Raw genomic sequence first — 107,744 nt, forward strand, 5'->3', positions numbered from 1 at the left:
TCTCTTGGGTTGAAGAGTTAATTCAAATCATAGAATCTTTTAGGTGGAAAAGACCTTTGAAATCATCAAGTCCAACCATTAACCCTGACTCCCAAGACCATCGCTAAACCATGTTGCCAAATGCATTATACATTTTTTAAACCCTCCAGGGATGGTGATTCCACCACTTCCCTGGGCAGCCTGTTCCAATCTTCAGCACCCTTTCAGTGAAGAATTTTTTCCTATTACACAAACTAAACCTCCCCCAGCCAAGCTTGAGGCCATTTCCTCTTGCCCTGTCCCTTGTTACCTGGGAGAAGAGACCTGCCCACACCTGCCTACAGCCTCCTGTCAGGGAGCTGCAGACAGTGATAATGTCTCCCCCGAGTCTCCTCTTCTCCAGGCTAAACAACCCCAGTTCCCTCAGCCACTCTTCACAAGACTTGTGCTCCAGACCCTTCACCAGCTCTGTTGCCCTTCTCTGGACACGCTCCAGCACCTCAATGTCCCTCTTGCAGTGAGAGGGGCCCAAAACTCAACACAGCGTTCAAGGTGCAGCCCCACCAGTGCCCAGTACAGGGGGACAATCACTCCCCTTGCCCTGCTGGCCACGCTGTTTCTGATACAGGCCAGGATGCTGTTGGGTTCTTGGCCACCTGGGCACACTGCTGGCCCACGTTCAGCCGGCCGTCAGCCAGCACCCCCAGGCCCTTTTCCCCCAGGCACTTTCCAGCCGCTCTGCCCCCAGCCCGTAGCGCTGTGTGGGGCTGCTGTGACCCACGTGCAGGACCCGGCACTGAGCCTTGTTGAACCTGGTACAACCGGCCTCGGCCCACGGGTCCAGCCTGCCTGGAAGCCCCTGCAGAGCCTGCCTGCCCTCCAGCAGCTCAACACTCCCTCCCAACTCGCTGTCATCTGCAAATTTACCGAGGGTGCACACAACTCCCTCGTCCCCATTGCTGATAAAAGATATTATACAGGACTGGCCCCAGCAGGGAGCCCTGGGGAACACCACTGGGGAATTCACTTCAGGGAAGTTCATAAAAGTGCCAGGGATGATGCAAGGGGAAGTGGTGGGAATGCATGGCCCCTAGCAGAAAACAAGGTCAACTGGTGCTTACCCAGTCTCAATTCACCCCTGGGACTAGAGCCTCAATACTCAATCAGGAAGTTGGTCAATCAAGGCTTAGACTGATGCCGCTGTGGGGCCATTCCAGGAGATTCCAAAAGAGGACACTAAGATACATAAATATGCAATATTATATTTTAATGAGCAGTTTGATTAAATCTATCATAGGCTGGCTAATCACAGGTCATAAGCTGTTGTAAAGTTGTAACAAAATCTTATTGAAAGTGAATGAATTTAAAGAGATAAAAAACAGACAAGACACAGAGCAGTCTCTCAGTAACAACTTCCAAAGGCATGCTATAAAATTATGTTTCCTACTCATTATAATAACAATTAAGAGAATTTAAAAACACATATGCTACAGGCTTAACTGAAAAAACCCAACATCTATTAACATGGCGTGAATGAATTAACAGTTCAAGCAATGCTTTAAACTTTCTACCTAACTTCTAATTAAGGGGTCGTCCTCACATTTTTTCCCCAAGAATAAAGGCTACTATACCTTTCAGAAATGGAGACCTAGAACAAAGTAAATGATGTAGCAATAGAGTAGGATCAAAATAATGCAGGTTGTTGAAATCTGCATTTTTAAAGCACGCAAACAAAATGTCACATTAGTTCTCCACAGCTTTTTTCACAGATCTTTTTTTGCATCTGAATTTTCATTTCTCCTACTGCAGCATTTGACAGGATTCATAAATAGAAATGATTACTCAGCTTTTTTGTTTAACTGTCCTCTTCTTCTTGGATTTTCTTTTTAACAGTCAAACCTGATTGCTAACATCTGTCCATCAGCTGAGTATAACAGCACCCCCTTCTGGTTTTAACAGCATGAGGTGGAATTGGAACTCCCATCATCATGTAAGAAATCTGTAGAGAAACAAGATAGAAGTGAAAATTTTATAAAACTAGGTATTTAGTCATAAGAAATAGGCAAAGGAATATTAATGCCACTACATTAGCCCAACCTATTCAGTTTCAGGGGCTGAGGAGCAATTTTAGAATGGTTCTCATAGGCCATGAGGTAGCTCTGTGTAGGCGAGGTAGCCAGCGTGTCTTCATCACTGTATGTAGTGGCAGCACTCCAAATACCCGTTCATGCAGAGACTCCCTTGACAGCAAGCCTCCTGTCCCACTGCTTCCTCCTCTAGTGTGGCCATAAAGGCTAAAGATCCAAGTACTTGTCTGTTCTGGGCTCATGCTGCCTGAGCAGCCTTTTCTCATCTCTTCTGATGCAAATGTGGTGGGTGGAGAGGATTATTTCATGGGCTAACTGTGCCCTAATTTAGCCTACCCTGTTTAATTAGACCACCACTTTGGCCTAGCAACTCCTATGTAATCTGACTACTACTGGTATCTTGCTTAGATTTTCAGGAAGAAGTGTCCCAGACTCTGAAACGTTAACTCTACCCCTGTGTTTTGCCATACTGAGCTGTGTATTGCTTACATGACAATTGTTTCAGGGATCCTTCATGTAAAGTACTGCATGATCATATTATCTATGTGCTTTTACTTTAAAATACTTGTTATGAAAACCTTCAAAACGTTGATCATTTCTACATTAGAAAACAAAACATTTTAATAAATTGCTGTATGAGGTAAACAGGTGACACTGATCAATGAATCAAATTGCAATCAGCCATTTCTGCAGAAGGAAAAACCCCAGCCAACCCACCATGTAAGTAATACTACTAAGACAGATTGAATTCAAACCTGATCTTGCAAGAACAAACTGGGTGTTCAGGCACCTCTGTACAGATTAGCTTACTAGGCTGGGGTCTTTTTTTTCCATTGGCTTTTTCTGGTAATACTTGATACAATTTTGTTTTAAAAAGCAACTGCACCCCATGCTGTACATAGTGCTAAAATATGCACAGGACATACTTCACTATGAACACATATCTTTTTGTTCCATTGTGTGGTAAAGCAGCATTATTTCAGGCGTAGATGCAACTGCAGTGGTAATGGAGCAGACTGGGGGAGATGTGCAATACTGAAGTTTCCCCAGGTGGGAAAGCGGACTGAAGTGATGGTGTCATCTGTAGCCTCTCCCTCCAAACAGATCATCTTTACAGATAAACTCACACCTGAATATATATGTTCTCATTTACAAGATCCCGTTTTCTCCTGCTGGATGTTTTGAAGGATCCAGCCCATGCAGCTTCATCTGCACTGCGATGTCAAACAAGTAATCATAACATTCACACCTAAAATCAAAAGGAAAAAACAGTGAAATGTAAAGTAAGGCTCAAGTCTTGCCATGTTTTATGAGAATAGTTTTCTTCCTTGAGCTCTACATCACCAATGCGACAATCTGACTGGACAGCTCTATTGTAATTTATTTCTGTTCTTGCAGCATGGAAAATGCCGAGCATTTTTGTTGTATGATCCTGATTTCCTGCATTCCCATCAGCACATGAAGATGTAAATTCCAAAAATGGGTCTAGGGAAGACTATACAAACGGTATTGGCAGGTGTCATATAAAAGCAGAGATTGCCTGCAGGTTTCATGAGGAGGGACTTGTCCCTATGAAAGGAAAATATTGGCAACTGTATCAGCCAGCATTGATACAAAAGCAAAACCAAGCAGTGGAATCTTGGATGAATGCATTCCCAAAAGCTCTCTATACATTCAGTGAGGCCAGAACTTAATGTTCTGAATTATTGTCCATGGGTTGGAAATACACAAGACATTAAGGTCATTAAGATTTTGAGGTATAATGGCAAAAGATATCATATTCCTACGTTGTACTCACATTGTTTTGGCTTTTTCCCATGTTTCTCCCCATACGTAAACTCCATGACGTCTAACCAATACAGCACAAGAGTCTGGATATTTTTCCAGAGCACGTGCCATTCTTTCCTTGAGATCCTTCTCTTCTGGTGTATTCTCAATAATGGGAACCACTAGCGTATCATCATATCTAAAACAAAAATGAATGTTCATGTATTTAAAAAAATGCTGTGTTTGGATGTATGAAGCTTTTCCCTAAGAAAGAGATTCTGCTTTGACCATGTGAAGGTGTTAACAAATTCTCAACACTAGTGATTTTATGCTCTTCTCTTGTGAGTCATGCTGTAACATAAGAACTCTCAGGAACATCTCTCACTCCCAAACGTACACTATGCTGGCAATACCTGAGCTACACTTGAGGCACAAAAAGAAAGTAATACTTTAATGTATTAGGTGTAGCTGTTTGTTCACATATCACTTTGTAGTTGGGTCTCTTTACAACTTTCTCAGACTCTTTATCCTGTATTGGCATCACTTACAAGCTTTATCTCAGACTAAATTATTTAAAAGAATCACATCATGAAGAAGGAAATGAAGCTGTTTGCTGCAGAGCAGAAAAAAATAATTTAGGTAGTCCAAAAAGCCCCTGGAAATAAGATTGTCCTGCTAAGGCATATAAATAGAAAGTAGAGTCAACACATGAAAAATAAATACTCTGATGGAGTCATTGGTGGGCTATATGTGATCTTAAGAGAGCCTGAGAACCCCAGTTCCAAAGACAAGATGATGCATGTTACTCAGTGGAACTTGCCTAAGAGTTTCTTCTGAAGGAGGACTGGGATATTTGGCATTGTTTGAAAGTTAATTAACACTGGCAGAAACTTGTTTAATTTTAATAAGTCCCCAGTTCAGGTTCAGATTTATCATTGAGATCACAGATATTTCATGAGTGGATCCTAGTTGTACTTTTATAAAACACAGAGAGAAAGCAATAGTAAAAATAATACATCTTGTATTTCAAATCAGAAAATTAAAGTCTCATCCCTTACAGTTTTCAATGCTGATGCTTTCCCAAGGAAGTAGTATGAAAATAGTGATGAAGAAACTTAAGTGTTTTTTGTAGGTTTACTTTGAATCTTACACATTCTGATCATTAAAATTAGATTTAGAGTGGGCTATTAGTGAGGCCAAATGAGCTAAGGCATTGGTTTCCTAGGTTCTGCTTTCTACTTGGATGAGAGTTTGGAAGCAGGTATAAATATCATAACTGATTTCTAATCATAACCATAAGCTTTTTATCAAGAACTAATACCTATAATACTCAAAGAAGATTATGAATGAGTTATTACTTGATATTTCTTTAGTTTTATTGAAATATAAGCTGCCTACATTTAGCCAAACCGTCATATAAAATCTCAGGACAATCTGAGACTTTCAAAGCTATTTACTACAGATCTAGTTCTCTCTACTGAAGTCAAATGTAAAAGTATTCTGGCATCACTGGTATGACATTTAGGTCAACAAATACTTCTGATTATTCTGTCTGTAGCACTTTCCTGGATAGCTTCCAGAAAAGGTTTCTGAAATTAGAAACAATATATCGTTGATCCCTTTTTTGAAAGTTCCCATTCCGTACTATCAAATTCCTTCTTATCAATGGGGAGCCTTGTGTGAGGCAAGACAGTGGAATCAGTCTAGTATGGATGAGTATGTACTTAGGAGCCATGTAATCTGGAGCTTTGACTTCTTTAGTTTTTCTGGTAAATTAACAGGATGAAATGGGACAATTCAGAGATATGGAACCCAATAAATATAATGTCTCCTGACTAACATTTGGGAATGTTTGAGAATTCAAAACGTATATCCAACAAGAAAATAGTTTTGGACTTTTTTAAAGTCAGCGTTGTTACACATTTCAATATAAGGGGCATCTTGCCACATTAAAAATACAAATGCTCATGCTGGCCAGAGAGTAAAGCTGGCAAGTCAGCCAAAACTGCATAAAATATGGCCAGGTGTAAAATCACGTGCCAGACACATGGCTTGCTCCCTTGCAAAGGGCAATAATTAGTTACAGAAGTTAACATCAAAAAAGTGGAAAGAATTTAGCATTTCAATTTTTCATCTAATTGTCACATATTATATAAATGCTTTTTGCGGATCCCAATTCAACACACTGTGGGTGGAGTCCTCAAAACAAGCCATCACACATAATTTGGAATAACTCAGCACTTACCTCAGAGCTCATCCTTGAAAAGTAATAACATTATCTTTAATGAGCTGTTTATTCTGAGTTTTCTTTCAAAGTCTGTCAAGTAAAATCTGAAATCCTGTACTCTTTTAACATGCCCTAAACTAGCACATGTAGTGGTATGTGAAGTCCACCCAAATGTAGTTTGCACATTTTCAATCCAACCTAATGTTGGCTGGTTTCAGTTTCAGTTTAACATTCTATAGATGTGTTAACATTATCTGTTCTTGAGATATTTGTCAGGATATAACTCTCTATTTGGCTTGATTCTGTAGCTCAACAGACCACAGTAGCCCTGACACTGCAAGACTTTATCTCAGACCTCTTCCATAGGCTTGCAGGCTTTTAATGGAAAGCCAATGACTGATTTAATGTAGAAGTCTTTTTACTTCTTTTTCCTAATACTTTATATTACACACTTTGATGTACATAACTCAAATGACTTGCCATCTATTTATATTGCCAAAAACAAATGATCAGATAGCGTGCCTCTTTTCTTAAACATAGAGAAGTACCGGTAATAGCCTCCTGAAGTACACTTCTGGATTCCTTTTATCATCTCCTGATGGGTAATACTGAACTCACTCCCTGGGTAAAGAAGGGTAGCCATAACAGCAGCCTTGGAATGAGTATGGATCACTGCACCTGCCCCTAAGAACAGAAAAAGGAGAATTATTTTTTTTTTCAGAATTTTAAAATGTGTTTATTAAGAGAATCTTATTCACCTACTTGATTAATTTCCTTTGGCTAGACATCTTAGCAAGTGGTCATCTACTTTATTACAGGAAAAAAACCAGCAACCTAAATAAAGGTATGACATAATTCCTCATCCTTAAAGGATAATTATAGATTGTCTTAGGACACCAGCGTTAACCCACAGTTAGTGACAAATTCCAGGAGATAAACTACTTGCAAAAATTGAAGGAGAAACACTACTGGTACATTTCTTTACATACTGCAATGACTGAAACACTCTCATTAATTCAAAAATTTATTTGTGAGATGAAAGTTTAAAGACTTTTACTTTCTTTTTAAGCTAATACTCTTCTTCGATTATCCACTGATTCTCTGAAAAAAATATTTGTTATCTTTTTGTGTTATCATGGAAAGATAGGTAGATAATAATTATAATTTACTTTTAAAGTTGCAGAGTTGCCAAAGATATGAAATGAGTTTTCCTCGGGTACACATGTATGCTTCTTGTGCAGGAAGATCAGAATAAACTCCCTAAATCATTTCTAAAGTAACAGATGTAAATCTTACACAACAGCAAGAGCTCTCTTTACTGTCCACCTGCAAAAGAAAAAATTCATACTTTTTTCACCTACCTGTAATTTAGAACCTTTAATCACAGCCAATGGTTGCAAAGGGATCTAAACCAGTTGCTGAATAGGCAAAATTACTGGGACCAACCTGCTGTAAACCCCCCACCTCCTCCCACAACCTACTAATACACAGCACTAAAAATTACTGCCAAAAGGATGGCCACAGGTATAACTACCTGAGAAGATTAAAATGTAAATGACACACACACAGGATGTTACCATGAATTACCTTCAACTGTTCATACTCTTTTACAAATAATTTATTTTATATAGTTTCATGTTTATTTCACTGTAACTTCCATGTCTAACGAATATGGTATTGATTATTAATTCTGTGGATGTGTGTATTCAGTGTTCTAGTCATCACAGAACTAAACCCATTTGCTACACACCTCTCATAGTGTAGGCATTCATAAAAAGAGGCGTGCACTGGCTTTTCTTCAGTTTCTTGTGTGGTGGAGGACCACTGATGTCCCGTTCGTTCATGTCACAAACAAACATATCTTCTGGCTGTAACAAAGAAGGAATTATTTTGACCTGTGATGACCTGAACAGTTTTGTTTTCCTTCTAGGGGGGCAAATACATACACCATAATTTTAACTTCGTGGAAGTGCTGTAACGCACCACATTTATTCTAGCTTCTAATACTATTTACTGACATTGTGTAATGTGAATTAATATCAGGTACTTTTTTCATTCAGACTGCTGCCAAGCAGATATTTGTAAAACTAAGTTTTTCTTGGAGAGGAGGCAGCCTGTATCTAAACAACAGACAACAGATCAAAAGGAAAAATAGTAACTGATTCAAAAGAAATGTAGATGTACTTTTCCTTCCCCCCCTTTAAAGAATCAATAATGGACATAAATTAAACCTACACATAATATATTCAACTTGTAGAACTATTTTTTTAAACCTTGCTTTTAGTAGCTTTACATGATTGGTACCTTTGCATCAATCAGCTACTCATAACAGTACAAAGAATTGTTCAGAGCAGCAATAAAACCTTCTTCTTCAAATGTTATTTTAAAAATCAGCAGGAAATACAGTTGCAAGAGATTTCCTTACTCACTGTGCTCAATCCACTACTACTGCTAGTAAAGAACAGACCATCACAGTCTTGCCATGTTATGCCTTTGCCTGCTTTACTTGCTAACATCCTCAGCAAGCACTGCTGTGAAACCCCAAGTTTCTATCAGTGAAGAGATTCTGTTCACTTCTCATTGTATTTACCCCCATATATATAAAACAACAAAGCCTTTCCACATATTACTCTACTCTGGGGAAGTTCCTGGTGTCATAAAATAGTTACCATTTACCATTCTCCCCTCCACTTATATTTTGGTTTTTTTTTGGAAAGGAGACAGACAGGCACAGTCACCTTTTCATGGGGAAAGCCCATCTATTTACTGAGAATATCAAGAGAAAGATTTGTAATCACTAAAATGAAAATAGAGACGAGGTGTTAATGTTAATTACCTATGTGCCACAGTAACTTGAAACTGTAGCCAGACAGTTATAAAGCCATTCAAGCTTGACAAAGCTGGACTTTAGTAACATTTGAATCTCACAGCTGTCTGTGTTAATTTAAAGCAAAGAGATCATCACGAGTAATCTACACTGGTCACTGAAACACGTTGGCTTGCTATGCTAGTGGAGTACTGGGCAGAATCTTCAGTTGTTTCGATAAGGAAGTCAACAGTATAATAAGTTTCTAACTTTACATACGGAAAAATGAAACTCTAAACAAAGGTACTTTCATCCTTCTAAAGATGAGCTTTGACATAAAATACAGTTCAGCATACCTGTATTCTTTCCTTTTGCACTCCTGAAGGAGCGATGTAGATTTCATTCCTAAGAAAAGTTACAGACAGGGAAAATGGATAAACAGGTTTAGAGCTCTTGATCCACTGAAAAGGAAATGGCAAATCTAGCCCTTCATAATTTAGTGACTTTCTTGCTCCTTCCATAGATTTACATGTAGGTGGTTTTCAAAATAGAACTGAATCATAGAAGGGCATACGAAATCTGTAACTTGCAGTGGTACAAAACCGCGCTTTCAACTTGACAAAGAGATATGAAACATGTGTACGAAGTGCAGCCTTATTTTCCTACAAACACACAGCCTCCCCCTGCAATAATTCCAACTCAAATCCCCAGAATTCAGAATAAAAGTGGAACAAGAGAAATTGCAAGTGGACATCGATCTATGACAAAGCAGGTGACAAAACTATTACTTAAAAATTCCCAGACTACTGATAAACAGTATTAATTATCCATAGTATTCTACAATGTAAATACTTCTGGGGGTTTGTTATAACTGTGTAGTTTAAGTTTTTAATGCATTTATGTATTTCTTTGTGTTGATGAAAAGATAACAGTAATGCAATGCAATTAAATGCCTGCAATTCAAGTAGAAGTGCATTGCTTCTTGCAAGGTTTACATGAACTAACACTATAAAAAACTGATTTAAATTACAATGATTTTAAGATGACATCGAAAATATTTTCAATAATAGCAAAAAAATTTATCAGATTATCTTTCTCAATTGTAACCACTATTCAGTTGCAACAGTAACATACTAAATTCAGGAGCACAGAGACATCTAGTGAATAATTAGTCAAGTTACAGATATATTTCTGGACAAGAGCACTTAGAAGAGCAACGAAACTGGTGAAGAGTCTAGAGAATAAGTTTTATGAAAAACAGCTGAGGGAACTGGGGTTATTTGGTTTGGAGAAAAGGAGGCTGAAGGAAAACCTTACTGCTCTCTACAACTACCTGAATGGAGTTTGTAGTGAGGTGCGTGTTGGCCTCCTCTTCGAAGTGGCAAGTGATAGGATGGAACAGCCTCAGTTTGCACTGGGGAGGTTTAGATTCGGTATTAGGAAAAATTTCTTCACTGAAAGGTTTATCAAGCATTGAAGCAGGCTTCCTAGGGAGTGGCTGGGTCACCAGCCCTGGCGGTATTTACAAGACGTTTAGGCATGGCTCTCAGGGACATGGTTTAGTGGTGAACTTGGCAGTGTTAGGTTCATGGTTGGACTTGATGACCTTAAGAGCTTTTCCAACCTATATGATTCTAAGATTCTAACTCTTCCAAAACCACAACTTTTAAGGTGATGTATTCTTCATAGTAGTAAAATGGCTGTGAAGCACATCAAAACCTGGCTTTATCATATTTGTAGGTTTTAACATTCATGAATTAACACTGCCAATACTGCATTAATTTAGTCTTACTTCCTTCACGTAAGCAAGTTGATTGAGAGTGCAACATATTGAAAAACCAAGTGATAATTCGGTTACTAATGAAAGACATGCATTTTTTCTTAAAACATTTTTTTTTTATTTTTTAGAAATTAATCACAAAAGGAAAATCTGATTATGAAATACAGTCTTTGAAATACAGCACATCTGACAAAGAATTCTAGATACATTTTTAATATACTATCCCATGTCCAAATTGGCATTTTTGTTGAGTAGCAGATAGGAACTGCACAGTGAGTACTGCTGAGTAGGATTACCTGGTAAGACCAGCTGTTAGAATTTCAGTCAAATTTTAATTTTCTTTTACTATTTCCTATATAACAATTCTAAGCTAGTCTGATGTCTGCCTGATAGCTATTGATTTTGAAACAGATACTGTTACTGTACATATAAAACAGTACAGCCACATAGATTACTATTCCTAGACCACGTACAATATTGGTATCAACTCAAATACGTATTTCAGTGTAGTCTGACCAACCAAGTTATAGAACTGCTGAGGAAAATTGTACTACTGTGTCAGTGTATTCTCTGTTGATGCCATTGTCTTGCACAACCAAAATGAAATGCACTGAAATGATGGAGAAAATAGGTTACATTTAGCTACTGATGAGAAGTTAGCGCAAGAAAGATCTTTCCATAGACAAAGAACTTTAGAAACAAGAATCAACCCTCTTATCATTCCTCTCATTATTATTGCGACTGCTTTGCTTGCAAAATCAAGAAAGGAAGTGAAATGACCTGCACAAAGCCCCATTAGAATAGCACAAGTACTAGCATTTAGAGGCTTCATATATATATGGCATGTATTTGAATAGCAATGGCTGTTTGCGTCTGCATACAAGTGTATGTCAGAAAAATGAGAACAGACACTTTCAAGGGTCACAGCACCTGTGACTGGGGACAGAATTGCAGGCGCTGTGCAAGGTCTTTTGCAGAATGAGGACTCCTCTTTTTTCAGTGGCCACTGAGAGGAGCTCTGTCTCCGTTAAAATAATGGAAAGTATGAACAGGGGGAGCCGAGCAAAGCAAAAAGGTGCTCCTTAGTAGTGGATATGCACAAAAAGTTGTTTTGCTGTTCCCTGTCCTGCTTTAATTGTATCTGTTAAGAATATCTCCTTAGAAGTTACCCCAGTAGAACAGTAATTTTCTTCTTAAAGGAAATGTCTTGCCTGCAAAATGACTAGAGGGGGATTCACATCGTTCAACCACAGGCAGCTGAAAGCCATGTGCCTGATGTAATCCACTCTGAATTCCATAGCCAATGAAATGAAAAAGGGAGAATGCATTGTTCCTTAAAGACAATTAATCTACCTTAAACAAAGATAGGAAAAAGACAGAAAAAAGTCGTCACACTCTGAAGTTGGCTCTTTCCATTGAAGAGACTAAAATGACTACTTCAGACTAGCCACCTCCCTTCTATATGGTTAAATTTGGCATATTGTTCATTTCACCCTCTATCTTCTTGCTTGCTCTTGACTTTCAAACATTTTTCATGTAACTGAAACACTCCCACCGACTACTAAACACAGCCACCGTCTCTCTCTTCTTCCATCTTTACTTACCCATGTTTCAAGCTGATTCCTCCACCAGTTCCTGTTACCCAGCCTAAACCATAAAACAGTCTACAAAGCTCAGGGATAAGATTTCTTGGATGTAACTTGTCCTAAAAATAAAGTGATAAATTAAAAAACATCAGAAGCATCACAAAACTAAGAATTTAAATTCTGAAACTGAGTTTAAAGGGGTAGTATAATCATACTGCAGTATGACAGTCTAATTTATACTTATGAACTTGTTACAAAATGACTGCGTGTTTGCACAATGCCCCTTACAGTTTGCAGGGGCCATTCAGACCTTGAAATGAACAAATAGAGCTCCCAAATAAAATGCGTCTGATTAATCTTCACAGGAAAGGTCTCATCTCAAATTTATTCGAGTGCAGTGGACCATAGGTATTACACCAGCAAGATTAAGTCATAGACTAATGACACAAAAAAATAAAAATAAATGTATCTAACATTATCCATTTTTAAAAGCTCAACTAGTATTTTTCCCATTGAATCAGTTTTCTGAAGGTTTATTTTGCTTGATTTAAAAAATTTCAGTAGAATAGATTTTATTAGTTCTGTTGTATCGTATTTTAAATAGCAGTGAAAAATGCCATAGAAAACAGGCAAATTGTTTGATGAACTTCAAGTTCCTACATTTTTGCAACATGAGGTTACCTCACATGCAGTTTAGCCAGAAGGCAAACTGCATTGTTTTAATCTTTCAGAAGTAAAAGAAGTTCTTACATTTTTCCATATTCCATTGTTTACTAGATCAATAAATATATCTATATCTATCTAGTAACCAAAGCTTACCTGTAGTGTCAGAGATTCATTCATAGTTAATCTAAAACCGAATGGCTTTAGAGTACAAGCCAAAACTATTTATTGGAAATCCTAAACATTACTCTGCACTGAACATATAAAACTAAGAAAGCTACATCTAACAGGTCTTTGATAAGTGAGTACTGCATTGGAAAATTAAAAATTCGGGATGCTGGAATCATTTACATGAGAAATATAACCAGTATACACAGAGAAAGCCGTGAGATGCTACTTTTCATACTGTGTGCTTGAATTCATGCATCTGTATGTTATCTTGAGTATTTCTTTTAGCTTATCTGAGAGCATAAAAAGCCAGTCTTCCCACATTTACCCCTAAAAATAAAAATTATTTGTGCTTTCACAAAGATCCTGACACAACTGAACCCATCAAGTAAGGAATTAAACAGTACAGAAGCAGTGCAGTGATTGTATTTATCTCTCCGGGATAGAGTAAGATTTCCACCTACATTACCACAGTAATACAGCTGGTTTTGTTTCTTACATGGGTGTGTGACAGAAATCAGCAATTAATCACCACATGTGTGCTCCTTGCATTGTTTTCAACAGAAAACTGGATTAGTTTTAGGAAGGCTAAACCTTTAGCTCACCAAATACAGTAGCCCTCTACTGCAGCCAACTCTCACATAATTCTTTTCATATACATGTTAAGTCTGATCAGGTACTTGGAACTTGAATTCAATAGTGCAGCACCATATTCTTCAACGGCACTTGTTTCTGAAGCAATTAGCTTTAAAGAACTGGGATTCAGTTCAGAAGCTATTGTTGCCTGCTATGATCTTGTTTCTATTATTTACAGTGTCTTAATATATTAAAAATGTTTATTCAAGTGATAGAAACAAGACTGTAACCAGTACTCCCAGAAACTTACGTAAGAAGTTAAGATTTTTAAAGCACCATGAACCTTTACCAGTTCACTTTACCTGCCTGAAACAAACAGACCACCACATACAAGAGCATACGAAGGCAAAAGACCCCAGGCCAAATACGCAAACCTCTATATTTACAGTGAAAAAGCTCTGAAATCTTCCCCATTCACAAGCTGAAAATGAAACCACTGCTTTCCAGCTTTTTGCCACTGAAATTAGTAATATATATCAAGTATGCTTGGAGTAATTAAGCATTCCTCAAATACTAATGACCCTGAAATGTACTATGAATCTGAAAATATTCACCCATGTGTCATACGTTTACAAATACAAACCAAGCACATACTATGTGCAACTCACAGGTCCCTGTTTTGTTGTTCTGATTTATTTATACAGAATTAATGGTTTTACATAACTTTTATCTATTCACTTGTCATGAAACGAAGTCCCACAGTATCCTCTTTTGACTCTTACTCAAAATTACATCACTGTCTATTTGTAACCTATATATTACACCAACATTTTTCATTTCAAATAAAAATTATGTCTTTTCTACCTTTGATGGAATAACCTTATATTTACCAGGTTTATAATGCTATTATTTATTGAATGTACACAGCCCTAAAAACCCTCAATTATAACACTACCACAGTTTCATATTTTCCTGTTCGATGAATCTAGACATTTACTGCAAAATTCATACTCATGGGAGAACATGAGTGCTTTTCAACACTCTAAACCATTAAAAAGAATTTTTAAAAGTTCAAATTCAGAAGCTACTTTCACCAAAAATGTATGAAAATAAATATAATCAAGGAATTTTTACTATTTCTCTGAAGAATTCCAGGATTATAAATCAATCCTCAGAGTTTAACAGTATTTTTCTAAGATCAGTGGATACTGGTTATAACCATAAATTACCTAAACAAAAATACTACTATATTTCACGTTTAAAAATCACTGATAATAAAAATGATGATTCTTTCCATTAACTAAAAAAGAGTACTTGCTGTAATAAGCCTGGGAGTGAATGTGTGAAAGCAGTAGGCAAGTCAACAGGATTACTCTTTGTCAAATCTCAGTAAGCAGTACTTTTAAATCTGATTTTGAAGTTGGACTACAGGTGCTGTTGGTTATCTTTCTTTACCTCTCTAATTCAGGATCTGGCCCACTAGTTTTCTGATACAGCTAACATGAACAATTCAGTTTCTTTGCTGCTATGCTGTTACCGTCTTAGCCTAAGTTTCTACATGTCGTTAGGTATGAAGGAAAACTTGACAAATTTCCATGAACTTTTTTCAATCCATTAAATTATTCTTTTGAAAACATTTTTGCTGGTAACTTTCTAAACAGAAAGTATTCATTGAAAATGTAGAATATTTCCTACAGTAAAATATTTTCAAAAAATTATTACTGAATTCTGCAAGACTGTCGTTGCTCAAGGAAAATTAGCTTTCTCCTATTTTATTCAAATTACTGTCTCTAATGTGATTTAAAAAACAAAATCAAATGAACCCACCCTCCCAATGCAAAACTCCACAGAACAATGGGGATCTAATATCATGGACACCAAAGTGGACCCAGACTACTTGTGGAACGAACACATGTGTAAAAGTTTTGGGGATAATTTTCAGAAAGTGTAAAAGTGAACTACAATGTGGACGTTTCCAGATATTACAGTAAATAAGCAGTGCCTGAAATAGGTATCTCCCTTTCATAAATTGCTTAGAAATCATGTATTTTCCTCACCAATAAGCACAGACTGCATGAAATCATACTGTTGATATGTCATACTGCCAAGTATTAAATAATGATGAGGTTTCTCTGAGCAGCTGTGTAGTGATAAGTTTTATGTGGAAAAACAGATATACGCTACCCTGTATACATACAGTACTGTTAATAAGCTGATAGATTTCTGTTTAAAATCTCTTTAGCATAGAAATGGATCAAATCAACTTTTTTAAAGGATCGTGACATTATTTTTGCTGTTTTGGTTTATTTTCTACAACACCTTTAGTACCACACAAGGATTCTATAATGCAAAAAAGAGGGGGTTTTAGGTGAAAAAAAGCAATAATGGTAAGGAAGAGAGAGGAAAGCAATGTGGTGACGGTTCCTACTCTACTTAATAGCCTCAGACTGTCAGTTTTTATAGCAAGTACAGACCTCCAACTGAAACTGATAATTTATGGTGTGCCTTTTTTATGTTTTGATTTTTTTATTACAACAATTAGAAGCTTTAATAGTTTTTTTAAAATGACAAGCTATCAGCTGCTCTACTGCTCAGCTTAGTCATTTAGGCCCGTGAAAGAAACTTCCCAAGAGAAATGTTTGTTTAGTAGCAGGAACCTACATTGGTGGAGGGTATTCTGCTAACACCCATGGAATAAAGAGAACAAAAGCAAAAAAATAAGTAGCACGTACCAAAACTGGTAGGCAGGTAGTTACTTAGTACCGATACTTTTGCTGAAACGTTAAGAAACAACGCGGTGTTGTCACTGTTCTCTCCCCCCACCCCGAAACCACAGTGACTCTGAAGTTGAAGACCGAGTGATCCTTGATGGTCTAAAGTTAAGACCGTAAGACTCAAGCAAAGGGGAAGCAGGATTTTGTGAGCCCCTCAAGATTGTCTCCTGGTCCTTAGAATCACAGCAAGCAGAAGCTTTGCCTAATGCAGCCTCTCTGAACAGACAGACCACTTGCACCTTGTTGCAGTTGCTATAGGGGGTTGTTATGCCACAGGAAAATGCTTCCAGTTGGCATCGGACTTGCAGAACCGTGTGTGTGGAGGCAGTGGCAGCAGCATGGGAGAAACAGGCACGGGTGCAAGCCAGCGGCAGTGGTTCTGAGGCAGGAGACAGGGAAGGTGAAGTGATGGAGATGGTAGCCTGGGGTAAGTTTGACAAGGTTTGGAAGCTTCTACTTTAACATCATCTTTAAACCCTTCAATGACAGTGAGTCACAACCTCCTCAGGCAACCTGTTTAACTGTCCCTGGTTAGAAATATTTGCCTAACACCTAACCTAAACCTTGCTTCCTGAAACTGAAGCTTGTTATCTCATACCAAACATTACGGACCTAAAGACAACATTCCTCCCTTTCATCTCTGTGACAACATTTTACATACTAAGCCAATTCCATCTGCTCCTCTTCCCACCCACCTCCCCCTTTTCTTTGACTAAGCGCATTCCTTCCCGACAGACCACGTTATCTAACCTGCCGCTGATTCTCATCTCCCTGTTGTGGGTCCACATTGTTCTCGAGGCTTGGGCTGGTCTCTTGACCAGTTCCACATACAAACTGGGCAGGTATTGCAAACCTTGCCCAGGAGATGCTCCCATATGCTGTAGGCCAGGGGTCCTCAAACCTTTTAAGCAGGGGGCCGGCGCGCGGACGAAGTGGCAGGCAGCCATCTGCGGCTGCTTGGTTCCCCCCCCAACCCCCGGCGGGCAGGGGGGTTCTGTAAATACCGGGGGCCGGGCTGAGGACCCTGGGGGGCCGTAGTTTGAGGACCCCTGCTGTAGGGCAACGTTTGCTTCACGTGATGGAGCGCAGCACTGCTGGCTGACCCTCGGGCTTATGGTGGTGAACGGCCACCAAACTACAGAAAGCCGCCAACCATCAAACACAGAAAAAAAAAAAACCAACCCCAAACCTAAACCAAACCTGAACGCCTCCCCGGTTACCATATATTAAAAAAAAAGGCCACAAGTCCTGTAATTGCGGCCAGACTGTCAGCTGGCACGTTCTGGGACGCGTAGTAAGTTTGGGAACACCTCTATGCCCTCTGCTAATTAGTAACTACGAAGGTTACTAGCTAATTGCTACGGTCGCAAGAACAGCCTCAGTAACCGCAACCCGCAGTGCCACCGTGCCTCCAGCCCGCGCCCGGGGCGACGCCGGCAGGGCCGCTGCCGATCGCCGTGCCGTGGCGTGCCGCGCCGCTGGGGCAGCCCCTCCGGCCGGCGGGGAGCGGCGGGGCCGGGCCCGCATGGCGCAGATGGCGGCCCCGCGCCGCCGGAACGGGACGCTGCCCCAGGACCGGGCGCGCGCCCCGCCCGCCCCTGCGACGCCCGCGCGCGGCCCCCGTTACCTGCGCGGCATCGCTGGCCCGGGCCGCCATGTCGCCGGGCGGCGCGGGGGTCCTTCGGCGGGGCCGCGCGGGTGCCTGCCCCCAGCGGTGGGGCATCGGCCCGAGCGGGACCTGCCGCGGGCAGCCGGGCTGGGTGGCGAGACCAGGCGCCGCGCCAGGTCGGGAGGGCAGGGCAGGGCCGGTAGCGGGCGCACGCCGCGGTCAGGCAGGGCCGGGAGGGGCGCCACGGTGGCGGGCATTGGCTCGTACCTGGGGCGATAGGGGCGCTCGGCCCGAGCAGGCGAGCGGCTGGTGCTGCGGGAGGGCTCCCCGCCGCGCTAGGCGCGGGCAGGCGGCCAGCGGCAGGGCAGGGGGCGCCGGTGAAGCCGGTGTTCCGCGCTGAGGTGGCCCGGCAGTGGGAGGTGTGCCGCTTTTTTTCTGCTCAGGCACCGAGAGAGACAGCTCCGGCGCTGGGGGGGGGCGGCGAAGGGAGGAGAAGCAAGATGGCAGCTTCCTTGTGGCTGAGCTGCGGCGGCAAGGGCGCGGTGGCGAGGCTGCTGCTGCGGGGGCGGCCAGCTCTGCGCGCTGGCGGACTTTCCCCCCATCGAGGCGGCTGGAGGTGCCTGCATGAGACCCGCGAGCTGCTGGGTGAGTGCTGGGCTGGGTCCTGCACCCCTCGTTGTTAGTCGGAGGCCTGCGCCGTCGGCCTGCTGCAGGTGTGTGGGGAGGGCTTGGGGCGTTCGATGCGGGATGGGGATGGGTGGCGCTGGGCGAGAAGTAAAAGCCGTGCAAGGTGGTGGTAGGGTACGAGGGCCCGGTGTTACCGGGTGGGTGTGTGGGGTGGCAGGGCCGGGCAGGGCTTTTGGTGCCCTGAGCAGAAGCTGAACAGCAGCGGCCGATGTGGAGGGGGGCGGCCGGGCGCGGCGGGGTCGGTGTCCGGGGGTAGCGGAGGTACCGCGGGGATTCGGAGGGAGGCGAGAGCCTCGAAAGGCCCAGAAAACGTGACCGCTGGGAGAAAGCTGGAGGAATTAGTCTAGAGAGGAAGACGTCGTTGGGAGATGAGGCCTTCTTCAGGTCTTGTGGATAAGGGGAATAAAAGTGCTTACAATTGAAAATAGTCGAGTGTTTTCTAGGTGTAACAAAAGAGAAGGTATTTGGGTTTGGTTTTTTTTAAATGTTTGACAATTCCACCATTTTTCTGTCAACTTATTATTCTACAAGTAATGTTTCAAGTAGCTAGAGAAGGGCAGGGAAGCTATATTTTATGTAATTTTTTTTTAAAGGAGAAATGGAGTTTGACTTTCATAATTGCTTGTCTAGCGTACATTGCTACATAGAAGTCAGCCTATAAGTTGTGGCAACAGCCTTTCAAGATACTTTTTCTGGTCTCAGGAGTTTGTTGTTACAGAATTACTAGGTGGATCTTCTACTTACTACTTCCTTTGTCTCTGAAATGTGGGAAGAGTTTTAATGCCCAAATTAAACGTGATTTGTTTTCTTTCCCTACTTGATCTGTTAGTTATAGCTTGTAAGACATTTAAACAATAATCAGGTACATCGTTAATAGGTACTGGTGTGATACAGAGCTTAAAATACCTGAACTCCTTGGGTTTTAAGTGCACTTATAATGAAGTGAGCTCTTGCTAACCTTGTGTCATAAAAATATGTGCATTTTACCAGAAAACTCGGTAGTAGTTTAGAGACTTGTTAATGAGTGTGCTTTAGATCTCAGTACACCCTTCTTTCCAGCACTGGTTGTCTTTTGCTTTGCAGCATGAACATATTTTTCTTTGCAAAACTGTGTATAATATAACAAAGCTGTGTATAATACAAGGAAGGCTATCCCTGTTCTTGAAACAAATGTTATTTAATTTCAAATTTTATTAGAAAGCAATTGCTTCATTCTTCATAAAGTATATGTTTGTCCTTTTGTCCGATGCAGGGTTAGCTAGCTCTGCGTTAGTCGTATTATCTAACTCCTTAAAGACTTCTTGTCTATGGTCCTCCTAGGCAATCTGTTATAGTCTGTATATCTTCATGGTGAGAAAGGCTTATTTAATACATAGCTGGACTAAAGTTATTAATTTTAGGTGTGGAATCTTTTTCTTCCTTACAGTAAGCTTTTGGTATTAAGGTGGATATATCACACATTTAACTTGTTCACGCTTTCCTCATTGACTTACTACTTTGAACCCTCTTGGTATTCCTGACTGCTTTTAAGGTGGTGCATATCTCGGTGACACCATTCTTCTTAAATGTTTACTGTAGCCTCTAAAAAGAAAACAAAGAGAAAACTCATAACTTCTCTTGTAAAATACAGCTCTTTTGGACATGAAACTCGCTCTTGGTTCCTAGTTTGAGAGTTTAAAGTTAAGTCAGTATTATTTTAGCATTAGTCTTATTTCTCCACATGTATGTTTCTGAAAATACCACTGTTTGAAAAAGTATTGGCTTATGTGGGTCTAGTTTTTGTTGTGTCGCTTCAGTTTTTTGCTTTTTTATGTTTCTGTCCCTCTCTGTGGTGGTGATATAATAGGGAGAAAGATGTTTTGCATAGTCAGAACTATTAATTCAGAATTGAATTCCTAGTTTGTTGGCTGCAAGGAAGTGATACGGAGAAATAGTGTGAAATGGGGACAGTGGACATCGTTTGTGATTGTATATGTCTGCTCAAGGAATGTGGGTATGGTGACTGGTCATGGGTGCGGTGTCTGGTCACATAGGCACACAGCCTTGAGGAGACGCCTACAGTTTTGAGGAGACGCCTGCCCTTCTTCCTCTAACAAAGGGGAGACGCCTGCCCTTCTTCCTCTAACAAAAGGGGCTATTTTAAAAAAGAATGAGAAAAGGATGAGAGATATTCCAATGCTATCTAGAGGGAGGGAGTGCTAAGTCTCCTTGCTGGAGAAGATCGGATGGTCACAAGAACATGAATCACCTACAAACCTGCAAGACCACCACATTCCAGGCAAAGGACTGATAAGCTAATTAACATACGAAGTGGGTTTAGGTAACGAATATGTATAGGCATTAATTGAATATTCATTTGTTTCATTGTATAAATGTGAGATGGTTCCTCGCTTCGGGCATGCACGCTAGTGGAGGAGCGATCCCCCGTGCATCTGCACGCAATAAACATACCTACTTTATAACTTTCGAGTTATAGAGTCTAATTCTGCACGTCAGAAGAAAGAAAAATAGAATGAACCTTTATGTGGGAGGTCTGTCAATTTTTCTGTGTTTTTAATATTTCTTAATCTTATCATTGATACCAGGTTGGAGTAAATCTTGCAGTTCTCTACTGGTTACAGAATATGTTTAGGCAGTCACGAAATCTCTCTCCAGTGGGGCGCTTAAAGCATTGTCTTCAGTTCATTGCAGTTCTGTTGGTTTGACAATGCTGTAGCTATTTTCCATATCAAAGTATGTTAAAAAGAGGCATTGAACCTGTGTTAGGCTGGATAAGTTTAAGTACAAAATTCACTGTCAATGGGATTCTTCGATTGTAGTTAACAGGATATTACAGAGGTCTGCTGGTCTGCTCTCCTCTTAAAGTGCTGTTCGTCAGTCTGATAGCCTAAGCATGCATTGAATCTCTTCGTGGAGAAGGAAGGAGGCAGAAACATCGTGCCAAGACTCAACTGGATTCATAAAATATGTCACCAAGAACAAATTCTCTTGGATACACAGATTTTCTTCAAACTAGCAGCTACAGCTTATGTGAAGTTTTTTTAAGCCTTACAATAAAATAGATTAAAAATGTATGTAACTCCTGTGTGGGACAATACAGCAGAATTTCAAATGCTAACACTTAGCAGCTATAAGTAAGCTGGTGTTGTCTTTTTAAATTAAGACCTGTGATGTGGTGGGGTTTTTTTGTTTGAATCCATTTGGGAAACAAAATGTTTCCACATGTGCATTGTTTTGTAACTTAAGCAGTATGTTGAACTTGCAGTGAACAGTTTAATGGAAAACATCTACGACGTTAGCAGTCATATTGCAATATGTTTTAAGTCTGCAGGGACAATTCAGACTTCTACAGCCAGATATTTCATCTTCTGAATGAAATCACTACATAGGATAGTACAATATTTATATGTAATTATGTTTTGAAGTAAAAGGTTAGCAGTCTTCTAGGTAGTAGTAAACGTCATTACCCGCAGCTTGCAAGGTCTTGTATGCAGCCTCTTCAGCGAAAAGTGGAACATAGGGATAGTTTATTTTTATTACAATTTCTAAATATACTTGTAGATTTGTGAGGATAGAATTACACTGAAGTGTGTCCATAGGTTGAGAAGGGAAAGAAGGCTATTTGAGTTACAACATAAAGCATGAGAGTAGCAGTGGAAAGACAGATGTTCTTTCGTTTTGATTTGATGCAGAGTGAACTATTCCACTAGCACATCAGTGATACGGAGTAACATTATCTATCTCATTAAGAGGGTTTATATTGTCTTGCCTGCTGAAGCAGCTGAGTAGCCATCAGCTCCCCATATCTTTCGAAACAGTAGCAGCAGAACATTGTAGGGTTTTGTTTTTGTTATTTTGTTGTGTTTTTTTTAAAAAGAATTTTCCTTTAAGCTATATGATATATTGGGCTTGCTCCAGTCGCAGGAAAACTTACCTATGTAATAATAACAACAAGCTTTTATTACAAGTCAAATATTCTGCATAAGTGGTGAAAAGCTGGGGAAGTATGAAGGAAATTTTTATTTAGCTACCATTGTGGATACTTCTCTGATCTACTCAGCAGAGGTTTTGCCATTTCTATCTAGTGATAAGTGGGTTTATTCTGTGTGGTGTGGTTTTGTTGTAGTGTGATTGTTAGTAAGAAGTTGTTAAGTACCTGAGAACACTGTTAGCCTACTCTATTGGCTATTAAAGTCTTGTATCTTCTCGGGTCACTTTGAGATACAATTCTTGCAGTGAGGCACAATAGTATGGAAAATTGCAGTTTCACTTTTTCAGTTTTGGCACATGCTTAGATTTTTTGGATACTTCTTTCTCCTCTGTTTCCTGTTTATTTTATTTATTTTTTTATACAGTTGATGATACAAAGCAGGGAGGGATGATCCACCAGAAGGCTGCACTGCCATTCAGCGAAACCTGGACAGGCTGGAGACTTGGGCGGAGAGGAACCTGATGAAGTTCAATAAAGGCAAGTGTAGGGTCCTGCACCTGGGGAGGAACAACCTCACACACCAGTATGGGCTAGAGCTTGACCAGCTGGAAGGCAGCTCTTCAGAGAAGGACTGGGAGTGCTGGTGGGCAGCAAGTTGCCCATGAGCCAGCAGTGAGCCCTTGTGGCCAAGGAGGCCCATGGGACCCTGGGGTGCATTAGGAGCAGTGTGGCCAGCAGGTCAAGGGAAGTGATTCTCCCCCTCTGCTCTGCCCTGGTGGGGCTGCATCTGGAGTGCTGTGTCCAGTTGTGGGCTCCCCACTTCAAGAGACACATGGAACCACTGGAGAAGGTCCAGAGGGCTACAAAGATGATTATGGGGACTGGAGCATCTCCCTTGTGAGGAAAGGCTGAGAGATGTTTCTTCATAGGAGAGGTACATGTTCCATCCCTCTGACTGTCTTTATGGGCCTCCTCTAGACCTGCTCCAACAGGTCCCTGTCTTTCATGTACCAAGGACTGCAGAGCTATATACAGTACTCCTAGTGGGGTCTCACCAGAGCAGATTAGAGGGGCAGAATTACTTCCCTCAAGAGACTGACCATGCTTCTTTTAATGTTTCCCAGGATACGGTTGGCTTTCTAGGCTGTGAGTGCACATTGTTGGTTCATGGCCAATTTTTCATGTGTCAGTACCCCAAGTCCTTCTTGGCAGTGCTGCTCACAATCCCTTCATCCCCCAGCCTGTAGTGATACTGGGGGTTTCTCTGACCCAGGTCCAGGACCTTGCACCTGGCCTTGTTGAATCTCATGAAGTTCACATGGGCCTGCTTCTTGAGCTTGTGCAGGTCCCTCTGGATGGCATCCCATCCCTCGGGTGTGCCAACTGCACCACTCATCTTGGTGTCATCTGCAAACTTGCTGAGAGTGCATCCCACTGTCTATATCATTGATGGAGATATTGAACAGTACTGGTCCCAATGTGGACCCCTGAGGGGCACCACTCATCACCCGTCTTTATCTGGACGTGGAGCCATTGACCACTACCCTCTGGATGTGGCCATCCAGCCAATTCCTCAGTCACCAAACAGTCCACCCATCGAATCCATAGCTCCCCAGTTTAGAGAGAAGGGTGTTGTGGGGGATTGTGCCTTACAGAAGTCCAGATAGGCAGCATCTGTAGCTCTTCCCTTGTGCACTGAGGTAGTCACTCCAACATAGAAGGCTGCTAGGTTGGTGAGGCAGGCCTTGCCCTTGGTGAAGCCATGCTGGCTGTCTCGAATCACCTCCCTGTTCTCCATGTGCTGTAGCACAGCTCCTAGGAGGGTCTGTTTCATGATCTTCCCAGGCACAGAGGTGCGGCCGATAGGTCGGTAGTTCCCAGGGTCCTCCTTTCTACCCTTTTTAAAAATGGGTGCAATGTTTCCCTTTTTCCAGTGACCAGGGACTTCACCTGGCTGCCATGACTTTTTAAATACCATGGAGGGTGGCTTGGCAGATACATCAGCCAATTCTCTCAGGACTCTATGGGACCCAGCAAGATGCATGCTAGAGTTACCTGTGTTGAGGTTCCTCGGGTGGTCACAAACCTGATCTCTTACAGTAGGAGGGACTTTGCTCCCCGAGTCACTGCCATGAGGTCCTTCTGCTAGTTGGGTGTGGGAAGAGAGTTTAAATAATAATGGAAATAATGAAAATAGTTTTTCCATTATTTCTATGTAATGTCTTTCACTCTACCTAATCTCTGAAATATTTATGGTTGAATACCTACATTCTTTTACAAGAGTAGCGATTTATTCTTTCATAATTCTATTGCAATGAGAAAGACAAGGTCAGATGTATTGGATGTATTAACATTAATGAATTACAGAACGTAGGTGGACACTTTTAATTCCTTTAAATCATTGTGTATTAGTTGAAGTTTCACTTCTATCTTTGTGTTCTCTGAAATCTTAACCATGGTAACTCTTAGGACTTGGAAATAAAGATAAGAGGCATTCTTACTCTAGGTGACACATGCTTTTCAGCTCAAAATTCTAGGGTTTTTTTTTCCTTCACCTTCCAAATAATGGGGGGGAAGGATTAATTTCTAAGGTTTTAAAGCTGTTCATGATTACTCTAAGCGATACAGCAACTGGGAGAAATGTGGTATTGTTGCCTATTGAATGATAATAAGCCTTAATGGTGAGCATTAGAGACAAGGGAATATGAAGTAGAATTGATTCTTGCTGTTGTATACAATGTACTTTCTATGTTTCTGTTTCTGTTCTTTAACTGAATACAGATTCAGATTGAAAAGTTAAAGAAAGAACCTCAAAAATCTTTCAAGTGCTGGAAAACGACTCTTAAAAATAGTATCTGAATAAAGATATGTTTAATTCAGCCTTTTAACTATCCTTAAAAGGCCAAAAAGATCTTTTGTGTTACAAGCTGTATGTCAGATAACTACTTTGATGTACTGGATCAAATAGCAAGAGATGTAGTGTGCTATGAAGCCAGGGAATGTGCTGCATCACAAACCCTGTCCTCAGAAGAATCCCGCTTAACATGGCATGCAGCTTGCTGCTGGGCAGTGCCAGTTCCTTCTATGTATGGGTTTACTAAACAAATTTAGTCAACTGGGAGACTGAAGTGATGGGCTAGCTAGCTGTGTTTAGTACATGGTGTTGTAGGGCCAGAGTGTTGTGATGTTGTGTTGCTTAAATACGTTGGACTTCTCAGATATTTTTATTTTGCTTGTCAAAGGAAAGAAAAGGGTAAGAATTTACCTGGTCTATATATATAGACACTCACTGATGAGAAGAATCTCTGTAATGAGAAATCTTTCAAGCTTTTTAACAGGCATAAGATACAATCACTGAAACTTGAAATTAGGCAATTTTATTCTGCAAAGTAGATAGTTTCCTAGCAGAAAGGATAAATAAGCATTGGAAAAGTTTATCAGTGAAAAAGGTAGATCATCAGTGTCTGGAGTACTAGGATCAGGGGAGCTTTATTAATTTAAAATATATTATTTAATCTGTCATCTAGAAAAAATTCCACAGCCTGCAGCAAAGAGGAGGAGGACAGGAGAAAGGGGGATGTAGTGTTCGTGGTGGATTCTGACAAGACCAACTGTCATGGTTTAATCCTGGCCTGTGACTAAGCACCACACGGAGCCACTCACTCACTCACTCCCCCCACAGTGGGATGGGGGAGAGGATCAGAAGAGTAAAAGCGAGAAAGCTTGTGGGTTGAGATAAAGACAGTTTAATAGGTAAAGCAAAAGCTGTGCACGCAAGCAAAACCAAGGAATTCATTCACCACTTCCCATCAGTAGGCAGGTGTTCACCCTTCTCCAGGAAAGCTGAACTCCGTCACATGTAACAGTTACTTGGGAAAACAAACACCATAATGGTAAATGTCCCTCCCACCTCCTTCTTTTTCCATTAGCTTATATCTACTCAGCATGACACCATATGGTATGGAATATCCCTTTGGCTAGTTTGGGTCATCTGTCCTGGCTGTGTCCCCTCCCAATTTCTTGTGCCCCTCCAGCCCTCTCACTGGCAGGGCCTGAGAAACTGAAAAGTCCTTGACTTAGTATGACCATTACCCAGCAACAAGAAAAAGCATTGGTGTGCTATCAACATTGTTCTCACACTAAATCCAAAACACAGCACTGCACCAGCTACTAGGAAGAAAATTAACTCTGTCCCAGTCAAAACTGGACACCAACCAAACTTCTGGTCTAGGAATTCAGGACTCTGAATTCCCATTTCTTTTTTTTTAATGCTTGAGCTTTGGGGAATGGAATTACACAGTTTGCCTTGCATGCTCTTAATTCTGCAGTTCAGCATTAAGACAGAGGTTATAATCAAGATATAAGTATCTAGCCTTTGGCTAAAAGCTGGAAAGCATTCTAGCAATTGTCTAGATATGTTCCGCACATTTACACCCCACTCTGTCCTCACACATGCATACCCATGACTAGAAGCCTGAGGATGGATAAAGTACACTGAGACAGAAGAGAAGATGCCAGCCTGGTTGGTACTCTGGTCATACATTCATAGTCATACTGCTGATACACTGCATAACTAGGAAGAAAAACTATGGTAAACACTACTGAGGAATTTGTGCGTGGAGTTACACTATGCTCTGTAGCACATCATGGTTCATCAACAAGGAACGTATCAATAACTGTCACCCAGTTTCTTGTGATTGCAGCAATTTCAGCCTATCTTGAGGATTGAGATAGCTGTGCGTGCATGTGTCTGTGTGTTCTCTCCTCTGGGCTTATACCTGACAAGTCTTATGCTCAGACTTCCTTCCTGCCCGGCAAGCAGGAAATGAGAGGACAAGTCTTTAAGACTCATCTCATTCACTTCTGTGACAGACTGCGGCACAGTGTTTTATTCAAGGTTTTGCTCAGAGACCCTGACAGGGCAGAAGGAAGCATATGCAGGATCATGTGTGGAAATCCCCCCAAAATGGAAATGTGGTTTGGTTTAGTACATATGTCCCTGATACGCAAGAGTCAGGGTGTGATAGCTGGCAGCTTTAAAAGTTATGGCATGTCAGGGGCAAGGGGGGGAATAAAAAATTAAAATCACAGCTCCACGCTAGCTACTCTTCCCGCCCCCCCCCCCAATGTATATTTGTATTTTATAGCTGCTTTTTCATCCTACACATGATGGCTTGTGTGTAGTTAGTGCTCTAACCAAGTTGTAGATTTTTTTCTGTTTACATTTCTGTTGGACAGAAGGTATGTAACTCTATTTCGCTTGCATCCGTTGTAGGATTGTTCAGTAGGTCAGGCTGAACTGAGAGGGTACTTGAAATACTACTTTATGTATTTTTAATAATGGAATAAGACTTGGTTGTGGAGAAAGTTTCCATTAAAAATTAATTGAATCAAAGCTGAAGCAGTGTGAGTATATAAAGTCATCTTCATCAAAGCAAAAGTTTCTATATATATTTTTACTTAAGGTAGAGTTTAGTTTGCTTAATGCTTTGTATTATTTATGACTTAATACAATAGCTCCTGTTCCCTCTGTAACATAGAGGTTCTATATTTAGTGCCTTGTTTTCCTTGGTGCTCTTGGGAGTGCATACTTGTCATAAGAAAAGAGCATCATAGTGAATCTTTTGTTCAAAAGTGCATAAATCTGAAAGACAGTTACTTCCATTTGTGTTAAGCAGTTGACTGAGAAAGTAAGTGTACTGAAAAAATATTTAGTCTAGATAATTATGTGTTTGTTTTACAGGTACACCTGGTATTAAAGTTCTCATGCCTGCACTTTCTCCTACAATGGAAGAAGGAAACATTGTGAAATGGTTAAAAAAGGAAGGTAAGATAGCATTTTCTATGGCCATGTTTGTAATTCTTCAGCTATACAAATCTATTCTTACAGAGTAAGATCATTCTTTCTGTTTTAGTATTTTGAAGCAAAATGTTTGGTATATGGATGCTGTCTTCCTGAACAATACTCACTTTGAAATTGTTTGTTCTTGAAATGTTTTTCCTTTAGTTCCCTTTCAAAAGGTTGCATCAGTCATATTTTTGAAAAGCTTCCGTTAGGCTGTTCGAGGGTGTGAGTGTGTGTGTGTTGTTTTTAATTCCCAGTGTTGTCATACAGACCAGTAACTTTGGAAAGCTGAGAGCCTTTGACTTCAGGGAGGGTCTCTGTTTCATTATTCCACTACATTACAGAATTATATGAAAGACTGGTGTTTTTATAGTTTTATTCAGCACTTAAATATCTAAGCAATAGTCTACAATTAAAGCTGATAGAAAAATGTAAATTACTTTCATAACCCAAATTGCAAATGGGGAAGTCTCTTTCCAAGAAAAAAAACACCCCAAAATAAAACCCAAACTACTCCTCCAAAAAAAGCCTAACAACCTTGGTTATCTTAGGTTGTCTGTGCTCTGACAACTGAAAAGCAATGTACTTCTGTTAAAATACATTGGAGCAGCTAGAGAAATAGTCTGGGTGTATGTTCTCACTTCACATAGTTTATATGTAAATGAAAAATGATCTGCAGAAGAATCAGCAGTCCCTGTTCTGCCAGGAAATCCTTCTCCCCTCTCCTCCTATCTTTTCCCCTCTCCAATTTAATACTAAACCTGTGTTTTTACTGTAGTTTTGGATTCCAGGTAGCATTTGTCCATTGGTATAGGATGCGTTGTGGAGTTTTAAATGACTGTAGGAATATATCTTGTTCTCAAACATTTTTACCTTTGTTAAAGCGATGAATGTGTTTGGAGAAAAGAAAATCTCTTAAAGCATATTATCTTTGAGAGACACAATTTGGTGAGCTAAATGTGTGTTTTGACTATTCTGCCTAAATAAGCCATTTCCTTTGGCTAGTCTTCTAAGTGTTTATACAGCCTCCATCATTGTGCTGCTGGAGTACTTTGCTTTTATATATTTTGAATACATTTTGAGAGGTGGCCAGAAAGCAGCTTGTTGCTCCAGTACTGGACATGACCTTTTGCTTGTAAAGCTTCTAGTAAGAATTTCTGCAGAATTTGCTAGGAAATATGGCAGCTATGTCTGTGGAAAGCAGTTCTTGAAACTTGAAGCTTCAGTGAGTCAAGTATCAAGTCAAAGATTATACAGAAAGGAAGGAACAATCCAAAGTCCTTTTTCTATTCATTAGTTGTCAATAACTGTAAATAACAATAACATAAAAAATGAACGGTAGTCTGCTTTGCAGTAAATATAACATTCAAAATTGCAAGAGAAAGCGCAGAAGAGAGCACAATAGGAATTGAAGTAGATTCCAGTTGACTCCACAACACAAATGAATCAATTTCATTATGAAAAGGTCTTAAGACGTAACATCTATACAATGGTTTTTCTCAGTCTTTCCACTACGCTTCCACCCTATTACAAAAGGAGAAAAAGAAGCTCCTATGTTAGTTAAGTTAAAATAAAAAATATTTTAGGATTTCTATTGCTCTACTTTCTATTTAGAAACAAGACCAAAACTGAATCACAGGATCACAGAATGTTCAGGCTTGGAAGGGACCTCTGCAGATCATCTAGTCCAACCCCCTGCTAAAGCAGGTTCACCTAGAGACAGTTGCAGAGAGTCATGTCCAGGCAAGTTTTGAATGTCTCCAGAGAAGGGAGACTCCACAGCCTCTCTGGGCAGCCTGTTCCAGTGCTCTGTCACCCTCAAAGTAAAGAAGGTCTTCCTCGTATTCAGAAGGAACTTCTTGTGTTGCAGCCCATTGCCCCTTGTCCTGTCACCTGGTACTACTGAAAAGAGCCTGGCCCCATCCTCTTGACACTCACCCTTAAGATATTTGTAGACATCAATAAGATCCCCTCTCAGTCTTCTCTTCTCCAGGCTACACAGGCCCAGCTCTCTCAGCCTTTCCTCACAAGGGAGATGCTCCAGTCCCCTCAGCATCTTTGCAGCCCTCTGCTGGACCCCCTCCCTTGGTTTCCTGTATCTCTTGAACTGGGGAGCCCACAACTGGAGACAGCACTCCAGATGTGGCTCCACCACGGCAGAGCAGAGGGGGAGGATCACCTCCCTTGACCTGCTGGCCACACTGCTCCTAATGCACCCCAGGGTCCCATGGGCCTCCTTGGCCCCAAGGGCACACTGCTGGCTCATGAGCAGCTTGCTGCCCACCAGAACTCTCATGTCCTTCTTGGCAGAGCTGCCTTCCAGGAGGTCAGGCCCCAGCCTGTGCTGGTGTGTGGGGTCGTTCCTCCCCAGGTGCAGGACCTTACACTTGCCTTCATTGAACTTTGTGGGGTTCCTCTCTGCCCAGCTCTCCAGCCTGCCCAGGTCTCACTGGATGGCAGCGCAGCCTTCTGGTGGATCAGCTGCTCCTCCCAGTTCTGTATCAGCAAACTTGCTGAGGGCACACTCTGTCCCCTCATCCAGGTCACTGATGACTAAGTTGAACCGGATTGGACCCAGCACTGTCCCCTGGTGAACACCACTAGCTAAAGGCCTCCAGCTGGATTCTGCCGTTGATCACAACCCTCTGAGCTCTGCCATTCAGCCAGTTCTCAGTCCCGCTCACTGTCCACTCATGTAGTCCACACTTCCTGAGTTTTTGTATGAGTATGTTATGTGAGACAGCGTCAAAAGCCTTGCTGAGGTCAAGGTAGGCAACGTCCACTGCTCTCCCCTTGTCTGCCCAGCCAGTCATTCCATCACAGAAGGCTATCAGGCTGGTCAGGCATGATTTCCCCTTGGTGAATCCACACTGACTGTTCCTGATGACCTTCTTTTCCTCTGCACGCTTAGAGATGACCTCCAGGATGAGCTGTTCCATCACCTTTCCAGGGATGGAGGTGAGGTTCATGGCCTGTAGTTTCCTGGGTCGTCCTTCTTGCCCTTTTTGACTACTGAACTCCTCAGGCACCTCTCCTGTTCTCCATGACCTTTCCCAGATGATGGAGGGTGATTTGGCGATAACATCTGCCAGCTCCCTCAGCACTTGGGGGTGCATCCCATCGGGGCTCATGGATTTGTGGGTGTCAGGTTTGCTTAAGTGATCTCTAACATGATCCTCCTTGACCAAGGGAAAGTTCTCCTTTTTCCGGATTTCCTCTTTTGCCTCCACGGTCTGGGGAACCGGAGGGCCGGCCTTGGCAATGAAGACTGAAGCAAAGGTGGCATTCAGAAACTCCTCCTCTGTGTCCTTTGTCACCAGGGCACCCACCACATTCAGCAGTGGGCCCACATTTTCCCTAGTCATACTCTTCCTGCTGATGTAATTAAATAAGCTTTTTTGTTGTTGTCCTTGACCTCCCTTTCCAGATTTAATTCTAAATGGAGCTTAGCTTTCCTCATCACCTCCCTGCATGTTCTGATAACATCCTTGTATTCCTCCCCCAAGTGGCCTGTCCCTTTTTCCACATCCCATAAACTTCCTTCTTCTGTTTGATTTCTGCCAGAATCTCCTTACTCATCCATGCAGGGCTCCTGCTTGGTTTCTTACTCATGAGGATGCACCTATCTTGAGCTTGAGTGATATTTGGCACGTCTGTGACTGTAATTAGTTCCTATGTATGTGTTTTTCCTCTGACAGTCTGGAAAATAATCATAAGGACAACATTAAAAATGTGAAGATAAATTTTGAAGAAAAAAACCAATGTGATTTAATGCTTATACCCCTTCTGTCTGCAAGGGATGCTCATAACTGCATAATCCTCCAGTGACTTGGCCATCTAAATGTAGTGGCATTACTGAATATAAATGTTTGATAATCTCGTATCTAAGAAAATAAATATTTTAAAACAATTGGAAGAAGCAAGCTGATGATGGCATATCAAATGTTTTTCCCACTGTATAACCAGCAGAGGTCAGTAGAATACTATTATGATTTTTCTGCTCTTTGTGTAAATGTCAAATGTTTTCATTTTGTGGTCTGGTTTCAGTACTGCAGAAGGAAAAATGCTGAACTTAATTGACAGCTTTACTATTTCCTTCTCATTGTTAATGCAGTTTTGTATTGATTCCTGTGGGTAATAAAGTAATTCTCATAAAAATAAACTGTGTTTCTAAAAACTTTTATTTATTATGTATGAATTTAATGTTGATGAAAGATGATAGACTGATGGCCCAGGAGACTGAAATCCTGTTGTTATTGTGGGCAGGAAGCGGAATAAGCAACAGTGCTAGCAGTTTCCTCATGCAGTACATCTTTGCCACCTTCTGAAACATCACCTCCAGGGACTTCTCAGTCTGATTCCAGAGGGTCTTTATGCTCAGACAGCTTTGATTTGATTTGCAAAGAGTACATCAAGGAGTGCACTTTGTGTCTTGTGATTTGGATACTTGTCTGTCAGTAATCGAACAGAGCATGTAGGCTTTTGAATGCCAGTTGGATGTTATCTAGAGGGATACTTGGCTTCAGTAGAGATCCTAATCATTCAGCCTATCTGTAAGAACTCAACCACTTTAAAAAAATGAACCAAACAAGCAAACCCCACTCACGATTTTTCAAGGGCGTTATATATAATCTCTGAGAGCTGGCATTCATGCAACTTATGTTGCAAATACTGTTCTCTCATTAGAAAGTGTAAGAGCAAAGTTGTGCTCTGCAAAAGTGTTCTTTCCAGTGTTATCTATTGGGAAAGCTGATTTATAATTGACATCAAAATGGACATCATTTAGGAGCTGTCACAAATTTTGCAATGTCTAATGAAAATAATGATGATCCTTTCCATTGCATTTCGGTACTGAAACACATGAAATTTTTGAATGCTGCTATGAAGTATTCTTAAAATTGCATTTAATTAATTGCATTCCAAACATGGGCCCATTTATTCGCTGCAGCAGTGAAAGGAAAACAAAAATAGTAGTGGAAAAGTGGTTTACCCAGTTCTCTGAAGACTTTTCCTCTTGCCTTCCTGTCCTGGATTTGACTGGGACAGAGTTAATTTTCTTCCTAGTAGCTGGTGCAGTGCTGTGTTTTGGATTTAGTGTGAGAATAATGTTGATAACACACTGATGTTCTTAGTTGTTGCTGGGTAATGTTTCTACTGAGTCAAGGACTTTTCAGTTTTATGGGCCCTTCCAGTGAGAGGGCTGGAGGGACACAAGAAGTTGGGAGGGGACACAGTCAGGACAGCTGACCCAGACTAGTCAAAGGGATATTCCATACCATATGATGTCATGGTCAGTACGTAAACTAGGGCAATGCAGTTGGAGGGGCGCAGGCTGCTGCTTGGGGACTGGGTGGGCATCGGTCAGTGGATGGTGAGCAATTGTATTGTGCATCGCTTGGTTGTTTTTTTTTTTCCCTTGAGTTTTGTTTCTCTACCTCTTTCTGTTATCATTTTCTTTACAGTTATTAGTATCAGTAGTATACTTTATTTCAATTATTAAACTGTCTTTATCTCAGCCGGTGGGTTTTACCTTTTCCAATTCTGCTCCCCATCCACCAGGGGCCGGGGGGAGTGAGCAAGAGGCTGCTGGTACTTAGTTGCCAGCTGGGGCTAAACCACGACACTTCCCCAGTGTAAGGGAATCCTATAGCTTTCTGTGAACAGCCTCACGTATCCAAGTTAAGAGATGTGTCATATGTGACAAAGACATGGATAAAGGTACTTGGTTTGACTGGCTTGCACTGTTGGAGTTACAGCTGCAGGTTGCTTAGCACTGAGATTTCTATTTAATGGTGCAGAACACACACAATCTGATTACAGGTTGGGAGAAGAGACTAATTAAGACAGAGTTAAGCTCCTTTCTGCTTGCCTGTCTTAGCTCTGTAGGTTAAAGAATTTGCCCAACAGTTTGATTTCTTAACATCTGTAAAGTGCTTACCTAATGGTCTGATACATGGGCTACTTGAATTAATGATCTAATGGAATTAAAACAATGGTATAGAGCCTGGAATTTTTACTTCCTGTTATATAAAATGTTTATACTCTAGTTATTGCAAAGTACAGTGTGGCAATTAGATTATTAAATTAAATAGATCAGGTCCTAGTTTGTGTAATCCCCTGCCAAGTTCCATCATAGGAACATTTTTTACTATGGCCAACATTAAAATAGAAATTACATTGAAAAATGTTGAGGTAGTCGAATGTTTTGGCCTCCAACAAAATAGGATAACCTTTTCCTTACAGAGCACTGAAAAATAGGGACAATACATATAAGCCTAATGCATGATTACAACTTTTACGTGAAATAAAATTTTAGTATTTCCCCAGTACCAGAAATGCTGCAATGTTATTACCTGTCTAAGCATTTAATTTAATTCCTGATATCACTCTGTTGTGCTTAAGCATGAGAATAAACCTAGTGCAGTTAAATTCCTGTATTTAGGTAAGAGATAAACACTTCTTATTAAATAAGTATTTCCTGTTTCAGGACTCCCAGAATTAGAAGGGGAAAATGAAGTGTTGTGTGATGCTTGTGATCTCTGCAGTAGCGAACAATGGAAACATTCAAAACTTAGTCACTTACATAACTTTAAGCCATAGATGTTCCCATTATGGAACTTGGCAGGGGAGTACAAAAAGTAGTACCTGATTTTTTTAAGTTAATAAATAATTTATGTTAGTAAAGATATTATAAATTGATCTGTTGAAAGAATCCAGATCCATAATGTCTTTATCATGAGCCAGCAGCTACAGATACACTTGAAAAGCAAAGGAAGAGTATACTTCAAATTTAATCATAGATTTGTGTGATGTAGTAAAAGCAATTTCTAACAGTTGTGCATATTTTTGTTTCACGAAGGTAAGTATGTTTCTAATACACCTTTTTAACTATATAGGAGATCGGGGAAACAAACTTGCAGACATGCTTTCCAAAGAGATTAAAGTTCCTTAGGTTTTTACTTGAGTAACTTTAATAGTGTGGATACAAACTAGAGAACTCTGGTACTTAGTTGAAGATGTTGCCTGTGCCATTGTCTTTAATAGCTTGCTTTGACTCATGGCTAGTAATGAATATGGAAGGCTCAGGGTTTTATTCATTGTAGTGTTACTGAGTGGTGGTGTTCTGGAAATAAAAAAAAAAAAGTGTGTGTGCTTCCTTTTGGAAAACCTACTGTAAACATAAGTATTTGGAATATCTTAAATGTTCTGGTGCAGCAGTTTGTGTCTCTGAATCTTAGTGCTTTTATTTGGAAATGAAAGATACAATATAATAAATAATGATGGGGGATCAAGTAGCTATAGAATATATTAAAGAATGTAAAGTGGCTGTATTATAGGGATAAGTATCTATTTGCCATGGTTAAATAGATCTGAAAGGAAGTTTAGGCTAAGTATTTTTAAGTTTTGTTATATTTTGCAGGTGAAACAGTGAATGCTGGAGATGCCTTGTGTGAAATTGAGACAGACAAAGCGGTGATTACCATGGAATCAAGTGATGATGGCATATTGGCTAAAATACTGGTAGGGATTCTGCCTTTCTGAGTAGGATGATATAACTTCTCTTCAGACTGTCATTTAGCATATTGCCTCAAAAACTAGTTTAGATAGCTAGATTTCCTTCTGCTCAGTTTTCAGAATAATGTACTTGCATTCCTAGTGAGAAATAATTGCTCTATTTATAATTTTGTACATGTACCAGGCTACTGGTACATGATTCTATATTTATTTAATGGATTTTCAGTTAAGCTGATTGATTGGGGGGTTTTGTATGTTTTGCACCTTATGAATTATGGCCATGCAATATTGCTGTTTGTGATGTCTTACTCTGAGTTACAAAAAAACAAGTTACAATCAGTTTACTGGAATGTGGAATTTTGAATGATACTTTACCCAGGATATGTGATATCCATGCTAGATTATCTTGTGCTGGCCATTGAAGATGGAACATTATACAAGATGGGCTGACACAGAGTATGATTCTTAGAATTTTTAACTTCCTGTATTCTTAAAGTTAGATTGACTAGGCTTAATATAAAGAATAAGAACTGGCATGAGTGAAGTTATCTGAACATCATTTTGGATTATTGATGTGTATGTGCATATATAACTGTGATAATGCTAGGGTTTTTTTGGCTTCCTTGTTGATGTTTGGATTTAAATCCTGTTCTGCAGGAAGATGAAAGTAGTAACAACTGGACTACAGAGATCAGGATGAAGGACCTGTGGACTGGCTCAGTATTAGATCAAACTTGAAATTAGACAAAGTATGAAAATATCTATAATAAAAAACAAGAAAGAATTTGAAAAACAGGATGTTACAAACAGTTAAGAAAACATGGCCTTGGAAGAAGGACTAGACACCATAAATATATCAAACTGGGACACGAGAACCAACCAAACAGAAAATTAGTTGACCTGTGTGTGAACTATCTTAATTAGCATACTAAAATATCCACCCTTGAACAAAGAAAGCTCCTTAATAACAAAGCCCCCTCCCCACAGAACGTGTGGTGAAAAAAAGAGCACTGTACCTTTAAATGGCGGTGAGGCTCTGAAGAGCCAATGAGACTTAAGTGTGACTAAACATAATTGTAAACGATTGTTCAAAGTCTATAAAATGTTCTACTATGTGTTAAGAGAGATGCTAGCTTTGTGGATTTACCACCTAGCATCCATCTCTGTGCAGACATGCAATACGTGATATCTCGGCCCTTGTGTGAGACTGGCTCTTGCACACTGGGTAACGAACTCTGCTTGTGAGTCAACAAACTTACTTCTAACCCTGCATTGCTTGAGGTCTGCTTGTAAATCTTGTGCTATTCTGTACATAGTATATTCTAAAAAGACAAGTCAAATTTTGTATCTTTTTGTCACGTAATGGGTGTGAGTCTGATGCGTGGCCAGAGTGGGAAAGCCTTCCTGTTGAATCATGAGGTTCGGAAAGGATCCCCTTGCTTTCTAAACTCATTCACAGAGAGGAGTCTAGATTTGGCTAGATCCAATCCTAGTCTCAGACTTGGTCAGCAGTTTAGATCTAGAGGATACAGCCACTCTTCAGAGTCAATGTTTGCCTGTCAGATCCCTCTCAAGGACTTTCACTGAAAGAGTTTTACTAAGTTGAAAAAAACCCAGATGATTTATTAAGGCAACAGATAACAACAAATTTGGAATTGCTGTTGATAAATGCACTTACTGCAACAATCGGGCTCAAGTTAAAAGTTCAGCACTTTAGTTAACAGTACTGTCCCGGGTAACATCAGAGGTGCAAGTCTTACCAAAGAGGTGTCCCTGCTTGGCAGGGGTGGGCAGGCCAAAGATTTCAAATAATCCGTACCTCTTCTGGAAAAACATTTGTTCTCTATGCATTTTAGATCCATGTGATCGTAGCTTTTGGTCAATAAATAACTATAAGGTGTCTGAAACTTTTCTAACTCTACTAAGTACTTTAAATCCCTTTGTGGAGATGATAAGCCATTATTTCAGTCATGCTTCTTAACAACTCCATGAAGGTGTTGGACTAAAAAGATGTGACTATTTTAACACTAAACAAAGTCTTAAACGATGCTGCCCTGCAAATGTTACTTCATGTACTTGCACTTGTTAATAATGACACTATTTAAAGCTTGATGATATTCAGTCAAAATTGAGAAGTATTTATGAAGAGAGATACCATCATCTGAAAAATGATATAAGCATGAAATTTAATGTCTGTTTCCTTGATAATTGCTTTGTACCTTGATGTTTAGTATGCTCCACTGTTTCACTGTGTTGAATACAATCATTTCACAATCAAGTTAAGTTTATGTAGAAAGTGGGAAGAATTAAAAATTGGAGGGGCTAGCTTTCCACAGAAATCTTATGCTGTTTCTGATGGTTGTAGTTACTAAATTTTGTTGTGACCACAAGTGTCACTAGTAAAATTTCCTCAGAAGACATTGCCAGTTTTGGTCTTAGCACTTAGCTATATTTGTAGTTCTAAGAAGGGTAGATATTGACTTGGTTAGTTAACTGCAAAAACCTGGAAGATAATCCAGAATATCAGTGTGATCAGAGTGGATAAAAAGGTGTGAAATATAGCAGTGCAAGGTGCTGAGTCAAGGAGCTATAGATAAAAGTAGGTTAGAAAAGCATAAGTTATTGATTACTGCAGCTTCCTGCATTGACAGCAGCTCAAAGTTACCTAGACAATTTGCTGACAGAGACTCTTTACATGCTGTTGACACCATCCTATATTTGCATTTAGAAAAAAATATTTCCTCAGTCATCAAAAGTAAATAATTGTACAAAAGTAAACTGTTTTTTATTCTCTTGATGCGGTAGCCACAAATGGCAGCTGATAACTATTCCATTTATCACAATTATTTATGTACTGGAAGACTCTTACATATCTCTCAAGTATTCTCTTTTGCAAGCTTGAAAAAGCTTGAATTCTTCAACCTCCAAAGGATTGTTTTCAAAATTATTTTGTTCTGTTATAATCCTTCAAGTTCTTTTTAACAATTTCTCTTGGAAGTATGGTGCTCTAAACTGGATTAAATATTCTATCTGAAGCTGTATCAGGACTTTATAGTGAAATACTTCTCAAGTATTTAATGGAACATTTCCCAAATGAAATATGCTATGCTTCTATGACCCACCCTTTTTTGCAGCAGTGTCTATATTGACTCATGTTTAGCTAGTAATCCTGTGTAATCTTGGAGCCTTTTCTGCTCAACTAAAACAGTGTTATTCTACTAACAGTCCTGTAATCATTAAGAACTAAGATTGCACTCTAAAAGAAAATGCTGTTGAAGACAAACTTTTATAGTAAGTATGTAATTTGGTCAGGGAGGTCTCATCTAGGGAATATCTACACAAGAGGAATGAATTGCATAATTATATATAGGCATACTGGTATTAGTTGCAATCTAGCTATTAGGAAACAACAGAATGGGCATAGGTGGAAACTAGTTCCTGGAGCCATTAATGTGCAAGAGAAAATTCTGCACAAAACTCTTGCACAGTGAGACATGATTCTGCTGCTATTGGAAAAGCTATTTTGGTTGGTATAGGTGCATTTTCTTACAACAGCATGTATTCCCATAGTTACCCTTCACCAAAAAAAGGGAGACTAGTTTCCTGTGTGGCGATGTTTAAGAAGTGATGATCTGTTTAGTATCTTCCTTTTTTTGTATAAGCAAAGGGAACATCCTTTGCAAAAATGAAAGCATCAAAATAGATGAGGGGCTGGGTTGGGAGGAGAGGTGATGTAATATGGAACTCGTCTGCAAGTGAAGTCTGTCAGGGCTTAAAAGAAATTGTCATTAGTGTTTAATTTCTACAGGATAACTTGCATTTTAAACACTAGTTTATATAAACAAGTAAGAGTTTTGTAAATCTTTTTTTTAATTTACATTGCTAAATACTAGTTTTTCCCAGATGTTCAAGTTTTTTGTAGCACCTTGAAACTTCTGAGATTTTCTGTCCAACTGTGGAGCAACACATCTTATAAGTTTCAGATAATCTATTCTGCTATCCCTGGACAAAACATCACATCAGACATATTCTTAAATGTGATTTTAGTCTCCATAGAGTTATTTTAATATTTGCTGGATGAGCAATGCTTTCACTATTTTTAATTCTCTCTTCTTCAGTTAGGAATGTTTCTGAAAATTATTTTGCATCCAATTTTCTTGACAAAAATTTATGTAACCCTTATTTTTTTTTTTAATATGAAGTACCTATTCTGCATTTACAGACGCTGCTCTGTTAGGTCGTGAAGAGGAGATATGAGGATTGTCTTTGTCAATAGTATTGAAAAGTGATTCCTAGAGATACATTAAAAAATGAATAGCAGACTCCAATATTGATTTTTAAATTTAAATTTTCTCTAATAGTAATCATGATTATTTCAAATAGCATTAGTATTTCAGAAACTGTGTTTTTGCTGTTTCCTGTCTTGTATTCCAAATTCCCAGATTTCTTTCTGTGTATTGCTGTTGTGGCACACTTTTTGATAGATGAAAACCAGAATCCTCAGCAACTGTGTGATATCAGTATCACAGAGCAGTGATACTCAGCCTTAGCCAACATATCTACATCATCCAGTAACAATCATATGCCCAGAACTGAGCTTGAGAAGGAGATGTCAGGAGGTGGAAAGTAATTATAATGTCTTTCAGATTAAGGGGAGAGAGGCAGCTTTATTGGAGTACATTGAATAGGTCATTATACATGCCCAGTCTTTAATGGATTCTTTTAATCCTCTTTTTTGGAATCTAGAAATGGTAGACATAAGTATTAGAGTACAGAATAGGTACACAAATAAGCTTTTATTCCAGTCTCCTAAAAAGTACAGAAGAAACCTGATGTTTTGGAAACTGAAATAGTAGGGGAGCAATAAGATCAGAATTTTCTGGGTTTTTTCCCCCCCTAGCTCAAGTATGATACTTAATAGTCTTTCTGCAGTATAGTGTGGGTGTTTCTGCACTATATTGGGTTTTCAGTAGATGTTTGTGTGGGGTTTATAACATTAAGCTGTCTCCCTGTTTGTGGACAGGGAGATGATTTCTTATTGACTGTCCTTTCAAAGGCCACTCAAAAGTTTCAGATGTGATGTAGTTGGTGAGAAATTAAGAATGTTTAATGCATCTGAGTTATCAGCACCTGGCTGAAGTTTACTCACTTTCTAAATGAAGTGGGGCAATAATTTTATGGTCTTTGATGCCAACTGCAATTCTGCACTATCTTGACTGAGTTCAGTATGGAAAACTGAATCAAATAAACACACTATTTGCCTAACATTTTGGTTTTTACCTTTAAAGATGGAATGTTCATTACGTTAAATGAATTAAACTTCTGTAACCCTTCTTGGTTTTCCTTGACTGTATGGTTTAAGAAAGAGCAGGCTTAACAGTAAAATATATATCATGCATATATTCCTTTTCTGTCTGAACAGGTCTTTTAATGACCACATCTGATTAAGTGTAATGCAATAAAAATGCAAAAAAAAAAAGTTAAATGACTGAATGAAAGTATTAGAAGGGTAATTTCAGAATGGTGATTATTCTTTCAGTAGTGCTGCTTCTTAAATTAACACTGACTTTTTTTGCCTAAAATACTTACTAGTTCAATTTGGACCAAAACCCGATGATGAATGATTGTTTAAGAACTGGATTTAGTATCCATCACCATTTTCTCATTCATTACCTAAACAAGAATTTGTATGAACTGTAATGACATTGTGTAAAGCTTCCACTGCAGAGTGAGCCAGTGTAAGTTCCATCCACCTTTCTTCCAAGGTGTGGCATCACCAGCGCCAAGTACAAGGGGACAACCACTCCCCTTGCCCTGCTGGCCACACTGCTTTGGACACAAGCCAGGATGCTGTTGGGTTCTTGGCCACCTGGGCACACTGCTGGCCCACGTTCAGCCGGCCGTCAGCCAGCACCCCCAGGCCCTTTTCCCCCAGGCACTTTCCAGCCGCTCTGCCCCCAGCCCGTAGCGCTGTGTGGGGCTGCTGTGACCCACGTGCAGGACCCGGCACTGAGCCTTGTTGAACCTGGTACAACCGGCCTCGGCCCACGGGTCCAGCCTGCCCGGATGCCCCTGCAGAGCCTGCCTGCCCTCCAGCAGCTCAACACTCCCCCCAGCTCGGTGTCGCCTGCAAATTTACCGAGGGCGCACACAACTCCCTCGTCCCCATTGTTGATAAAAGATATTAAACAGAGCTGGCCCCAGCAGGGAGCCCTGGGGAACACCATTTGTGACCGGGCACCAGCTGGGTGTAACTCCATCCACCACCACTCCCTGGGCCCGGCCGTTCAGCAGCTTTTTACCCAGCGCAGAGTGCACCCGTCCAAGCTGTGAGCAGCCAGTGTCTCCAGAGATAGCTGTGGGCGATGGTGACATAAGGTCCAGCAGGCAACACCCACAGCCTTTGATGTCCATAGATGCAGTGCTTGGCGACATGGTTTAGGGATGGACTTGACAGTCCTGGATTAATGGTTACTGGTTAACAATTGGACTTGATGATCTCAAAGGCCTTTTCCAACCTAAATGATTCTGATTCTGTCAGTGGAGTTAACAGTGTGCAGAGAGCAGCCTTATAATGTTGTAGTATTTGCATCTGCCTAGTACAGTCTTTACAGCATTCTGTTTTATTTATTTAGTATTTAAGTGCCTAGAAAACCCAGTTAAGGTAGTAAGAACAGTGTGATACTTGGTACTGTGTATGTTTTTATTTTTTGTGCCTGTCTTTGGCTTTTCAAATGACAGTGATTTTCATTTTCTTGAGTAAAATACCAGCGTCGCAGATATGTCCCAGTTCCATTGAGGCAAATGTACGTGCAATGTGGCTTTATATAAGGAAATATTTCCTTTGTTATGAAATCAACCCTATCTGGGCCGGTGCAGTCTTAGTTGTATTTGACTAAATGTGATCCTAAAGGTGTCTCTTTATATTTGGCCTGATGCCCTGGAAATGTTACTGCTTTTGAGTACATGAAGAGTTGTACTTCTGCAACCAATTCAGTGACTGTAGGAGTAGCCCTTCATTAAATTGTTAACATAACTGCCTTTATCTGAAGCATCACAGAGATGTTTTTGACTGTGATACATTTTCGTTTTACAAGAAACATGTAGACTAGATTGGCTTTGTCTAGTCTAATTAGATTATATTAGATTTATCTTTCTGTAGACTTCTGTTCAGATGATCTTTGAAACAGAGATTTACATACCATATAAGCGCTATTGCTTTCTTGATGGACAGACTTGTTATTTGGCACCAGTTATGTTAAAATACACAGAGGTGAAAGTTAGTGGGAAGTGAATGTTATATTTTTCAAAAAGAAGTAATGAGGCACTGATGTTGTGCAGTTTTGGTCTCTTTTTGTTCCCTTAGACTCTGAATTTACAAGTTTGTGTTTTAAAAAGTCAGACTGTTAGATACAGGGTAGATAGCTCAAAGTGCATCTGCTGAATGTGTCCAGCAAACTTTTCAGGCTCTGTTCGCAAAGATTAGGGATCCACTTTTGGTTTCAGTAGGTTATGTGTCTTTGGAGGTACTCAGTAGTCTGTAACTTGCTTGCTTTGATTTCTGAATGTTAACTTCAGACGTATGGGATTTTGGGGCATAAGTTAATATTCCTCTCCTTATAATAGCCATTGTAATTAACTTCAGCCATGAGTCATCTTATTAATAGTGGGAATAAAATGGGATATATTTTCTTGATGAAGTGTCATTAATATGCCTGAAATTGTCACATCTACCATCTGCAGTCATATTAATCTAGACAGCACAATATGTAACCTAATGTTCCCATTTTCACCTAAATGAAATGTTCACCTAAATTTAGGTGGCAGAAGGAAGCAAAAATGTACGCTTGGGCTCACTAATTGGTCTACTGGTAGAGGAAGGACAGGACTGGAAGCAAGTTGAAATACCATCTGATGGTAGTGATCCATCTTCTCTAGCTCCACCAGCACCTGCGCTTACCTCAACTCCTGCAGGTCCTTCAGTTTCAGCTCCTCCTAAACTGGAACATCAGCCTGGAAAATTGCAGTAAGTTTCTGTGTGTGTTATGAAATGGAACTCTTACTTAGGTCAGTAGAGCTGAACTAAGAAGAATCTTTTGTCCCTTTTTACCTAGGATTAAGCTGTTTAAGAGAGTGTTTCAGTATGTGTAAAGTAATAAAGCTTGCCTGCCCGGAATATTTCTTTGCTTGTAAGCCAGTTAGTCAATTTGAACAACATAGTTTTAGTAGAGCACTTCCTATGGATGTGCTTTTATTCTGACATACAATTGCTTTATGAAGGATTTTAAGCTTAGATTAGGAAGAAGTTGTGTTTATATAAGATGGACACTAATGCTTATGCAGCAGATGCTTAGTTTAACTATAACTTGTTTTCTCTTTCTTTTTAAGGAGAAAAAATAAACAAATGGCATAGTCCAAAACTTTTCCAAGCTCTTGCACTTTTGATATTAAAAACATTTTCTTCTTTCGTGATTTTCATAACATTGGAATGCAAAAAACTCACTCAAAACTGTAGGTTTATGTGTCTTTGTTAGTTTTGTTTTGGTTTGATCTGTTAGAGTACTTGAAGCATTGCAGACATCTGAAATCTCTTCTGTGCGTGTTTACCCTTCATTTCAGAAAGCGAATAATGCTAAGGTGGTACACTGGGTGCTCTGTAGCTATGTACTGCACTTTGTGGTTGATCACTGTTTCTGTTTCCAGGCAGAAATGTTACTATTTGAGCATACCCCATCTAGGTCAAGATGGCAGGTACAGGTTGACTAGTATTACAGTACATCTTAGGTATACGCTGCTTAAAAGGTTTGAGTGTGGGAAGGCTTAGTATTTAGTCTTCTAAAGCATATACTGAAGTATGCAGCTACATCTATATGGCTTTTGCTTTCCAAAAAAATAGCCATTTTACTGAATCAATCCTATAAAATAAAATTGAAGCTAGTGCAAATGTAATATTATAATTAAAATTAAGCTGCATAATGATGCAATTATAGCTAGCCAAATAAATAAATGAGCTGAGCAACCCACTTGTCTGAGCTCCTAAAACTCATTTTTTAATGTTACTATAACAAGGTGGTCTTAAAAAAAATGTATTTTGTTCTTCACTGATGACCCTTTTCCAGAAGAATCCACAAGTACATTGCATCACTGCTGTAAGAGGAAAGTTTGGAGATGAATTTTCCACCTTTAATTTGATCTGTTTAAGGGTTGCTACTGTGTTTTTAAATTGAACTTTGCATTAAAGCTTGATGAAGGGGCACAGTGTGACTGCAGTGTCAAGATCACTGTGCAGGATCTGCCTTATTGCAGAAGTCTCTTCTTTCCCAGCTGTTGCTTCTGCATTAGAGCATATATTGTGTAGTTTCTCTTGATACACATTAAATGGAATAAGTTAATCTAATTGTTTAAATAGTTTATTTTTCTCACCATTTTTTTAGGGTTCGCTTAAGTCCTGCAGCTCGCAACATTCTGGCAACGCATGGTCTAGATCCAAGCAATGTTACACCTTCTGGGCCTCGAGGAATCTTCACTAAAGAGTATGTAGATATTTCAGTAAAGCTACAACCTCATATTCCCTTATTTCTTCCTTTGAACCTAGAGCAATCTTCATGAACTTGGAACATCCATTTATTTAAAAAAACAACTTTTTGTTCTAGTTTTTTCTTTGGGGTAATGGTTTAGTTATATTTGAAAAACCTGTTGAGAAGATATGGAGAATACGCTAGGAAATACTGTAAGAAGTCTTAATTAAAAAATATATATATTTTTTTGTTTTTATATCCCAACTGAGCTGCATGGTACTGCTGTCACATTTCCTGCAGCTCAGCCTGATGGTCACTCTCAACTCGTAGGTACCACAGTTAGCTACCTTTGTGCATCTCAAGAATTTTTCTACTTGGAGATACATTCAGAGCCAAAATAAAATACCAGTGGCCTGTTTTCTTCAACTACTTTTCTTTGGCAAGTTCGAGTCATTTGGTTCTTTCACTTAAGTTCAATTATGAAGTCTGTTGGGATTTAATTTGTTCCTTTTTTTGTTAGACTGGGGAGAGCAATAAAGTGTAATGGTAAGAACCCCAGAGTTCTGCTTTTCTCCCATGGTTTTTTTTTTCCCCATCTTTGATTTGAAGATTGTTTGTTTACGAACCTGTGGTTTGTTTTGGTCAGGCTTCTAGTAGTTTACTATACTTTGAGTATTCTGATGTAATGATTGGCACTCTAGCCTTGGAGTGAGGAACTTGCATATAAAATTGTGTTGTAGATCCAGAGCCCTTAGGTTTGAAATGATGCATTATCTTCACATTAGTATGTTATTGGAGGGGGAGATTTTGGCAGGAATACTTATTTTTGTTCTCGGTGAACTTACTGTTTTTGAGAAATGCCACCATTCACCTACATAGACCTTGTTAGCCACTGTAATTCTAGTTCCACTCAAAGACAACCAGGTAAGTGTAACTTGGAATTGAACCAAGAGAAGCAGACAGCGTCTGCTGGTTTTTTTCAAAACTCTTTTTCCTGTGGTCTTCAGCTGAGTTGAGGTAAGGTAAGGAGTTGAACGGAGATAATATCCTATGTAACAGCAAATTATCAGAGATAGTTTTTTCTTAATTATATGTGTAATGGTAATTTATGGCGTGTTACTAAGCTATGGCATGTGGAAACCCTCTAGGACTTTAGGACTCCAGCTGCCAAATTAACATTCCCTAGTTGTCATGGAGATGTAGCGAAGATTTTTCTGCAGCTATGAGAATTACCTAACAAAATCTTTTTTCAAAACTGCTTTCTTCTGTACAAAAGATTCGACTTTGAAATGTCAGTTTAAGATACAGACTGTGGTTTTTTTAACCATTCTTTTGAAATGATGTTAATCTTTCAGATGCCTGCAGGCTCTGCTGTTATGTTCAATTCAAAATGAAATGTTTGCAGATTTTTGCAAAGCTGCTACAGTTATTCAGGGAAATACTTCTTTTGCTAACTTGAGATTACTGTTAGAATACATGCCATGCTTCACAGCTTAGTGACTCATGGTCTCTTTTCCAAGTAGATGAGTGATTGATTCTTTCAAGGGAGTCTTGCAAGTTCACTTTTCACTTTCAGACTCTGAGTTTCCTTATTGAACAGGGTTCATGCTCACCAGATAACAAGAAACAAACACAGAAAGTGAGTTATGTAAGTAAGCAACATTCTTTTCCCCCAACTTTCTATCTTTAAATTCAATTTACTGTAAAACTTTTAACAGCAATAGGAGCTTTTACTTAATAATTTTCTCTCTTAAAATCTACTGCCTTAGTAGGGCAATACTTCATTTCTCTTATGTGTCTGTGCAAGGCTGAATTACTGTTGTCTTCTTCCTGCTTGCTTTTTTTTTTTATGGAGTGGCAGCTCTTTTTTTTTTTTTAAAGCAATATCCTCTGCTTTCTTTAGATATATACTAGGAAATTGATGTGTCAGTACAAAGTAACTCACAACTTCTGTCAGAGATTGCACCATGCTAGTCAAACAGCTCAGACACTGTGTTTGGGAGAGCTATGTTAAAATTGTTGATTGTTTCAGACTACTTCTGCCCTTTCTTGTCCTATTTACTAGTGATCTAGGGATTTATAAATGTAATCATAAAAAGCGGGGGGGATAGTTACCAATAATAACTGTGTTTTTCTGAGGCCACGTTCCTCCTATCTGTACCTTCCTACCAGCTGTCACTAGGTTGGTGTGATTTGGGATCTCAGAGCTGCTCAGTCATTTGCATTTTCAGCTTATAAATAAGGCACAGCGCACACATGTAGTGCTGGTTTTCCAGAGAGTCGTTTCATGTGTATCTATTGAATGCAGACTTACAGTGGGATCTATGCTGTGTGCAAACATACAACAAATTGCTTCCAAAGCTGCCATTATGAAGGAATGAGTTCCTTCTGTAACGTAGATAGTGCAGTAAGTCTGATACCTAGAAGTTTCTGGTGTGTAACATTCTCTGCTCACCTTTTTCCTTCTTCTAGGAAATCTTCTATGAATTGAGTAATGAGATGTTCAGGTGAAGGGGGATTGAGACAATCTAGTAACAATAACTGCCACCAGAGGAAGATAGTGTCCATCTGTGCACCTCCTTTTGCACCGTTGAATCTTTAGTGATTTTTAGGTGTGTGTATAACCTCTAACTTGCCCATTTCAAGCAAAGCTTATTTTGAGCACAGAATAGTTTACTTTCCCTATTCCTGGATTTTGGCTGACATGAAGTGGAAAGACTATATACACTTCTGTAGCAGTGGTAAAGTGAAGTGTAACAGAGTTGCCAGAATCTTCAGACTTCTAATAGTAACAGTTTGGTAAGGCATATTTTTGTGTGATAAATGTTTACGAAACTCAGGTATCTTTTCTGGGGAGAGGACTGCTCTCTTTCATGTTTGTTATCTCTCATCTTTTTCCTTTACTATCCTGTGTTGACAGAGGTTTGTAGAGTAGTTGCAAAGATGTTTCCAACCCTTTGTTTTCCAGTTCAAGTAAAATACCTATTTGCCTGACTTGCACTGAAATCTGTTTAATTGGGTTTGCTGTGGTGCCTCCTCCAACTCTACCTGTATTCGGGCTTGTAATCTTGCACCCATGACAGTCGTGTCATTGCTGTACCAGTTTTTCTTACTCAGTTAAATCATGTGCAGTTTGGGGGGGGGGGGGGGGGGGGGGGAGGATTATATGTATGTGTAACAAATATATATATATACTATATGAATATATATGAAATACAATTTATATATATATTATATTTATATCTCATACTCACACATTAGTATCAGTTTTAAAAGCTCCTAAGTGAATCTTCTACACTAAAAATAAGCCTTTTTTTGGCAATACATTTTATAGTTAACACACTAAAAGTCAGCAAAATTATTAAAGCATTTTGGCTTGGCTATGATAGGTAAGACCATCTGATTTTTGGCATTTGGATAATACATAGAAGAAATTTTACAGCATTTCCTTAGCTTTAAAACATATAAACATAAATATATAAAACAAATAAAAGCTTTATTTTATGTATTACAGAATATATTGAGCAGATGGTCTGTCTTACAGCTGCCAAATTAAAATCCTTAAGTAATTTTTGGTAGCTTCTAATATGTTAACTAGGAAAGTTGCATTAGGTCATGCAATTACTTTTTTTTTTTTTTCCTCAAATTGTAATGTTAGGACATAATTTTCATTCAATGAAATCTAGTTTTTCCCCTGATAATAGAAGTTACGTTAAACACTAATCACTTTTTTTTTTTTTAAACAGATTTTGGCTAACATGTTAATTTGGAAAAACAAGTAACAATTTTAATAACAGATTTACATCCTGAACTCATTCATTTTTCTAAACTTTAATGTAGTTTGGTAAAGTATGTATTGAAGCTAAAAAAACATTGAAGCAAGTCAGCAGTCAGTAGAAGGCATTATATAGACCATACAGAGCTTTTCAGTTTTCAGTTCTTGGTTCTGGAGTACTACTTTGTTAGGAAGAACTAAGAACACATAATGTTCTGAGATTTTGTCCTTTCTACAAAAATACAATAACACAAACTATTGACTCACTCAAGCAGTAATATAAAGAAATTAGATAGCTTTGTTCTTTAGTTTTTATGGCTTATGTTTTGAAACCATAGGATGCTTCTTAGTAGTGTGATTTTTGCATTTATTTTTAATTTCCTCTGTCAGTTTATGTAATAAAACTGTGTACGTAAGCTTTTATGTACATGCTGTGGTGATGTCTTCGCGAAGTAATAAGAGATTTATCTAGGGTGTATAATACAGACTTTTGTTGTCGCATCTGGAACATAAAGAGAGGAGATCTATGACCGATACAGGTCTTTTAACAAGTTGTTAGTATAGGTGCAGTTACAACTGCAAAAGAGAGATTTTACTATAGCTTATTTCCCTTGCATTTGGCAGTGGTAGTGTAAATGCAGTCTCTTTCTGTTTAGCCTCATAGGTGCTAATGTTTAGCATGTTGCTTTGTAAATACAATGCATCTAGAGTGGATGTAGTATTACAGCTTCAAGATGAGAGTTTACTTAGCCTGTTGTGCTATGCCCACAAAAGGGAAGTTTTGTGGTGGGAGCTGTATCAGTATAAAGACCCTGGGAGAATGCTTACAGAGTAAATGAAGTTCAGCCATACCTCAGACTGTTTGATGTTACTCAGTTTTTGGCTTTGGTACTTTAGTGTGGTGCTATCTTTCAAGTGGCATATGAAGAAGTATGGACTTGTATACTATCTACAGATGTTTGTGCATATTTATGTCAAAAGGGTACAGAGAAATCAATGATAAATGTACTAAGTTTTCTGGGAGCACTAATTAATTACATTGAATTCAAATGATTACACATGTAACAGATGAAACAGCTTTTATTTGAGACTTTATAGCTGAAGTAAGTGTACTGTATCTTATTTAGAAGAATTGTTAGTGCAATTCACATATTACCTTGTACACTCACAATTAGTGATGATGGATGTTATGCTTCTCTAACGCAAATATTTTCTGTTACTCCACATTCAAGCCCTTTCATTCACAGAAGTTAATGAGAATTTACCAAAAAAGGTATCATAAGAGACACAAAATTTCTATCAGTTAATAATAATCATCTTCTTAATGTTTAGTTTGACGACAGAAATTTAAATGCACAAAAGTGGCTAATTGATTAAACTTAGTGATGGAATAGTAATACTTCGGAAATTTTTGAAATAGTTTCTTTGTCGTCAGTATTTCACTGTGTTTAATCACCAGGGATGCTCTCAAACTTCTGCAAGAGAAGCAGAAGGGCAAACCCAGTGAATTGAAACCTGTGGTTTCTCCAGCTCCTCCACAGCCTACCACAGTGCCTTCTGCTTCGCAAACAGCAGCTGTGACTTCTGCTTATCCAAGGCCAGCATTTCCTCCAATTTCCACACCAGGACAACCTGCTGCACTGGTAAGGCTTCTATTACATCCCCAATGTTGCTACAGCTAAATATTGCCATGGCTACTAAAGCAGCTATGTGAGATTTCCAGAACTGGAGAGATGAAGGGAACTAAGGCCAGCCAGATGCCAAGCCCAGTCATGTGCAGTTTTTACTAAGTTTGAGTGATTTTAAAGCAGTGTAATTCAAAATGCAGAGCTCTTGAAATTATAGTGCGTGCACTACTTTGTGTAACTTGCATATTGAAGCCATGAAAGAATTTACATTGCAGGCCTTGGAAAGGGGAAAGTCAGAGAGGCAGCAGTTTTGTTTCAGTCCCCAAACAAGAAGACGCCAATATTTTGGATGGCAACAATACATCCTTTCCCTTAAACCCTGCAGGATCAATATATGTTTCCAAAGTTGGAGAAACTTGAATCCTGATGTATTTTTACTGTACTTCATTTGTTTGCTTTCCTGCAATATAAGTATATGTGAATGTCCATTGATGAGTTGTCCAGAAGCGAGGAAGGAAAGTGGTTGCTTTGAAGAGTAATTTTGCAAACTCTAGCACCCAAATACAATTTCAATGTTAATTTGAAATGACAGAAATACCAGAAATTGTTTTGTAAAGAATAAAAGTTCATGCTGAAACGCATATTAGTAGAAATGGAAATGCTTTTGTGAAAAATATGAGGAAAAAACTTCTGGGTCTAGAACTAAATTTGAAGTGTCTGTACAGGCTAAAGTTTACAATGTAGCTACAATTCATAATATTCAGAAAATGCTGCTTTTTTTGCACTGTCCAAAGATCCAAAGAAACCACACAAAGGTCAAACTTAGATTTTTTTTCATTACAGAAAAAAAATGTTTCTTCACTTGTACCAGAACATACTGCAATTTGTTGTGTCTTGAGTACTACTCAGTATGTAGCATACGTGCTATAGACTAGGTACAAAATAATATTTTACAGAATCACTTATTTTCTTGCTTTCTGTAGTCACTGATATTTCAAGAGATTCCTTGAAAGTTGACTTGCTTCTATGAAGAAGCTGGGAAAACTTCTGCATTGAAACATTAGTGAATATATCTGGAAGGAGAGAGAAGAAAAAAAAAGATATTCGGTAAAGCTGGTCTTAAGGAACCATTCAGGGAGCTGAAGAAGTGTGGGGGTTTTTTTCCCTTCAGCTTACTGAGGAAATATCTATTGTAATTTAAATGGAACAAAGTATATTCTGAGCAATGTGCCAGGTCTGGCAGGTGGAACAGTGTTTATATACCGTGGCTGAGAATTAATGCTTGAATATTTGGAAATACGTATATATCTTTAAGCAATCTGCTAGAATAGTAGGATTAATTCTATACTGTAAAGTGAAACTATCTTTATTCTATAGAACCTGTTGTGTTGATCCAAGTGAAGTGGAATAGACTAGAACACTCATTGCTCTTAATCATATCAATTTTGGTAGTTGGAATATTGCTTTTTGAGATCTAGGAGATGTTTGAAGTGAGCATAATGCATCAGTGCTGGAGTTCTGTTTTAGCAAAGGGGAAGTTTTTTTATATGTTAATATCTCTTGATATTAAATATGCAGCATATGATTTCTTTCAGGGCACGTTTACAGAAATCCCAGCTAGCAACATCCGAAGAGTTATCGCTAAGAGATTAACAGAGTCTAAAGCTACTATACCTCATGCATATGCTGCTGCAGACTGTGACATTGATGCTATTTTGAAGTTAAGAAAAGAACTGGCCAAAGGTTAGTGATTAAACTGATTTATTATACTACGTGGTTTTAATGCATAGTTTGTCCTGTTTCAATAATCTTGGCCAGGAGGTGTAGAATTTTGTTTAGGCAGAACACTATACACTCAAATAATCTTTTTCAGTATTCTGTATGTTGTATTCAAGCTGTCATTCCCTGCGATTATTAAATTGGACAGCTTACTAAGGTATAGGAAGATAGAGGTCTTATTTTGCCAATGCACACAACACTGTAGACAGCGACAGTTTAACACAGGACTATGAATTGTCTGGTAGGTTTTTGTTTCCATCTATCCAGATGCAGCAATATTTAGCTTCTTGATGGTTAAAATCTCACATTATTCACGTGAAAGATAATAGGTGAAGCTTCAAAATAAAAATCACGCTCTGTCCTAGGTACAATGTTAAAATTTAGTTTTGCTGGTCTCTTTGTTGAATTTACTGGAAAAGGAAAGCTAATGCAGCCTCTGAAATTCTGGTTGAGAATGGCTTTATCCATGGTGAGGAAAGCAAGCGAGTTTTTAGCATGTGCTAGCCAATGCAGGATAAATTCCTCTTAAAGGCAAAGTAGTGGTATTAATGTGAAGGAGACAGGGTTATCTCTTTCAGTGAAATTTAGATGTACATGCTTAAAATTATGTTAAGCCGTTGGAATAGAAATCTGGCTCACAGAAAACTGGATAATTGGATTAAAAGCTATAAATCTCAATATTTATATATCTATATCTGTGTAAATCCCAATTTTCATAATGTCTCACTGTGTCTTATTTATACAGAGACATTTATGTATAAGATTAAGAAATTAATTTTTCTCTTTTTGTCTCAACTTGTATTCACTGAAGTGGCTTGTTTAGAAAAAGTTGTTGAAATTTAAGGTCATTTTCAAAGATTGCTTTGTTTTGGTGAAAATGTTACTGTTTTTACTAAAATCAGCAAAGTATATTGTATGATAAGATCTTTAAATAGTTTAAAAATCAATTATGCAGAGTAGAATCTTCTTTCCCAAATTTCTGTTCAACAAAGTACATACGACATGCATTTAAAAAAGTTCAGAGGATTTTTCAATAGAACACACTTAAGACAGGTAATTAGTTTTCATACAAAATATCACAAAAGTGTTGTTTGCTTAGTGTCTTTTTTTAAGGACTTCTACTTAGTTGCCCTAAAAAACCTGAATGAAAATTTGTCTTAGTTTAACATCATAACCTTCTTAATTCAAATAAATTTTACTATTTTTAGAAATACTTGATCAATATACTGTTTTTAATGTTGTCTACAGAAAGTGGCTCCAATTTCAGTTTGCTATGTTATTAAACCAAAACCTGCGGAAACTCTTTAGGAAAGCATTGTTTTATGGTAGGTCAGTTCTTGCAATTGCCTGCTGTTACTAAAATTTTTCCTCCCTTTTTTTTTTTTTTTTTTTTTTTTTTTTTTGTAGCTGGTTTAATATTCTGTATTCTGAGGAATATTCTGAGGCCATCAACACAGTGCAATCTATTTATAAATACCAGTATCAGAAATACGGAAACAAATGTTTTCATAAAACTGTGACATCTGTAAGTTAGTTTGATCAAGCCAGATTTACAGCTTGTAACAGTAGGTTAGACTTGCATTAATCTAGGGTATCTTGCTCTTCAGTAACTCACCTTAAGTTAGAGGATTTTCTAAAAATTGTATCTTTTGACTCAGAGATATTCAAGCCTGAGGAAAAACTTACTTTGTAATGTAATGTTTCTTTTTTCCATCACACTTAATAGGCTATTCTCCATTAAATACAGATCTTGAACAAGAATTTAAAGGACTGTAATGAAATAAGATCAGAGAGAATTTTTGAGCAGTTGCCCTGTAAAATTTTTTTTTTTCTCAGTAAGGTCATATCTCTGTCACCAATTGGTAAGCTGTGGAAAAAAATAATGAATTCACTGTCCTTTTTCACTTGCATCTTTCGTTTTCACTTAACTCCTAAGCTACTTGCAGAGGTTATAGATTGGAATTAAGATACTTTTCTTCACAGAAAAAGCTGGATTTAACAGTTGAAAACCTGTGCTGCGTGTTTCTTCCTCTAGTATCTTCATGCTCTCTGATGCCAAAACTTTAGTCATTTTAAGCTGTCCCAATCCCTGTTACATTTTGACATCAGACCTGTAAAAAAGTTACACAAGCACAACTGAGGTTATGTTACAAAGTTGGCAGTAGCTGAGAGGAAGGGAGACAGGCCTGCATGGGGGCAATGCCTGCCTTTAATTTCCTGGTTGCCCATGGAGCTCTAACTGATTCTAATACATTGAGAAATATGGTTTGGCTTACAGCTGTCCAGGAAGAGTAGCCTTCTCAGGAAATCTGTCTGGTTTTAAGGCAGAACTTGATAAATTAGTCAAGATCATGTAGTATGATTGACCACAATATCTGCAAGTGATTCTTTAGTTTTTCTATAAGCTTTTATGAAATGTGGAATATTCTTCACAAAGAATAATATTAATTTCTAGTGCCTGAAGTTAGCAGTATTGTTTATTAAATTGACTATCTTATCTCTGCCTAAAATGACGTGTCTGTTGTGTTTTATCTGCTGGAAATCAGTTGAGATCAGTTGATGTCTGCTTCTTCAGTTGCAGCCAAAGCAGGCATAGCATTTTAAATTAATTCTCATTCTTTTAGAGGAGAGAACCCTCGTCAGATCAAATTGGGAAACTACTGATTACTTTTGATAGGTTTAGCTAATTATGCTAGTGGAAGAATAATTTGGTTGCTTAAAAAACTTGACTTTTCAATACCTACAAAGTTTGAATACTATTCCAGGCACACAGATTAATCTCTTCCACTTCATAAATTTACTTTTCATTCATCATTCTTTCCATTTTATGAAATCACATTTTCCACACTGATCAGGCTACATAAGCAAGTAGTGAATTTCTGTTTGCTGAAGGAGGCATGCATACATGCACCTCATAGCCTGGTACTAAGTCTGTAACTTGGGTAAAAACATCTTAAGGCCCATTATTTTATAGTGAGGAGAAACAGTATTTTTTTTTTTTTGTCCTACTGTACTTTTTTTTTTTCCCCAAAGACCAAACTTTTTTTATTAAAGACTAGGATGAGAATAATGTTGAAACACACAGATGTTTTGGTGGTGTTTACACTAAGTCAAAGACTTTTCATCTTCTCACACCACCCCACCAGTGAGTAGACTGGGGGGATACAAGGAGTTGGGAGGGGACACAGCCAGGACAGCAGACCCAAACTGGCCAAAGGGATGTTCTGTACCATGTGACATCATGCTCAGTATATAAACTAGAAGGAAAACTGCTGGGGGCCACTGGTTGGGAAATGGCTGGGCATTGGTTGATGGATGGTGAGCACTTGCATTGTACATCAATTGTTTTGTATATTCTAATTCTTTTATCATTACTACTACCATTATTATTATTATTATTTTCTCTTTTGTTTCTGTCCTGTTAAGCTGTCTTTGTCTCAACCCACAAACTTTCTTTCCCCCATCCCACTGGGGCGGGGGGGGTGAGCGAGTGGCTGTATGGTGTTCAGCTGTCTGCCAGGTTAAACCATGACAGTCGGTTGTTGTGTGGATGTGTACAAAAGGGTTTTCAAGGTTAACCTAATGAAGTTAGCCTTGAAAGCTTCTGTATACAGAGGCACCAGCTACGTTTTAGACACAGTGTTCATGTGGTGATATGCCTGTCTGACAAAGAGGTTGATAGTCTTTTTCCTTGAACCATGTTTCTGTTGATGTAACAAAAGATTTGCTTGCAACCTGGTATTTCTAGCAATTTAGACTGCCATGTTTTTCTTGGGTGTATCCCAGTATAGAGGTCTTTTGATGTGGCATTATGGCACAAGACATAAGTCCTCCAGGGGTGTTGGGTTACTTCATAGTCATTTCTGTGGGAGTGTTAGGTTACTTCATAGTCATTTCAACAGGGTAAAGTTGTTCCCGAGGCTTTACCCTGTGAGTGAATTTTCTCTCTGCTTAGTGTCACAGAGCTGTACATGTAAGAACTAGAATGCTGACATTGGAGGGCTACTGTTATGTGCTGGTGACTAACTCATGCTTGTTTATCCATTTGTGAGGTCTTAAATTAAATTAGACTGGTCTATTCAGATTTCCTAGATGATGAGACAGGAGCTGCTTCTCCTTTCTTTAGAGTTTTCAATGACTATTTGTAATGCAAGAGTACCCAGGTCATTGTTCTACCTGATGTTTATTTTTATTTTAATGTCTTATTCACAAATTAATGTCAAAGACAATTAATTATATTAACTTTTTTTCTTTAAACAGCAGCAAGTCATAAGAAATTAAATAAAAAATTGTCTGAGGAATGTTCACTTAAAATTTTTCACATCTATTCTGCTGTTATGGATTCTTAATGAATATTTTTTTTAAATATGTAGGGGTGGGAAACACCCATATGTCTTTGCATAAAATGGAATTGCAGAGATGGTCCTGGTAGACTTTTTTTTTTTCTGATGGAAATGATCGTATTTTCTACTACATGATGAGATGTAATGTGGAAGTTTCATGGAGCATTCCCTAATGTAAGCTTCCTTGTTATGGGTGTAGAATATAGCAGTTTTCCCTACTGTAAATGATTGGAGGTAAAGTATTCAGGCATAATTCATCTAACTGTACTATCTTTTCAATATATTACTGCCCCTCTAGTGGACAGTGACATTTTTGCCAAGGGTTAGGAATGTAATATATAAATCAAAATACAGAACACTGAAATACATCTGATGACCAAGATACAGGTTTGTCTGATGTGAAATTCTGTCAATGCAACATAGTACTTGCAAATTCTGCTCTGTTACAATAGAAGTCTGACTCTCTTACGCATAGATTGCTAATCATGACAAATGTTGCAGGTGAGTTATGCGGCAAGTATATACTTGGTTCATTCCTCCAAATTTATGATCACTTAAGAAGATTTCACTTAATATAATTATCTATAAATAATTTTCCCTTTACAAAAGCATTTCCAAAGCTATGTGTTACATGCTGTAAACCATACTCAAAAATGAAATAACTTTGCTTCTTGATCTGTTCAGCTGACAGCAGTGGTGATGGTAGCAGTATAATGTAGCTTTTTTATTGTGAGAATTATGTGTTTAGCATTTTGTAAATAGTTTGCATCTTCAGGATAATCTTGTAGCAACTGTGACATATTTTGCATTGTATCTATACTCTTCGCTTCTGCTGCCAGTCCTGATTTTAGTTAGTACTTTCAGTCTCCTAAAACTTGGAAAAAAATAACGCAGGGCAAATATAGCCATTGTTACCACCCCTCCTTTCTCCTGAGCTTTTGGGAAGGGACACAACTGTATTAAGTGTTTTGCAGTATTTCTTGGGCTCACATTTAAAAAATCCAGTCCTCTGGATTTATCTGGATACCTCCAGATAAAAGGTTATTTTATCTGCTTTTGGCTAACACTGCCTTTTTTTGTCTGCAGCTTTGTTTTTAATTTAACAATGTTGCCACACATATTATTTTGCAGCCGGCTTTTGAATATATTGTTAGCCCATTTTAAGGATTGACAGATGCCTTTTAACTTGCTAATTCTTAAATTATAAGGCCCCAAAGGTCACTGGAGAATAACATACTTCTGATTTATAGATGAATAAAAGCTGATCTCTGCAATTATTCCAGTTAATGCATTACACTACATAAAGAATAGTAGTCTCCGGTATTGTCTCTAAATTTAAATCTTGCAATAGATTTCTACATAGACAGTAAATACGTAAAGTGTGAAGTACATATAGGCTGTTACTTACAGGGATGAATAGTTATACTCAAATTTGCAGTTTTTTTGGCCTTCTAGTAACAGCTAGCAAGAATGTCTCTGCTCAGCAGACTTTTCCTTGATGATACTTATTCTGTCCCAAGGGGGAGAAAAGTTTTCTTTCTTTTATGATTATAGTTTGAAGATGAGTTACTTTCTGACAAAAGACAAAACTTGACAATTTTCAAAGAAGCAAATCTGCTGAATCACTGTGATCTTACCACACAAATACTGATGAACAAATCATACAAGCAATGATAGTTATCCTTTTTTTTTCTCCTGTCTGCAGATGACATTAAAGTATCTGTAAATGATTTTATTATCAAGGCAACTGCAGTTACTCTGAAGGTAAGTGAATAACTGACTTTAAAAAACCAAGTTTTTTTAAAAACAAGTCCAGTTATGGATTCTGCTTTTCAGCTTGGTCTCGCTGTTTGATAGCCAGAGGTTTGTGAACGTGCTAGTGGGTTCACCAGATGTTAGCCTCTTGGAACAATTTTGGCTTTCTGGAACAAGGACAGGGGAGGAAGGAATGAGAGCTTCCAGGCTGATATCCCCAAGTAGTTGGGTTTAGTAACAACAGCTGCTATAGCAACCGTTCTTTAAAAATAAATCGTCTTTCATTGCTGAAGTGATGGGAGAAACAATACTGTTTGGTCTACATCAAAATTAAGACTATTCTAATCATATTGAATTTGATAGGAGAAACTCCTTGGCCCTACCTTCTTGTTTGGATACTTTATATAGTCATACTTGCACAATACCCACTTGAAAGCTTCTTACAACTGTGTATGCAGTGGGACTTTCCTGATGTTTATTTAATTGGCAAAGAGGATTACTGCCATCCATTTTTTTTCCTTTTTTTTTTTTTAATATGAGTGAATACTGTTACACTGCTTTTTGTAGGAGTGGAGTTAGTTTAGATAGAGATAATGTGTCCCTCCCATACTTTTTTCTGGAATATCTTCTCCACTATGAAGTCAAGTTTCTAATTTCATTAAGGTTGCTAAAAACTAGTCTTGGATTTATTGCAAGTAGTAGTTCATAGTGTCTATGTTACCTAGACTTCACCTGTATGTTGGGGTATTCTTTTCTTCTAAGCTTTTTCAGCTTTATAGGGTAAACTCAAAAACCTTATGGAAATTATCAGTAAACATTATCTCAATTTTAATTGAGTCCACACACACAAAAAATTTTATCAGATGTGGTTTAGGAGAACCTAATCTGAATAACAGTGAGTGTAGCTGCAGCATATTCTATTTGTAGCTTCCTTTGTTGCAAGTCATGCTTGAGACACAAGTGGGGTATAGTAGGATGTCCATTTCCATGCTTTTTAAGTCAATATCCTGAGATTCAGTTTGAGGGGGGAAATGACACTGCTTTGTAGTTTTGCATGCTGGTTATCTGTGAGGTGGCATCAGTGACTCCTGAAGGATTTTGTAGGCTTTTGTTAATTTTTTTTTCAGCAGCACCAAAAAAGCTTCTGGCTGCCCTGCCATTTTCAGTTCCTGGTTCATGCTTTTTGACAAAGTAGAGTTTAAATAAAATAAATGCAAGCTAATTGTGTACGTCTATTCTCAGACCCTCACAGTGACTTTTGGGTTTTTTGGTTTGCTTCTGGCTGTCCTGAAGATATATGTAACCTCTTCTTTTGCCTTCATTTAGAGACAGCAGTTTGCGATGCACTAATTAATTTGGTGAATGCCTGTATGTAGCTGTGTCTTAAAGGTTTTTCCTTTTTTGGGGGGGGTAATTGATTGCACCATTGTTCTTTTAACAGCGCGCTCTCTCTGTTGCCTCTCTGTCCTCCGTCCCCTCTCTCGCCCCCCCCCCCCCCCCCCCCCTCTTTCTTCTTCTCCGCTGCGCCCTGTGCGCCCCCCCCCCCCCCCCCCCGCCTTCTCTCCCTCTGTCTGTCTTCTAGCAAATGCCAGATGTGAACGTAACCTGGGATGGAGAATCCTGCAGGCAGCTGCAGTCCATTGACATTTCTATTGCTGTGGCAACAGACCGAGGTCTCATTACACCAATCATAAAAGATGTTGCCGCCAAGGGAATAAAGGAAATTGCTGCCTCTGCAAAGGTAGGTTTTAAATGTATGGTGGGCTGAAGAATATCATATAGTAGCTATATAGTTTTTTGTAGCAGAAAATGTGGCATGACCCGGATGGACATCAGTAATAACAAAGGCAGTTTCAAAATGGATCTAAAGCAGTTTCAGCATTCTTTAGACTTAAAAATTATTATAATTTTTGCAACTCTGTCAATTTTTAATTAACAGTACTTAAACCATCATGTTATTTAGTTTAATGCTGGTTAGACTGTTTGAAAAGTAAACCTTTACACAAATCTGAAATTTAATACAATTGTGTTTCTTTAATCCTCATAAGAAAGCTAAATAATGTTAATGTCTTTAGTATTTCCAGTCTTTGGGTTTGAGATTTTGTTTGGGAGGTTTTTCGCCCCCTTTCCCAGAGATTCACTTATAGCTGCTTGTGTTACTCTGTGTGCAGTTATGTTATTTCTGCCTGCATATTTTAGTATGCAGTTCAGTTGAGAATGTCACTGAAAGGTAATATTAAACTTCTCTGACTGATGAGCAGTGTTTTGCAAAGACTAGGTGCCAGTTGGAGTGACTTGAATCTGTGGCAGTTGTTGCCAGCCACAGAAGAAGTATTTTGTGGCAGGTGAAAATACAATGAATAATGAAATGCCCCAATACAAGGCTTTTTTTTTTTTTTTTTTTCATTTGAGTGCTAATCAAAGGCCTGTAGTATCTGAGGAATGGAACTGGCTGCTAGGGCATAAGACATCCCAAAACTAGACACAAGCTGCACTTTGTAAATTTTTGTATAAGTAGTCTGCATTGGTAGAGGGGAACCAACAAAGTTGTAGCAGAAGATGTTAAGTGTCATGCCACAAAACATTTGTAATTGGATATTTTAAAGATATTTCCAGTTCATATAGCTTACTTCATGTTGAATGTGTTGTGAAAACAAATCCTTTTGCTAATGTAATAGCCAGTCGAGGAGGAAGGTCAGCTGAGATTTTTACATTATTCTGTGATTAATGGTAGATTGACAAGAACAACAGCGTTATGAGAAGGGAAGTGTAAGCTGTGTTTTCATTATTATCCCCAATACCTGTGATACTGTGATGCAGTATTACCATAAATTACCGTGTCCTGCAGTTCCCATGATGGGAATGTATACTTGCATTATGTTTAATAGGGCCATGATAAAGTAAACATCCCACGTTTGTTTCAAATGGAATGTTTGTAACATAGGTCACACAGTATAAAAGTCATTGGGTCACATAGATTGCAGGTGTCCACACCAATATAGTTTTGCTTTTCAACTTCACTGAATTATTGAAATAAATATGTACCTGACATGCATATGTAGGAAGCACAAATTGAAACTGCAGCTGCTTCTCTACCGATCTCCCTGTAGTTTGGCAAGCACTTTTTTGTGTAGATTGCTTATATGTCTCCTTCTGCTGTATGTTAGTTTTACTTCTTTCCAGGTTACGTGCATCCTAGCACCATATTTTCATCCTTCAAGTAACGCAATTGGACATATGCATAATGCTTATATTGACCCTAGTGTGTGAACGCTGTTTCCTTGGCTATTGTCTTCTGGTTCACTAATTATTCAGAGATGAATAAAAGCTTAAAATAAAATTCATTGTATCCTTTTAACTTTTAAATTCATAATGAGGGTGTCAAAGTTTTACAAAACTTGATGTCAGCTTGAATTATTTAGTGGGTGATTCATTACTATGAGATTCTCTTAAACATCTTAGTGTTTATTTTTAAGCTGAAGTTACTGCCATTGTTAAACTACTGTGGCCTTTCAGAACCCTTGCCTGAAAGATGTTTAGAAATGTATACAGGGAAGACAGTTGTTTACCATGACCAACAGAGTTATATTACAACATGAAAGGGGATTAGTCCATGTCATGACTGTAACTACTAACCAACTCATTATCTGTGCGGAAGTTGATGACTTTACCCCACCCTCATGCAAACAAAAAGAAGTCAATTCTATCATAGTTTCCGTTTTTTGACTCAGGCCCTTAAAGGCAGGGGTGAGGTTTCATAGGAGTTACCTCTTGGTAGATTGAATTGAGTGCTTGATGGGATATCTATAGAATGCATGTGAAAAAAAATCCCTGGAAAGCAGAACAGGCAATTGCTGGAAAACAGTCTAGAAATTAAAACAAGAGGAGGAAATAAAAAAGATTAAAAAGGTCAATTCCTAGCAAGAACATGGAAAATATCCTAGGAAAGTGGTAGAATTCCTAAAAAGAGAATGGAAAATTCCTAGAAAACATGGGATTCATGGAATAATCTTCTCCAAGAAAGTTTCACGAATGTGATACAACACCTTTTTGACATTGTGATAAAGTAGACTTTTTTTGTTTTTATTCGCTTCCACTGGAATTTCCCTAACATAACTAAATATTGGAAACTATCATTAGTTTTATTAATTTTACCAGAAGGAAAATATAAACAAACTGTCTTCCCAGAGGCAGATCTGAGTCAGTTTCCCTGACTGTGCTTTTAGAAACAGTTCTTTCTGTCTGAAAATGTCCACAAATGCTGCAATTGTTACAACATGACAACTTCCATGTGTTTTTCCACCTGTGAGATAAATATGATACAAGCCAAAACCGCTATTCTGTGTGAATAGGATAGTTCATCTGTCCTACGTATATTCCCACTTCAGTCTTGGCTGTCAGTTGAAGAGCTCTTGATTTTGAAAAGGTTGCTATTAATGGAGAAGTCATGTGGCACATTTCCAGTCACCACCTTTTCTGCTGGGTACTCACAGGGTGTTAGGAACCGGTTGGTAGCTGAATAACTGGCTCTTGACCCACCAATGAGTGCCATTCCTCTTGAGGGCCACACAGTCCTTTCTTCCTTATGTGAGAACTGCACTAAGGATTATCCATCGTGATTCCCACTGCTTCTTTCTAAGGAGACCTCTGTGCTAGAAACATCCTAGGTTGGGATAAGGTTCTTTTTCTCTGTGATCTTATCTCAGAACATAGTATGAACTTCTTGGGCTCTGTTTTGAACAAAACATTCCTGGACAGTTTCTTCTATTATGTTTAGAAGTAGAAAACTCTCACAAATGAGATGGAGGTCACAGGAAAGGTAGTCTTTAAGGTAATTGAATGCTTAGCTGGAAGAAATAAAGTTCTCTCAATCTGCTAGAAAGTTCTGAAGTGATACATGGCAGTTTCTTTAAACAAATACGTTAAGAAGAATACTATGAATTTGTCTCATCGGTATTTTGCTAGATATTTTTATCATCTGTTCTCCCTAGTGGTTTTAGTGGTTCCATTGTGAAAACCGGAGCAAGGTTTGTAAGGTGAGAACAGCTTTTACTGAACAGCCAGTATCGTTGGGAAAATGAAGTTTTGTGTTCTAGTCTCTTTGGCAAATCATTGCAGCTACAACAAAAATGTTGTTGAGGTGCTTCCCTAAATCCAAAAGCAGATGCTTCTTTAATGGCTGTATGGTACTTATAATGCCTTACTGAAGTAAAAAGGGTTAATCCATTACAACACATTAATTGCTTTCCCCTCTCTTTTTTTTATCTTTCATTTTCCTTAGGCTCTAGCAAAGAAAGCAAGAGATGGAAAACTATTACCAGAAGAGTACCAGGGAGGATCTTTTAGGTAAAACTCTCTAGCAGCACTTAATACATGCATTGTGGGTTCAGAACTGTTTTATCCTCAGCTATTCCACTGTGTGTTAATGCATTGCCTTTTAAAATCTTGCTCCATTTAGGATGAAACACTGTGTGATAATTCTGAGGGCCAAACCTAGGCTGTGTGTTCTGTATCAGGGGAAAACAATTATCTTGGTGCAGGTTTATTTCATCTCAGCCTGGTGTGAAATTGATATTTTTCATACTGAGACTGACCTGACTTTCATTTTTTGCACCTAATTTTTCGCAGTTACAGAAGAATGTTCATTTGTTGGTTTTTTGTTGGGTTTGCTTTGTTTTGTTTTTTGAATTGAGTTCTGTAGTTAGGAAAATCTGTTGTTAATATTTTAAAAAAGAAATACTTTAAAATAAGTTGTCTGGCAGAGGTATCTGAAATGTCTCTATAGGGACAAAAAAAGGTACAGCAAAGTTGTGTTGACTCATACTTTTTAACTGAAACATTAAAAACTGAGTAGATAATTTTTAAATAGTAGGATATATTTAGTAAATATTTTTTTCTATGAAATGTGCTCTGAAAAAAGAGCTAGTGAGCTCAGTGATGGGAAATAAATGGCACGTGTAGAACACTAGCATAAATGTAGTGACGCAGTTGCACAACTAATTTCTCAACTGAGTTTTTACACTCCCCAGCTTTCTAAACCTTTGAATGTACTGTATTGTATGACACAGTATCATCAAGAGTCCAAGCCTTTCCTAATATACCACTTCCTGGCTGGTGACAGACAAAAACATTCAAGGGAGAAAGGCACGATGAGGCTGTCCTGTGGCTGAGTGATATGTAGATGCCCAAATTGTATGACATGGTTATCAGCAGCCTTTTTAACTTAAATGTTGTGAAATTCAGTCTAAAAGACATTTGGCTTGGTGCAGGGACAGCCAAAGTTTGTTTGAAGGTATTGCTTTCCTTTTCTACTTTCTGCCTTTAGTGCATGCAATGCAAGGATATACTGCTGTACAGAAATGGGGCTTTTAAAAACATGCATTAGTTATAATTGCAAAAATCCCAAACCTTGAGTCTTTAAGTGTGTCTAACTGCAATCCAGTTCACATATATTATAAAGTTAATGGGTTTGGCCTTGGGAGAGAATGACATCATGTTAGTCATCAAGTATAGATTATTTCTTCTAGGGGATATATAATTTCTGACATTACTAGTAAATTTTCTCTTTCATTTAGTATCTCCAATCTGGGCATGTTTGGCATCAATGATTTTACTGCAGTCATAAACCCTCCACAGGCCTGCATCCTAGCTGTGGGCCGAGCAAGACCAGAGCTCAAGATTGTGGAAGATGAAGAAGGGAATGAGAAACTTAAGCAGCATCAACTCATGACAGTGACTCTTTCAAGTGATGGTCGGGTGGTAGATGATGAACTGGCTTCGAAGTTTCTGGAGACCTTGAAAGCCAACATAGAAAATCCAATCCGTCTTGCCTTGTGTTAAACTCAGTGGATTGCTTCTTCTTATGACAACATAGATAACTGTTACATACTTGAGGTTGTTCTTCTGTATAGAGGAGTAAATAGTTACTGTAGGATGGATAGTTAATTTATTGAATTAATGTGAAAACCTCTTAATTTTCATGCTCATAGTCTTTTGCAATGACCAGGTTTTAATACTGTAAAGCTAAAAGACTTCAGAGTTAACATACTACATTTCTTTAAACACTGAGTACTAATGGCAAATAACATTTGTGTAGAAAAGTCAGTCTGCTCTGTAAAGGAAAACTCAAGAAAACTTGATGAAGTTTAAAAAGGAATCATATAATAGTTTGGATTGAAAGGGACCTTTAAGGGTCATCTAGTCCAACTGCCTCTGCAGTGAGCAGGGCCATCTTCAATGAGATCAGGTTGCTCAGAGCCCTGTCCAGCCTGACCTTGAATGTTTCCAGGGATGGGGCATCTACCACCTCTCTGGACAACCTGTTCCAGTGTTTCACCAACCTCATCATAAAAAAAAAAAAAAATTCTTCCTTGTATCTAGTTTAAATCTACCCTCTTTTAGTTTACAACCCTTCCCCTTGTCCTGTCACTACAGGCCTTGCTAAAACGTCTGTCTCCATCCTTCTCATAATCCCCCTTTAAGTCCTGAAAGGCTTCCCTGAGGTCTCCCTCCTTTTCTCCAGGCTGAACAACTCCAACCCCCCCTGGCCTGTCCCTCATAGCAGAGGTGCTCCAGTCCCTGGATCATTTTTGTGGCCCTCTTCCAGACCCGCTCCAACTAGTTCATCTTTTTCCTGTCCTGAGGACTCCAGAGCTGGACACAGTACTCCAGGGGTGGTCTTTCCAGTGCTGAAATGGAATGCTTTATTTAAGGGCTTTGTTTTATGTATATAACTATATATCTAGCGTTTATAGTGAGGAAAGCGAGACTCATAATTGAGTAAAGTGCTGCTATGGCTCCTGGTCAGTACTGAGGTAACCAAGTAGCTCAATTATATTTCTGCAGTAGAAAGTTTGTCAATTTTCAGGAGGCTTTTTCTGGCATGTTGTTCCATCCAAGTTAGATTGAAGTAGTGTTTATAAGATTTTGACAGATATTTCAATGGCTTCCTACATAAAAGCAAAGACATTACAAACCAAAACCATTTTGGTTCAGTTTTTTTATGTCACAGATTTAACTGCTCTTTATGTTCTCCTTTACTATAAGCTGCATCAAAGAAAATAAGATGAATGTGGAGATGAATGCAAAAAAAGAAATAACAAGAAATTCTGAGGAAGACTGAAGTAGATGATAGATAAAAAATAATTTCTCAAAATACTAAGTAATTGGTGAAATCCACAGCTTCATTCATATAATTAGAACTCATTCAAACACATTTAAACTGTAGATGCATCTGCTTTTTTCAGTATTTAAAGTTAACCGCATAATTAATGCCTTGCAGAGGGATAGAGAGGAGAATAAATTTGTCTGAATAAATGCATTCTCCATAAAGAATGGAATCTAAGTGTCATTGATTTTTGGGTTTTGATGGAACCAACATCTAGTGAAAACATTTTGCGTAAAAAAAAAATTAATAATAGGTTTTCTTTGACTTAATTTGTAGACAATTACATTTTTCTAAATTCAGAAGTTGCCCCAACTCAGATATCTTCTTCAGTATCACAAAATGTAAAAAAATATTTTTTTCAGGTGCTCTGTGATACACTGTGGTTAACTTAAAACATAAGTTAATTTTGTCAGCAGTGTTGTGATGAAAAACTAGCTGTGATCTCTAAATCTCATAGAGGTTCCAGTATGAAAGGTCGTATTTTGCACACTGGATATTGCTGTTTAATGCTGTTCTTTGCATGGATAGGAGAAGGATGTAAGCAGAAAGTGTTTAATCATCAGTGTGTATTGAATTGTAACTCAGAGGCTTAAGTGCAATGGCCTGAAGTTTAAATTAACAGATTGGGCTTTTTTCTTGTATATAATTACGGAACCATGTATTGTATGTGTTTGTAATGAAATAACTGCATTTACAGGACCTGGTGAGAATATAAATTATCAGTAGAATTTTAGGAATTTGGCTTAATCTGTTTTGTGAAAGTACTTTTTTTAAAGATTTGGAGGACATGTTTGTTGAGCTGCTGCCATAATTATAAAGCTAATTACCAGACAAAATCTTTTGTTAATACTGAGTTGAGAGGTTTTTCTAAATGAGTTTGCTTCTTCAGCTTGTTCTTATATCATAAATTTCATAAACTGTTAATCTAACAGTAGGGAGAGATTCTGATTGCTAAATATCGTTTACTGTGCAATAACGGACATATCCATTCTGTATTTCCAGGAGTTTCTCACTGATAAATTATATTCAAGATTGGTGCTGAAGATTAGTTTGCAATCTTAAATGGTTAACCATGTATTTTTCTGAAGTTTTGTCAATCCCGTATTACTTAAAAGGGAAAAACCCCACCGATGTACATTATTAAGGACAATATATAAAAGAAATTGTCATTGTTTGCATAGCTAAACCTGGTCTACCCAAGAGAATTTGCAGACTAATTTAAAATCAGATATACTGTTCTTCATTTTTGTACTTGGTGCTCTAGTGTTGTTGTGTGCTCCCCAGCATTTATATATTCTACTCTTCAGCTGGCCACAGTTAAAGGTAGTGTGACTGATGTGTACAACTATAGTTTTGCATGCGTGTGTGTTCATGTAGTGCAAGTCAGTATGTTTTTTTGGTTTTGGGAGCCACTGGAAGGCACTGTTGTATGTAAGTATACAATGTTTAGCCTGGCTCATTTGTGTGGGTACTAATCCATTATACTTTCCCTGTTTGACATGGACAGGTGAAGACAATGCAACTTTTTCTCCAGGTTAAATACACCTTTTGAACTAGGCAAAACTCAGTAAGGTCAATACAAGCTTTAATTCCAATTTCTTTATACCTGCCTGCTTGTCATCACTGTCATTTCACATAAAGATGGATGTATGTGATTTGTTAGTCCTCAGCCTGTGAAAGAAACCTCTGGAGTTCAGACATGTGATAGCAGTCAGATCTCCTTAATTCAGAGTAATTGTACCATTTAGCAACACCTACCACTTCAGCAGAACTGAGACAACAAATAGTTGCCCATGTGGATTAAAATAAAACATTTAATATCTCCTTGAAGAATTCGGGGATTTGGGGATAGGGGCAATAGATAAAATGGCCCAGAAAATGAACCATTGAAATGGTTATGCTTACATTTGAAGCAAATTTTCCTTGAAGCAAAAATTTCGCGTATGAAAAATACAAATTTTCATTTTTTTATTCTTTAAAATGTTTTCTGACAACATCTTTTTTTACGTACCTAAGCAAGAAATACCATGAAGACATCTACCTTCTTAAAGAATTAAAAAACAAAACCAAAAAAACGTAAGGAGTGTGCTAACATCTGATGGAAATGTCTGCCTCTTTAGGGTATGCTTGGGGAAAATTACTTTCTTTGTATCATTTTCCTTTGCAAGAGGCATAGATAGAAAAAAAAAAAAAGGTAGCTATTTTGGACTTTGTGATTGCTGGCAAGTATTGATCTGTGTCACAGTTTAATCCCTAATTATTCTGTCAGAATATTTGACTTCTTTGGATCTTTTTTTCTGCAGTGTATTTCTTACGAAATAAAGTTTCTGTAATTAATCTTCCTACACATAATCTCTGAAAGAACTTCACTCCTGCAAAGTGTATGCGTAGTGTTATTTTCATCTATTTCTTTTGTCCACGTGTTCATCTCCATCAAACAAAATAACAGTAGGCACTCTTATTTCAACTAATTAGTTGAACTAATTAATTCAACTAAGTCCCATTGGATAAAAAATTATTTTAAAGTTGAGTAGGAAGCCATAGATATGACAAATAATCCAAGAAACAAAGTCTGAATACATGCTTTTATGTGCTCTTGTACAGAAAGTTGATATTGATCGCATTAAAGTATATGCAATTGCAGAGTGAATTAAAGGGGAACTAATTCAGAATTGTGTCATACTTGATGTGTTTTTCATATGCAATAATTTGTGCCATAAGGTGAAGGAAAATAAAGAAAAAGGTGCCATTAGGATTGATTGTGTATTAGTCTTATGGTGGTAACCTGTAGGTTTGAAACTGATCATTTTTTTATTTTTTACTTTCTTGCCTTTTCTTGTATGACTTCTCATTTTTCCAATGAGTTTTAGTCCTGGATTACGTTAGACTATAACAAATACTCTTTCCTCCCTGAAATCCACTGAAAATGTTGTGCATTGTTATAATTTGTTTGAAAGCAATGCAAATAAAGCACATAGTAAGTAATGGTTGTGCAATGGCCAGTGCCAACTGGTCAAATGGGTTGGTATCTTTCTGTCAGAGGTACTCATTGCAAGCCTCTTGGAGTTTATCCTGGCAGCTTCAGATATGGGTTAATTGGAGTATGGTTAATCTACTTGTATGTTAACCAAAACCAGGCAAGACCAGGAGCAGCCACTGGGAAATGTAAATCTATGATTTGTGCAGTAGACTTTTTTATGGAGAAGGATTTTGCTGTCCTGGGTGGACATCCAGTATCTTTCACAACCACTGCTTCTAGGGTATGAAAAGCTGTAGCACAGAATTAAAAATTTTGCATAGGAAAAGGCACAGCTGAGATGTTGCAAACACAACAGCATACTCATTTAAAAGCTTTGGTGACTGATGAGCTGAAAAGTATTCCAATGTCTTTTGACAGAAGGAAATAATGTTACAAGGAGTCCTCTTGCCAAGCAGACAGTTTTCCATAGTTACATGACAATAAAATATGTATAGGTTACTGAACTGGTAGCTCATACTATTATTTCTTTTTTTAATTCAACTGATTTTGTCTTTGGTGTTTGACTAGGTCTCTTAGGTCTCCTTTTTTGGAGATGCCCCCCTCCTTCCTAAAGTGATGAAAGTATTGTCCTAAGAATTCACGAGAATTTGCATCGTTTACTTTCTTATCAAGGAGTGTAAGTAATGTCTGTGTGTTCGAAATCCTCTTTGATCTGTTTCCAGGCCCCGTGCAGTCCGTACAGCTGTGTAAGCTCGAAAAGAATGCAGGAGATGGGTTCTCATGAGAAACAGGCTGTCTTCTGGTGTTCAATCGAATCACCCCTTTCTGTACCCACAAACTGTTCGTTGTGGTAGTTTGTTGTGTTTGGTTGGCTGGTGTCACTGCCACAATTACGGGTTTTTCAATGATGAGGTGGCCTACGTGGCACCAGGCTTGCGGACATCAGATGGGATTCACCTTTCTCGAAGAGGGAAGAGGGTCTTTGCTCACAAGCTAGTGGGGCTCTGACAGCTTTAAACGAGGCTTGAAGGAGGAGGGGAGTAATACGGGGCTTGCCCGTGAGGAGCTGTGGGATGCCATGCCAAGGTTAGAGGGTCAGGTGCTAGCCAGGGCCCTCGACCTGTTCCTCTGAGAAGCTGGACCTTCTGGGGAGCTGTCTGCACTGAACGCCCTGCTGGCATGTCCAGCGCTGGATCCAGGACTGGTGACCTCCCTGTCTCTCCCCCTGCTTCTAGCTTGCTCTCCCCCTCCTCTTTTTCTCTTAAAGCTCTTAAATAATGCAAGGTCTACCTCGGCTCCTCACACAGCTGCACAGCTTGGTTGGATACAACTGTGAGAGGGCCAATGTTCACAGAATGTTTTTTCCGTTAAAGCTGATGGTTTTGTGTGGACCTGGGGTGGTATCTCACCTTGGTGCACACTGAGGGGATTTGTGACTCAGTCACACCTCTGGTCTCATAGGTGGGACATGGCAGGGGGCCGGGGGCCTCTGCTATGAGGGACAGGCCGGGGGGGTTGGCGTTGTTCAGCCTGGAGAAAAGGAGGCTCTGGGGAGACCTCAGGGAGGCCTTTCAGGACTTAAAGGGGGATTATGAGAAGGATGGAGACAAATGTTTTAGCAAGGCCTGTAGTGACAGGACAAGGGGAAGGGTTGTAAACTAAAAGAGGGTAGATTTAAACTAGATACAAGGAAGAAATTTTTTTTTATGATGAGGGTGGTGAAACACTGGAACAGGTTGTTTCCAGGGATGGGGCATCTACCACCTCTCTGGACATTCAAGGTCAGGCTGGACAGGGCTCTGAGCAACCTGATCTCATTGAAGATGGCCCTGCTCACTGCAGAGGCAGTTGGACTAGATGACCCTTAAAGGTCCCTTTCAACCCAAACTGTTCTATGATTCTATGAAAACTACTACTCTTGAGCTATGTGTTCAGTTTGAGCTTATGCTGTTTATTGTTTGTACTGCTTCAAGTACCAGTAAATAATTTATTATTTCAACCGATGTTATGTCCCACTTTCATGTTATGGAAGGGCTGTTTTTCAGCCTCTTTTTCATGGCTGATTTGCCTTTACTGCTCTCATTCATGCTATTTTGTTCTTGAAATTAGAGAAAAATTATTTTTTCCAAGGCTTTGAAATAATATATCCTTTCACTTCTTATGAAGTACTGCAGCACAACTAATAAAATTTAACTAGCTGTCCACCCACTCTTAATACTTTTCTGACTCTTCTAGATCAGGAGAGATTCTCTTCTAGTACTATAGTGCATCACAGATCAGAAATCAATAGCTATTATTTCCTTTACTGTGAAGGCTACTAATAAGCAATGAAGCATTAGCATTTAAGAAGTGTCCTAGTACCTTTGATTTCCCGTTCCCCAATACCTGTTTGTAGACTGCTGTTTGTATTTCCTGTTTTGTTTTTTGGTGGTTTTTTAAAAAGTTACTAAATTACGTGTGGATAGTCACATAGTGCTTTGTAAGTAAGGAAGATGAACAAAATGATGGTTCGCATATATTCCTGTTTGTATGCTGCTGCTGATGGTGGTGTTTTTTCATTTTCCTTAAAGTTCCCAAGTATTAACTAAATGGTGGTCCAATAAAATTAGGTTAATGTTTTGGTAACTCTTCCTAAGTAATTTAAACATTCTGATCCTTCCCTTTTAGTCTCTGTATACTAGGTTAAGTTTTATAAGCTTCTAATTTATGAATATTTCCTTTTTTTAATTCAGCCACATGAGAGAGTTGAGTAGCAATTTCTCTGTTGTTTTAAGAGGTATGGCCAAACCCTTTGTGAATGTGTCATTTAAATTAGTGTCTTAGCAATCATTTAAAAAATATGCCAGCTAGATACTGTTCTTGCAGAAGAGGAAGTGTATCTAAGATGAGCATGATACTGATCTCGAAAACGAGGGAGATGAACATTGCTGCAGTAGCTTTAAAGGATATTAGCACTAGAGAAGTGTGTCTCCTATCAGTTTCCTTTCTGACCATAGCAATGTAGCACAAAGAATGAAACATTGTTCTACAGGAAAGTGCATGAAGTGTGGGGGTTTTTTTCGTTTTCTGTATTTTGTCAATTACCAGAAATATATGCATTATGCATATTTATCCAAAATTTGTTTCCAAGAAAGTGGATTGATCAGCCTATTGATCTCTGTATAGAGCGGTTCAGGTGTAAGCCTTAATGGTACCACCATCCCCGATCATCTCAGTCAAGGAAAGGCTTGTTTTGAAGGGAAAGCTGAAATACAGAAAGGCCGGCAGAGGGCAGACAGAGCAGTCCGGCTTTCTGACTTTTTCAGTCTCTTGATTTTAAGTGTACATACAGTCACGGAACTATTTCATTATGTAGAATTGTAAAATTAGTATGTCGAATTTAAACTATAGCTTGATGGTTTGGCTTTGAAGTGTTTCAAAAAGCACCTGACATGAATAAAGAAGGAATAGTAAACACTAATTGCCTTACTCTGTTGGAATTAGGATCAGACAGAAACTTTGGTCGTTCTGTGGCACTTCCTGCAGAACTGGATCATAGAACCACAGAACATCTCAAGTTGGAAAGGATCCATAAGGATCATCAAGTCCAGCTCCCTGCTTGTCACAATACTACCTAAAACTAAACTATTTGACTAAGAGCTTTGTCCACATGCTCCTTGAACTCTGACAAGCTTGGTGTTTTCCTGAGGAGACCGTTCCAGCGTCTGATCACACTCTCAGTGAAGAACCTTTTCCTAACATCTAATCTGAACTTCCCCTGATGCAGCTTCATTCCATTTCTTCCTGCCCTGTCGCTGGTTACCAGAAGGAGGGGATCAACGCCTCCCCCTCTGCTGCCCTCCTTGAGGAGGTTGTAAGCTGCGATGAGGTCACCCCTCAGCTTTCTTTTCTCTGAGCTGAACATACCAAGTGACCTCAGTGGCTCCTTATAAGTCTTACCCTTGAGGCCTTTCATCATCTTTGTCACTTTCTGGACACACTCTAATGGTTTGATGTCCTTCTGCTATTGAGACGCCCAAAACTGCACACAGTAGTCAACATGGGGCTGCACCAGTGTAGTGTAGAGTGGGACAGTCAGCTCCCTCAGTGGGTTAGCTGTGCTGTGCTGAATGCACCCCAGGGCATGGTTGGCCCTTTGGGCTGCCAGGGCACTGTTGACTCATATTCAGTGATGCTTTGTTCCATTTGTCCCTAAAGTGTCGAAGGCATAGAAAGTAGATTCTTCTAAGTCAGTAAGGCAATTACATCTTTAACAGAGTAAACAGAGAAAAAAGCTGATCAGTTGAAAATACCTTTCAGTATGTTCCTAGTTAAGTGTAAGTTTTAAACTTATAACCTCTTGTGATTTCTTTCTTTGTAATTATGCTTGAGTAAAGCAGGAGGATGTTTACAGTAGCTTGCTGGGGATTTGTTGAAACATGCTAACCAGTAAATGTTTCAAGAAACACAGAAACTTGGGATTTGGGTGAAGACCCATGTGTTGATGAAACTGCGGTGGGTGCAAACCATTTACCAGAAGCTTGACTGGCTACTTTGCATGGTTACTTTACAAAATCTGCCTAACCTGTATCAGTGAAAAGCCATCACTATTTGCTTGAATTCAGTTTGCACTCCTTCCTTTTGACGTCCGTTTTGCTTTGACTTGTAGGTATCACAGTGGATAATTATTCAGATACAATAACCATATTGTTCTTCTCTCTCTCCACAATAATTGTGCTACCTGGCAAGTTAAACATTCGTGTCATTATGAGAAATAACTAGTTGGAAAATGACGGACTTTTCTGTTTGTTCATTACCTGTACTAAGGAAAATGATTCATGCTATGTTAATGAATACCACTATTTATCTCCTTAAAGATTAGAGATTGAGAAGACACACTTTTATACGTTAAAAATTCCTCTCACGAGGCCTAGACCTAGATAGGCAGAAAGGGCAGCTGCCTTTTTTATTTCTGCTCACTGTTGTATAAGAGTATACTGAACTGTTAGTGCAGCAGATCTTTCTCCTACAGTTTCACGATTTTTGCATTGTCTTGGTAACATTCATTACAGCATGCTGTTTGCTTCACTTTGCAGCAACCCGAGCAATCGAACCTTGTAAGATACTCTCTGTTGACCTAGTCGTCAGCCAATTCCTGTTTCAGCTGTCTGTCTTAAGAAAACGCGTGTAATTATGTTCCATTTTGCAACTTCGGTGCACTTTTAGTTTCTTCCCTGCCAGATAAATTATAAGCTTAAATATTCATGGAGACTGTTTGCTTGTGCAGATGCTTATACTTGCTGTGTCATGTCCCGGTCTCCATTAGCAGCACGCAGTAAGTTTCTCTGGTTTCAGCAGACGGCATCACACTGTTTTCCTTGCATGGAAAATAGGATCTATAATGGAACTCTTGGCTGATCAAACAACTCATCTTCCACTCTTCTGAAGTGTGAGATTTCTGGTTTATAGTATAAATTTCAACTAAATATTCTGAGTGCAATACAGTGCTTTCTCGCTCATTTTGGCAAGGATTCTAGAGGACCTTTACTATTCACTTTATAGTACAAACAATACACAGATTAGTATGAAAATAATATTCACACTTTTTTCCCCCCAAGAGTATTTAGAGAGACAAGTTATATACAGAATTATTTTGGAGTCAATTCACAAGTGAATTGGTTGTGCCTATAGAAATTTATCAGATGTAACATCTTGCATTTCCCTGTTGACAGGTACAGAAGAGCTACAGCTTTTTCAGAAAGATTGGAGTCTTTCCTCTGTCCCTTCCTATTTCAAACCTAATCTAGCTGTCATAGTCTTCAAATCAGGTGATATCTTACTCAAGCTTATAACAAGTGCTAATGATTCTAAGTGGCTCCCAGCCTAGAGAAGAGATGTTTTGGGATGTGTTAAATTATCCGAAGCAATTCTCTAAGGCACCTCCTTGGATGCTTTTCCTACATGTTTGTATGCTATCGACAGGCTTCAACCACTCTGACAGCTGTAGAGGAAGGCCACAAACAGAGGGTCTAGGCCCCTTATTGAAACAGATAATACTAATGAAGAAGAAGAGATGTGATTAATGGCTCCTTTTGACAAGATTTTTGCTAATAGTTCCGTTCCAATGCCTTTGGCCACAATGCAGCTAGCTTCATTGTAAGTTGAAGGAAAGTCTTGCAGTTTTACCACAACAGAACTACTTCTGTGTTAATGCTTTTGTTTTCAAAGACAGCTTTTCCCTACTCTGTGTTGACGTAATGACTGTTAATCATTAGTCTGTGACATCCATAACTGTATTAGAAGTTGCTTATGAAGGTCAATACTCATTGTTTACCTGGAGATTAGCAATTGCATTTTTACCAACAGACTGATGCAGCTACAAACTTATGAAACTAAATTGACCTATCAGGAGTGTCTTAAATATTATTCACATGGCTTAAATATTATGTGAGATCTGAGCCAAGAGAGGGAGGTGTTTTGGCCAAAGACTACATTTCAGCAACTGCAGGAAGATATCTTTATTTTGGAAGACAATACCTACTGTACAGGGGAAAAAAAATGAAAGAAAGTCTAAAGAAAGTAGTCTTTTTCATCTGTACTTGAATATCTTTGTTTGTATAGTATTATATCTATTTTATCGATTAGCAAGGAATACCTGGATTTTTTTAAGCCATGATCTCTGTTCATGTAATTGTCTTAAGCAAACTGTGAAGGAAATAATACTTCAAAACGTTAATATTCCATAACACATTTTAAAAAGGGCATTTTACTTCTTGGACTTCTTTTTAAAGCATGCCTGAAAACTTTGCGTGTGTGCCTGTGCACATGTATATCTCTATATGTGCTGCAATGGACTGGCAGAGGGCCAGCTGCTATTTCAGCGACATTCGTTAAAGCCTTTTAGATTGAGGCTACAGGAGGAACAGAAGGACAGGCCTCTAAATTCCCCTCCTGAGACTTCAACATTTCTTCTTTAATGTATTTGTGTCAATGTATGTGCGTATAGGTACAATACTGGGAGAGGCCTAAGAGAAACCTGCATTGTATTTGATTACATTTTGAAGAGAGTAATTGCAACACTGCATCTGTTGCTCAAACACAAGTGATGAGACAGTTGAAATGATAGCTAGGAGCAAGTACTCTTGGCTAAGAGAGATACCCTAAAGAATCTATGAAGCAACCTTTGTGTGAGAAGGCATCTTTATACACACCTCATCAGAGTATTTTTGGGGAATATGGTGGTGAAAAGTTGTCTTGCGTGAGAATAATGTGTCTGCTGCTCTTGGAGAGGTTTTAAATATTTATTTTTGTTAAGAAATAAAATCAATCAACTACCAAGCAACACCTGCAACTGTTGCAGAGTACTTTATTAAGTTTGTTTGGATATTATAGAAATCACATGGTATTAGTACTGATTTAGGCATAGGCTAAGCCATTATTTTCTCTGCATTTTTCTAAGCCTGAGTCCAATTTAATTTTTAAGCTGTTTAATGGGGTGATGGATGTGCACCATACACAACTCAGAAGTGTGTGTGTGTACCATTTATATCAAAGTAACTACTCATAAATTATAATTACCAATTTACTTTTAATTTCAGAATTGACTAGACAGGCATCAACAGCATAGGTAGTGCCATCTCTTTTTTAGAAAAAAACAACCAAACAAAACCAAACCCATTACTGAATAACCACGTTAGTGGCTAGTGCTTACTCCACTGAGACAACAATTTGCCTAATGTGACAGAAAGCAAGAGAGATTAGGACAGGAAAACAATAACTGTATAGAGAACTCAATGGCAAAAGACCCCTGGATTCTTGCATACCTAAAGACTTGTGTATGTGTTTAGTTTAGATTTTTTCAGTTTTCAGATTAGTTAAACACAAAAAAGTTTAGCTTTGTCTCGTTAAGTGGCAGTTCTTTGTCACATCAACCACAAGTTCTAATTCCACTCTAGAATATGTTTTTCTGACTCCAGAAGTTTTAGGAGTTTCTTCTGAAGTTTTTGTGATATTAGAAATAAATGTTTTCATCTAGCTTGCTGTTGTTTTTGTGGTTATTTAAAATGCTTGACTGGAATTTCATATGTGAACAGCAGATTAAATAATCACAGATTGCAGGTTTTTTTGCTTAAGGTATGCAACTGCTAAGTAAGTTTTCTGGAGTAGATCCCCATGTCACCAATGGTGGGAAATTTAAAGATGATGGCTTTTTTCTAGGCTCTCAGCCAGATGAGAACAACATCTAATTTTCTTTTACTTGATTTTTTTTTTTTTTAAATTTAAAATTCGTTTCAATGTACTGAAAGAATTACTGGCCTAGTTTGCAAAAAACATTTATAAATACACTGATGTTTTCACAAAACTGTGGATGTATATCTATAGTTAAAACTGTTTCATTAGAATCGCTATGAACATTTTAAAGATGTTCATTTGCAGAAGTTTTGATTTAGATGTAGATTTATATAAATAATAAAAGGTATGGATAAAGATTATCTTAGCACTGACCACCACTTTTTAAAATAAAAGGACAACTGTGTCAGTTAAGAATTTCTTATCTGGCAATGCTTAATCAGTTTTTTCCAGCAATCCCAGAAAGCCTTGGCTCACCTCACCATGAATTTCTAAGAGCTTATGTTATCTCTGAAATCCTTACACAAAAATAACTTTTTAAGGATCCTGTAAATTTGAACAGAATAATTTTTAAAATGTATTTTATTACAATGAAAACATATATAGACTTCAAAGGAAACTTCAACTTTTGAAGTCTGTGAGGACTAAACTTTATCAGAAAGAATTTAAACTTTTAAGAGTTTCTGACTACCCTTCCTTTAGTAAGCGTTTTCTTGCTTATATGTAAACAGAATCCAGAGTTGTGAAATGAAAGTACTGTCAGGACTGTCCACATTGATGCTGAGAGACTGAAAAGATTAAAATAGTGGCTCCAACTAAATCTTAAAAAGCTGCCTTTGGCTTCCAGTGATACTGTGAAATATCAGTGAGGAAGCATATGCCCTCTGTGTTCTTGTGTCTCGGGTCTCCTGGCACTCAGCCTCATCTCCTTCAAGCAATCAAACTGTGAGAAGACAAAGAAAACAGCTGACCGTACAGCAGAAAGCTGAAGCATCTTTCAGTCATTTGTCAGCAGTCCTGGCTAGCCAGGGAGGTCCCAGTTGATGGGAGGTTAGTAAATGTAATGCCCACCTACAAGAAGGGCTGGAAGGAGGATCCAGGGAACTGCATCCTTTCTCGGTCATTAGTTTATCTTCCCACTTGCTTTGAATAATCCCTGGTAGTGCTGCTTCTCCTTGAAGGTGTCTTCTGTGCTTACTAGCCCAGTGTCAGGAGCTGGTTAGTATTTATCTTCACAGATTCTGCAAAAGGAGAAAATTGGAGGCTTTAAGTAAAATATATATATGTGACTGTTGTTTTCGTTTGCCTATCCAGAAAATGTCTTTGAATGGTTTCTTTTGAGCTAACTATTGAAAGCCTGTGAAGCAAGAGGAAGTCTTTAATTAAGATTACTTTATTTCCTCCTTTATAAACTGTTCACTACCCACTGTAATCCAGCCACCCTTCAAAATAATTCCTTTGTCCATCTGTAAAATGTTTTAATTCTTCAATATTCACTAAAGCAGGACTTATCAATTAAAGCTCATACTGTGTTTTACAGGTTAGAGCAGGGTACTTGTAGCTATTGCCAAATCACTTTGTTAGAAGCTGTTTACTGAGAGATATATAAAATACACCACTGTTGGTTGAAGCTGGCATGGTTTATAATTTGCTTTCCCTGTTTGAATTTTTTTTACCCTCAAGTTGCACATTGGGATTGTGGTGACCCTTTACACCTGCTTAAAAAAAAAAAAAAAAAAAAAAAGAAAGAAAGAAAAGGTTAAAACAATAGGGGACAATACCTGCTCTTCAGGAGTGGCAGCTAGAGACCAGGTGGGATATCCAAAGGCATCTAAAATAACACTGAGGCTTGCGTGTAAACAACGAACTCTCATCACTGAGTAAGCATGGAGAGAAACCACTGTTAAGTTTTGACTTGCTGTTTCTTGTTGCTCTGGATAATGAACTTGAATGATTTTATTTTTAATTGAATGGGGTTTTTTTGACAGGACCTTTTCACTGCAATGTATGATATAAAAAGAATCAATTTTTCCCTAAACTTGGAGGCATGTTTCTAACTAAACATCAGTAGCCATGCATGAAAAAGATATACATGGTACATAAAACTTCTGCAGTCCTCAACAGAGAGCTGCCTCATACACGGCTAAGAAATCAGCTTGCAAGCTACTCTCAAAATGAGAAACAGAGGACTTGCTGGAGAATTGCTTGATTTGATTATCTTTCTGATAGATTTCAGATCATTTATAGCAGTGAACTAAAGTTCAATGAAATAGAAACAGCAGGGAAGAGACACTTTAATCTTCACTTTTGATTAAATCTGATCCGATCTTCAGTATCACCTACTGTTATCTATAATTCGACGATTTGGATCATGAATCAAAGAGGAGGAAAGTTCTGTCTAGTAACTCCTGGCACAAAGCTAGATGTGTACAGTTGACTCTTGAGTTGTAAGTGTAGGTGCCCAGGAATCTCCAAATGCAAACAGTGTCACTCCAGATTTCCAAGGGCTGCCTGCTTACCAAGTGATTTATTGAGGCATATGAAAGAAAATACAAAACCTTTTTTAAATCAGCAACTGGAAAACATGTAACTGCTACTAAAACTGGGTAAGATGTGTGCAAACAAAAAATTAGAATTGTGCTCTGATTTCATCGAACGCATCCAGCCAAGAAGACAACTGGACTCCTTTGTTGAGTAATTAGAGTAGAAATAAAAATTAAATAGTGCTTCTCATGATAACTGCATTGCATAGTAAATTAATGAGATGTAGTTGCTTCATCTGTATGCATTCTTTGATTTTTTTCAAATGGAAAAGCCCTCCACCTAGACACAAACAATTAAGAAAATCCTACTATAAGAATATGGACCTTTCTAGCATACATGACTTTCCAAAACCTAAGAATAATTAGGTAGGCATCTTGTAAATACTTTGCACATATGCAAAACGTTTCTTTAGTGAATAGTAGGCTGACACTACAGCAGGAAACAGTAGGGAAAAAGCAAGAGGTGCTGGTGCATGTTGATGCTGATTACAACACGCTAGGTTTGTTGTCTTAAACCAAGAGTATGACATCATCAAACCAATGTCTTTGATCTCAAATACCAAGGTAACTGAATTGCTATAAAAGGCCATACACTGGATTTTTCCCAGCACTGTTCCAACTGATTATTTGGAGTAAGAATTAACAATCAATTAACATGATCATAATTCATACAAACAGTCATGTAATTAAGTCCATACTTCGGGCCTTATTTTTAGAACAGATGAGCATGCAGTTCATATTGTATTCCAAGGAAGATACATTGTCTGGAGGGGGAATACATGCCAGCAGGTGAGAAGGAAGGTTACAGAAAGAGGCCATCTGAAGAGGGTTACGGATTTTCCAAGAGGAGGAACATATGCCAGAGACGTGGGTTTTGATGGGTACGGAAAATGAAGACGCATGTCGGCTGGGGGGCACTGTAGGGAGCAGAGCAGGTCTGGTGAATGGAGGAAGTGAGTCGTGCAGTGACTCGCAGCCCACTCTGTCTGTTACAGCAACTGTCCAGTGGGATCCAGATCAGAACAGTTACCTTCTGTGTCTCTTCTGCATGATGGGTTTTTATCCACAGTAAAAGCTAACATTTGTTCAGCTGCCTTCACGCCGGACATTGTGAGTATATAACGCAACAAGACTTTGAGATTTCTTATGTGGACACTTGAGCGCGTATCTGATCAGCAGGATAAAGATGGAGTTATTGAGTGTCTTATCTGGCCTAGTTCCAGTACCCAGCAAGGACAATTTGTGCCTGGGATGCCAGCCAGGCACTTTTTCAGTTCATGTTCATGGAAAATAATGCCTCCTTGACTACAATGTACTTAGTAAAAACAAAATCATTTCAGTTCTGAAGAAAATAGCTCTGGTTCTGTACTTTTCTGCCTCATAAAGTGGTGTCACTATGTGAGTGTTTTAGCCCTCTGTTGTCATATTTTAGAGCATTATGAGAGATTTCTTTGATGTGGCCTAGAGCAAAATGGCAAGTTATTAAGTGAAGCCACCCAATCCATACTGAACAGTTTGTTATTTTGCATTTTTTCTTTGTTGGCTGCTGCTATACTTCAGCTTTTCTGGTGCCTTGTGTGTAATGCATTAGGTGTAAGGATTGTGAATTGGGTGTTCACTTGTATTGGTATTCACAAAACTTACAGGTCACCCATTAGGAAGATGAGGGTCTTCCATGTGGTGTTTACTTTGTCTTACTCACTCCCAATGCTTTATCTTGTGCTTTCCTTTCCCTATAGCCTTGTTCTCATCTCTTGATCTCTTTTCTTCTTCTTCTTCTTCCTCTTACACTTCCCATTAGTGTCTCATTTATCCTTTTTTCATTCTCTGTTCTCAAATTTTGTCTCCCAGCACACTGGTTTTCCCATCATTGTTTTGTGTGCCTCTCAGTTTTCCATTCTTATTTTCTTTTCCCCACTCTTATTTTAGGCCTCAGCTTTACCATTAGTCAAGTGCTGCCTATTCAAATTTATACTTTGCATGAAATATGAGAGGATTTGAATGGAAGCAAGTGATCTTTCACTCCTGTCAACAATATATTTAGCTATCCTTGGCTCTTCTGCCATTTTAATAATGGTAATTTTTTCTCTAGTTGTTTCCATGGGTTATTAGGTCTTTCATACTTGAATGGTAATTTTAAATCTCTTCCAAGTTGAATATCTGACCAAGATTTTAACTACATTGTCCCATCTGAAAGGAGAGGCAAAGTTCCCTCGCTCTGCACTGTGCATATAGTAGCATTTAGCTGTTTCCAAGCTTGTGTAATAGACTACAGCAACTGACTTTTAAGACTGTGCTAGCAAAGACAGTCACAGCAGAATACTGGAATAAGCAGATGGACTGGGAAAGGGCTGTATAGTGGAAAGTGTCCCGGGCTGGCTAATTGCCTCCAGCCTCCCTAGAAAGCTCCTTGTACAGCTTCAGTTTGGATCTTTTCAAACTTATTGTGCCATGTTACTGCACGCTGTTGAGCAGTTGTTGAGATCCATCTTGGAGGCTGCTGCACTTAAAAAACCAAACCAAATCAACTTCTTCTGCCCCCTCCACCAAACAGATATTTACTTGCATGCTATTTATTAGCATTAAAATACAATTCTGGAGATTTCTTGGTAAAGCGGTGGGTGTAGACTGCAATCTAGAAGATATGCATTTTGAAAACACCCATTATTGTAATAACCAGATAGTAGTATCCAGCCAGTGCTGTGGTCTCATTATATAGAAAGCATATTGTGATCTTTTTTTAATGCTCAGTATTTTTACATTTCTTTTTTAGACTTGTTCAAGTAAATAATACTGTTAGTCTACACTAAGTTAAGAGGTACTCCTTGAGCTGTTTTGTATAACTCCCTTTTTACAGTCTGACAGATGGCTGTTTTTTCACCAGTCTTAGCCTGCGTAACTCCCTTGACTTCATCTGGAAGCTTTCAGTCTACATTTTTGTTCTAATTATATATTCAGCAATATGTAGTAAAAAGACTGTTGAACAATCAATGCAAACACTATTCTTAGCAGCTAGCAGATTCATGGAGGTTTTGCCCGAGCCATGTTTTCCAGAATGCTCTAAGTAAAAAAGGACTTTTAGCTCATTATGACATACAAAATTATGGAAAAGGAGAAATTTTTAAAGCTATTTAACGTTGTTTTTATGCATCAGCTGGTCCATCACAAGTCTGTCTGGTTTGTTACCCTTAGATATGATTTCTAGCTACATTATTTCTTTTCATAATATTCTTTGGGATTTCAAAGGAAGCAATACGTTAGGTACTTGGTGTCTTTGAATCACTGAAGTTCAAAGCATTGAGAAAGAGGTTCTCCCTAACCGTCTTTGCTTGATGACTCAATGGCAGCTGCTATTAGAAAAAGTACTGTGTTTCCACAGGCAGGACATTCCTTTATTGGACTCCTCTGTACTGTTTGAAAGTCTGAACTGTTTTATGAAGTACCATTAGCATTTAACTGACTTTCCTACAACTCACAAAGTCTGTTAATCCTGGGGACGTGCTGTAGATGCTGATATAGAGAAGCATAAAGAACACACATATTGCAATATAAATCAATATACCTGTATGGTTTACCAGCAACTTAGTGAAATATTGATTTAAATAATAGAAACTAGGCCATTGTGTCAAGGATGTTTACTTTTGCCGTGTTTTTTTCTTAGAAAGTAAATTAAATTGGTAATCAAATCAGATAAAAATAGAAGGAGCATAACTTTGGCTCTGAGTTTCTTAGCTACCAAGCTGCACAATTTCTATCCTGTTTTTCTTTTTTTTTCCTTCTCTGTTTCAACCAAAATAATTTTGCAAAATTATTATTATTAATATTGTTGTTATTATTATTAATAATGCTGAGAGAAGACTTTCAGTTAAAGAACAGGCAAGAATTGCTCATATTGTAAGAACTGATGCCATGGTTGGTATTTTTTTCAGAAATCTGCTGGTAGTGATCTAATATCACAAGTGTACTTCAGAAAAAAATCTTTCTAGTAGTGCATCTACCTTACAGTCCTTATTGATTTTTTTGCTGTATTTATTTGTCAGGGTGGATTTAGACTAGAGTAAGGCATCCTTTTTTGTAATGCATTATTATCCAACGCTACAAGTCAGAGCAAGGTTTTTCTTTCATTGATTTTCTGTGGTGAAGCCATACTTTTATAAAGCCAAGTGTTTCCAAGTTTCTTTTTAATTATGGATTTTCGAATATAAATGTGAGAATGGCAAAGTCTCAAAGTTCAGGCCTATGGTCTCTTTCACTTAGGCCCATTAGCAGGTGCAACATGAAAAATTTTTTTCATCTTGCTGTGGATGCAGCTGCTTTGCAGTTAGCCCAAATAACCCTACAGCATCTTCATGTATTTCCTTATCTAGTTAATCATGGAAGTCTGAGGTTATTGTTTTATGCTCTTTCCACTACCTTCTTTCCTGGCACCTGTCTTTGGTTCCTGACAACTGTGTCTGTTTCCAGAATTGCAAAGCTGTTCTCATTCAAAACACTTTTCTTAATTCTGATCCACAGGAAATGGTTAGCAGCCTTCCACTGTGTTACAGCTCACCCGTGGTCTCAGTTAAAAGCCTGATGCAATGATGCGCCCACTTGTCTGCTGGCAGGTCTGCAGACTGATCAAAAAACATGGGTGGCCTTTGCCTACATCACACTAGACTAGTATTCTGTCTAGTTTCTTCTGTGGCTCCCAGCCTCTGAGTATAAATTTAAATTGTCTTTGCAGAATCCTTTGAGGGTACAAAAATGTTCAGGCACAGAGAGCTTCAGTTCACTGGGACAGGAGCTCCAGTCTCTTCTTTAGAAGAGTCTAACCGTTTAACCTGGGACATAACAATTCACCACTGCATCCTGTTTTTACGAAGTGTTGTATGATAGATGTACTAAAGTAAAACAGGAATAAGGCACATGAGGAATCTATTCAAAGTTATACACAGAGGTGGGGAGAGGGTGGGAATTTTCCAGTGATTACACCCTGGCCCATGAGACTTAATTATCCAAAACAGTCTGATAACCAATGAAATTTGTTTGCATTGCTAACTCCCCTGATTAGTTCTGGGGAGGTGTATGGGTCTCTTTCCACTTCAGGGAGTTTCTTGTATAATTTTCTTTCAAAGGTGAATAACGTCATATTTCCCTAAATGCAGCTGGCTCTGAGAATCAAACTCTGTGTTCATCAACTGAATTTTCAATCTCAAATAGTTTGATGGTTGCGTCTGCTACAGGGGTTTCATTCTCCTTTTCAATACATAAAGTGTACAAGTTGCTAGCTCACACTTCAGCCTATGCCATAGTATCTTTAAAGTACACCTTTTTCAGAGTAAACCCATTTAGATGTGTACCTCATTCCATTATTCATCTATGTCAGTCTCTGGCAGTGTATAAGAAAAGACAAAATTATCAGAACCACTAATTTAAATGGCAAAACCTCTTTTGAACAGCAGTGTGTCCTTTTTGTCCAGAAATTATTTGCATTGACTTAAATTTGGTTTCGGTTTTTAACAGTTCAGCAAATTGTATTGTTCGTGCATAGTGATCTAGGCTATAAGTTGTTTTGTACACAGAATAGGTCATCAGTTGACAATACCAAACTCTACAGATCAGTTAGTGTGAGATCTCTTTGGTAATTTTCAGGACCTTCTTTTTTGCTATGTGTTTTGATCATCTGGACACATTTCTAAAGACTTAATGGAAGATTTTTTTTTTATTTTTTGAAAGCAAAGTCTTCACCCTGGAATAGCATGAAGGTAGGAAGGGAAGCTGAGTGAAACCAAAAAGTTTTGCTATAAGCAAAGAAAGTAGAACATTAATATTTCCTCTTTATGCATGTCACATCTCCTTTGAAAGTAACTATTTGAAATGCTGGCTGCAGCTCAGTATTAATATGGGCACACAAATACAGATGAGTTAATGCTTCCGCTGGCTTAATATCATGCTGGACTACCTGCATTTAAGCAAACAGAACTCTTATATTTCCAGGATGAGATATACTGCCTCAGTTCACCTACTATTTAGCCATGGACAGTAATGCAACATTGCTGATGTCTGTCTGCATGTATATTGTGCTTTCTGCCGTCATGACAGATCTATTGGGTCATAATCAGGAGATCATGGTCCAGTGATGTTATCTGATTCCTCACTGAAGCTGCTAAATGCGGATATGAACCCAAGAGGGAAAACAGAGTATTGCATAGGAGCTGACAAAGCTCGGAAACCCTTGGGTTTTTTCCTTCTCAAAGACATTAAGAGGAAGAGCCCAGTCCTCATGAGGAAAATGGGATGTGAGGCTTCCCAGACTCTGTGATCAGAGGGGCATGCAAAGTTTCTCACTCTAATGAAATCTTGTAGAGTAGATGTTAGCTACATGTGGAAGAATACAGGTTTTCATCAGGTTCTTATTATGAATGTAACGGTCGTGCCCAGTGAACTTTGAATTCAGAAGTAATTTTTTCTTGGCAGCCAGCATCTGAACATTATGAAGAGGCAAATGAGATGTCTCTTGACTTGCAACACTCTGCCTTATAGATTTTGAGAGAATTTGTGATTCTGAGCAGCACAATCCAATTCACTGCTTCTTTCAGAGGGAAGAAAGAGACTGAGGAACTTTGGTGCCTGTTTTTATGATAAATTTTCCCACATATCTTTTGCACACAGATGTCCCCATATAAATGTACCAGCATTTATATTCCTAATCCATCCCCTGGGATTTGTGAGTCTTTTTAGGCTGTCAAAATTACTGAAAAGCTTGGAAGCTAATGACAGAATTCTCAGATGAAAAAAGGAGCCTATGGATGCTAAGCATCTTGCAACATGGAGAATTGGACTAGAAACTAACCTTGTTCAAGGCAGACTCATCAAGACCAGTAGAGAATTAATTATTAAATCTGGCCTTTTTCCTGGACTTGGAATTCTACTTTGGTCATGGCTTGAGGTATATGAAAACCTGAAATACCCAGTAAGAAACTCCCTTCTAGATTTCAGAGGCCAATTTCTCTTTTCTGTCAGGATGCTGACTCAGTGGTGAAGGGGTTTTTAGCATGCATTCCTCTGAAAGGAGGTTTGACACTTAGACTTTTTCATAAAGTAGAAGACCCTAGTTCAGTGATTTCCTCTGACAAGGGTTCAGCCTTCCAGGAAAAAAAGCCATAGATAGACCAGGGGGTAAACTGACACCTGGTTATCTTTACTTGTATCATCAGAGTGGGTCACTATGTAGCCAAGAACACAACATTCAAAAGCAAAGACAGTCAGCCAGAGAGGCTAATATGGTAGGGTGTCCCGGAGTCATGGTTCTCAGGAGTAACTGTATGGCTTATTTTATGCCTTATTGATTATTACTTCCCATAAATAAAGATTATCTTACTGGTCAGTGTTAGTGAACAGTAATCAATGTTTCCCATCAACGATAAGAAATCTGATCACACTTTCTAGCTCTTGTGATCTCGGTGAATTTTGGATTTGGGCTTTCTAAGCATATTCAGAAATCATTTTACTGGCACAAACCATAGGTCTACATGGGATCAAAACACTGAGGTGAGATTGTTGATGCTCACAGACTTGAGCTGAGACCCCCTGAATCCTTCCTGGTTTGTTCTTGAAGTATGTATGAGTCTATGTTTTGGTCTGCTTCTTTGTAGGCATCTGTTTCTTCGTTTTGCTGTCTCACAATGGATCAGTGCTCTGCCTTTTCAGGTCTCACAGGAAAGAAGGCCCAAACATTTATCAGTGCGAGCAGACATAATTCTCCTGCCTGCAGCATGTTTTGCAGAGGTAAGTGATGTCTCCTACAAATGAAAGGTGTAAATATCTAATTTTCTTCCTTTCAGGCATAACACTTGGTATGAGAATGTGGAAGTGCTGTTTTCTAAACGATTGATGCCACTTTCTGCAGGTGTTCTTTTTTTAAGTGTACCATTAGAGAAATTAACATTTGAAAGGGCCAAGTGAATTGCAGTACGCTGGGGCTTCACTATCTGTCTTTCTGGGTGGAATAATCATGGCCAGAAATGCCATATGTGCCAGTGAAGGAATCTGTCATACTGTATGTGATAGTTCAGAGCAAGTGAAACCAAGGGAAGTCTTGAATTGTGTAGAGCTAGACTGAGATAATAGCAAAGCCTGTATGCATGAATTACATGAGCATGATTATCCCCTCATCACAAAGTTTTCAATCGTTATTACACTGCATAGCTACAATGCACGCAAACATTGTCCTGCTATAGCAACATGACTCATTTGTTCTTTTAAAGACATTTATATTACATCAGGGGTATAATTTTTGGAAATCTGATCATTTTCATTGAGTCAGTTGACTGTCTTGTCTTTCCAAATGTGCCTGGTTATCTTCTGAGTAAGCTTGGAGAATGTGAGGCTGAATGACTGTTGGTGGGGTCTCTGTCTACAGGCAGAAAATATCCTGAATAAATACATGGCTTGTATGCAGTGCCAGTATTATTCATACACATACAAAGAGAGCAATTTAGAAAACCAGTAAATATTTTTTCTGATAGTAAACTGAAGAATGTGCACTAAGGAAGAAATAACTCCTCTTTCCTGGTTGTTCGGGCTTACTTCTTGAATTGGTACAGAATAACTCCATAAACAAAGGCCAAATACTTTTTTGTGTTAAACAAACTACAACTTATGACAAAGTAACTTTGTATCATAATATATAAATCATAAGTAGTGAGATTTTAGAGGACTTTAAATGTTGATATAATAAAAATATGAGGTTGTCTGTTCTCATGCTGTCTATTTCAAAAGTATTTTTGTTTAGACTATGTGGTCCAAGGTATTTTCACTAAATTTCTGGAAACTTCTTTACTAGAGATTTTTACCTACAGTGATCAGAAGAAATCAGAATTACAACTCCTTCTATTTGTGTATAATTTTATTGGAAAAGTTTATAATATAAACTTGTGTCTATGTGAGAGAGCATACTGATGTGTGTACTACTTAACAGTAGAGACAGAATTTTGTGTTCATGAAACATTGTATGCAGTAGTCATTTGATATAAACTAAGAAAAAACTTCCCCATGCTGAGCAAGTTGGAAAATATCCTGCCTGCATACTGTCTGTATGATTTGTGTGTAAATGGACAATGATATACCCTTGTCACTTGAAAATATGAAAATTAGAGCGAGGCAGAGCTAGGTTCATAAAAAAATGAAAGCTTTTCTTAAAATAGCTGTAAGGAGAGCATAAGCATTATTTTTAAAATACTGTCATGGCTTTGTTGTTTCACTGACATAGCCGGTTACCTCAGCTTCCTGACACAGCTGGTTGGTGAGCCAGCCAGGGATGATGCCCCACTGGACCTGCTGTTTACAAACAGGGAAGGACTGGTGGGTGATGTGGTGGTCAGAAGACACCTCTGTCTTGAATTCATGAAATTTCATGAATTCATGAAAATAGTTTTCAGTTCTGGGAGAAATAAGGAGAGGGGTCCACAGAACCACTGCCTTGGACTTGCAGAGGGCCGAGTGTGGCCTGTTGAGGACCCTGGCTGACAGAGTCCCCTGGGAGGCAGTCCTGAAGGGCCACGGGTCCAGGAAGGCTGGGCATTCCTCATGAAGGGAGTCTTAAAGGGGCAGGGGCAGGCTGGCCTCATCTGTCGGAAGCAGGGGAGAAGACCAACCTGGCTGCTCACAGCTTGGACGGATGTACCCTACACCAGGTTAACTTAGCTGGCTGGCTGAGCCTGAAGAGTGGTGGTGGATGGAGTTACACCCAGCTGGTGCCCGGTCACAAGTGGTGTTCCCCAGGGCTCAGTGCTGGGGCCAGCTCTGTTTAGTATCTTTATCGACGATCTGGACGAGGGGATCGAGTGCACCCTCAGCCAGTTTGCAGGCGACACCGAGCTGGGGGGAGTGTTGAGCTGCTGGAGGGCAGGCAGGCTCTGCAGGGGCATCCGGGCAGGCTGGACCCGTGGGCCGAGGCCGGTTGTACCAGGTTCAACAAGGCTCAGTGCCGGGTCCTGCACGTGGGTCACAGCAGCCCCACACAGCGCTACGGGCTGGGGGCAGAGCGGCTGGAAAGTGCCTGGGGGAAAAGGGCCTGGGGGTGCTGGCTGACGGCCGGCTGAACGTGGGCCAGCAGTGTGCCCAGGTGGCCGAGAACCCAACAGCATCCTGGCTTGTGTCCAAAGCAGCGTGGCCAGCAGGGCAAGGGGAGTGATTGTCCCCCTGTACTGGGCACTGATGGGGCTGCACCTCGAACACTGTGTTGAGTTTTGGGCCCCTCACGGCAAGAGGGACATTGAGGTGCTGGAGTGTATCCAGAGAAGGGCAACAGAGCTGGTGAAGGGTCTGGAGCACAAGTCTTGTGAGGAGCAGCTGAGGGAACTGGGGTTGTTTAGCCTGGAGGAAAGGAGCCTCAGGAGAGACCTTATAGCTCTCTGCAACTACCTGAAAGGAGGCTGTAGTGAGGTGGGGGTCAGGCTCTTCTCCCAGATAACAAGTGACAGGACAAGAGGAAATGACCTCAAGTTGAGACAGGGGAGGTTTACATTGGGTATTAGGAAGCATTTCTTCACTGAAAGAATGGTCAAGCATTGGAACAGGCTGCCCAGAGAGGTGGTGGAATCACCATTCCTGGAGGTGTTTAAAGATGCAGTGCTTGGAGACATGGTTTAGTGATGGACTTGACAGTCTTGGGTTAATGGTTGGACTTGATCTCCAAGGTCTTCTATAGACTAAATGATTGTATGATTGTATGATTATATTGGGGGGGGGGGGGGATATAAAATAATCTGTTTACTATAGCTATGTTGTGCTCAAGAGGGATATAGGCAGTGCTTGTTCTAGCTCTTAATTTCAGGTAAATCTGAGCCTAAGTAGTTGTGAAATGGCTCTTGACTGTCTTGAAGCTAGTGAGAGTTATTAGATGGAAACTGAACAGCAGGGATTTCCCTGGCTTGATGCTTGTTAACTTAGAAACACTGAATTCCTTCATTTAAATTGCTTAAAAATGTCTCCCCCATCTCTGGAAAACCAAGTTATGAAAGCTTGAGGGTTAGCAGACCACTGCTGTCTTTACATTTACTGTGCTCTGCTGCCAGTCCTGTAAACACTCCTGTGACATGAGTGGCAAGTTACAAAGCAGGAGGTATGCTCAGCATCACAGCAGGCAAAGGCAGCAAAATTAATAACTTCTTGGTTATTAATTTTACTCTTACAGGATCACCATAACCAACTTGTAAGAAATAACATGCCTCAGCTTGCTGGGTTGCCTTTAGTTTTACTTTCCTGCTTGCAAAGGCAGGTCTTGCTGCAGCCAATGGGAGCTTTCTGCACTTTGGATTAATCATAAAGCACTCATGAATTTTGTAATGAAGTGATTCAGGAGACATTGACATAAAGACTTTCAGTCTTTAAAGCTTCTACTCTGTTCTAGGACATTTTCATATTCTTATTAACATGGTTCTCTGTTTGCTTTTAGGCAAAATTTGATGAACCAAACACCTGCGCAAACTAGAACAGAAATTGCAACAGCACACAGTTACATGATATATACCTGGTATTACACTGCAGGTATGTCAAGATTAAAAACAACAAAATAGAGCTTCTAATTAACACATACACACTGTTTTGGCAACCGGCAGCTTTTCAGATATGAATGAACCAGATCAAACTCTCAAATCTTGTCTCCTCTGTGCTCCAACTGTATATGAAAGACACATCTGCAACTTGTTTTCTGCAGTTATTCACTTAGTGTTAACATGTAGCATGCATATTCTCTCTGGGGAAGTTTGCATGCAAATCATCATCTAAGATTCTATTTTTCTAGGCACTGATTGATTACTTTTGGCTGGTGTTTGGACATAGAGCAACTGCAAAAGCAAAGCAACATTTACATCATCCTGGCTTTTGTTCTGAGGAGGGTACCCCACATGCTTTAACCCTGCTGATGCAAGCCAAAAAACACTGTGCAAGCCTACAAGAAGACACAGAAACAGCCTGGAAAAAATAGCATAGAGACTGCAGGTATCAAAATGTCTATGCACGTACCTGGGGGCTGGTTTTGTATTTCTGTAAAGCAAACTTTATTTTACAGTATTCTGCAGCAGAAAAAGACCAGTTAGGAACTTTAGCACTTGAGGAAATGATCACTTGTTTCCTATGTATTTTCTCTTTTTTTCCCTTCAATGCATCATAAACTTGTTTTGGAAAAGTTTTTTATCTGGAAAATTATTACGGAAACAGCACGAAACGAGGAATAATTATAGTAATGCATTACAAAATAAGGTACTGTTGGAACCAGAAAAGCAGCAAAGCAACCTACTTGTGGCTTATTTCCTGTGTGAGAGAGAGCTCAAGGTATGACTGGGAAGAGGAGGTTTATGCCATGGAAATGTAGTAATCACCACCCATGAATAAGGAGCTGTTGACTAATGGACAGTAAATTTTTGGAGTGCAGATGACTAACTAGGACCTAGTTTCATTCTCTGTGTCCTGCCCATGACTCTGAGAAGGGGTCTCCATCTTTTTTGCCCATCTGGCTATGCATTTGGCTTTTGTCAGAACTAAATCAACTGCATACAGTGGGCTGATGACTACCCTGCTGTAACTATGCCTATAAACATTCCTTTGCATTAAGAACAGGACTCAGATTTCTGGTCAGATTCCAAGACACTGTGTTCTTCCTCCGTAAGCTCTCACGTATATTCATCTGAAATAAGCAATTGTCAAAACAATATGCTTTCAATCAATTGCTGTATTGCAGTGACAGTCAAATTTACCCTTAAATGTAGCCTGCAGTTAGAGTCAATTGATGATGATGATGGACTGCTAAATAAATAGCAATTGTTTCCCATTATTAGTACCCATATAATAAACATTGACTAGATATTGCTGTGTAATAAGCCCATGTATGTGTGAATCATAGGAATTTTTACTAGTTAATGTTTTGGATGGGTTGTTACCAATATGTAACATGATTGCTTTGCCTTTAGTGGATGCTAATTAAGGGGGAAAACATTTAGAACACCTGCAGAAGCTAAGTTTTTCCCAGGTCGGTGTAATTTCCCATTCTCATCTTCAGAGAATGCTGGTTACAGTCTGGTGTAGTGTAGTAACTCTTGGCTGGATCTGTACTCAGATGAAATTGTGTTATTAACAGTCTATGGAGCTTTCCTTAGTTTCTTTCTTTCTCTCTTACCTCATGTTATCTGCTGTTTCAGTCTCCTGACTCTCTGAGATTAAGCTTCCTGCTAATTGTATCAGGGCATTCCCCAGCTGACACGAGAATCTGTAACTGGAAAATGTCCTCTGTGGGGCAGGAGTGGAAAATCTTCCATAGAGAGCTCCAAGAGTTTTAAAGCGCAGGTTTTTTTCTTTGGCAAGGATTTCCTCATACCGAGCAGTACAGGAGGAATATTTTTACCGTATTTACATTTTACAGAGCCCAGAAATTGTCTAAAAAAGATGTAGCTGAGATATTAAAATTGCATTTTAACTTGAAGTGTCTCTGCTGCTCTGCCCAAGCAGTGGTGTCTCAGTGAAACTGATCTTTGGAGAAGAAAACCACCGCAGAATTTCCTAAGCTTGCTTGGAGATGGTTGAGTGCAGGCAGAGCAGTTTTAGCTCATTAACAAGAGACCAACTACACTATGCTCAAGAGAGGGGAGATAAGGGGTTTGTTGGCGACAGATGCTCCCTCCAAAGGATGAAGGAGGTATCCAGTTCTATTCCATTTGCCAGCAGAGGTTCTAGAGGATGCAGCCAGTTTGGCTGGTATAGGTTGTTTTGCTCAAATGAGAGTTTGGTAATTGATCAGGAAATTCCAAGGGAAATGGGGTGTGGGGGTGTTGGAGTGTTGGTTTGGGTTTTTTTTCTCTCTCTCCTTACCCTAGGTCATCTGCAAATATGCTCATCTCAATAACAATCAGTGCTCTCTCTCCCTATTGCTTTTTTGTTGCCTTCCCCACAGACCCACTGTCTTTAACCTGGCAATAGGTATCCCTATGCTCCCCACTAAGTGTCGTAAGAAACAATTAGATCAAACCATTTGAAATTAAGTAGGCAAGGAAAATACATAGACATACAGTTTGAGGATAACAGTATGACAGTCCCAAAGTCAAACATTCAAAAAGTAGGAAATATCAGAAGCAAGTTTGTCTTCCTTAATTTTGGCTTCCTTATACATGTGACTACAATGCTTTCTTCAATGCATGGTCACATGCTTCCTTCTCTCCTCACCCTCCCAGGACCCCAGAATCACGTAGTGCATGACATGGACAATGCTCACTTAACAAGCATCTTTTCAGTGCTTTGTTTATGTCTCATTATTCTACCTTTAGAGTTTTGGAATTGTGTCTGATGACCAAGAATCCATGTGCTTTGAGATGACTTGTGCTTTTCTGTAGCTCCTGAATGCTTCAAAAGCAGTAATTTATCTTTTCAAAGGCACCCAAGACTAGCAAATCTTATCACCTCCAGGAGGCTTTGCAATTAAAATAAACAATTAACTTGATTTGAGACAGTATAGTTTTATTTTTTTACACCGTGTGCAGTTCTGACAGAACTGTGACATGCAGGAAATAATGGTTTAGAATATGTAGGAGTAAACTGAACTTCATACTTTTTCAAAGCGTAGCACTCTCTAACTTCACCTGCATCTGTGAACAAGTGAGATTTCTTTTACTGGAGCTGAAGCTTCAGTTCAGACACCCAGAAGTTAACATGCAGCCTTCACTTGTTTAAAAAAATTAAATATTAGTTCAAATATCTTCTCCAGTTTTAGGTATAAAATATGTGGCAGAGAGAGGAATTCAGTTTAGCCTTTAACCTCAACTCTGACCATGCCTTTTTCTCCTGCAGTCCCTTATTCTAACTGCTATACACTTCACAATCTCTCTGAGGACTATGGGTGCTACCAACAATAATCACTTTCACTTCAGAGCTTTCTTGCCTTTCCAGAGTGTTTTGTAGCATGCATGCTGAATAAGGTATTGCAAAGTAGGAGAATATATGACTGTGAAACTGTGAAAGTGTTGTGGTTTAACCCCGGCTGGCAACTAAGCACCACACAGCCGCTCGCTCACTCCCCCCACAGTGGGACGGGGGAGAAAATTGGAAGGCGAAAAGTGAGAAAATTCATGGGCTGAGATAAAGGCAGTTTAAAAGATAAAGCAAAAGCCACACGCACAAGCAAAGCAAAGCAAGGAATTCTTTCATCAGTTCCCATGGGCAGGCAGGTGTTCAGCCATCCCCAGGAAAGCCGGGCTCCAGCACACATAATGGTTACTTGGGAAGACAAATGCCGTAACTCCGAGTGTGCTCCTCTTCCTTCTTCCCCCAGCTTACATACTCACCATGATGTTCAGTGGTATGGAATATCCCTTTGGCTAGTTTAGGTCATCTGTCCTGGCCGTGTTCCCTCCCAGTTTTTTGTGCCCCTCCAGCCTTTTCGCTGGCAGGGCCTGAGAAACTAAAAAGTCCTTGATGTAATATAAACATTACGCCGCAACAACCAAAACCATCGGTGTGCTATCAACATTGTCTCACACCAAATCCAAAACGCAGCACTGCACCAGCTACTAAGAAGAAAATTAATTCTACCCCAGCTGAAACCAGGACAGAAAGTGGATTCCTTATGCATGCAACAGGACTGAATTATGATTATACGCTAATTTTGGAACCTTGCAACAAAAAAAAGAGATATTCTATGCAAACTGCTTATTTTTCAGAAAGCAAAATGACAAAAAAGCCTCCAGAAGTTCTACCTTGCAGACAACTATTCTGAATTCTTATCAAAATCTTTGCATCAGTTAACAGTGATGTTTATCTGTGGTAGGCCAATGCTTACAACCAGACTATCACTAGAGGAAAAATGGAAGAGTGGTAGATGACAGTGAGGGTCTAAAGTAGAGTGACCGTACTTCTGGAATAGATTTACTGTACATCCAGTGGGATAATGCTTCTGGCAGGATAAAGGGATGTGTCTTGAAAGAAACAGTGTGAGTGTGGACATGACTGCCATTTTTATTTCTTTCAACACAAAGCTGAGCTTCTCTATTGCTCCTATTCTACATTGCAATTTCCCTCTTGCTTTCTGTCCTGTTTCCTTACTGAGTCAGCCCAGGTCTGCTTCTCTCCCTGCCAGGTCTTTCAACAGACTTCTTTTTGCAGTCTGCTTGCATATGGGTCAACTCTTGTCCTCCCCTTGACTCTGACAGCTTCTTTATTTCTCTGGAATTTGTGTGGCTACACGGAAGCTGGCAGTTTCAGGGATAGTTGTGCTTAGCCCTGGGCTTGGGCATGCCTTGTGGAGGTGGAATATTTGATAATCCTAGCTGCAAAGAGCCACTGGGTGTATGTGAGATGCAGTTACTTAGAATTTTAGCAGCATTCGTAGGATTAGAATATGGCATGCTCCTGATGCAACAACCACTCCCATATAAAATTGTAAAATATGTGGGTGTTAGAAGAATTGAAAGAAAAAAAAGTGTCAGAAGTATGGATGTTTGAATAAAACAATATATCCTTAATTTTATGTTTTGAAAAGACCAAACTACGCTGGTTGAAATTTTCCAGAAACTAAATTTTCCTTAACACAGGCGACACCCAGAAAAAAAATGTTTCAAAATCTAGCATTTAATACCTTTTTAAATCATATTTTTTATCATATATCATTTTAAAATATCTTTTTTAAAAAGATATTGTTACATAGGTGGAGCAGCCCATAGTAGCTACTAAGCCACCAACAAATGGAAATATGTTTCTCCCTACATAAGACTGACCTGGAACACAAGCAACAATCTAAAATTATAGCACTGTGTGTTTTATTTCCAATCTCAGAGCCTTCAAACTTATTTATTTAAGGATTTTCTTTCCTCACTAGGAGGCATTTCCTTACAGACCCAGTTTCTCCCTCCTTTCTTCTCCTTTCCCTGCGTATAATAAAATGTTTTTCTTGATCTACAATATTGAAATGAAATTGAACCCTGTCTGGCATCCTTTCAGAAAGACAGAGATGTAGGGAGGATATTTGAGCTATTAGCTAAACCTTGTATATAGAATTTTCCATTCTCTTTTAATAATGCTTTGGCATTTTCTTAGTGCTTTTTTATTCTTCATAAAACCATGACCTAAAAATACTTCATGAAAAACTAAGCTAGATCCTCAAATGGAGGAATAAAAAGGAAAGACTCTTGCAGGGCTTTGGAATGTACTGACAGAGGAAATGAGCCAGATTTCACTCTCCTTCAGTAGATTTTGTTTCAAAATGGCTGGCAAGGACAAAAAAAATCTTGCAACTTCTCTAGATTTCATAGGATTTCTGTGAGCAGCAAATGTTTCCTTTAAATTGCCTGAAATAATTTCAAGGGGGAGCTGTACACTCTTACAATAACAAAAAAATCAAATATACAGTGGTGAGCACAGTGGTAGTACTCTGGTGTCTTTTGCAGTTATTTGTATATACGTGTCACTCCAGTATTGGAACTCACTGGAAAGATACTTTACTCTACTCTTTCTCCACTTCATTTTTCTTTCCCTTCTCTTCTTCTCATACATTTCTTCTTTTTTATATTTTTTCTCTCTCTCTTCCACAATTCTTTATTTCCTCTCTACAACTCATTTTTATTACTCACATTGAACCATAGATTAGGTTGCTGAGTTTGTATGCCATTACTTGCCAGCCACAAGACTGTATTTGTTAAAAAGAAAAAAAAAGAGACACCCCCCCCACCCCCCCCCCCAGCAATTCGCCCTATAGTGATTCCATGCAGAACTCTTGAAGGATTTATATTTGCTTCCAACACATTCACAGAGAGGCATGTGCCAAATCTGTTTTCATGTCCATGAAGGGAAAGTTGGACTTGTTTGGAAGAAAATAATTAACAATACTACATTTGTATTTTCACAGCTGATGACCACACATTTCATGGTGATGATGTTAGGTTCTGCCTTTCCAGGTCTGGTGCACAGCAATAAAACTGCAAGGAAATTCATAACATCAAATGCCATGTGGGAAAAGGACAAAGAGACCCTTTCTAATACTCTCCCTCTTACAGTGTCTCTGCAAAGGAAAATTAATTGCAATCTGTAGTCTGCTTTTTGACATATAAGAAAAGTGAAATGTTTCCTCTGTAAATCAATGCTGCAAATGGAGGTTAATGCAAGCCCATAGACTCTTTTTCTAAGCCCAATGGTCTTTGTCAAATGCTGCTGAAAGCAATTTTTTTCACAACAGTGGAGGTTTACTTTTCATTCACAGAATCACAGAATGTTCAGGGTTGGAAGGGACCTCTGCAGATCATCTAGTCCAACCCCCTGCTAAAGCAGGTTCTGCTAGTGCAGGTTGCACAGAATCACGTCCAGGCTGGTTTGGAATGTCTCCAGAGAAGGAGATTCCACATCCTCTCTGGGCAGCCTGTTCCAGTGCTCGTCACCCTCAAAGTAAAAAAAGGTCTTCCTCATAATCAGAATGAACTTCTTGTGTTTCAGTTCATGCCCATTATCCCTTGTCCTATCACTGGACACTACTGATACCTAGTATTTGTGCCTGAACCTCCATGATGATGATTATTCAGAACTTCATGATAAGAACAAGTTTAGGGTAAAAATTCTTTGCTTCTGAATGCACATTTATGCAATGATATTAAATTTGAGATCTGAAGGGCAAATTTAGAAAACTTGGATAATTGCACAGAAACAAACTTCAGGATTCATTGTACTTTCTCAGTTTCTCCAGATACCACATCACCTCTGCTACCTTATTCCATGTCAAGGAGTTGAAAAGAAACAAAGAAACAAACCCAAGAACAAAATCCAGTATTTGTTGTTCTGCATTTATACAAGATACTGTGCTGTGCCACTGTATGTCCTTTTGTGGTTAATGCTTGTGATTCACCTCATGTAGCAAGGAATCAGTTTATGATGTGCTGCACAGAGACATGGCATAAAAAGATGCTCCTCATGCCCAAAAAGTATACTAGACAATAAGAGACAAAACATGACTAAAGCCAGGAGAAACATTCAAGTAGGGGTTAAGTGAGTTGTCAGCGTGAAGGATATTATAATTAGATTACTTCATTCATTAGTGGGGTTTTAAGCCATAGATATGACAGTGGAAAACAATTCAGTGTTATTTTTATATAATGCATGTTCAATGAGGCAGGATGAGTATTTTGTGTAAGTTGAAGGTTCACATAAAAAGCTGTTGATAAACTGCAAAAATTATAGAGCAAGATATAGCAGCAAAATGATTACAGTCTGGAAAGATTGACTTGGGAGGAAAATGTGAAATGATAACTCAGGAGTCATAACAGCAATCTGCAAAAGCTGAAGCATGTGAATGCCAAAGAAGGAGAGGAATTTACTGTGATGCAAAGGAAGTGCTACAAGAATTAATGAGCAAAACAATTGGGAGGAAGTATAACTATGAGACTGCAAAATGCTTTAAAGTAGACTTAAAAGTAAGATGGACAAATGTCTAAAAAATATAGTGTAGGAACCAGTCTGAATGTTAGAGCCAGGTAATCTATTGTTGTAACTGAGCCTTGTAGACTTCCCTCTGCCACGACTTTTTTATGCCAGTAACCTCAACACTGGTGTGAAGCCAGTATGTTGCATTTCTGACTATTACATTACTGATTATGAACTGTGGTATGATGGGCCATGTAAAAAAGGTTAAGGCCTAATGGGTGATCTACTTCAAATCATCTTCTATCAAATTACCTGGAGAAATCTCAGCAATGATAACGAGACATATGAATTTTAAACTAAGGAACAAGGGAAGAAGGTGTGGAGAGATTTGTATGATTTCAAGGCTTAATATTTTCTCGCCAAAAACATAAATCGGATAAATAAGTATATAACAAAATACAAAGGGATATGATCAGTGGGCAGATAGACAGCAAAGGGAACCACGTAGATGACAACAGGGAACGTATAGGTACTGAAGGAACTGCACCTCATCTCAGAGACTAGGTGTGGTCAGTGAGAAACCAAATATTTATATGCTAATACTGTAGCCTGGTAACACAACAGAGGAAGTTGAGATGGTATGGGAAATGAAACTAGACGGGGTGGGGATAAGAGGAACATGGTGGAATTAGAATCATGACTGGACTGTAGGTACTGAGAGGTATGCCATATACAAAACCACTATTTATACATTTAGCTGGTGTTAAGGCAGATGGATAATGCAACACACCACTCAGACATAAACTAACAAACAAACAAAAACAAGCAAAAAAAATGTAGCATGGCTTAAGAGGAATAGGTTTGGACATAAAGAAAATCTAGTCAAGAATAGTAAAATAAGTTATTGTAGGACAATACTGAAACCTGTATAGATGGTTTTGAGATTTCTAAGGATGTTAGGAAATGCTTTTGGGGATTGCATGACTGTGAGATTTTTACCTTTTTTGATAAGAGTTAGGAAAGAAATACCATTTATAATGATGAGCCTTAGACATTCCCAGATTTGATAGTTAGCATATTTCTTCATGGATTGTTCCCTGAATTAGAAAGAGGTGATGATGTTTAGCTTGGTTTGGGTGCATAATAAAACATGGTGCGAAGATGATACAGAAGAGTTGGCCACAGAAGATACTTGTGACTTGAATGATGGTGGCTTGATCCACTATAAATTAAGGAAAAGATAACCAAAAGTGGATCTATGAATAAGGTCTTCAGTTTCAATAGAGAAAAACAAATAATTTACTTGTGTAAAGTATGCGAATTAGTTAGTCATGTTATGTGAACAGGAAAGCTGAGAAGCTTGCATGTAGACAGTACTGATGCTTAATTAGAATGTTGTGGAACAACCAAGAATTCCTATCTCATGCAAGGGAAAACTTATTCAAGGTACCCTGTGCCTAAATAAATACTAAGTACCTCCATAATGATATTACTATAAGTAGAGAGCTGGGACTGAATTGAAAATTGTGTGCTTACCAAAAATACTGCCTGTCTTGGGCAGTAAGTATATAGCTATAGTAAGGATCAACAGAAACCTAGTTCAGACAGACCTTGTTAAGAACATAAAAAATAGATTTCAGGAGGTCCTTTAGCCATAAAACCTGAAAAGTTTATACAGAAAAATGTTTAATGCAGTGAGGATGTGATCAGGAGTAAAGAGATTTATCTGTTATGATTCAAACCCTAAACTGGTGTCAATCTTTACCAGGTTTCAGACATAGCTAGCATGCAAAAGTTTGCAGGCCCAAGTTCCATCTATTACCTGAACAATGCACAGATTAATGTTGAATAAAAGCGTATGTTTTATCAACACTCACAAAGGAAGGGGTGTATCTGCCTATCTGTAGGTACATTAGTTTAATCTGAACGAGCATGACTCCTTCAGAGCAAATTTGAAGGACAGGTTTACTTGAAGACTGAAACAAGGATGCATTCAAACAATGATTTTGCAAACAGAAGATTGTGCCACTCATCTTTTAGCTCTTTCTCTAGGAAATCAGGGAATTATTTGGCAGTGGGGAGAATCTTGTCTATTTGAACTAAATGTATCATATATTAGGGTCATGTTTGAAATTGTTGATTAAGAATTGAATGAGTGCCAGACTTGTAAAATGGCAAAGGAATTGTTGAAGGAGAAGAGAGGTAAAGAAGCACCTTGGAAGTGGAGGGTTGAACTGATGATGATGAAGATGATCTATTGTCATCACATGGTAGAACTGGATCATGACACAGGAAGGTTTGAACACATTGAGGACTGGAGTAATAGAAATGAGATGAAATTTAACAGTACAGTTAGAGAAAAGCACTTAGTGGAGAGACTGATCAAAACTGTTCTGAATTGGGACTATTCCAGGGTAAGAAGTTTAGAAAGGAGGTGAATTTGGGTGACAGAATAGACAACTATCAGTTTGCCAACAAGATAAACATCCCATGGGAAAAGACAAATATCCTGAGAGCTATCAGTCAAAGCATTTCTAGTAGAAGTGGTATGTAAATGAACAACTGATTGAAGCAGGAAATCTTGGTGCAAAGGAGGGCAAGTAGGATGCTTAAGGGAGAATTTTGCATTCTTTGGCTTAGCAAGGGAAGTGGAAAAGCTGATGTTGCTCTCTGCACATGAATGGGGATGATAACCATGACCAATAGATGATAGTTAAACCAAAGAATACAAGCTAAAATAGATGTGCTTTGACTGTATGGAGCCTGAAAACAAGAGCAAGAAGGCTCTGGAGGAGCTCTCCATTAGAAGTAGTCCATAGTACTCATGGGACTTTTAAGACAGAGATCAGAATAGCACAAGAAGTCACTTTTGTGACCAAGTGACTGTTTGAACAGGGAATTGCTTTGGGTGAGCTTGGAAAATCTTTCCAAACTCACCGTCTAAATATGTATTCAATCTTTGCAATTAGTCCTTGGCTCCTCTCTCCAGTTTCCTTAATTGACTACTTAGTTCCCTCATATAAACACATTTCTTAGTAAACATTTCCCAAGAGTCATATTTCTGAACACAACAGTGAACTTAATCACAAGTTAGTGGGTTAAGTAGCCAGGTAAAAACCCCTTTAGTTTTACTTTATTTAGGAGTTAAGATTAAAATTTTAAAATGACCTGTCCTCATTTTAGATGGTGTAAACCATCAAAATACTGGCTCCTCAGATAACTGTTGATCGACTGTGTCTGAGGAATTGTACAGGTGAAAGTTTGAGAAAGGGGAGGTGACACGAAAATGTTATCCTCCTAAGCTTATTTAAATTACAAGCAAAAAATGTCCATCCTCAGACATTAACTAGATATTTTATATTACTGTACTGTTTTTCACCTCCTTCTCCCCACATCTCCCAAATGGAAATACTGTTTTAGTCCTACAAGAAGTCACTATGTGACACCCGGGGTCACCATGTGGCACCCAAGCATAAATTGCACAGCTGATTAAATGGTTGACTTTTCTACATCAACATCGCTGCTCTGAGTGGCTGAAATATGCAGAAATTCTATTCTAAAAACTTCCCTCCACAGACCAAACTCTCTACCACCACTTTGATGTACTTATCTTGCCTAGTGTGAGTATGTACTTTATCAGTTGGAGAGAGTTTGCCTGTACTAGCATCTGAGTTAATGGCCTATCTGGAGTGGCTAAGTCAGCCTGGAATTTTGATGTGTAAATAGCATATACAGAGATGCACCATATAGAAAACATTAAAATATATACACTGTTGCTCAAAGAAAGTAACTTCTGTTCATTATTGCCCTGCAGTTCATTTAAGAAAAAATCTTGCAGGAGACTCCAGATGATCAGTGCATTACACTGTCAGGAAGAGGACATTAATTATTAGCCACAGTATTACAATTAGTATTAAATATTATTTTTATAAAATAATAAATATTAATAATAAAAATGCTGGTATTAAAATTTAAAAAATAGCCCCATTTTGCTATGGGGGATGCCGAATAGGGGGGAGAAAGAGGTGTGTGACATAAAACAAGAAAGTGGAAGAATTGCATGGTACTATCTAATCCCTTCAATGTAGGAAAATGTAATCAAAAGGAAACAATCTTGGATGGCTGTGAGGGAGCTTAAAATAAGCAGGGCAGATAAACAGGAGGGAGTACAGAACACTGTACTCAGGCTCCCCTGCTCTGATATCTCATGTAACATACCCTAAAACAGCGAGAGATTGTTCGAATTTAATACTGATGTCTTCAGCTCAGTGTTCAAACTCCAGGCTATCAGGGAAAAAAAAAAGGAGTGGGGGTGGGGAAGGAGGAAGTACCTTCACTGTCACAAGAGGTTGTACTGCAAAAGTAACAACAGAACAAAAGTAACAACAGTCTTGCAAGAAGCGTTACAGTTTCACTTTTTGATAATGTCATAGAGATTATGAATTGCCACAAAACTTGCTTTTCCTCTGTGAAAGTGAAAACCCTGTGATTCCTCAGGTTTCAGTGTATTTCATATTTCATTCAGTAATTTCATACAGGAGGAGTAATTAAAAGTATAATACCTACATTTGAAAAAAAGAAAAACTGTCAAAAATTCAAACATTTTTCATGTAGCTAATGAAAATTTTCTGGAAAATGCTGAAGACCATTCACAAAATGTGACATTTTAGATGTTTTGAATGATAAATCTAAGCCATCAACTTTCTACCCATGGGAAACTTTCCCATATGAATCATGCATAATATCAGCTAAAATAATATATTTTTTGTCTGGAAGGAACTCATCCAAGTCAATATGTAAAGCCCAGAAAGGTACTTTTTTACATGTTGCTTTGCTTTGGTAGGTACAAAGTCCTGCGTGAGGGTATTACTAGGGGACCAGTGATGAAGAAACTTGTGTGGAAGAAGTAAAAGTAGCAGTTCAGACCATGACAAAAAACAGCGTTTCTTTTTTTTTTTTTTTTTTTGTCTCTAATTACCATTCTAGTAAGTAGTCTAGTGGTGGGACCAGATGGTGATTCTATAGAGGTGTGGCAAGAAACTGAGGAATGGAAAATGAAATGCTTGCAGATGTATGCATCTGATTCTCTCAGATTTTTCTGAGTGGAGAAGATTTGATGCAGTAAGAAAAATTTCCAGTCTGTTCATTTTATATTATTCTTCATTAAAAATTTCAGTTCCTTTTCTGAAAAACCTTCTGAACTCAGTTGCTTTTAATACTTATGCAAGTTGGTTTCATTGAAAGCAAATGGTTGGTCTGTATTGAGTGAGAGGGATGCAAAAATAAATTAGAGGATTTTCTTGTTGCTACAATGGGAATTTCAGTGGGTTTATATTTATAAATAGTGCCTGAATTCTTTGCATGAATCTGCATAGCAGGAAGATTTGATCATACTTACAGCTGCCGCATTCAGACAAGAAAATGTTTGTTGGTTTTGTTTTAAAAGTAATTGCTTTATTTCTCTGTAGTACAAGCAAAAAAATGTATTTTAAAATAGACTTCCAGTCAATTTCTTAGGAGAAGAGTTGACAGAATTTTTTATTTTATATTTCTATTCTATAATTATTTATTTTTATTTTTATTTTAGGCTATATTTTTGATATAATTTACCCATATCCTTTCTGGTCTATTTATGTCACATGAACCTGTTTCTAAATCCAGCTTTAAACTTGCCTTGGTTAAATGCTATCTGATCACTGATTATGTCTGTGTACCTGTTCTCCAGGTCATTTGCCCTAGGACAATCAGGCACAATGCACTTGGTATCCTACAAGATTTTGCACTTTCAGTCCTTTTAGAAACCTGGCTGAAGTTGGAAGAGACGTCATGAAATCATCCGGCCCAACCCTCCTGCTCAAGCAGGGTCATCTAGAGCACATTGTCTAGTTGGGTTTTGAAAACTCCTTCTGACCTACTGTTGAGCCTGAAGTATTTTAACATTTCTACAGATACTTTAAGGCCATTAACATTTCTTTACAAGAAACCAAAGATTACTATAGGGCCACTTTGTTGCTCACCTTATTTTTGCTCTCCCAACATTTCTTTAATGGTATCTATTTGCGTATAGAGACACACAGCATAAGGAGCTAGGCACAAGATTTGATGTATTAACACTTGAGAAAGGAACCAGTGAGGTGGAGCAAGGCATGTCTTGATCTTGATTCATACTGCCTACTGGAGCAGAGCTGTCTTTTGGGCAGAAACCTGATTGTCCTGCTTTGAAAGACATCCCAGAAGTGACGGAGCAAAAGTGGAGTGTGGAAGACAAAGGCAACAGAATCCTTGAAAGAAACTGGCAGTATAAATATCCCCATAATACAGCAGAAGAGACACAGTAAAACACAAAAGCTAGGACTACCTCCTGCTGCTTAAGAGCCTGAGATCAGCCTGGAATAACTCAAAAGATTCAGCAATGGATTTGAGCCAGAAGTGAGAGTGGTTTCTAGTTTCCAGACTATGTTTGTTAAAAGAGAGCTTTCAGACAGCTTTTAGATTTGATCTGTACCCAGTTTTTAATATCATTTATTTGAACAGTTTTGAATGCAAACTTTGCTTTCTGGTAGTTGAAATAGTTTTTAAAAGAACATTTTGGTATACTATTGAATACTATTTGGAATACGATTATTTGGAATCCAAAACATATCTGAATTTTGGACATTTCCCCACTAGTCTAACAGATTTCATAAACAATTACTACATACCAACAATTCAGCGCTTAACTCTCTGGTTCTTCTGGGTGGGTTCTTGGACAGAGGGGAAAATTTTTTAGTTTTAAGGTGGCTGTGACAAACAACTTCTGATCTGTTGCCAGAAAATTGCAGCATGTTCCTTTTTGGAACTGTCATTCTTTAGGTTATATAGCTTATTATATTTTTTGATAAACAATTTGCAGTTGCAGAAGTGTACAAGCGTAGCCATTAAAATCTAGCTAATATAGAGCAATTTAAGTGTGAGGCTAAAACAGCTTCTGGTTACAGAAGATAACAGGATTGTCCTGTACAAATGGATGTACACCATAAATCTTTATTTTTCCTTTGACATCTTCTTAGTAACTCAATCCCATTTAATGAAATGTGATAGGGACAGTAACACATTTCAGTAGTTATTTCTAACTAGGAACAACTTCTGCAGTATTTCTCTGTTCCTGAACCAAATAGGAAACTACAGTTTCAAGATTGTGTTTTCTAGGTAGCACATGGGAGGCAAGCGATGTGGTGAAGGGGAGATTTAGCTTAAGTATTATGGTCCCAAACCACTGAAGGTCAAAACCAGATATTCATTCCTTGGCACAGCACCTGATACAATGAACAGATCTGTCACGCACTTACTAAGAGAATGCTGAAGCATCCTCTGTCTTCTTTTGGATCATTGTCTGCCATTATTTAAATCTCAGCTGCACATTTGGACCCCTTCTAGTGCTCCATGGAAAAGAGGCTTGTTAGTTCTCAGGATGGGAAAGACTGCAGTGATATATTTCTGGCCACTACATATCTACTGTGTTTCTAAATGGAAGTCTGGGAGAAAGTAATTACCATTCAGGCGTGTCAGTATTGTTCTGCCTGCTGTAAGCATTTTTAAGTTGCTGCTAAGCATTTGAATCAAATAGAAACATGAATTCTAGAGCTGCTTTGGTGTAGAGGCATGAGAGGACTGAGAGGAACTAAACCCTGAATTCTCAAGAATCAGGGATTATTGACATTTTCATCTATTAGTTCTAAAAATCCTTTGGTTGCTATGGCAAGGTAGAATCTTCAGAGGAAACCTCATGGGTTTTTT

The 107,744-nt window shown here is 38.7% G+C and overlaps 2 protein-coding genes and 1 long non-coding RNA gene across 6 annotated transcripts; 2 read left to right on the forward strand and 1 right to left on the reverse strand.

Annotated features, from left to right (window-relative positions):
• Positions 1-1,229: 1,229 nt before the first annotated feature.
• On the reverse strand, positions 1,230-18,173 carry APIP (APAF1 interacting protein). The gene is made up of 8 exons (XM_055819621.1): positions 18,041-18,173; positions 12,251-12,351; positions 9,223-9,271; positions 7,811-7,928; positions 6,609-6,744; positions 3,865-4,032; positions 3,196-3,315; positions 1,230-1,978 (listed from the first exon to the last, which is right to left on the reverse strand). Exons 1-7 carry the CDS (start codon positions 18,134-18,136, stop codon positions 3,216-3,218), a joined length of 768 nt encoding a protein of 255 aa, XP_055675596.1. The 5' UTR covers positions 18,137-18,173; the 3' UTR covers positions 1,230-1,978; positions 3,196-3,215.
• PDHX (pyruvate dehydrogenase complex component X) lies at positions 18,079-69,720 on the forward strand. Of its 4 annotated transcripts, none has more exons than XM_055819416.1 (12): positions 18,079-18,198; positions 18,466-18,667; positions 28,384-28,467; positions 35,906-36,006; positions 43,821-44,026; positions 45,435-45,533; positions 50,753-50,936; positions 52,517-52,664; positions 58,749-58,807; positions 60,381-60,539; positions 64,080-64,144; positions 65,374-69,720. In XM_055819416.1, the coding sequence occupies exons 2-12, from the start codon at positions 18,523-18,525 to the stop codon at positions 65,636-65,638; spliced, it is 1,515 nt and encodes a 504-aa protein (XP_055675391.1). In that variant the 5' UTR covers positions 18,079-18,198; positions 18,466-18,522; the 3' UTR covers positions 65,639-69,720. The 4 variants fall into 4 exon arrangements, with proteins under 4 accessions (XP_055675391.1, XP_027651604.2, XP_055675462.1 ...); XM_055819487.1 differs by lacking the exon at positions 18,079-18,198 and adding an exon at positions 23,065-23,177 and having other exon boundaries at positions 18,528-18,667; XM_027795803.2 differs by lacking the exon at positions 18,079-18,198 and having other exon boundaries at positions 18,327-18,667.
• Positions 69,721-88,272: 18,552 nt separating this feature from the next.
• Positions 88,273-92,920, forward strand: LOC129782696 (uncharacterized). Its single transcript, XR_008744720.1, has 3 exons — positions 88,273-88,367; positions 92,038-92,129; positions 92,386-92,920. It is a non-coding gene; the product is annotated as an uncharacterized LOC129782696 (long non-coding RNA).
• The last annotated feature ends 14,824 nt before the right edge of the window (positions 92,921-107,744 follow it).

The sequence above is a fragment of the Falco peregrinus genome, chromosome 1, assembly GCF_023634155.1.
Source record: "Falco peregrinus isolate bFalPer1 chromosome 1, bFalPer1.pri, whole genome shotgun sequence".
Lineage (NCBI taxonomy): Eukaryota > Metazoa > Chordata > Aves > Falconiformes > Falconidae > Falco > Falco peregrinus.

Excerpts from the sequence above, each read along its gene's own strand:
- APIP (XM_055819621.1), bottom strand. The coding sequence starts at position 18,136 with ATGCCCCACCGCTGGGGGCAGGCACCCGCGCGGCCCCGCCGAAGGACC. Across the intron at positions 7,929-9,222 it reads TGCAAAAGGAAAGAATACAG|CCAGAAGATATGTTTGTTTG; the intron begins GTATGCTGAACT and ends TCTTTGTTACAG. Across the intron at positions 6,745-7,810 it reads GAATGCCTACACTATGAGAG|GGGCAGGTGCAGTGATCCAT; the intron begins GTGTGTAGCAAA and ends TTCTGTTCTTAG.
- PDHX (XM_055819416.1), top strand. The coding sequence starts at position 18,523 with ATGGCAGCTTCCTTGTGGCTGAGCTGCGGCGGCAAGGGCGCGGTGGCG. Across the intron at positions 36,007-43,820 it reads GCATATTGGCTAAAATACTG|GTGGCAGAAGGAAGCAAAAA; the intron begins GTAGGGATTCTG and ends ACCTAAATTTAG. Across the intron at positions 58,808-60,380 it reads CAACTGCAGTTACTCTGAAG|CAAATGCCAGATGTGAACGT; the intron begins GTAAGTGAATAA and ends TCTGTCTTCTAG.